The sequence below is a fragment of the Abrus precatorius genome, unplaced genomic scaffold, assembly GCF_003935025.1.
Source record: "Abrus precatorius isolate BTA unplaced genomic scaffold, Abrus_2018 Scaffold2, whole genome shotgun sequence".
NCBI classification, from domain to species: Eukaryota; Viridiplantae; Streptophyta; class Magnoliopsida; order Fabales; family Fabaceae; genus Abrus; species Abrus precatorius.
Genome location: NW_020874362.1, coordinates 26,667,451 through 26,794,390, shown reverse-complemented (window position 1 = coordinate 26,794,390; position 126,940 = coordinate 26,667,451). Strand labels below are relative to the sequence as shown.

Here is a 126,940-nt window from a genome sequence, read left to right as displayed (position 1 = left end):
TAAATTTATGATATATAATTATTTTTAATTAATGTTAATAAATTATATATTTTTTATATAAAAAATTGAAAGTAATAAATAAAATCTATATAATATTTATTAAAAAGTATACAAAATTTTAACATAAATCGGATCATTTATTCCTCGAACATGACAATCTCCCCTATAAAAACCTACTCTTTTATTCCGTTCTCAATGTTTTTTTTTTTTTAAATTTATGATAGTATTAACCTTTTACTAAAAATATTTAATCTATAATTAAAAACAATCCTAACAATGTCTAAATAAACTATGATTATTTTTTTTTTTCATCTCATTCCTCTAACTAACTCCAATTGCTCATTTTTCATCAATAATTAATCGAAAATTGAAGAGCACAAAACATCAAAGACGAAACATTTTTCAAACAATGAAACTGAAAATTCGAATTCGAAAATTCCAAAGCGAAACAAAACAATTCCCAGTTCTCACTTGGATACACTTCATTCCTCACTTCCCTACGCAGCGGTAAAGACTTCAAGTTCAGATGTATTTTCCTGATCAATGACGTCAAGAAAAACTGGATCAACGGTGACGCGGCTATCCACGTGGACCTTAAAATGGTGGTCCCACCACAGAACCTTGGCGGTGCCGGCAATATCAACGGCGGCGTCAAGCAGCATCTCGCGCTTCGCAACGTCGTGGACAAAGCGATTGGCGTGGTGAGCGAGTTCGAGCGCGTGGAGGCGAGCGGGGAGGCGAAGGAGCTGGCAAGAGCGGGGCGGCTGGGAGCCGGCTTGAACCTGAGCGGAGCCGAGGAGGGAACCTTGGTAGAAAATAGACATAGTGGTGGAGGAGTAGTGAATGGGTGCGATGTTAGGGTTGGTGACGTGGACGGTGAGAAGAAGCTCTGCGTCGAGGAGGGGAAGGTTGAGTTTGAGGGAAGTGAAATTGATTGATATGAGGTGGAACGTTGGGTCTTTGGGTTTTGCTGATAGAATCGTTGTTGCTGCTACTGCTGAAGCTGCTCCGATTAACGCTGAACTCCAACTCCATTTTACCTTCTTCCCCATCGTCGCTGCAATTTTTTATGCAGTTGGACAGTGAAGAAGAACGTGGGTGAGTGTGATTGCTGATTGGGGGAAGATGAGAGGAACACGTGATTTTACGGTAACGCCCTTCCCTTGTAAGAACAGTACGAGAGTTTGTAATCCGTTTTCGATCAAACTTGAAAAGTTACTTGACTTTCCTAGTCAATTAAAAATATAATAAAACACTTTGTTGATATATTTTTGTTTAAATATATTTTTATTTTTTATATTTTAGTGTATCTGAACAAGTTAACGCAATCTAATAAAAAAATTAAAATGTTACAGTATTTTACTCAATAGTGACAGAGACTTAAAATTGCAAAATTATATTTTTCCATTAAAGAGTGTTAAAAATATAATTTTAAACTAATTCTTAATTTTTAATGAAAAATTATTTAAATTTATAAAATATATGGATGTGACTTATTAAATTAAAAAATAATATTCACATAATTTTTAATAAATTTAAACTAATAAAAAAATATTACAAACATCTATTTTTACTTTATTAGGATGTGATCGTGTACGACCAAATATTGCTTGTGTGTCAGGGATAACTTATTTTTTATGCAGAGTTGAATTTCAAAATTGTATTTCTTTTTTTTTTTAGTTCAACTTACTCAATATTTGAACAGCTTTTTAAGCCAAACTGAAATGCATTTTAAATAAAGAGAGCTAGCAAGAAATGGAAGGGAAAAGAGGAGAACGAAAAATATAGCATTTTTTACGACCAAAAGGGAAAAACCATGGCATTTTTAGTTTTTTTAACATCTTAGTTAAATTAATGAAATCTTATTTATAAAAAATTAGGACAGTGTTTTAATTTATTATTCCAATTATGTCAGGATAATTTACTTCACGAAATAATTAAGATGAATTTCATAAATCATGTAGTATACTTACATAAAAGTTGGATAAAATATGATCGAGACACACCAATTATGTGGGAGTTATACACATTGCGGGACAATTTTAGAAGAAGGAAGAAAAATTTTATTATGTGAAACAGAGTTTCACAACACACACAGGCCTTCTACTTATATATATAGGAAAACTATGGTAGCAATAGAAAGAAACAAAAGAAGGTAATGATAAAAGTAAACGTAGTTTAATGTGCCATTGCTTTTCCCATGGTGTTTATTTTTGTTCTTATGATGATTCGAGTCTTCAGCACCACCAACTGGGTGTGGCAAATTGCCATGCTCACCATTGCCCCCGCCATGCATTCCCGTGATGCTTGCATGACCACCACCACCACCACCACGCCTATTTACTCCAATTACTGAACTTTTTATAACCATTGCCCTAGCCATATCTGCAAAATAATATTTGAATTTAATTTCAATTTATTATTTAATATAATCCTCATACATTTCATATACTAATATATTAACATGTTATTAATATTACATGAATAAATTGACGTTACATGTGATTATATCCTAATCAAAATCCTTGCACGGTAGAATTTCTCTACAGTAAAATGAAAAAAATGGTTGCTTTGTTTTGAGGTTAAGCATATAATATTAACATATGTCATCCACCCAACTGAAAAATGTTAGGAATATATGTTGCTTGCACAGAAAAAGGGAATTTATGTCTGCTTTACATTATCAGGATATATATCGCAGTGATATGCAGAAGAACGCTTCATCATACACAAGATCACATAACTTCAAAATTGATGAATATTTTTTAAGGCTTTGTTAGTTTTTCAGCTTAGACTCTATTTCTTTTAGTGGAAAAACTTCGTAAAGTAAATATATATTGTAGTGAATATGTTGTTTTACTCAACGTATAGAACTAAATTTTTCTTTTATCTTGTAGTTTATACCAGTACAATTTTCGACTATTATGCACATAATCATCTGGAGTTTGGTAAATTATCAATTACGTGCTATATAGCGAATAAAATAAGCAGTACTATAGTTTAGAAAATCAGAATTATATGAATAAAATAAAGCTACGAGCTGTAGTACCTGTATGCGAGGGGTTTCTTTGGTGTTCTGAATTGACCGGAAGAAGAAGATGATGAAACAGCAGCACAAAGTAGAACAACGCAACATGCTTCCGGATTTGTTCCATTTAAGGGTGCCCTTTCAAGGGGTTTTGGTATCAAATCTACACTCACTAGCATCTATTTATATACTTCATGTCGAATCCTTTTCTTTTAACTAGAGCAACTTAAGTTTTACACTTTAAAAAAAGAAAAAACACTCTAGTTCTTCATTTTTCCTGAATTATCTTTCCAAAATATAAATATACGAATATACATTTTTTTCACGAGAAAGAAAAATGCACTTCATGTCAATAGCGGTTAAATTAGTATGAAAAGTTTTTTTTAATAATACTATTTGAGATTAGATTGAATGAAATAGAATAAAATAAAAATAAATTGTATTTATTCACTATAAGAAATCTGTTTTTATAAGTTGTCACAATAATTTTATTAATTATTATCAAAATATGCGTGTCAAATAATTTATCACTTTTATAAAATATCGTTAACAAATTTTTATTTTTCATTGCATCATCGGTACTAATGTTTTAAAATTTAACAAATATAGAATGATGCTATGGAACTGGTATCAACACTGTCACGTCATTGATTCAAGTAATATAAATTTAATAGAGTATTATGTTATATAGACTATCTAACCAATTCTTACCTTTTATTCTATTAATTTATTATATTTTACTTTAATGGTTTAAATTTTTATTTTTAAAAAGTGGTAAGTTAAAAGTCATCAAAATAAGATATATTTTTTTTACTATTTATTCATGTATATCTTTTTAATATATGATAAAAAATTATTTTAAAAATATCATTTTAATATTTTTATAAAAAACATTATATAAACATTATTTTAATAAACAATATTTTTCAAGATATAAAATATCTTTTAAAAAATATATTACTCATTTTATAAAATATAAATGATCTAATTTATAATTTTAATACACATTATCATATTTTATTTATGATCACCAAACAAATCCTAACAGTAATAAAAAATTAGATTATAAGTATTAATTTTTTTTTGAAATTATTAAACATTAGTTATTTTAATCTTACTTAAAAATAGTTATTTCAGTACCTAAATACAAAAATAAAAACCAAATAAAGTTGATACTTGGTAAATTTATAAATTAATACAATACTATATTTGATTCTATATATAAAACCTCTTTAATCACTTTATAAATATTAAAAAATAGTTAATTGTATTAAATTTGTAAATAATTTATTTAAAATTATTTTTAATTTCTTTTAACCTAATTGGTTAATCTCCATCCTCTATTCTCATGAAAGAGAGAGAGATTTAAAAATTAATTTATCATATTTAATTAATTTTTTTAATAAAAAGCTAATGTAATGGACAATTTTTGTTTATAAGAAGACCAAAGTAAACTTTGTTAAAAAATCTTATTAAGAAGACCAAAAGTAATATTTTTATATTTGATTGATTAAACTTATTGATAATCATGAATTGAAAACTTATATAAGTACCTCTATAATCTTATCATTTCATGGTGAAATGGGCAACATAGAAAAGGACTAATGTGAAACTTTTTTTTTACTGATAATGGATGCTGCCAGTTTGTCACAATCGTCGTTTTCCCAAATGAGCTAACATTTAATGCCCAGCTGATCTGATGTTTGCAAAGATCATTCTTCTTATCTTTTCGACTAGCATGCAAAATTTTGAACAAAGAACGTTGAAAACAGAGCAGAATATGCTGCTAACAAATATACTGTGGTGCAATCACCTTAAGTTTTGTGGGTTCTTTTTGTCTTGCTAATTAATGTTTTAAGAATATTGCTAAAAAATAAATATGGTAAAAATATGTTAAAAATTATGAAGGATGTGCATTAGTAATAATTTTTAATATTTTCATATTTCTTAACTAGTGATTTAAAGACACTAGCTAGTTAATATTTATAATGATTTTAACGAAGATTGAAACAAATACAATTTTTTTAAAAAATAATTACAGTATATAGACATTATTAGTTCTTCATACACTATCAATTGAATATCTCTAACTCATTTATTATTTAAATTAGTTTCATTAATTACTATGTTAAAATAGTGTAAATTATTTTCCCACTTGTAAAATTCCTTTCTCACCTTCGACATGAGATCCCGGATAACGGCCTTGATAATGTAGTCAAAAGTACATGTCAAAACAAAAATTAAACTGTAAAACAATCCTCAGTTTTATTTCAAGTTTTATTAAATAGTATAATTTAGCTTTAGTGTGAACCAAAAATATTTTTCTAGATGATAAAACTAATTTTTGTAAGAAAAAATAGTAAAAGAATCTTTAATCGTAAAACATAACTAAGTGAAAAAATGAGAGTATATAACTGATGTCTCTTAATTTCTTTATGTGTGTGTGTGGTATTCAAGTTTATAACTTCTTCTTCATGGTTGATTAAAGTGAAAGATTATCAAATTGAAAGTACACAAAGGGCAATAAATTTTATTAAAATATCAAAGTTTCATAATTTAATAATATTATATGTTTTTTATGATATTCATTATTATATTTTCTCAGACACATGTTTTAAAAAATCTTTAAATTAAAGGCATGTATATATATACTACATACTCGTCAAGGTATGGGTAGGACCCAATCAAACCTAGCTGAATTTGGTTCAACTTGAAAATAATTAAAGTTGATGCATATTAAGTATGCGAGAATTGATAGGTTGATATCAAGTTGCAACCAAATCTTCACTAGTATATTGACAATAAATTACAAGACTTTTTAACTTAAATTTATATTCTGTGCATAACAAAAAATATATTTTTCATCTGTTAACACAAAAGTAAAACATTCCCATAAGCCGTGCTTAGATGAGGATCAACTCTAAAAATGAACCTAATCAAATACAGGACAAGGAAGGTTCCTTCAAAGTCGCATTTTTGACATTCTTATTGGTGTCTTCTACGTGCTAAACAAAACACTAACAGCTGCAAACTACAACCAATGTTACTTTGTAATCTCCACTTGTGGGCATCGCCCCAATGTCATGCATATACATACAAACTCCCACTTTCCCTTCTCAAAATTCCCAACCCCTATATATATCGACACAAATCAAACCTTAAATTTCAAGCACATATTTCTTCCATTAATAATCATTGCCTTTATTAATATTAATTTCAATAAACCATGTCTAATACCTCTACCTTGAAAATTTTCTCATTGATCATATCAACATTTGCAATTGTGCAGATAACAATGGGTGGTGACCCAGACATACTCACGGACTTCATAGGCCCATCAAATGGTAACCCAGATGGGAACTTCTTCACATTCACTGGGTTTCGTGTCTTTGTGGGACAAAACACACCACCCCCAACATTTAAGGTAACGAAGGCAAGCATGGCTGAGTTCCCTGCCCTTATGGGACAAAGTGTGTCTTATGCTGTCCTTCAATACCCAAATGGGAGCATTAACCCACCACACACTCACCCTCGTTCAGCTGAACTTCTCTTTGTTGTTGAGGGTGCTCTTCAAGTTGGGTTTGTGGACACAACCAATAAGCTTTACACTCAAAGCCTTCAAACTGGGGACATGTTCGTGTTCCCTAAGGGTCTTGTCCACTTCCAACACAATGCTGATGAGAAAAATCCTGCTGTGGCTATATCAGCCTTTGGAAGTGCCAATGCTGGCACAATTTCACTACCCAATACACTGTTCAATACCTCCATTGATGACACTGTCTTGGCTTTGGCCTTCAAGACAGATGTTGCCACAATTCAGAATTTGAAGAAAAGATTTGCTTCCTAGGCTTGATGATGGTAGAACTTAGGCTCAATGTTTGTGCTTATGCTTGCTCTGTTTCGGTTCCCTTTTTTTTGTTGTCTTTTCTTCTTGTTTTAAGGTTCAATAAGTTCTTGCTTGCAATTGTTTGATCTATCTATTGTTGTACTAATAATGATCCGAAATAAAAAATCATCAAGAACTTTGGTGTTTTTGCCCTTCTTGCTTTTGTTTGTCGATGTCGATGGCTTCAATCTTATTCAAATTGCATTTAATAAGCTACTCTTTGAGTGTGTAATTTGTGTTTTTTTGGTTACATATAATGTGTGCATCATGTCACTATTATTATTATTTTTTGTTAAAGAGAAAGACATGCCAAAAAAAAAATCAGTGATACTTTAGATGAATCATATAATAAAAAAAGAAAAATGAGATAATATATTGTAGGTAAAATCAAATAAAGACCGCAATTAAGGGTTTCTTCAAGAAATAGATCTCAACCTTTCAAGAAAGAAGGTCGGCACTGTTAGGGCTCTCGCCCTAGCATTTAGAGCACATATGAGCCCACTATTGTCAAGGAAACTAACAGCGATCATCCCAGGGTCTCTACAAGTTGATTCTAGGCTCTCGTCCCAACAAGGTTAAAGAGATGGAACAAAATGATGGGGAGAAAAGATCTAAGGAAGAGCTGGATCTGAAAGACTGAAGCACAAAGAAGGTGAAGCTTGATTCAAAGGCTTTGTCGAGGCTAGAAATGGAAGGAAGGCAAGAAGATTGTCGTCTTGCAGACCATGTGTCGACCAAGGTGCTATCTAACCCTGAATCCCTTGATTTTTGTTCTTATAAAGTTTAATATTTCTGTCTAGAACTTTTTAATATATCCTTTTTTGCTTGTCTTGTTTGGTTTTGTTGTCTATAATTTGTGGACTAATAGAAATTATGCTATTTTGCAAAATTTGGCTTTATACATTGATGGTTTGCTAAACAAAATTTTATGAGTTTGATTATTTTTATTCTTGTAACAGGATAAGGTGTGTTCAGCCGTTACTAGATTGGAGCCCCTTGTTCTAATCAAATGGTATCCTCCTTTGGAGAATCAATTTAAGTTGAATACTGATGGTTCAGTCTAGTATGATATAAGGGTTGTAAGCTGTGGGGAACTCAAATTTAGGAGCTTTTATAGTTAGTTTTCACACCTCCATTCAGTTTTGCTCTCCTCTTGTTGCCAAGCTTTGGGTCATTGGTCGGGGCCTTAAACTAGTGATACAAAGACAAATTCATGTGATTTGGATTGAATCTAATTATAAAGATGCTATTTCTTTAGTTACTACTGTTCAAAATAGTAATCACCCTTTATTTTCTGTTATTCAGGAAATAAGGCTTCTCCTTAGAAATATCAAGTATGTTAGGTTCAGCCATATCCCTCAAAAAGTTAACCAATATGCAGATTGGATGACTAGATTAGGACATGAAGAAAGAATGAGTTGTTGCTAGCTAGATTTAGCTCTTTCTTCTTTGAAACCTCGGTTAAAATTGGACTCTCTTAACTTTGCTTAACCTAGAGTCTGTAGTTAATTTTTTGTTGTTGTTTGAGCTGTGTTAAGCCCTATTTATTAACAAAAAAAAATGAGATAGAAAGTAGTATAAAATACGCATAAAAAAATATTTTTTTAAATAAACTATTTACTTTATCTCTTCTAAAATGTCAAATTATTGAACAAAGAAATAAAAAAAATTGTAAGACATTTTTAGTTATTAATTAAGGTTTATTTTAAAATTATAAACGTTACATGGATTTTATTTTTAATTTAATTTTTTATATTTTAAATCAATTTTAACAATTATATAATTTATATTATAAAACATGCTAAATAATGCATTTGTAACCTTTCTTTTAAAAAAGTTACGCTTTTAAAGTGTTTGTCTTAAAAGAATTTTTTTAAAAGATTATTAAGTTGATGATCTCATTATATTATAAAATGAGGAAAAATAGAAGAATGTATACTTTTTTATTCAAGGGCTGGATAATGAGTAAATGGGTCTATCATAAATTTCTTTTGAGAGATAATAATGAATAAAATTCTCATGAGTTTTTGTTTGCTGGATCTATGTCCTAACACAATACAAGGGTACAATTTATGTAGTGTTTTGGGTTAGATTAAGAGAAAATAATATTATCTATTTTATACTTGAGTTGTCACTATAATTAAACTTTGTACTAATTTCTATGGTTAAAGTTAAAGGTGACTAATTAGTTTGGAGATAAGAGATAAATTTAACTATTTTTGTGAAACTAAAATAGTATCAAAATTCTCTAAAAAAGAAAATTTTATAATTTTGTTGATGAAAGAATAAAGAGTTTTGTTAACCTCAATTTTAAAGGTTAAGTTTAAGTAATTATAAATAAAACAATTTTATAAAAAAGATATACAATTATTATATTGAAGTTATAAAAATATAATAAATATTTTTTTTAATAAAATTTTATTATTATTAATTACTTATCCTCAGTAAAAGTTAGCAAAACTTAATAATAAAAGTGAAATAATTTTAAATATCAAATAATTCTAATCTTAACTTTTGACATAGATGTTATAAAATTTATTTTTCGTCTCATAAACTTAAATACGGAGCAATCTTCCTTGTCTGGTAAGGTTGAATACAATGATGTAATTAGGAGTCTTAGACAAAAAAAATCCTAAAAATCAAAATTAATTAATTTGAGATAGATATTGTTTAATAAACCGAAATTAAGCAAACTTGATGAAGAAGTTTGTCCTGTTTGAATTATAGAGTCAATAACTTAAATAATAATACTACATTATCCCCTTAAATTCAGAATAACAATTGGAGTATATTTATCAAAAAATAGTGTTTGAAATCCTTAAAAATATATATAATTTGATTAGAGTTGTTTTATTTTGAAAAATTATAAACTTGATAGTCAATCCAACAAAGGTTGAATTTAATCAACTCGAATTAATCTTGATTGTGTTAAAGAAAAGGAAACTGATTTAATTTAGTCTTACAAAATAAGTTCTAAACCTTTCGTCATCTTGTCAAAATTTAGTACACTTATTTATGTTTAAAATTTAAAATATTACTAAATACTCTGAACCATATAATCTAAATCACTAACATTATGTCTTGTAAATAAATTTTTAATAAGATTGGTACTGAAATTTCGTTTCTTACATTTACAGGGAAGATGAAAGGAAAATAAAAATAATAACCCTATGCTTTAGCTACATTTACAAACAGCCAAATCTATTGTCTACTTTATTTTAATCATGTTATTGACCAATTTATTTGTACTAAAACAATAGTCAAAGTAACCGTCAACTTCAGTTACTAATTATTTTTTAATTGAAAGGAAATAAAAAGCCTAATTACTCTGTTCCTCGGTCACGGCCTCACTAGTCGGTTATAACCTCTCTCTCACTCTGTTTCTCTAAAATCAACAAAACTCCGAACCCAACCCCAATGGATTTATTCGACCCGAACCGCTTCTCAAACCGCAAATCCACACCCTCTGGACGTTTCCTCCGCGTGCCATCACAGGCGCCGCCACTCCTTCAAAACCCCAACGACGAGCTCCACGAGGACGACGTCGTTTTCTTCGCTGACAACTACAACGCCGAACCAAACCACCAGAATACCTCCACCTCTTCCCCTTCCACTCCCAACCACCACCATTCCTTCGGCATCCTCGCCGCACTCCCCGAAAATGAAACCTCTCCTAACCGCCGAAATGTTTCGCCGCTCTTCCACAAGGCCTCAGGTTCCTCCTCGCGCTTGATTCCGTCCATTCCTAGGCCTCCGGCGCTGTCTTCGTCCGTCAGGTTCCACCAGTCGGCGCCACTGAACGTTCCGATCCTTTCGGAGGCAATGACAAATGCACGGAGGAAGCGCCGCGAGTTGGACGCCGACGACGGCGGCGGCGGCGGCGAAGAGGAGGAAGAGGAGGAGGAGATGGTGCCTCCACACGAAATCACGGCGAGGAACTCAGCGCAATCGCAGATGCTGGCGTGCTCTGTTCTGGAAGGTGTTGGAAGGACTCTGAAAGGAAGGGACTTACGGCAGGTTCGGAATGCCGTTTGGCGCCAAACAGGTTTTCTTGGTTAATTCATTTTCATTCTCTTTCAATTGCTAACATTAGGGCTTCATTTAAATCATTTTCCATTGTTGATTTAATGGTTTCAGTTTATATCTCTCATCAACTCGTGGATTTTTCTCAGTGCTCTTTTCACTTCGAGCTTAATTCCTAGACTGACTGCATTTTTTGTTCTTTCTTTTCCTCAGAAAACATGAAATAATTAATAATGTGCTTTTGCATAAAGAAATAGTAATTAACAGTGGAAATTTTTCGATTTTCTAATTGGTTTTTAAGACTGGTGTTAACGACATCGTTTAATTATTATTATTATTGGAAGAAGAATGGAGAGAAAGATGGAATGTTTATTATAAAGCTCAACTTGCATCAAGCATGAAGTAACTATCTCAATTAAGTGAATGGTTTATATTGGCATGAATATTCTGGAATGGGTTGTAGAGTTTGTTTAAATGAACTTTGTGATTAGTGACTGTGAATTCAAGGATGCACTTTGTTGGGGTTGAGGGTGGGTTATTTATCTGCATAGTGCTCAAATTAAATTCTAACTGGATCCTATGGATGTTGGTAGGTTTTAAGTCATTTTTGTTGTGCTGGGTTGTGGTCTAGTTAACTACTCTTTTCTGGGTAATGATAAAAGAATAATTAATCCTTGAAGCATTAGTGTCATTTTCCATATTTGGTCATAAACAGATTGGTCAGAGCCTTGTTTACCTGCTTTGTTTTGCTCCACAACGGACATTCAAGGTATCTATCTAGTTAATTATTTGGGATTTGGTTATTCTGTTTGCCTCAAATTAATCCATTGGTATCCGAATTTTTAGGGAATTTATTAAAAATATTAATTAGTTTTCTCTTTTAAGTTTCGTTTAATGTAGGAATTAATATAACAAATTTTAAGTAGTTTAAGAATTAGGTCACTGGTTTAATTATTTACCAAGTATTTAATTTTTTAATAAAGTATATACACTTAAAAAAACTTTAACAATATATTATCATCAGTTTGATTATAAATGATTTGAAAATTCAGAAACTAACAGTTTAATTGTGAAGTTTAGGAACTAGCAACAAAACTTGTGTTTTGGAATGATGAAGGGTGAAATAGGAATAAGGATGACAGATTGATCTATATTTAATGGGTATTCATAAAAACTATTTACAATTGGTAAGATTTTTAACAATCAAATGAGTTCGAATATATGTAATCGCTCATACAATTTTGCAAGAATAGATGTGGTGGATATAGATACTATAATATTCGATTTTACTCATGCTTACTATATATTTATTTTATCACTAAAATTTGAAATTTTTTTGAATAGTTTTTTAACCAAGTTAAAAAATTTATTTGTAATGTTTTATGTTTAAGAATTGTTTTTTTTTTTTATTTTGAATACTTGTTTCAATGAAGTTATATACGATACTTTTACTTAATGCTGCTTGTATTAATACTTATGATTAATGTTAATAATAAAATAAAATTCAAGAGTATTAGTTTGTCAAACAAATATATTATGAAAGATCACATTTAAAATAACTAAAATATAAATTATGAGTTTGAATCCAAATATACAAATATTTAGTGAACGAGTAAAAATAAGCAGTGGTCTAGGCATACTCATGTCTTATCCATTGCTTGGACGGCCTTTATCAAACCCATTGTCGTGTATTGACATGTGTTATTAAACATATTTTAATATAAATTTTATATAGAATATTTCTTGTACTTTATTTTAATAAATTTCTTTTGCTGATAAAAAGAAAAAGTAAAAAAGAACGGCCTGGAGTAAGTCTTGTTTTCTCTGGCTTCTCTACGAAGTTGTATGAAGGATAATCTTGGATGCATTTCATTTTTATGTCAGCATTCATATGCTTCTCTTTTCTCTGAAGGCTTTTGAGTGAGTTATAGTACTGATAGATGATCCATGGTCAGATCTCTGTAATCTTGTAATTTTTTTCTTTTAACAATTCTCCTTCCAATCTACATACATAGTGTGTGGATAATTTGAAAAAAAAAAAAAAGAGAAATAAGTTTTTCTAAGCACGTGATGGAACTCTTATATATAAAATTAGTTTATTTATTTTATTATTTTAATACGAATAAGAGAAAGATGACAAATAAGATTAATAAGTGTCAATAAAATATATATTAAAACCAAAATTTGGGTCATCTTTAAGTATTTTGCGATTGGAATATGCATTTGATATACTCTCTCTTGGTTGGAGTTTTTTTAGGTTGTTATTATTGATCAAGCTGACTCTACATAGAAACAATGGTTGTTGAACATGTCACACAATTTCTTCTTTTGAACTATGACATCTTCGTTCATCAAAATTATTCATCACTGCAGATTAGCTTGAATTTGAGAATTCTTTTAGTAAAATTTAGGAATTAATTTCTCTTTAGTAGAGAGTGCACTTTAAAATATTAAGTATAATAATGAATTATGATAAAAATATAAATTATGAATTAAATGTACTCCTTAATGTAAAAAGGGAAATTTCTAATAAGAATTCGACGAAATTAATAGCCATGCTGTATAGGGGTATAGTCTTCCCCTCTTCCCCCCAACCTAAAAACAAGGGCATTCACAAACGGCTTTAATATCATTTGGCTAAGAGCTGACATCAACTTTTTTAGTCCGAAGAAAAATTCTTATTATTTCATGGACAAGGCGAAACATTCCATCCATCGAATATTTTCAGCGAAATTAAGAATCCTCTGCCATTAGATACATCTGGAGGATTTGAATCCAAACAGGGTTTTCTAGAGCAAAACCATTTCAACTAAACAAGCTAGCTCATGAAAGAGCTTGCATCAAGTGAACGCACCAAAATCTAACCTCTAAATTGTTGGAAAAAACCAAATACAAGAACACAATTATCTAAAGTGAGCAGCGGAAACAATTTTCCAAACTTGCAAGAACCTGTGAGGAGCAACAACAATAACAAATGGCAGCAACAAACACAAGGACACAGAGAATTATTTATGTGGGAAAACCCTCTCAATGTGAGAAGTAAAAACCCACGGGCTCAAGCCAGTCAATCAAGCTCCACTATAATCAAATGAGGTTACAAGAGAGTCTCAAAATACTGCACAAATTCGTGCAAACAACCAGCTAATACAACCAAGCAATAAAGAGAACGGTCAGAACAAAGAGAACCGTGTTATGAATCTGCTGTAAAATTTTCAGCCCAATCCAACGGTGAACTAATTGGATATCAGAGAAATGGAGTAGCTGGTCTGGAGCTTCTTTTCTTCCCTCACTTCCCTTCTCTCTTTTTGATGCCTCTAACCGAAAATACTCACACTAGACTGCGAAAATGGACTTCCCTCACCCACTCCACTGACTTCTCACTCCCCTCAATTAAGTGTAGAAAATGAGCTTGAAAATTTGGACTTTTGGACACATAGTTGGGAGTCCAACCCAACAATTCTCCCCCCTCACAACTATGTGGAGGTGACCGTCAATCCGACGATCTCACAACAGTACTCAAACTTCCCTCTTGGTAGTGCCTTAGTCATCATATCAGCACCATTATCATCAGTATGAACTTTAGCTAACTCCAACAGCTTAGCATCCAAAACATCACATATTCAATGATACCTTACATCAATATGTTTGGATCTAGAATGGAAAGTTGGATTCTTACCAAGATGGATAGCACTTTGATTGTCACAGAGCAACAAGTATTTGTCCTGCACAAAACCAAGCTCTTGTAAGAATTTCTTCGCCCATAGCAACTCCTTGCACGCTTCAGTAAGTGCAATGAACTCTGCCTCTATGGTAGACAACGCTACACACTTTTGCAGCCTTGACTGCCAAGCTATAGCTCCCCCTGCAAATTTAATAATATAGCCTGAAGTAGACCTCCTGGAATCAATGTCTCCAGCCATATCTGAGTCTGAGTAACCTACCAAAGTAGGTTTATCACCTCCAAAACAAAGCCTCAAACTACTAGTACCACGAAGATACCTCAAAATCCATTTCACAACATTCCAATGCTCTCTACCTGGATTTGACAGAAATCTACTGACTGTACCAACAACATGTGCAATATCTGGTCTTGTACATACCATTGCATACATCAGACTACCCACTGCAGATGCATAAGGAACTCTGCTCATGTCTGTCTTCTCAGCTTCATTTGAAGGACTTTGTTTAACACTCAGCTTAAAATGAGCCGCAAGAGGAGTGCTCACAGCTTTAGCATTTTTCATTTGGAATCTTTGTAACACCTTCTCAATGTAGTGCTCCTGTGATAGCCAAAGTTTCTTCTCTTTCCTATCACGAGTGATTCTTATACCAAGAATCTTTTTAGCAGCTCCCATGTCTTTCATGGCAAATGACTCGCCTAGTTGCTTCTTTAACCTGTCAATCCTGAAAACATTTTTCCCAATAATAAGCATGTCATCAACATACAATAACAGGATAATGAAGTCATCATCAGGAAACTTCTGAACAAAGACACAATGGTCAGAAGTAGTCTTCTTGTAGCCTTGATCAAGCATAAAGGACTCAAACCTTTTATACCATTGTCTTGGAGCCTGCTTTAAACCATATAAACTCTTTCTCAATCTGCACACATAGTCTTCCTTGCCTTTAACAAGAAAACTATCAGGTTGCTTCATATAGATCTCTTTCTCCAAATTACCATGAAGGAAAGTTGTCTTCACATCCATTTGTTCAACCTCCAAATCAAAAGTAGCAGCTAAACTTAGCACTGTTCTGATGGATGACATCTTCACCACAGGTGAGAAAATCTCATTAAAATCAACACCTTTTCTCTGTCTGAAACCTTTCACTATTAATCTGGCTTTGTATCTTGGAGATGTAGAATTACTATCTTATTTCACCTTGAAAATCCACTTGTTCTCTAAGGCCCTCTTGCCCTTAGGCAACTTCATCAGGTCATAAGTGTGATTATCATGCAAGGATTTCATCTCATCCTGCATTGCATCCAGCCACTTTTTCTTTTCTTCACTCTCAATAGCCTCTTCAAAACACTCAGGTTCTCCATCATCAGTCAACAACACATAATCTTTAAGATCATACCTTTTAGATGGTTGTTTCGGCCTGTTAGACCTTCTAGGTGGAACTAGTGGTTGTTCTGGTGCATCATCAAGATCATCATCATGTTCCCCTTGATCACCATCAATCGGAACCTCTAATCCATCTCCAACCTGCTAGTCATCAACATCACCATGTTGCTCTTCATTCTGAGAATTAGTCTCAGCATGATCTAGATTGTGAACAGGCAACTATATTGGATTACCATCAGTCAGATTACTATTTTTCTTGAGTGTAGTCTTTTCCACTTTGTCAATATCTTCAATAGTTTGATCTTCCATGAACTGCACATCACGGCTTCTAACAATCTTCTTTTCAATAGGATCATATAACTTGTAGCCAAATTCATCATGACCATAACCAATGAAGATACATTGCCTTGTCTTCGCATCCAACTTGGATCTTTCATCCTTTGGAACATGAACATAGGCCTTGCAACCAAAGACACGCAAATGATCATAGCTCACATTCTTGCCAAACCAAATTTTGTCTGGCACCTCAGTCTTCAAAGCAACTGCAGGACTAAGATTAATAACATGCACTGCCGTAAGCAAAGCCTCTCCCCAAAAATGATTAGGCAATTTTGCTTCAGAAAGCATACACCTAACTCTTTCAACCAAAGTCTTGTTCATCCTCTCAGCTAGACCATTCAGCTGAGGAGTTTTAGGATGAATCTTTTCATGTCTAATACCCTGCTGCCTGCAATAAAAATCAAAGGGTCCACAGTACTCACCACCATTGTCAGTACGAATGCATTTCAGCTTCTTGCCTGACTGCCTCTCAACCAAAGCATGAAATTCTTTGAATTTTTCAAGCACTTGGTCTTTTCTCTGCAATACATAGACCCATAGCTTCCTGGAACAATCATCAATAAAAGTAACAAAGTAAAGTGCACCACTAAATGACTTTACCTTTAATGGGCCACAAACATCAGAATGTACCAATTCAAGTAACTCTGACTTCCTGGAGGGAGGATGCTTCTTGAAGGATACTCTAGTTTGTTTACCAGCCATGCAATGAGAACATTTCTCCAACTCTGCATTCTTTAATCCCGAAAGAGCATCCCTTTTAGCTAAGCAATTAAGCTCCTTTTCACTGATATGACCAAGCCTTCGGTGCCACAAAGATGACTCCATGTACATAGCATTCACACTCTCTTTAGCAAGCAAAGCTTTAGTCCAATACAGTTTAGAATGTTTCTCCCCTCTGGCCACAACCAAGTTACCTTTGGTGAGTTTCCACTTTCCAGAACCAAAGTGACTGTCATAACCACAATCATCAAGCAAAGGCACAGATATCAGATTAAAGCGAACATCAGGAGCATGTTTGACTCCTCTAAGTAATAATTGCACTCCCATGTTGGTTTGCAAGCAAACATCACCAACACCAATCACCTTAGACACACCATCATTACCCATCTTTAACACTCCAAAATCACCAGAAGTGTAAGATGTGAAGAACTTCTTCCTTGGTGTAACATGCAGTGTAGCACCACTATCAACTATCCACATGCTCTCATCAGATACAAGATTAACAGACTCATAGTCACGAAGAAGAACAAGATCATCACCTCTAGTAGTAGTGACACGATCATCATCATCATGATCCTTCTCTTTCTGCTTGCCCTTCTTGCCTTTGTTCTCCTTTTTCCAAAGAAAACAGTTCTTTTGGATGTGCCCTGTTTTGTGACAGTAATAGCACTCCACATTCTTATATCTTGACTTGGACTTACTCCTGCTCTTTTCTCTACCACCCTTCGGTTCCTTTTTCTTACTTCTCCCCCTATTTTCTGTGAAAAATACCTCGGACTGAGATGAAGAACCATGTGCCTTCCTTCTCATCTCTTCATTAAGAGCACCACTCTTTGCCATTTGCAAAGAAACAACACCATTAGGAGCTGAGTTTGTAATTGAAACCCGAAATGTCTCCCAAGACTCAGGTAGAGTATTCAATAGCCATAGTCCCAAAACCTCATCATCAAAGTTGATACCCATTCCTGACAGTTGATCTAGGAGCCCTTGAAATTCATTCAAGTAATCTGAAATAGAAGAACTCTCCCTGTACCTCAAATTCATCAGACAATTCAACAAATACAATTTATGGTTCCCTGACTTAGAAGCATACAAGGACTCAATCTTCTCCCACAAAGTTCTAGCATGTGTCTCATTAGCAATGTGATTATATACATTGTCTTCTACAAATTGCCTAATAAAACCACATACCTGCTGATGCTCAAAAGTCCATTCTTCATCAGACATATTTTCCGGCTTCTGAGTAGTAAAGACTGGAAGATGCAATTTCTTCACAAACAACAAGTCTTTCATCTTGCCCTTCCACAAATGATAATTAGTACCATTCAAAGCTACCATTTTTGTATTTGCCTCCATCATTCAAGCAAGTCAAATAATCTCAAAACCAGAGCCCAAAGAGCTCTGATACCACTCTGTTGGGAAAAACCAAACACAAGAACACAATTATCTAAAGTGAGCAGCGGAAACAATTCTCCAAACTTGCAAGAACCTGTGAGGAGCAACAACAATAACAAATAGCAGCAACAAACACAAGAACACAGAGAATTATTTACGTGGGAAAACCCTCTCAATGTGAGAAGTAAAAACCCACGGGCTCAAGCCAGTCAATCAAGCTCCACTATAATCAAATGAGGTTACAAGAGAGTCTCAAAATACTGCACAAATTCGTGCAAACAACCAGCTAATACAACCAAGCAATAAAGCCTAACCAAAGAGAGAAAATCTCACAAAACAGAGCTGCTGTTCATACACGATTTCTCTCAGCCAAAACCTTCGATCGACGATCCCAGCGGTCAGAATGAATAAATATACGTCTGGGAACTACTGTCAAAGTTTCAGCTCAGTCCAACGGTTAACTAAGGAGAAATAACAATTTCTCAGCAGCTGGTCTGTGCAGAGTCACCAAAAATAGGGCTTCTGTGCGAAGACAATATCTCCAACTTCAGACCTCCAATCGACCATCCGAACGGTCAGAACAAAGAGAACCGTGTTATGAATCTGCTGTAAAATTTTCAGCCCGATCCAACGGTGAACTAATCGGATATCAGAGAAATAGAGTAGCTGGTCTGGAGCTTCTTTTCTTCCCTCTCTTCCCTTCTCTCTTTTTGATGCCTCTAACCGAAAATACTCACACTAGGCTGCGAAAATGGACTTCCCTCACCCACTCCACTGACTTCTCACTCCCCTCAATTAAGTGTAAAAAATGAGCTTGAAAATTTAGACTTTTGGACACATAGCTGGGAGTCCAACCCAACATAAATCTCGTGGCAATAATACCTGCACCAAATGGATAAAATTCGTCTAAATATTATAGACCATTCGCAATAGATGATGATGCAATTAATAGAACTTCCAATTTGCTCAAATCCAAGCATGTGCTACTAATGCTTCCTTTTTCGTATAAAATTTCAAACTGCTCTATTATTTAAATGACTAAAATTAATATCATATTTAATACTATATATAATTACATTTATCTTAAAAAAAATTTAAAATCTTTTTTACACACGCTCCTGTCCTTGAGCTTGGACACTTATGGTTGTACCCTTTAGAGGCCTAATTAACACCGTCACAACTTTTGCCACATAATCCTCACATGTAACACTATTTGAAGAAACATTCCATTTTTTAGCAAGTATAGCCATCGACCAATATATATGGTCCCTCTTCGGTTTTGTTAAGGATTCATTTGAAAGATCATTCGGCTACAACAAGAAACAAATGTCTTCCTTTATTGCATCCCGTATCATTTAATACTGTTGCGATGGAGTGGCTAACTAATCAACATCATAGTAGTTGAGTATGCTGTAGATATTTTGTGACAAGTGTTAATCATTGTTCTTGAGGAGGTTAAGAAATCAAAAATAAAATTAAAAAATATATTATTATTATATTTTTTCTGTTTTTCAATGCATTCAACATAATTTTTATTATTTTTATTTTCAATTTTTGACCAGTATCTTTAAAATATTAGTCAACAAGATTCATATTTTATTTTGTTGCATGTGGAAGTTTCTCTTTCTTAGAATGAAAGTCATTAGCTGGATAAAGTGTCAATAAGTCTTTCGAACAAGCTTGCATGGGGACCGAAAGTGGGTCATTGTTATTTCTGTATTGAGAATGATCAATTGATCATATATCCAGAAACCTGTGGTATCCATTAATTTCCAAGAAAATTTTGTTTAAGAGCAAAAAAATCGATTGCCTGAAACCCAAGGCAATTCAAGGTCGCGTGATTTTCATGTTGAAACTTGAAAGTATATATGCATTTCTGGATTGCATTATCTTTATCTTTTCAGGATGAGTGTGCAGTTTCCTTTTTCTTAAAACATCAGCATTCTTTTTTATATTCTTTTGCACTTAACCAGTAAAAAGGAGCAAAAAGAGTAAAGAGGACTGAAATAATTATATCATGAACGCATATTTATTAAGCATAATAAAAAATAATAAAAATAAAAATGAGTGCATAGTTATGCTATTTTTAAGCGTCTAAAAAGTAATTTTTAATTTGTTAATAAAAATGTTAAGTTTATTTTTTAATTCTGACTTTAAGTTATTAACAACAGTATTATAATGTTAGAAAAATATATTTATTATTCTTTTGTATCTTTAATGTAATAAATATTTTTTAAAATAAAAAATTACTATTTTTAAATGTTTAAACTCACTTCTTAGACTCAATATAAGTAAAAAATGGCTAGTTTAAGTTCACTTTTTAAAAGATTGATGGCAATAACATTAAAATAACATGAAACAGTCTTCGTAAAGTTTTTTTTAGGTATAAATCTGTAAACGTTTTGTTTTGTCTTTTTGTGATTATTATCATAATAACTTGCTTTTTGATTAATTGTGTCCATTAAATACCGAACTCATCTTAACATTGATCAAAAGATCCATATCCAAAAGTATAAAGAAATGGGAGATATTTCTTCTGAAGCCATAAATGTGAAATATTTAATAAAAATATAAATATTTGGAGCAATAAATCAAATGGGCAACAGCATGGAAGATGACACGTCATTGACAGCATGTTCAACAAAATTCTCCAATGTCTATGATCTTCGCATGCATTCACTGCGTTTTCAGTGAGTCGACGATTGAAGCAAATCCAGAGATGTAAAATCGCATTAAAGTCAATTGAATGATATGTCAGAAGTAGGAGTAAAACTCAGCACCGATAAGAAGTATGGTCTGTAGTTGGATCTTAAATTTCATCCACCACGCTTGTAGGAATTAGATATGCCTGTTATTTTAATTAATTAATAAAAACTTATCTTGAAATTATATTAAAAAATTATAGTAATAAATTTAACTAATGTTTTTAGGACTAATTGACACGTTTTATTAGAAAATATTTATCGTTCTTTAAAAAAATAATGTAGTTATTTTTTCTTGCCTGTATGGCAAAGACAAACGTTTATATTTTATGGGGAAAAAAAATAATTAAGGACCAGTTTTAAGCGTTTCAATATAATAAGAGTATGTTGAAAAAATTATATTTTTTAATATGATAAACATTTTTTTAACAAAATTATTATTTTTAAACATTTAAAATTAATTCTAAGAGATAGTATTAGCCAAACTAATGTTTTATTTAGAAGGATACAAACAACTCTTTAAAAGAGACACGATAAGTTTTTTAATGAAAAATTGTAATCAATATACCCTATTTTAATATTGGTCAATATTATAATTTAATTTAAAAATATTATTTCATTTTTTATTTTTGATAAAATATATATTTCCTTTGTAATTAAATCTTATTAGTTTTAGATATTTAATATTTAGAAAATAGTAGGATTACACTGTAATTTTTATTAAAAATATTTAATTTATTAATTTTGAATCAATGTACTTAAATTTTAGACACTTCTTGAGGGATCAATTGATTTTTTGTAAAAGTATGGCATAGATAATTTGAACAATCTTTGTCATTAGTTGGGTGGGTCTACTTGGCATATATGGAAGAGGGGGTGTCATGACCTACCACTTACGGTTCTTTAATATTCGTATCTAATTGCTGTCAGCTATTGTCGAAGATCACACCAAAAATTTCAAACGTTTCTGACTTGAATGTTGAAATTATTTGCGACTTGTTCTTATGAATTTCTTCCACTATACGAATGCTTTCTTAAGAAAAGAAATTATTATTTTCCTACTTATAATAAATGAACTTTAATAAAAGGGCAAGAATCTGTCTATTACGTACATCACTTTTTTTATTTTTCCTTTTCTGTCGTGACCCCCCTAATGTTACAGTTGACAAAAATTATGTCGTCACTCCCCTTAATTTTCTCAAGATGGTGTATGAAATTTTCAACTTTAACTATTAATTAGCTAAGTGAATTGCTTGGTTAGACCTAATAAAATAGATTATTCACTTCATTTGAGTCAGACTCTTTGTAGGTTTAGTAAGTCAAATAAAAAAATATATAATAAAATTATTTTTTTTACAAGCTTTTTTAAAATTTAAAATATTATATTTTATTAAATAAATTTAGACTCGCTCGGTTAAATAAATTATTTTACCAAAAATGATCTTACGATGAGACAGTAATTTCCAACGCAGAGTTATATCTATTTTTATCTTCACTATGATTAACACGCCTTAACTACTTGAAGAGTTGAAGTTTTAATGTATGATTGGAAACTTAATAAAATCACTTTAAACAACATTTTAATATGAAAGTTATAAATACTACGACAGATCAACATTTGAGTAGGTTTAATAAATAACCAAACACATTATTAATTGAGGGATTTTGTTAATTTCAGTGCAAGATAAGCAGTTAATAATAGTAAAATTTTATTAAAAAAATATTTATTATATTTTTATAATTTTAATATAATAATTATGTATTTTTTTATAAAAAAAATTTATTTATAGATGCTTAAACTCAATCCTAAGAGTTGAGATTAACAAAATCCTTAATTGAGTAATTTTCCAAAAATAAATAATTAAGAGAAAGTGAATTTGTCCATACAGAGAATTGAACAAGTAATAATTAAAGATATATTTACTAGTAAATTAAGAATGCGGATGGGCTTGGATCAATTGTCCATACAAATCTCTGCTTTTATATTTAAAGATAAGTTCATTGTCTATTATATTTAAATTATATTTAAAAGAGCTTATAAATAATTCATAAAAAAAGTTATGACTTTTATAAATTATTTTCAACTTATTTTAATAAGTTTTTTTTAACATAACTTATCAAAATAAGTTATTTTTAGTTTATTTCAATAAATTTTATTATTAAATTTATAATATAAGTCATCATTATAAAAATAATTTATTAAATAAGTGTTTAAATAAACCATTATCAGAACACACTCATAAACTAATTTGATATTAGATACACTTCTGTTTGATTACTTTAGATGTAATCAGCATAATGTGGTTTTTTCAACTGGTGTATTCTAAATTTCCACCAGAAAGACTGTTTCAATTTTCAAAACATGTCAACTACAATAAACAGTATTGGACAGTATCAACATGATATATTTGTGTATTCCGGACTATACCCATACTTGTCGTCCTATGTTCATTAAGCTCTATAGAAGATATATTAACTGCAATCTGGAGACACCAACAACTAATAGCAGCCCTAGGGCCCCTTCATTTAATATGCTCAGTTTATTGCTTCCTTTATTTATAAGCTGCAAACTTACCACCACCTCTTCAACTTTTCTCTACCTTTCATGTTTGCCATCTTTTTCTTGCTTCCATAGCTAATGGCATATGTTCAGGTTATCACAACTCTTCTTTTTGCATTAGCTCTTGCAAGAATTGACCCCTCAACATGCCAAATGCTATACGGTCAAGTCTCCTGCGTTGACTGCACTCACAACTACGATTTATCTGGTTTGTTCCAACTCTCATGCATGCATCTACTGCCTTTGATTCAAAAAAAAATTTTATGTTGTTCCTAATCATTACTCTTTACAGAATTAAAATGTAAAAAGTTTTTATTCAAAAAAATATTTTTGAAATGCATTAAAAATCATATATTGATATATTTTTAATGATTTCTTGCTTTTGATTTGTTAACTATAATCTTAAGCACACAAGTTAATATTTGTCTTAATTTTAAATAGCTCTGTTAACTTCAACCTCGTGATTGATTTTAATTAGTTAACAATATTTTTTATTAAAAAGTGAAAGGTTTATTATAATTTTTTATCCTCAATATAATAAATATTTTTTAATAGAAGTTAACAGAATTAAAGTTTAAATAAAAGTTGATTTTATCAATTACTGTGTACATACACATATTCTAGGCATCGTAAAGGCATTTTGATTCTATAATATTCTTGCATGGTTGCAGATATTAAGGTTGCAGTGAAGTGTGAAGCTGTGGAAAAACTGGGTGTGGCAACTACGGAAGATAATGGCTCCTTCAAGGTTGATCTTCCTTCAGGCCACATAAAACCTTCTTCTGTGAACTGCCTAGCAAAACTTCTTGGTGGGCCAGTTCAGCTTTATGTCTCAAGGAAAAATCAGGTCTCACAAATTGTGAAGGACAAAGAGCAAAACAGCTACACCATCACTCCTCTTAGTTTCATGACATCATGCCCACAAAACACAAATTGTAAGGCTGCTAAACAAGCGGGTTCATCCAAAACCGTTGATCTTCCTTTGCCTCCAGAATGGGGCTTGGCACCAAGTAGCTATTATGTACCGTTCTTTCCCATCATTGGAATACCTTGATCATGTGTTCAGGTGATTTATAATCACTTGAGTAATAATATGTGTAGGGAGCAATAGATCACTTTATATGGTCTTGTTTGTTACATATAGTTAATTATAGATGATGTGTCATGTGTAGTGTGAAAGAATGCCACATATGGTTGTAGTATATAGTTTATGATAGGTTGTGAAGGAAGTTAATTTCCTTGCTTGAAAGCAGATAAACACTGTGCTGGTTTGTCAACTTATGTTGCATTGTTATATATAATATTTTGCTAATCATAGAACTGCACTCTTACACTAATGCAAACTGCGTATACATGTAATGTATAATTGTATAGTTCTCCCTTGTTTGAAATATGTTATTATGGTTTGTTTAAAAAGATCCTTATCCCAGTACCAATAGCAACTAGAGAATAATAAAATAAAATAAAATAAATGTACACAATGAATGAGTCACACGTGATCATTGATTACATATGTAAGAGCCCAGCACCTAAGCAATAACTATGGGCAATGGATGGTCAACACATACGTACTTACCTCTCTCTCTCTCAAATTATGATTTCAGCCCTTCTTAAAGTTATATTCTGATTTATATCCATTTTTTTAAAAATGAATTGGATTCATGTTGTTATCATAATTCTATTGATCCTGATGATATGTTCCATGGATTTTTAATTTACTAAGTGATATGTAATATTTAACTAATTTATGATAATGAAATGAACCAGCGTGATCATTTTTAAAAATTATTAAAAACGAATCTAACATATATTTTGATAATATAATCGAATTTATATTTTTTTATAAGAATAAAAAACATTTAAGTTATTTTTCTACAGGAACAAAAAATTAAAGAGAGAAATACGGTCCCAATAATAAAGTCCAATGTCTGCCCTGGTTTCTGACAGAGCCAGCAAATCCAGACTACAACTCTAAAATAACTACGAAAGTCCAAATGTAAATGAAAGTATATGATGTGAAAATGGGGGTACAGCAAGGCCTAGTATTGGATTCTTTGAACAATTTTGATTTATATTAAGTCTATAATATAAATATGAATAATTATTTGTCATAAAATTTCTACCCATTACCAAATTAAATTGAAATTGTAATTGTTGATTCAATAACTACGACAAAAATTAAGGAGTAATTGGCAAAATTTTAAATAGATAAACAGTGAAACATTTTGTAAATAAATTAGTCTACTCTATACTAATTGTACTTCAGCCACTACAAAGTAAAATAACTCAGAAAAACGTACAATAACCCAAACTGGAGATGGTAAAATCAAATTTGTGTTGGCGAAAATTTAGTTGATAAATCCATTTTTCAAATTCAACACACCAGCATCACGACCACCCAACATGTTCTGATTATTCCTCTTTGTGATCTGTACAGTGAATATGATTTCGGTAAGACATGTGAGGTAATATAAAAACAGATGAAGTAAATCCAAGCATTAGGGCATATTTCCCTAAGTTGTACAATTTTGACCACACTAGTTCCCCTTTGGTTAACATAAATATGTCAAAGTGAGTAGTCCTATAAGAATAGTTTGAACGAAATGTTTTGCCATTATAAGGAAAATCAACAAAATACCTTACCACCATCAACAACTTGTCACTAGGGCATGCAACAAGATACTTGATGCTGAAATTAATTGCAGGTATGGAAGGCTCAAACGGAGGAGGCTAATTCACTGTACTCACTCCTCCTTGAGGTAAAGGTTTTGTTGTGCATATCAAATTCATAAAGCTCATTTATCCAATTTAATGCGTATATCTTCCTTTTAGAATCACACAGTTCTCTCTTTTGTTGGAACATCTGTCCAATTGTTTCACCAATTAGAATCATAACTTTTAGTTTAAAAAAAGTATATAATATCCTCTCAAACTTATTAATATTTTGTCAAATAGAGCGTATAAAACTATTACAGATTATAACACTGCCATCATGTGAGGAATATACAGTGATCTTGTGAATATATTTTGTGTGCTTGACATTTCGATCCACATTATAAGTCATTGAGGTCTTCGGAAGCTGCAAATTCCATGAATTACAAACACAACGAGGTTGAGAGTAATCATCAGAAGAATAAATGAACTCGGGAATGTGATAATATCGTTCTTATGCAAAGTGAGACTCAATGAAAATTACAGATAGCTGGAATTCAACCACATTTTGAAATATTTGTTATACTTTTTTTATTTTTTTTAGTTTTCTAAATCACGTATTTAAATATGTTAAGTTAGTTTATATTAGAGTTTTTTGTATACGCAAAAATTTTAATACAAAATTTTACTTAAGTGATATTGAGCCTCTTGCTCTTCAGAATAACTGTGTTGATAAATTTGCAGATAAATTTATGTTATGTAACATCTAAAACCCATGTGTAAATATACGTTAATTTTCATGAATGAAATTAAGCCTTGTTGGCATTAGATAGCTATGAAAATAAAATAAAGATGAGATAGGAACATGTCCAACGTTGTGACAAACCATAATTCAGGAGAACTTAATTAGTCACGACATTGACGCTGCTGTGAGTTCTTATTTTTTGACGCATTTCCTATTTGAAATTTGAATCATCCTCTCCCTCTTAAATTAAATCCACAAAAATAGGAAAATATGTGTGGAACAGAAACAGAATTTAAGTAACAAAATCCAGATAAAAAGTAGTTAATATATATTTTTATTTTCTTTATTTAACATATCTGATAAACCTTTCATAACTTAGTAAAATCTGTTGTATTTTTTAATATAAAAATTATTATAAAAGTATTTTTTAATTAATTTAACCATTCAATTATAATCATACACTAGAACACCTAATTTAAATTTTTCAAAATTAAATAATAATAAAAATAGAATTAAAGGTCCTTATTTTTATTAAAATATATATTATAACAAAACTATATAATAAAAAATTATTAAATAGTGTAAAAATAAGTGTTATCGATATAATTTAATTTTTCTTCCTTTTAAATGCTGATATAGTGTTTTTAAAGTAATTTGTAGTATTTTTTTACTAGAACAAAATTTAAGGTAAATAAAAAATTAGTATTGTAATTTAATTAATAGCATAAAAATACTATTATTTAATTATAGATGTCATAATAGTAAAAATTATTAACTTTTTAAGAATTATATTTATGATCTATTTTGATTATTTAATAGTATTGTAACTTTGTCATACCAATAATACATCAAAATTAAACTCTTAATATTCTTATAGTGTAAAAGTAAAATAAAAAATAAAAATATGGATTCAAAATATAATCTTTTTAATAATATGAACATAAAATGTTTGTAAATTTTTATATTTATAATAATTAAAAAAATCAAAGTAATATAAAATTATTTTAAATTAAATTGCAAACTATCTCTTTGACTTCCAGCAGGATTCCATAATGTTATACGAAGTAGTCTCCCCCTAAACCTAAGCTAAAGAAATCGTAAAGTAAACTCACTGACTTATATATATATATATATATATATGATATTAAATAATTATAAAAAATTAATGTGTTTTAATGTCTGAGATTCTGATCAAGATCATGGAGAATAATGGCAAGACTTGTACACTTTGAAAAATTAATATGTAAATCAACTATATATGAAATTGATTTCTTTGGATCGTTAAGGAAATATCAGAAAAGAGATGTAAAAGGGTCAATATGTATATGATTTTCAAAGGTAACATTATTACCAAGTCATAGAAACATGATCACTCAATTTATCCAGCAAAGGGAGGGACCCAAAGCGCCTGCTTCAACGCGGAAAGAAACAGAACGAGGAGATGATGAGTCACTTACATCAACCCAAAGTCGGTGTGTGTGTGGAGGTTTCGTTTTGATTATTTCGTTGAAATCAAAACACCATAACATTTGCTTATGCATCACAGAGAGAAAAAACAGTACCCTTTCAAATATTTCACTGTTACGAAGATTGGGTCTTCCATGACGTTTACAAAACCCTACAGGCTCGCTGCTGGCATCTGCTCTTACGTAAACATCCCTTTTTTATATATATTTTACTGAATTTTGTTATCTTAATAGTTTTTAAATCTTTTTTAGTTTTGATCTTTATATTTTTATAAATTCTTGTTTTTAGTTTATTTCACTGATGTATGGACTGTGTTAGTCATACAGATTAAAAATAAAAATTTATACAAAATTTATTTGAAGAAATTTTTAAAATACTAAAATATAAGAATAAAAAAATATACTTCATTATTTTTAGTTCAACCTTAAAGTTTGGTCAAAAGTCCCAAAATAATAATAACAACAAATTATGAATTCCTCGTAAGGGTGGCCAATAACGGACCTACATCGTCTACTAACAGTTTAACATTAAATTAACCATTATTAGTATAACTCTTAAAACAAAATTTAAATGTTAGAGACATTATAAGTTTATAATAATAATAATATAATTTAATTATTATACTAAAAAATAATTTTTCAGTAAAACTATTAATATATACTAATACATTAAATGTTAGTAGTATAATTTTTTTAATTTTATATTAATAATTTTTGTTAGACAAATATTATATTAATGAAGATTATTCTAATAACTTGGTTACACAGAGACAGGAGTCATGTTTTCACATGAGATTCGTTACAAGCGGATAAAAATCTCAAAGTTGCCCAAAAATTGCTAACCAATTTCGAAAACAAAAGTCAAAGCACTCGTGGTTGAACACTCCTCTGTCAATTAAGCATTCAACGGTTGATCTACGTTTATTTTGAAAAATAAAATGTGTTTTTATTCCTTTTTATATTATAAAAATGCTGTATTATATTTTTTTGTATATATTATTTTTAATAGTTACATAGAATTGGAATTAAAAATAATGTGATCTTGTTGTAATTAAATATTATCTTAAAAAAAAACATTTTCTCAAATTGGCTACCTCTTGACTCCTATAGTTACTTTAGAGATAAAAGTGATATGCTTGTGAGAATAAATGCCTTGATCTTGCGTTTTGGTGTACAAATTATAAAGATCGTTAAAGTCATTTTTTTTCTTGTAATAATTTTTTTGATACACATAACTAAGAATTTAGTGTTATAAGTTATATAAAAAAAATTATAATATAAGTTAAAATATATACAAAAACTATAAGATATTTTTGTAAACTCTTTCAAATACACATCTTATCATAATAAAGCATGTCACATGTTAACATGTTAACATTGAAAACATTTTTTTTCCATATAAACATCTTAGTTGTACACTTTTTAAACATTTTTAATAACTTTTTTATATATATTTCAGTGAATAATTTCTGTCTCACCAAAATAAGCTATGAATTCATACCATTTAACAGCCTACATTTGAAAATTTTTATTTTAGAAAATTTTATAGTTTTGAAAATTAATAGAGCAGTATTTCAATGATAATTTGTAATTATCCAGTTATTTTTGTTGATTCACGAAATGAGTATTGACTAAAAATTTTAAGAAATTGAAAATTCTTTCTTGATTAAATAAATAATTAAAAGAATAAATATTATATAGTATATTTAACTAAATAATTCAATTAAATAATTATATAATATATTCTTATTACATGAAATTTATTAAAAAAAATTACAATAAACATGTTACAAAACGAGACAGACATGTGATATATAAGAGGAATAGTGCACATAAACTTGATCTCATTTTTAAGAATGGAGAGTAAACTATATTTTATATCAGCAAATATTTTATGATCACACAAATATTTAAGAATTCACATGAAATGGAAAATATTGATTTAAAAATATTAAATAAAATAATATTTTAATGGAAGTAAAAAATATTTAAAAATAACGAGTGTTTGAAACTTTAGTTGTGAAAAAAAAATTAAAAATAGTTTGATTTATAGAACATTGTTACAATTATGATTTACACATATCTCGTCATATTTAATGTTGATTGAAAAATTATTGTATTAATTAATATAATTAAAAAGTTATATTTTATGGTACCTTTAAAAAAATTTAGGATACTGTATAGAAAAAATTTTAACCAATAATGTTTAAATATGTATTTAAATAATATATTTATTTAATAATAGATTATTATATTTTTATTTTATTTTATTTATTACTCAGTCTCTCAAGTTTAAATATATGATGTTGGATTAGATGCTACAATTAGTTACTTATCACAAGGTATTAATTATTTTTCAACTTCGTCCATATCTTTCAATATCTATATGTGTGTGAATTAAGAAAGCATGAGTACAATGAGCAAATATTATAATCAGATAAATTTGTATTTTTAAAAGTAGAATATTGATGACTTTCACAATTATTATGTGGCAATTATTTTGAAATATAGGAAGATAAAGAGTGTTTTAATACTCAAAGACACACATATATACTAATGTATTTTACGGGTATATTAATTTTTTTTTGGTGATTATACTAAATTTAGAAAAAAGATAAAATTAAATAATATTAAACTATATAAAATTATAACATGTATTTTCATAATTAAATTAAATTAAACTAAAAATATAATAAATGTAAAAATGTAAAAATATAAATAATTGGAAATAAGTTAATTTTTTTTAATATAACGAGGTAAGAATGACTTTAAGAGATAAAAACCAAAAAAATAGTCAATTTTAAAATGAAATACTTAAATTTAATCTTTAAAAGTAAACAAATCTTAATATTTAGTGAATAAAAAAATAAATTTAAGTGTATGAAATAATTAAGAGTAATAACTAGAATGCCAACGATTAAGCTGGAAAAGAAAAATAAAAATTCAATGTAAAAGAAATAAATAAAAGTAATTGTTTCAAGATTATAGATTATTTCAAATTTTGAAAAAATTAAAACTTTAGAGAACTTTTACAATTGCAAGAGAAACTGAATAAGAGTAAATTTTAAAAATTATGAAATTTTTAGTCTACTGTATAAAATTAAATTAAGAATCTTGCTAATTAATATTATTAATTAATAAATTAAAATAATTATTTGTTTAATATTAAATTAAAATCGTAATGTAATAACATTTTTAATTAATATTTTGGCTTTAATTTTTTTAATACATTAAGAATGGGGTCACATTTATCTTGGATGAATCTATAAATTTTTTGGAAAAAAATGTGTAATTTTATATTTATTTAGTTTAACCAGTTTTTGATATAATCAACTTTTAAACCTATATTTTTTTGGCGGGGTGACACATATGCGACTTGTTCAACTTGCGAGATTCTTCGTATCTGTGGCTTATTAGATCAGCGAAAGAGAGATCACAGGAAAATTAGGCTTAAGAGAAGTGATTAGGTTTGGTTACACAAAAACCATACAAAATGATTACATAATTTTCCCTTATCTTGGGTGTGTCAGAGAGAGGATGACCTATTCAAAATGGTATTTTATTGGATGGTATTGCCATCATAAGGTTCCCAATATGGATTGCATAGACGTTTTCTTGCTTCCATAACCGCGTGGAAGTTTCCACCCTCGTTCCCAACTTGACAAAATTTCTAACTTTACACGGTTAATATCTCTGTCCCACCTACACTTCACTTTTTGGACTCTACTGCATCCATCTTTATATATTTAATTCACCTCATTCGAATTTTGCAAGCGGTAAAGTAAAATCTCTACACAACAATCAATGGAAGATCATCCACCTGGGTTTCGTTTCTTCCCAACGGAAGAAGAGCTAGTTGGCTTCTACCTACACAACAAACTAGAAGGCAAAAGAAACTCCATAGACAGAGTTATCCCAGTTATTGACATCAATGGCGTAGAACCGTGGAACCTTCCAAGTACATCTTCGTTTTCAGCTATTCAGCGTTTTATCATGATTCATTAATTAATGGTTCAATGGGTATTTCTTTTTTTAATTTATCTTGCAATGTGTTTGTTGTTGTTGTATGCAGCACTTGCAGGGGAGCTTTGTCGTGGGGACACGGAGCAGTGGTTTTTCTTTACACCTGGTCAAGAGAGAGAAGCCAGAGGAGGTAGACCCAGCAGAACCACGTCTTGTGGGTATTGGAAAGCCACTGGTTCTCCTGGCTATGTTTATTCTTCTGATAACAAAGTCATTGGAATGAAAAAATCCATGGTATTCTACAAAGGAAAAGCTCCTACTGGTAGGAAAACCAAATGGAAGATGAATGAATATAGAGCCATCCAAGTCCCCGACAAATCCATCACTTCCATCCCTCAGGTATATATTATATGAAAAATGTTTCTTTTGTCCCATTAATTCCATGCATGAAAAGTGAAATAAAAGAGGTAAAGTATTGTAAATAATTTTATTATTCTACTTCAATAACCTGCTTTTAACATTGTACTTGGATTTCATTTGGTGATTAGTTGAGAAGGGAATTCAGCCTGTGCCGGGTTTATGTCATATCGGGAAGCTTTCGATCATTTGATCGACGTCCATCAGAGAATGGAAGAGTGGAGAACAGGTTTTCTGCGGCACATGCTAAACACGCTGCGAGAATCGATGGTTCAAGTTCTTCTCATACTACTTCTCACTTAGAGGGGGTTCATACCGCTACACTGACAGAGCCTGGAGAATCATGTAGCACAAATTGGAATGTGAATTATAATGAGGTCAAACTCCAAGAACCGTTGTGGGAGTTCGAATGGGAACAATTCAATTGGGTCTAACTCTAACCCAAACTGAGACCTCAAGAAAGACCCATTAGAAGAATACGAGAAGATCATATGTAACATGATCAATATTTGTTTTTTCAGATTAGGATTCATTAAGTATAGAAGATTATAAGCAGGATTTTTGTTACTTACCCCCAATTCAGTCTCCAGATAGCTAGTGCTTTATTCAATTTGAATATCTAGTCCATTTCTTAACAACACCCGCACAAGCCTTTGTAAATTATGCCAAATAAAACTGACAATGAATCAAAATGTTAACTCTTCTATCAATTTAATCTTCTGACATTTCCTTTAATATGTATACACACTAATTTAACATTTTTATACTTCTAATGACAAGTTTTTGCATTCAGACGAGCCTTCTCGTGAGATTTTTAATTTTTAAAATTTCTTCACCAAAAACAAATTAACATTTTTTTACTAATTGTGCCCAAGCAGCCGAATTCCCAACAAGGGAAGGAAAATTTACTAATTATTATTAGATATGATTTACAGAAGATTTAGATGATGATAAAATACATTTAGTATATTATAAAAAATGTTTAAAAAAATTAGGTAAAACTAATTCATCAGAGAATTGAGGAAGATATTTATAATTTATAGTAAAAATATTTATTCTTATCTTATCCTCTGAGAAACAGAAAATGATAGAACGACCAACCAGCTAATAGCACGTGCGTTGGACTTGGGGTGCCCTGCCCTCGGTGTTACTCTATTATTTCCCGCACAACAAATCACGATGGACTTCCCGGTACGTGCGAAACGTGGCCCACTGATGGAACTGAAAACTACCATATTCAATTCAAAATTTAAGAAATCAAAATAATAGTAATTAAATTAAATTAAATAATATGTAAAATTTGAAGTTCTAAACGTTTTGTTTTGATAACAACAATCTCGTTCTGGTTTTCAATGGGAACTAGAAGATCTAGCTAGAAAGGGAATAAATAGTAGAAGAGAACGTTCTCCGTGATCTTCTAGAAAGTTCTTCGCCGATGGCGATCCTCTACGCTTTGGTGGCCAGAGGTACGGTGGTGCTGGCGGAGTTCAGCGCCGTCACCGGCAACACAGGCGCCGTCGCCCGCCGTATCCTCGAGAAGCTTCCGGCAGAGTCTGATTCTAGGCTTTGCTTCTCTCAGGATCGCTACATCTTTCACATTCTCCGATCCGATGGCATCACCTACCTCTGTATGGCCAACGACACCTTTGGAAGTGAGTTCTTCTCGCAATTCGTGCTTCTGTTTTTCCTTCTTCTCAATCGTAATCTTAATCCACTCGTTATACTATCCGATTCGCTTTCATTAGAAACAAACATAGGATCTACTACAGAGTCATGTGTTAGATGCTAGCTTGAAGTCCCTGTGAGATGCGTAGCGTTGCTGGGACGAAATCTTCTTCATAACCTCTTATTTTCGTTTCAAGAAATAAAAAATCACAATTGATGATCGTGTATTCAATAAATTCGAAAGAGACGGGAAAAATTTAGGGTTTGACCGGAAAAAAGGAAATAGGTATCAAGGCCAGCCGGCCTTGATATCTTCAATTACAGATAAATGTTCTATAGAACGAGGAATCTATTGTTTGATTACTTTCCAGTGTATGAAAGGGTTGTGAGAAAAAAAAAAACTTTCAGTATTGATCTGCTAAATTGAACAAAGCTGAGATTGAAGTCTGCTAGCTTGTCTCTGTATCAGTTCTTCATAGACTTGGAAATTCAACTGTTGTGCAGAGTGATGTTCTTGAGAGTCGTTTGCAGCTTCTACTGAATGTTGGGACTGGCAACCTCTTAGTAAGAGCTCCCCGATTGTTTGAGATTTCCTGCTCTTGACAGGGCAGTGGCATGATGGAGTAGATGACTTTCATAGTTAATGCCTCTGAAAGAGGCTTTTCCTAGATTATCCCTACTTGGGGTAAATGTTATGAGAGAAATGCTAGCAAGCAGCAACACTCTCTCAAATACACCCTTTTTAATACACTCTTAGTTATTCGCTAAAGTTTATTAAAAACTACAAAAATCATGTGGGCTCCACTCTTTTTCAATTCTAATTTAATGATCATCCCATACTTTTGTAATTTTCAATAAATGTTAACCAATAATTAAGAGTGTATGAAATAGAGTGTGTATATGTTCCTAGTACTCCTCACGTTATGATACACAATATCCTGTCACCTAAACTTGATCTAAACTTTGTTTTTTGGCTAAACAACTGATGAAGAAGATTGTCCAATAATTGTTTGACTGAACCCCATTGCTCTTTAATGTGTACTTGTGTACAACTTTAGCTTCTTAAATTAGAGGAAATGTTGTTGCTGGATACCCATACACACAAATAATGAACTCCAATAAGGCTTCCAGATTTAGCCAGTGATCAAATGCCATCTCCCTGATACAAGTATTTTACTGCACCAAATGAGGTTTTTGAAACACTTAGGGAACTCTGTGTTAAGTTTAACAATTTGCATTTTTTATAGCTTCCTCCTGATTGAAGTTTCCTAATTAGTTGTATTTAGAAAATGCAGACCTAGATCACCTTAAGAAAAATAGATTTTCATTATTGTGTTTCTTTGTAATCCTGGTAGGGTCTATTCTTCTAGTGCCAATAATAGGATATTGTCCTGCAAAGTTGATTTATAGTTTAGATGACAGTTGAAACTAACCATTAGTGCTTTCTGCATGAATGTCCTTCCTGCTGATGCATAACAGATACAGAGATAATTTTATCTCAAAGAGGAAAAGGGGAGAGGGTAGAGCTAAACTAGGCCCCTTACAACTACATAAGATTTGATATAACATTGTTCTATAGTCCTTTATTCACTCTTTAACTATAAGGATCTTTTCAGCTATTCTCCTCAGTCCTCACTCCTCACTATCAATTAGGTCAGATTTCTTCCAGCCTAGGAATCGGTTGATGACTCCTAACTCTATCAGCAAGTAGTAATCACATGCTTATAATTGATAAAAAGACGTGTATAACCTGACGCTTATAAACCTGTAAAGCCCACAAGTTCACCCCTGATAAATCTATACGTTTATGCAAGGCTCCAACTGTCTTGAAACTTCTGTCAGGGAAGTTTGTTAGCTTTTCAATATTCATTACTGAAGTAGTTCCCCAATTTAATCTTTACTGGTACAAGCTGTTGCATATTTTTTTCTTGTGAAAAACAATTAACTGAAAGCTGATTTAGAGGATTAGTACATATATCTCTTCATTAACAATAACTAGCAAGCTCAAAAATGTTATCCAAGCTATTACTATGCAGTTTTAATCTTCATGCTGTTTTTTTATGTGCTAACATGTCCTATCTTTGGTTTATTCAGGGAGAATCCCTTTTTCATACTTGGAAGATGTCCAAATGAGATTTATGAAGAACTATGGTAGAGTTGTCAATTATGCACCAGCTTATGCAATGAATGATGAGTTTTCAAGGGTTTTGCATCAGCAAATGGAATTTTTTTCTAGTAATCCTAGTGTCGATACCCTCAATCGTGTCAGGGGTGAAGTTGGTGAGGCAAGTGCATTTCAACGAAAACTCTGTACCTCCTTATATTTTGTCTCTCTCATTTATCCCCACCATTTTATTTATCTAGCACAAAGTGAGGAGTGAGAAATCAAGTTTCAAAATATGATAGGTGAAATTGAGCTTTGGTTTATTCAATATGCAACCCTATTTTTTGTTGATAAATTTCCCTTCTTTCAGGATATGAACTGAAACTGACTGATAATTTTGCTTAACATATTATCTGCTTAATGTAATAACACCAACCAATCTTGTTTACGGGACCAAAGAAAAACACAAATGTGACATGTATATATTTGTTCTTGCCCCAGTTTTTACGTTCAACAAAAGATGAATGCCATGATAATGAGTTATTATATATAGGATTTATCTTAATAGAAAGCTGGTAAGCCTAGCAGAGGTGGTATACCTTTGACCTGAAATGTTCTGGTGCCTTTGCAAGTTCATGGCTCATCCCAGGGTGTGATAGCCAAGAATGTTGGAAAAGTTATCCACTTTCTTCGTGAAAATCATTGTAAATTGATTGCTTTGCAAACATGTTTATGAAGAGCATTCTATTGGATTTCAAGTTGTATAGATGCTGTAGTGTTATTTACTCTATTGATGTTTCACATGATGAATCTTTGTCTATTTCAGTCCCCTCACTTAATTTTTGCAAAGTCAGTGACATTAAAACCTTCAATCTATCATACAGATACGTACAATCATGGTGGACAATATCGAGAAAATATTGGAGAGAGGTGACCGGATTGAACTTCTTGTTGACAAGACAGCAACAATGCAAGACAGTGCATTTCACTTTAGGAAACAGTCAAAGCGCCTTCGAAGAGCTCTTTGGATGAAAAATTTCAAACTCTTGTGAGTAAAATTTCTATCATATGCTTAATATAAAGAAAGTGCATTTTTGAAGTTAGACATTTTAGATCTGGGATACCGAAAATAGTTTGGATTTAAAGGTCAGATGACTTAGCTTTTTGCCCTTTTCTTCTATCCGTGTCTTCACTGAATGTTTTTTTGGTCTTTGACAGGGCCTTATTGACATGCTTGATTGTAATCGTTCTTTATTTGATAATTGCTGCTTGTTGTGGAGGCATCACTCTACCATCCTGCAGGTCCTAATTGCAACTCCTGCTGGTTTATGTATTTTCTGAGCTCTGCAATTTCGGATTCAAACTTATGAGCCGAAAGGGTCCAGAAACTGTTAAATGTATTTTCTTGTTTATGTCGTTTTTAGTTCTGTATTATAGAAGTACATGCTGCAGCATGATAAGGTACTATCTGTGATTATGGGCCATCCTTCTGTAAATGTGGATTTTTACTATCTTACTATCTTTCATAATCTATGTTTAAATTATTTGTTTAGAAAAAAATTGAAATTATAGTTAAGAATGATCGTCTCCCTGTCTCCCTGTTCCCTTTAGTCGTGGACGGTTCTATATTTTCATTGCAACACTGATTTTATATGATAAATTGATCCTGCATTGCCTAGATGACTGATATAATATAAAATGGCTTATTGGACACCAATGATGATGGAAGAAGCTTAAGTTACTGAAAAGTAGAAAATGAATATAATTGGAAGAAGCAGCCTTCGAGTTTCAAAATAAGGTTAAAACACAAAGGCATGTGGTATGACAATTGTTTGGTAAGTTACTGTGATTTATTTGGCCGGATTAATAAGAGAGTAGCTCTCAAATTTTGATAAGCCTCCTAGGAGGAAGAAACTGAAACAGAAATGGTTGATGGTGTGGCAAATTTAGATTTAAAAAAGGCAAAGGTGTGGCAGATAGAGTATCCTGTGTTTGAATCTTCAATTCGGTGCGATGATTGGAATGAGTATTTTACTACTCATCTAGTAGCTGAAAAAACATGGCTGTGTGAGGTTGATCACGATATATATTGGCTAAAGTAGATGATCAGCCTTTTGATTTGGATAAGATGGTATTCATGGATTAAAGGCGATCCCATCTGGGAAATAAACCCTACTTGCATAAATTATCTTAAAAAAGTTTTCTTGGCCGTCCACATTTATCATAACTGGGGGTAAATGGAAAGAAGGATGATTTGAAACCTTAATAACTGCTTAAATTCTTCTCTTCAAGTTTTACTTCAAAGGACCTTGCTTGATTATGCATTTCACTCTTTGGACAGCCACGAATCTTTCCAGGTTTGATATTGTCAATATCTTACAAAGTATAGTGTAACATTAGTTTGAATGATGAATATTTTTCTCCAGATGGGAGGATGTGATTTGTGAAATACATCTCCTACATTTTTTTAACTGCTGAACTTGCTTGATTACTAGGATTAATTTGTCATCAGTAATACTTCTAAATTGTTTTAGTTGAATGTGAATTGACATCCAATCCTAATACAAATAATATATTTGTTAAGATCTCTCGTATTGGTTAAAAATAGAGTCAGAATACTTTTTATAAAGGTTAGGACAGTCCTTCTCTCATGAGCTAGCTTTTAGAAGTGAGTTAGGCTTAAGTTTCTTAACAATATTTTGATTCTATGTGTTACCTCTTTAGCTATAGATCTATGTTTTACATTACGACTTGAAGTTTTTCATTTCATAATAGTAGTCTTTTTAGTTTAAATTTGTCTTTTTACTTGCATCAGGAATAATCTAATTTAAATATGCCCATGTACCGGTGATGGAGCACAATGTGGGCATCCACCTTTTCTTACAAAAAAATATATTCTCTCATGTTACACCCTTGCCATGTACTCTGCTATATCATAAATCTTAATACTGCTGTATATCTGTTTTTACCATATACATTTTTTTAACCTTGAAAGTAGTATTTCTTCGACAAACATGGAACGTCAGATAGCCGTAGATGAAGAGAAATGTTACAACATAAAAAATCAAGCATATCATGTGGTGCAAATGTCAACCCAAACACCGTTTCTGCAGATGCAATGAGAACAAAGTATTCATAATTATTATTTCCAGATATTGGAGACGGGCCTAATGGAGTTCCCTGGAGACGACCAAGATATTGTATAGAACAACTCTAAGGGTGGTTTTGTCACTTCCGTGGGCGGAAGCTGTATAAATTCAATAGGTGGAGTGAATTCTACATATTATGCAAGAGTTTTTTGAATTGATGGAGTCGATAAATGAGAGGCTTTGAGAATAGTTATGCCGCTGAAATTGGAAGGAGAAGAATTGATTGGTGTTGAGTAAATTTATTTTGTCCGCAAACTAGAAGGAGGAATTGTAACTCAGTAGAGATGCAGAAGGTGAAGGTAGGTTTCATAGATGGGTAGTGAAAATGTCGAGGATATTCATGCTTTGGTGGTAGCGTATAAGCTGGTCGGGTTGGTTAAAGATGAGGTACTGTCGGAGTGGCCTTATGCAGTGGCGGATTCTGGTGAGTGACTCGCGCAGCTGGTGCTGATGTGTCCTTCGAAGTTCCAAGCACTGGTGGTGAAGCTGAAGAACGTGCTTCTGGTGGTTGTGGCTTGGAGTGCGAGAAGGACGAGGACGCTGACCCACCATGGCAGGGAGGAGCCTGTGGCGGCTAATATAATCTTGGAGCTGATCAATGTGGCGGAAGAGTCGGTCCACGTGGTAGCGGCTCTGCGGATGTGGGTGGTAGCGATGGAGCTGGGTGAGCCAGGTAGACTGGCGAAGATGGCGGAGCACCACCGTAATGCGGCGGAGTGGAAAAAACGGCGGGCACCCTGACGCCATAGCCATGGGGGAAATGGTAGTATTATATATAAATGAGAAGCTAGGGGAGTATTCAAATTGGGCATGAAGTAGTGTATAAATGCAGAAAAAGTAGGAAGAATAGAATTTGCATGGTATGGGAGAGATGTGATGTCAGCTTAAGCTGTGGCTAGGTGGGTGGAATTGATATCTGTCTTCACCGTCTTGCACTTCATTTATGGATAATACTACTTTGGTGGCGGATTCATGCATGGGTGGTAAGAGCATGCGTCAAAAATATGTTTGTCATGTGGATTTTCCTAGCGGGTCTCTCATAAGCTTGTTGCTTTACACACGTGTCACTCCCATTCTTCACGAGACACTAAACATCCATTTTGCCTGTGGAAACTGTTGGCATGCATCACAGGATCTATTGATCATGCCTCTGTCACATGCTGTATGTGGCAAGATTCTTGGACGTTAATGGAATAGTAGATTTTTCTTGCATTGTGTTATCCAATTTGTACAGCATCAATTATAGCAATATTTGAATTTTGAAAAGTGCAATTCAGGAGGGGGGGGGGGGGGGGGAGAGAGAGAGAGACTCGACCAAAATAATACACATTTAATGACTCGTTGGTATTATTCAAAATCATTTCCAAATCCCAGCAAACAAAATTTTTACATAATAAGGTCGTCAATAAATTTTGTGTGCATCTCTTTCTTAAATCATGATTTAAGAGCTTCACTTTTCTTTTCGGTCATATTTCATTAGTTTCATAAGGTTTGAAAAATAAAATCAATGATAGATATTAAATAATTTTTATCTGGTTAATACTTGACAAAAGAAATATAAGAGTTAAACATGACATATAGGTACAAGAAGATGGCTAGTACTTATTTTTGGTTTCAAGCCTTGAACTTCATTTTTGTTTATTTTTAACTCAAAATTTTCCATTAATAGTTAAATCAATTTATAAGTACCTGCACTTTTATAAAAAAAATAATTTAAATAAGTCTCTTTACCTTAGTAGTTCTAGATCCAGGTGATGATGCTTATGTGTCATTATATGAGGAGTGTTATAAAATACGATAGAGAATCATTAAACTAAAAACAAGAATAAGTAAATTATGGTTGAGATTCACATAAATTTTTTATTTTTAATAAATTTTCACTAATAATTAAAAATGAGAAGATCTAACTAATTTGTGATTATGCTAGTTTCCAGCTTTGGTAATTATGTATATGATGTCAACAAGTAAGAGATTATCTACCATTAATTTAAATTAAAATATTACTTAATGAATGTAAATAATTTAAAATTAATGAAGATAAACATTCATTTTTTACATTTTCTTACTTCAGATAAGTTAAATATTGCTTTTACTTTTAGAAATACTACAGAACCGTGATTCATTCGATTAAAAATTTTATCAGTGATTTGAAAATATATCATGCTTCTTAATATTGATTGAGGGTTTTTGAACGTTATTTTAAGAAATTAAGAAATGTACCTTTTTTTTATTAAATAACTTATGACCAAGTGTATTGTTGCTGCATGCCACCCGAGGCTATTCTTTTTGTCAACTCCCAAGGCTCTAAATGATCATCACGTTATGGTAAAGGGCACTTTGTTAAGCCCAACAAGCCGATACGTGGTTTCTTACCAGGCTTAGCTTTAGGGTAGTTTAGGCTGGCGGTCACCCGAGGCCAAGTCTGAAAGGAAGCTAAAGTAAAAACTGTTAATTATAGTTTACAGTTTGAAAAAAAAAAAAAAATTCAATTTTTTGCATTTCGCTTGCCATAAATAATGTTAACTCTTTAACTTTTCTAGACTCAAAATTTCTTTTAATTTCTAAATTTTACTCTTTTTAGCATTAAAGTTTACAAAAACTTTTAATTTTCTCCAAAAAATTAAACAATTTTTAGCATTAAACCTTTTCTATTTTTCCATAACCATAGCAATGACAAATATTTTTTAGCATTAAAGCTTATAGAAACTTTTTGTTTTCTCCAAAAAAATAAAACAATACATACCATTAAATCTTCTCTATTTTTTCATAACCGTGGCAACAAAAAATATTTTTTACAAGTTAAAAAGAACCAAATTTAATTTGAGTAATGCATCACTTATCAGTTATAAACTTCAATCAATTGAAGTTATCAATTTTATTTATACCTAAGAGTCAAAAGATTGAGAGTTTAAAATTCAAAAAATAAATTTTTTGAGGAATCTCGACGACAATTTTGGCACTATAGTTCTCTCTCTGACCGTCCTATATGGTTGTCAAGCTGGGTCGAAGTGTTAAAGAATCAACGTTGCACCTGCTAGCTGCTGGTCACCATAGTTGATATTTAATAGTTCCATATACAATTTTACATTTTGCCAGAATCCAAAACCACCATTGTTGCAAGTCATTTTTTTCCTCCTCACTTTTATTTCTTGTAAGCTTTTAATCTTAATTTAACAGTAAACCCTCATTTTAGTTCCTTATATTGTTAGTGTTTGATATTTTAGTATCTGAAATATTTAAAATATCACGTTAATCTCTGACTTTCATCTCTATTGGGCATTATAGTCCATAAACTCACACCGTTAACAAACACTAATAAAACGCCTATATGTCACATTAAATGTCATGTTAAGAGCTCAATTGATAGAAATGACATTATTTTGAATGACTGGAGAAGATAATGTGACCAAATAGTTGACAGAAATAGCATTGTACTAAAAAATTAAAAATTGCCCTAATTGTCCAAACATATCAGTATATTTTCCATTTTTATTTTGAGAATAACTCTAATATTTTTCTCAAATTCTCTCCCAAATTAAAAATTGTAGTTATGTTTGATATTAAAAAAGTTAAAATTAAAGTTTATTATACTCGTAAGAAGAAGAATCACATAAAAAATTTGATAACTTTTTTTTTTTAATTCATTACATGTACTTATAAACTTAGTTATCACTCTGACGCATATGTTGATACTATGCTTATAAATGCCTATTCTGTTGGTGTAAAGGTTGATGCTGCACATCGAGTGTTCGATGGCATTTATTGTAAGGACATGGTATCTCTCATTGGAATGGTGGCTTGCTATGTTGAGAATTCTTGCCATGAGAATGCATTGATACTTTTCTACCATATGAGAATTATGAAGTATACACCAAACAATTTTACCATTTTTGCTGCTCTTAAGTCCTATCTTAGTCTGAAAGCATTTGAGCTTGGGAAAGTTGTTCATAGATGTGCTTTGAAAGCTTGTTATGATAGGAATCTTTATCTTGGCATTGCACTGCTTGAATTGTACTATAAATCTGTAGAGATTATTGATGTGCAACAGTTCTCTTTTTAAGAAATGTCAACTAAATTTCTAACATGGTACTTAACGTAACACATGTATTTTAAATAATTCAAAAACTTAAATGTTAGATACTAACAATTTAAGAAAAATGAAAATTTAGTCTTTAATTTAATATATGACATGTATTTATAGATTTTAATTAAAATAGCTTTATATAAGTTGTTTTTCATTCTCTAATTTTTTTTAATAAATTATAGTATATAGAAAAAATTGTATTCACTTAAAAAAATATATTATTTTAATAAAATTATTAACATATATCTTTATTTTATTCTATTACATTCTATAATTTTTTTTTTAAAAGGAGACTAAATTTACTGTCTTGTTTGGGGCCAAAAAGGCTAAGAACGAGCATAATAATTACCTTAAAAGTAATAGCTAAATTCACTATTAGAGCTTTGCAGCAAACCACGTGATTTACCATGAATTTGTCCACATCAAGAAGCTACAGCCATTTTTCATTTTAATAGAAGGTTTTAAATAACAATTCATTCAAGATCCTGCAAAATCACGATATATATATATATATATATATATATATATATGGAAAAAAAGTTACTACAAAACGACATGTCGTCTCTGAATCTTAAGAAATTTACAAGGCTTTGGACCATAACAAGAGTGGGCTTTAAGTCCATGGGCCATGATTCAGTTTTTTTTTCATTGGGAATCTGTTTTTATATGCAAAGCACACTTGGACACAAAGTTGCCAGTTACGACCCAGCCACCGTGACCCTTCAGGAATAAAAAATTTTCTCTCGTTTTCCCGAGAAAACTCATGCTCGATATTCTTGAACTGAAACCGGTTTGCGTATTCTGTCTTAAGCGTTCGAAATCGAATCGATGAGGCCAATTCAACTTCCTGAGCCGCCGAGCCCTACCGCACGGAGAGGAACTCCTGATATCTTCGAATCTGGACTTCACACCTTCGTTCGACGCGCCGTCGTCATCGGCAACGGTTTCCCCGCATCGGAGAATCAGAGCATCGGATTGGTTCGCGCCCTTGGCCTCTCAGATAAGCACATCTTATATGTAAGAATATTACTTTTATGTTTTTCTGCAACTAATTTTTCACACACAAAGTTTCAACATAGCTATTGAGTAAAACTACTAGTTTCGTTTTGAACTGGAATTTATCTCGAGTGAGAAATGGCGCATTTGTGGTTATTTGCTGAAAATATATAGCAGTAGTCATAGTGATCGCTCTGAGACGAAAATTCCGGTATTTGTCCCGGGATATCCATTGTGTGGATTAAATTAATCCCTTAGTTTAGGTGTTAGGAAATTTTAGAAATTAATTTGATGAGTGAATAAATTGAAGGCTTTCTATTCTGAAAAGTGAAAACTAATACTGTAAGGTTGTCAGTAGATAAACCGGAATGTAAAAATCGTAAGCGGGGAAATTGGACATGCAAATCAGAAGATCAGTTGAGAAATAATTTTGTCCAATGTAGAAAATATAAAATTTGCATTTGAAAGAGAAAATAAAAATTGAAGGGAAACTGCATCCATCTCTGGATCAATCATGGAAGATTTATCAAAGTAATATTGGGCAGTAGGCGTTATTTATAAACGCAATTCTGACAAGGAAGGGGTTTTTTCTTTTTTGTTTCTGATTATGCCAGTTCCTGCCTTATGAAGATTTCCTGGGGAAAGAAACAGTGAGATTTACTTCAGTTTTCTTATTTTAGATTGTCTAGTTACATACCTTTATTGGTACAGCATCTTGTTCATGTTGTATCCTCACTTGCCTTGTTCATGATATTATCTGCTACCAAAATGTGTTATGCGTTTATTGCTATGGCCACCTTTTCGTAATTTTCAACAACCGAATTTTCCTTTTTTAGAAAGCATTATTTTTCATCATGTTGAAAATGAAAGGACCTCTTAACAGCTGAATGAGTTACTTATCATTTTATGATTGACTTATTGCAGCGGGTTACCAGGCCAAAGGGGGGAGTTAATGAGTGGCTTCAATGGCTTCCAGTCACTGTCCATAAAAAAATATATTATATAGTAAGAATGATTCGCGGTTATTCTCAGCTTCTGTTGAAATCTCAAGAAAAGAAGCATGTTCCTTTACCTTCAGAAAATGGTCTCAGTGCAGGCTTGTTGGCTGTCTTAGAAGCTGATGTAAAGAAGATAGTAAATTTTGCTCGTGAAACTTACGAAAAGTACATTCTATTCCTTTTCACATTCTGTTCCTTTTCTTTGTAAAACTGGATCATACTGTAAATTGTTATGTGTATAGCTTGGGTCAGTTACTGTTTTTGTTGATTTCTTAGTGAAGACAGATTCAGATCGCTAACTACTCTGAAAAATAGCATTATACCTAATTACCTATATTTCAACTTGTTCTATTCAATATGTTAAGGTAGCATATAATGCGAATTGTGTTACTTGACAGTTTGTTCTTGCAATAATTATTTTGTACAGCTAAGACAGCTAGTAAAATTTGTACCAGATTTCCAATGCATTCATGTTAGACACCTTGTGTCTGTTGTGATTCTCTGGACAAAAATTTAACTTTTTGGCTGTCTAATATTTTTCCTACAAAAATCCTATCCATATTATGATTCTCATATCAAAGTAATATTAGTCCTGATTCATGTTCTTGAACTTTCTTCCTGTATTCTGTCGTCTATTTCTTAGATCTGCTTCATCTGATTCTTTGGCCACTTATAAAGAATGATATGATTGATATTTTATCTAGGGAGGGCCCTTTGTTGGTGGTAGCATGTGGAAGGGATACCATTTCTACTGCAAGTTCCATAAAACGTTTAGCATCTGAGAATGTTTTTGTTGTTCAGGTCGGTAGACTTCATGCATATACTCTTTACCCAACTTTTCTATGATATCTTGTAAATTATGAATTTTTTAGTGTGTACATAAATGTTTGGGATAATGGTCTGCTATTACTAATGTATTATTTTTCGTTTCAATCATTTATGATGCTAATCAATATTATTGCAATTCCTATAATGCAATATGAATAAATCCCTGTGCTTGTGTGTATAAAAGGCATGATTGCTATAATTTAGTTAGTTTTTCTTTTAACGAAGACTGAAAGGTAAAATAAAAAAATAGGCTGAATGACTTCTAATAACTTGAGCTAGTGATTGACAAAAGTGGGAGCAGTGACTGCTTTCCAAAACTCTAGGAGTAACAAACTACTTTGAGTTGGAAATATTTTTGTCTACTTTCGATCGTTAAAGCAGTCATGTTGTGCAATTCTTTGGCATGATCTTGCTAGGAAATAAAAAAACAAACTATTTGCTACTCCTATGCTTTCTTTCCCCTATGAACTACTGTCTTTTACTGTACTTCCTTTTAATTCTCTTATTTATCACATTAAGGGCTTTAAATTACAGTTGTGGTCATATTCTGTTGTTGTGGGCTGCTACAGTGACAAATTTGGAGCAATTATTGCAACCATATTACATGATGCAGTCTACCGTTTATTCTTTTAAAACCTTGTTTGAAAGCCTTTAGATTGCAGATATGTTAAGTTCAGGAATGCTTTTCCGAGTAAGCAATACTTAATTTAGTCATGACCAAATCAGTACTAAATGATACATAAGTTGTCTATAATCCCCAAAGAAGAAATGTATGTGCTCATTTATATCAAGTGTTAGAGTATGAGTATCTATGGTCTGATCTAAACTTCATTGGTAAATGGTGATGTGTTATTGGATTTGTATTTTGCTCTGATGTTCATTATTACACAAACATCAGCCCTGATTTCTGATTTTGATCTCTTTGTCTCACGACCAGATACAACATCCAAGATTTCATTTGAATAGGTTTGACATGGTGATTACCCCTAAGCATGATTATTATCCATTGACTCCAGAAGGACAGAAACAGGTTCCCCGGTTTCTTCAAAGTTGGATAACTCCTCGTGATCCTCCAGAAAGTCATGTGGTATGTATAATGTGCTTATGGTATGGATGTAAATAGCTTTTGCTTTGCTGGAAAACTGTTATTTTACCTTGTTGTTGGATACTGTCAATTTCTGAGGCTATTATGTGGTAATGTACATTCAGGTGCTCACAACGGGGGCACTACATCAAGTAGATTTCACTTCATTACGCAGTGCTGCTGTTACTTGGCATGATGAGTTTGCACATGTTCCCAGACCCTTGCTCGTTGTCAACATTGGAGGACCAACAAGTAATTCCTATTGTAAATTTAATCATTTGAAGTGTTCCTAAAACTTTAAAAACAAAATTAAGTTTTATAGTTTCAATTGCCAAAAAATTGGCAATTTGACTAATTTCCATAATTGAATTAGGCAACTGCCGATATGGTGTAGACCTTGCCAAGCAGTTAGCAGCCTCTTTGCTAAGCGTTCTTGTTAGTTGTGGGAGTGTTAGAATATCCTTTTCAGAGAGAACTCCACCAAAGGTATAGTCATTCTGAAGTTTCTCAATGTAATATCACTGAGCAACTCGTCCATCCATTTCTGACACTTTTTCTTCCCTCTATTTGGTCTTTTAAACAGGTGTCCAATGTTATAGTGAAAGAACTTGGGAATAATCCAAAAGTTTATATTTGGGACGGGCAAGGTAAAATTTTATTCCAGTTTTGATTCGGACATTTAAAATTTGTTTTAACAGAGAAACCTGACAGAAACACAACTTTCAGGACCTAACCTGCACATGGGCCATCTAGCTTGGGCTGATGCATTTGTTGTCACTGCTGATTCAGTCAGCATGATAAGTGAAGCTTGCACCACTGGGTATGCCTCTACAGAAGTATTTCTATGATCAGAATAATTAGATTTACTTTCTCTTGATACTATCATTTTATATTATTATTAAATGATTTTGTTCTACCCACAGGAAGCCTGTTTATGTTGCGGGAGCCGAGCGGTGCAGATGGAAGTTCACCGAATTCCACAAATCTTTGAGAGAGCTGGGGGTTGTTCGGCCTTTTACAGGTTCTGAGGATGTAAGTTAAAACGCGCAATGATTTTTAATCAAATACAAGAATTGAGGATTATTGTTGAAGGATTTTTGTTGCGGAATTACATATATTGGCCTAGTTTGGATACAAACTTTTCAGTAAATATTTATAGGAAAAGAAATGGAGAGATAAAATGGACAAAATTTCTCCTGAAAGTTAAATCAAATTAGCCACTTCACTTTTTGGAGAAGTTAAATATGAAAGATCTTTTGTGAGAAATTTGATTCATTCTACTACTTTATTTTCTTCTCCTACAAGTTCACATGGAAAAGTTTATCCTGAATCACTGTCAAGTTTGTATATTTTGTAATTGGTTTATGTTTTTCTCTAATTTTCAGATATCAGAAAGTTGGAGTTATCCACCCCTTACAGGTACTGCGGATGCTGCCAAACGGGTTCATGAAGCGCTTGCTGCCCGAGGGTGGAAACTGAAGATATAGAATGCAATTTGAAGTTGACATTATACGTTTCCCGGTTTTGTTTATTTGTCTAAAGGGGTAACCGTTTGTCGTTTTGACACGTAATTTTCTTCCATACCATGAATAGGAACAAATGGTATGCATGTAATCATTTTCACCATAGCAATTTTTGAATGTGAATGTAAAGTGTATGTTTTTGGCATTTTAAAGAATGCGGTGAACAATCATTGAGAAAAAAGAATGAGGTGAATAAAAAAGATTGTATTGAAAATTTTCCTTGTATTCGTTTTGTGCATTTTTATATGATATTTTCTTTGGCAATTAAATCCCACGAATACGCAATTTACTGTTTCAACGGAAGATAATCCGAAGCTTGGTTTGCCCTTGAGTGGTAAAAAAACATAATTATATAATGTTACTAAATTAACATTAAAACACCCAAGCTGCTGGCTGAAATTAATGTAATCAATTTGTGCTAAATTGCCAGTAGACAGTAGTTTGGGTTTACCTGAAATATGTGAATGGCTAAACCTTTTTGTTATTGCATATACAAAAGTATTAAAATTATGGTAATTTTGAGGTATGATATAGCCTAGTGTTGGTATATATATACAAAAAAATTTTATATTAGTGTAAGTTTAAAAACTTCACTTAATTTGAGTCTTTCATTTAACTTACATTTAATGAGTTATAATTTATTACTTTATTGGCCGTTAGATTTAAGTTAAATAAAAAATTCAAATTGAGTGTAAGAGTTTTTAGTCTTATATGAGTGTAAGAAAATTCTACTTTATAGTCTCAAAAATTTATATCTGATAGTAATGTGATATTATTTGACAATAATATGGATAAACTTTTACAAGATTTAGACATTAATATACATGTAATTAAATAATAATTATAATTGATGTATAATTTAAAATATATCATGTTAAAATAAAGTAAAATAATGAAATATTGATTAGTTTTTAATTATACAATTTTATTAATTTGGTAATTTTTTAAAAAACTTTTAATTTCATTGATTTAATTGATAAAATTTATTTTTGATAAAAATATATTAAATGTATTATTTTCTAAATTTAGCACTTAAGAATCGCTTGATATTTACTTTGTGTATTTCTATTTGGGCAAAAATAATACTTTAATTTATTAATTTTGTTTTTTATTTTAATTTTGTGTTCTAATTTTTAATTTATTTGTGTCCTTAATTTTGTATTTAACTTTAACTTTATCTTATTTATCAATTGTGGCAAATTCTTACCGCTAATAATTGTGATTTTAATTGTAGCACTGTTATTATCATAATAAATAAAAATGACTAAATTAAAACTAAATAAAGAGATAAAACATCAAAATAAAAATAAATAACTAGAAAAGTAATTATTTTGTGGCTCAAATTCATTATATTTATTTTCATATAAAAATGACTTTCTCATTAAATACATTTTTATGTATATTTTAATTATGTAAATATAATTTTTATATCATTTTACATTTATAAAAATTTTAATATCACAAAATAGTTTAATAACTTTCAAGTTATAATTATTTTTTCTACTTTCAATTGTCTATTTAAATTTCAACTAATTTATCAACTATTTTTGTCAAAATTAACCTCAGTCTCTAAAATTCAATCACTAATACTCGTGAAATATTACAAACAAAACATGCATGTACAAAATCAATGATAAAGAAAAGCAAAAAATTGGGCACTTCTTAACCCTTAAGAAATTATTTATACTTTTTTTTTATCAAGTCAATTTTTTTGTTGAACTTTCAAATTGATGACCGAACCTACAACCTGATTATGACAGACTCGATTCCTACATTAGTTCTCGATCATTTTAAAATCAATATCATATTACAAGTTTGAAGTTTACTTCCGTCGTTTTCATTTTTTAATTCTTAACTCTTTCCTTTGTTTTTATTAAGAGTAAGGCATCCTATCTATCTTTTCCATTCATTCAATTTTATTAAACAATTACAAGTTTTCCATTTTAGTAATTCAAGTATTTTAAGTCGACATCATTTTAAAATAAATTTTTGTAAAATTATGTTGTCATTTTTAAGGCTAAAAATGAAAAACGCTAAAAAAATCTTAATGTCGTTGGTTTGGGAGTTTAATGCGTAACAGGTAGACTGAAATGGTGATGGGATTCTTTGGTAACATAGGCACAGCAACTAGCTTACGAGGTTGCAATTGGCATGAAAATAATAACAATAATAATCAAATTATACGTGTTTTTTAATTTTTAATAAATTTAAATTAATAATTGAGAATTAGATAAAAACATATATGTTATTAACCTTTCATAATTATGTTTAGTGAGATATAAAATATCGGAAGAAAAGGAAATATACAAAATGAAAAAAAGGACAAATCTTTATCCTCATTTTTGTGTTACAAATTTATAAGAAACAGAAAATGAATGGTTATTTAAAATAAAAATGATTTGTAAGGATATAAATTTATTATCATACTCTTCTTTTTAAACAATGAATCCAAGTTTAAAATAAATAAATAACTTTTACTTTTTTCTGTTCCAAATTAAGAGAAATGACAAAAGCATGAAAGGAAAAATAGTAGAGGTATCAAAATTTTCCATTTTCCTCCCTTCTTTTAATTTTTTTTTTCAAATAACAGAAGTTATCTGTCTTCCTTCTTTCAGTTATTTCCTAAGCATTTCTTCAGGTGATATTAACTACCACTTAAGAATAATAATTAATGAATTAATAATTGTAAAAAAAATATTAAACATTATATTTTAAAGAATTGTTTATAATTCCTGAAGTAATACTGTATTCGTATTTTTTATAATAATAAAAAAAAGAGAATGAGAAATAGATCTTGGTAGCATATGATAATAATGATAAGATATATGAGTGTGAGATGGCACGTGCGATGAAGTGGCCAGGTGTAAGGTGGTGAAGGAGGGGCCGTTGGTGTTGAAACTCAACGTCACGTGGCCGTGGCCTTCCCCTTCTTCGCTCACCGTTAAAACGCGACCCTTCCCTTCTTCACTTTTCTCGTTTAGCTGTTCTCCCTTTTCAAAACCCTAATTCCTCTCTCTCTCTCTCTCTCTCTATATATATATATATATATATATATCTCTCTCTCTCTCACACACACACACAGAGGTTAGGTCACTCACTCCACCACTTCACCGTCTTATTCCTTTTCATTCTATAATTCGTAATTGTAATTCCTTTATTTTCATCGATCCATAGCCGAAGAAATATTGATATTGGTTTTGAATGAGTGCAGGTTGGGGTCGCCAAGGATTTTACTGATTCTTTTGCGGCGTTGGAAAATATTGGTAAAATTCGTGTACTTAAACAAAAAATAAAGAAAGGTTTTGTTCTTTAAAGTTGGAGGGTTGGGTCTGATGAGAATTGTTAGGGGAATGCAGAGATCGTTTTGCGAGGAGTTCTACGACAACTCTTTCACCCAAGGGATTGGAATCACTGCGCCAAAGGCAAGAACACGTGACAAACCCTTCATTTCCACGCTTTGAAATTCAAATTCAAACGAACTCTGTTCCGATTATTTTGGAGTTACGATGACGAGGGTATTGGTTCAGAGGGGCTCTTCTGGCGGTTCTTCGTCGAACGCGAGCCGGAGTTCTGCGGCGTCCTCGTCGTCTTCTTCTGCGCGGGTTGAGGTGCAGAGTGGGGAAGAGGTTGTCGGGGATGAGGTTTTGGAGAGTGGTGATAAGGGAAAGTGTGAGGATGTTTTTGAGCAGAGTGATGATGAAATGGCTGCTGTTGTTGAGAATGATGTTAGGGAGGAGATTGTGAGAGGGTTGAGTGGAATTAGAGCTTCTTCAGAAATTGAGGGTTCCAGTGTGGATCCTTCTTTAGTTCCAGCTAGTGGTGGTTCTTGCCCCCCACCGCCCCCTGTTCCGCCCCCTAAGCCTGCTGGAGCTAACTTGAATTCAAGGAGGAGTGTGTCGGGGAGTTCAAATTTTAATTCCGGTTCTGTAGGATCTTCGAGGAGAGGATCTGCGTGGCCTGTTGTCTCGGCTAGGACTTCGCCGGCTGGGTCGCGGCCATCTTCTCCCAGGTCTCTTAATGAAAGTGAGGGGTACAATAGTGCTGATGAACAGAAGCCCTGCTTTGTTTCATCTTATGATGATTTTGTAAGTTGATGATTGCACGTGGATTTCAATGTTGCTACTAGTCTTTGTTTATGATTCTTTTAGGCTGTAATGTGTGAGTTGGTTGATCCTAACTTCTAAGAAGAAACTAGCTAGGAATGTGTTAGATAATTTGGCCAATTCAAAAATGTTATGTATGTTAATTGAGCAACTATTTTTTTACTAGGTTTTTTTTTTCTTTTTAGAAAATAAACACATTATAATAATGTAATTAGTTTATTAAGTTACGCAGGGATTCAGGGAAAGTGTCTAGTTTGTATAAAACATTTGTCGTTATTGCCCATTCATACTTTACTTTTCTTAGTTGGAAACCCTATCTTGGATTGTATCTTTACACTTACTTAGGGATTTTATAATGTATTCTTTTACTGAGATCTTAATCTTGTCTCATCGTATATATTAAAAAATTGAACTGATAGTGACATCTATCTCAGGAAAGAGAGCGGCAGTTTGAAATTGATATCAGAAGGGCAAAAGGTTATGAAGTAAAAAAAATGACAGAAGATGGAAATTGTCTTTTCCGAGCTGTTGCAGATCAGGTGTATGGAGACTCTGACGCGTATGATGTGGTCAGACAGATGTGCATAGATTATATGGTATGATAATGATGTATTAATTTTGGCAAATATCCATAATGTATCTGCTTCAGTTTACACTGAAAGTATATTTTTAATTATCTTTTCTGATTATTCATTTTATCAGAAGCTATTTGTTTTCTGAAAGGAACTATTTAGTTCTCTTCATCGTTTGTATCATATTCACATTTTGCATATTTAGTTAAGCTCCAACCATTTATTTTGAAGGCTTTCAAAGTCTTAAAATATTGGACTTCAGGTTACTTGTTTTAGGACATAGAATTGTTGGTGGGTTATAGAAGGGTTTAAAGGTGCATGGAATTTAGTATGTGCCTTCTGGAATCTCTAAGGCAGTGAGAAATGATAAATTTAGGTTTTTCTAAGTCAATTAATGAAGAACTGCCGTATAGCTGTGTAAAAGTAACCTAGGCAATGGTAACATGAGTACTAGGGGAGAATATGTGATGAGGAAAGGCTAGACCCACAATTTTATGGAATATTCTAACGTAGTAAAAGCATCTGAATCTTGATCCAGTGAATGGATTCAAGAAACCTGTTATTTTCTTTTCCTTAATTTTTTTTTTTTGCCCATAGCTAACACATGTATATTTCCACACAGAACTTCCTTATATTATTGTTCCATGTCCTGTTTTCTTACTATCAGTTTGGTTGGACATTTTTATCTTGATATGCTTTAATAAAGTACGTTCATTCTCTCTAATTCAATTGAAAAATTGTGTCAATTTAAATTAACTCCTTAATATGGTATGACATTTGTTTTTTGTAAATATTTTGGTGGTTCATCAGTATTTTGTGAATTGTTTTAAGTTTCTACTTTTAGCTGCATGAAGGCACTGCCTAGATGTTTCTCATGCACATCCATTGGTCCTTTTTTGTTGAGTTTCAGAGGATTAAATATTTCTCATTTTATATCTTCAGGAGCGGGAGAGAGATCATTTTTCTCAGTTTATAACGGAAGGTTTCATGTCATACTGTAAGAGAAAAAGAAGAGATAAGGTATGTCAGTAAAGTGGCAGCTGTTGTTTCTTGGTTTGTGGAAAAACCAATAGTTGTTTGGCTTTTAGGTTTTTGTGCTTGGATATGATTGCTTTTTCTCTCCCTTTTTTATTTTCTATTCTTTGTGTGGACCTTGGCTTAGGATTAGGAACTGATCATTTTTTATTGTTTATACATTTTCAGCAAATTACTCCTATAACAGTTTAGATTGTTATATTATAAAAGCTGTATGTGAGTTGTGTGACTAATGTAATGTGTGGTAAAAAATGCTTGTATGCTTTAGTATTCCTATTAATCCATATGCCAGTTTTTCAATTGTCTCAACCCTTATACTCTTCTGTACCACATTGGTGTGAAGAGCCATCTATATTCTTTATCGTTAAATGGTTTTCTTTCTTCATTTTTCTCATCTAGTATCTACAATAAATATCTTTATTTAATTTTAATAGACTTAACCCCCTATATTAACCAATCATTGATTAGTTGCTAACTGTTAAGAGTTAACCACATTGGGTGGCTTGCAATACCAGTGGTAGAGTACCATTAGAGGAAATCTTTGTGATATTGCTATAAAATAATTTCCTCTGCCTCCCTTGACATAAATATGTCTGCAAGGTCTCTCAGTTGTGGTATGTCTCTCAAATAAATGTTTCACTGTTAAGAGTCATTTTTGAAGTTTGAACAAGCAAGTTATGCTGTAAGCAATCGAATCTAGTACTTAATACTTAGTGTGTTGAGACATCATCTCTATCTTTTAAATTGTGTCCAAAATTTTATTGCTTTATTTCGTAGATGTTTTTGCAAACCCTAATATAACTTTAGGCTTTCTAATTTTTTCTGCAATGTCAATAATGTGGGTGTGGTTGTGTCTTTTAAAGGAATTGGACATTAAAATTTACATCTGGACCTTCCCAGGTAATATTCTCCTTACTAAAGAATTTTTTTGAAGCCTCACTGACAAAAAAAAAAAAATGTCAATTGAATTACTGGGTTCTATCCATGGTGTTAAAATATGCTTAGCAGCTTGTAATTTTCTGGACTTATTCCTAGCTAGTATGTTTGTTCCTTGTAGAAATATTTTGTATATGAATGTACTTTGAAAAAGATTGAGCCCATTAATAGTTTGGTTGTTGTCTTTATTAGTATTTTCATTTGAAATAGTTCTTTTGACAATTCCCTTTGGTCTCTGTGCAATGTAATTGTATACTTTTTTTTGCCAAGAAATAATAGCTCTAAATAAATTTGTACACTTGTTGATTAAGAATAAAGCATAATATTACTCTCTCATACGAGTAAACTTTATGATGTTGACAATCATATTGCAATATTTGATTGATTTTTTGTTAGATATGGATGGATATATTAAAGGATGCATGGAAATAGTCTTTGTCATGCTTGGCACCTGAAATCTATATGACTACTACCTAAATCTTACACCACCCTAACCACCTGAGTGAAAGTGGTTTAAACATGGGTTGAGTGATAATGCTGCTGCCAGCACATTTATAAGATTTTTGTAAATTGAAATATGGGAAGATGAAATTGCAGTTATTGTTTATCCTCTGCATATAAAGCCCTCTCCCTGCTGATCTCAGATGTAAAGTCCATTCACCTCCACCATATTTCCTTTATATTCATTTTTAACATTTTTGTAAAAATGTTGTTTTAGTTGGTCAGAACGAGTTTATAGCTATTTTAACTGTTCAATTTAGGTGAAATATGTGTTCATTCTCCTTGGCAGGTCTATGGGAACAATGTTGAGATCCAAGCCATTTGTGAAATGTACAATCGTCCAATTCATATATACTCCTACAGTACAGGTGTAACTTCTGTCTGATATTTTGATGGCTGTGATTGTTAATGGGTTCAATAACATTAATTATTTATACAGAACCTATTAATAGCTTCCATGGAAGCTATACCACTGACACACCACCTATTCGACTGAGTTATCATCATGGGAATCATTACAACTCCCTTGTTGACCCACGACGCTTGACAATTGGTGCAGGACTTGGGTTCAGCTGTCTTCGTGGAGTGAGTACTGTGTCTATTATTGTTTAAGTTGCTGTTACTCTCTTGCTTTGCTATGTTTTTTATGTTCTATACCCTTATGAAAAATATCAACAATCTATTATGGAATAAATATTTATACAAAACCTCATAATGATTTGAGGAGACTCAAAGAAGTATGGGAGTTGTTTCGTTAATAAGTTGATTTGCTATTGCTAATGGTTGATGGTCCATTTGTGATTTATGATGCAGACTAATGTTGACACAGATCAAGTCAAGGCTGCTATTAAAGCTCAACAAGACCAACAGATCAATAATGCAAGTATTTTAAATTGTAATATAATAGCTAGAACAAGTTTATTTAACTTGATAATGATGACAAATTTTTTATCTTGCTTTCAACAGGCACTTTTAGCTGAGGGTCGGTTTTACTCTGATCTTGAGCTCACAGAGAAGGAAATTGAACGCATGGTGATGGAAGTTTCTCGAGCTGAGTATCTTGCAGATGGTGATAGTGCATTTAAGCAACAGCTTGGTGACAGGGAGTCCTCTACCTCAAATGCTGAACCATCATCTTCTGGTGCACGTGAGTATCTCACTCCCATACAAGTTGGTCTATTTTCTTATAAAATAGTTTATTACATCTCAAGGTTTAAGGAGTCTTAAACCTGAAGATGTGAAATTGAATAAAGCCTTATCATTTTGAGTTTTTCCTTCCTTCTAACCTTCTATGTTCACCCTTTTAATTTAGAACAAATGCGTAGCTGCTTACTTTCATAATTTGAAATATATTGCTAAAACTATTGATGAGAACAGCAGGATCATCCGGCACTGATGGCAATATGGAACATGGAAAAGAGCACGGTGCTGATCTCAGTAGCGGTATGCGGATGCTACTATCAATGGGATTTAGTTACATCCAAGCTGTTGAGGCTTACAGCATATTTGGGGATGATGTTGATTCTATGGTTTGTTACCTGTTAGATAGTGGCAGTAGCAGCAGACTTAAAGGCAAGGCCACTGAATGATAGGCTATCGACTTAAATAAATACCTTAGAGCTTTAGTTTTCAAATTGCAATCAAATCAGTTAAATAAATACCTTGTATCAAGCTATTACTCTCTAGTTTAATTTGGAATCTGGCATATTAATGACGGCCATTGGTAGAAAAAACTGAGCAACAATTTTATCTGTCTAATGATAGCAGGACCTAGAGCCGGGCCCCTTTTTTTCCAACAATTTTTTTTTTTTATAATTTGTGACTTGCTAGAGCTTAGGAGATTCATAATGCCTATTTTATCTTATTTTGAAGAGATTTTTTTTTTAATTTTAGCTATTTTTTAAAAATAATCACTTGTTGAACATGCGCATGACGGGGAGTTGATTCTCACAATTTCTACTAATTTTAATTTAACTTTTAGCGGAGAATTATTAAGAGCGTGTTTGATTCACATTTTATTATGATTAATTTGAAAATTTGGGACTAGGTCTAGTGTTTGAAAATTATACTTAGTACTGAGTTTAGAAGAATTGGTTTTATTTGAATGACCAAGTAGAGTTTTAAGGTGTAAATATAAATGTTGCAATTTCACATTTAGAATCAATTTACAATAATAAAAAATTGCCAAATATACTTTATCACAGGAATAGATTTTCACCGTCACTGTAATATTAAAATAATCTATGAAAATGCTTGCATTCACACCTGTTGCAAATTAAACATCATTCCCTTGAAAAAATGAATTTTCATCTCATCACGACTTAAGTTAGGCTATGCTTGCCAAAATTAACTCGTAATTTTAGTCTCAAAATACACTTTTCCTTAGGCTATGCTTGCCAAAATTAACTCATAATTTTAGTCTCAAAATACACTTTTCCTATTCATAGTCTACCGCAACTTTCTCTCTATGCATGGTTACTAATCAATAACAATAGTAATAGCGAGTACTAACACCTGCATTTTGTTTAATAATAGCATAGATAAATAGGTTTAAATATGGTCGATTTCATTTTCAAAACAACTTCCTTTTTTCGGCACTTAATTAAATTTCACTTTTAATAGTTACCTTAGTCATCGCGGCACAAGCTGAGTCCGCAGGATCCGAGCAAAATAATTTATTTAAATAGGCATTGACATAATTAAGCAGCAAAATTATATTCTATTAACCAAATCGGTCCTTTATTGAGCAAAAACCAAGTAACAAGTGATAAGCCGTGTGTTCACAGCGCATGCATAGTAACATCATTCTTTCCTCTACAAAAGCGTGCCAAATTAGACGGGCAAAGATATATCAAAATTTTGGCATCATTAATTTAGCACAGCCAAAATAAAACATCGTGCTGTTTTTAACCACTAAAGCAACCAACTTAACAAATGACCAATGAAATCCGCTAGAGCTTTTCATTAGAAACTTCCATCCTAAGATACTATTTGATTTTAATAAAACTTCAGAACTAACTAGGCAAAATCTCATACCAAAATTCTGCCAGCCACTATGCAGTTTTCACTTTTCGAGAGGGAGGCCGTCGAAATAGGCTGATTAGATCATCAAGACCCTGTCAAACAGCGGTAACTAAGATTGAGTGCACAAGCAGGATATCTAAAGTTTTGCAAATGACGTTTTAGATAATAAATAGATACCTTTGTTGTGATGACCAAGAAACTGAAGAGCACAATCAAATACGATCCCACTACTAGAAGCAGCAGCAAATCAAATGTGACACTGGCAACCTGTAAAACCATAAAACAATTACTTTCGAGGCAAATAGATGGACTACATTAAATTAGGAAGCCAAAAATAAAAATACTGAAGCATGTTCGGATTAACTTATTTTGGGGCCTTAAAAAGCTATTTTGTACAGCTCCCAAGAAAAGATACTGACTTTGTTTGAAACAAACTTGCATTTATTTGAAAATCAATACAGACTCTGTTTTTTGTGAAAATTCCCTCTTTCTTAATCAGGAAAAGATGCCCTTTGAAAAAATACAACGGAAAACCGGTCACGTCAGTCAAATAACTAGAAAATTGTTTTATCCAAAAGAAATTGAAAAATACTAAATTACAAAAACAGTCTGGATTGAAGACCGTCAAAGCAATCAAAGATCCATTAAGTTGACTCAGCCACTCAAAATTACTAAACTTTGCTTACATAACAAGATGCAAAGAAAATAACTCCAAATACCTGATATATATTCAGGTTTGCCCTAGTTGAATCATAGAAAGTGAACATCCCATCCAGCACTTCTCGTTGCAGATTTACCTCATCAGTATGATCCTCTAATTCCTGCATGCATGTAGAATACTTGAGTAAGTACACGAGAGTGAAACTCCAGGTATCATGAGAATTGAGGAGTGAGCACCCTCAAGTCCTCAACCATGACAAAAGGAACATTACACACAATATTGGCACGTAGAACATAACCCAGAGCACATATAATCCCTTATGAAGCAATAAAACCAAACTGTAGTCATTCTAATATTGCTTCAAACATTCCCTCGGCTGATCCACCACCATAACAATCCTATTGGGGGTAATCCTTTAACTTCAAAAAAAAAAAAAAAAACTATGATAAAATCTAAACATTACAATGATCCAGCATACAGTAATACCTTTTTCAGTGCCATGACAAAAGGATCATCTTTTGAGAAAAATGGAGCTACACGAGGTGTTTGGGACAAAACATCTAACCATGATCGAATATAAGAAGGATTTACAGCCAAGTTACTGTTGTCCGCAAAGATCTGGATGTTCTTTCCTTGATGTCCATAAATATGCCTCTGCAGAAAGTAAATCAGAAGTGTTTAAAGTAAGTTGGTTTTGCACAAAAAGTATATAAAGTCAATGCTACATGTCACATCAAAAGACACTGGACATTCAATATTATCTCTAAAATAATTTTACTTTCTCAGCAATTATTTGAAAACAAGTACATAACAGTTCATGGACATCTATTCAACCATCTTACTAATGCCTCACCAATTAAGCCAATTTCCAATAATCAACAAGAAATAGGATCGCATAAAATCAAGGATTATCTCCATTGATGCATACCCCAAAATGTCAATGACAAGGACACTTCAAATTAGAAGTCTTTTTGTGATATTAAACACCATTAACCATACCGACAACTATGCCATTGTTGCAATTCCCATAATTAAGTCAAGTCAGATACCAATATTAAAAAGGTAAATTCTACAGTACCCTGGGTAAGTAAGAGGGTTTGATACCTTATCTTACATGTGGAACAATCCTAACCGTTAATTTTATATGGATAGATAATGGAGTTAGCAGTTTAGTTTAAAAAGACGTTAATACCCTCTCATCTTTAAAATATTAAAGGAATTACAATCGTTAATTTAAAGAAGGTATAAAATACCCTCTCATCTTTAAAATATTAAAGGAATTACAATCGTTAATTTAAAGAGAGTATAAAATACTCTCTCATCTTTAAAATATTAAAGGAATTACAACCGTTAATTTAAAGAGAGTATAAAATACTCTCTCAAGTTTATGAGTACCACAACAAGCACCTATTAAAATTGTGAACACCAAGCTATTACTTAAAAAGATGGATAGTGGAAGACAAGGTGGAACACATGAATCCAATATGTAAGGAGAAAGGAAGTAAAATCCATGCCATGAATTTGTGTAAGTTTGAAAGAATCAGAATACAGAGTGGAAACTTTGCAAATTCAAGTTGTCATTTCACTGAAATCTCATCAACAACCTTTACTGCATAATAAACAGCAACATTATGATTCAGTATTATCCATAAGAGATGCTATACAAGCATTAACAATTAACTAAAATTTAGCTTGATTCAAGGGTGTTTGTTGGATAAGACAGCACAGATACATCCAAGAGATAAACAAGCCAACTCATTCTGGCTACCATTTGGTCAAAAACAAATTCTGGCTTAACAACATTTTCTCAATCATAATGGAGCAAACTAATGCCACCATTTCTGCAGTTAAAAGTCCATATTAGAAAGAAACATCAGAAAAGCTCATACCTCGTAGTTCATATATCAAAAAGTATCTACCAAACAATCTCAGATTAAATATGATACACAAAAAGATTAGTTTTGTCAGTACTAGAGAAATGTAAATGAGACACCCAGTTTTACCCGTTTTATTTTAATTATTTATTTGAATTAAGACTTTATGTTATTTTCAATAACACTTCCAAATAAATAATCATAATCACAATAATGATAAAATCTAGAAGTCACATTTTATAACAAGCTAATACCACTTATTCACATTATATCCTACCCCATTTCTGTGTTTGTTGATTTGTGTCATACAAAATATTATGGGGAACCCAACAATGGCCCTGAGGAACCCAATAAGCACTGCACTACTTTTGAAAAGGGGATTGGACTTATAGTCATGACAACAAAATGATCTATTTTCAAGGTTTACCTCTTATCGCATGACTAACTAACAGCTTCTGTATAATTTGCTTATACAGTATGCAGGGTTTTTCATTATGAAGATATCCTTCCCACCGAACATAGCACTCGGCTACATCAGCAGAGTGTAAAAATTGTAGCTTGCTTAATTATTAGTAGTTCGTTAGCAAAAACATTAGTTTGTACTATAAATAAGATTATGTGTGTGAAATCCTACCAACTATTTTATATAAATTTTGTAAACTCTAGATGTATAAACTAACAAATGAGATAATGTGAATAAGCAGTACTTGTTTTAAAATGTGACATCTAGTTCTAATCATCACTGTGATTAATTTTACGTGGAAATCTTATTGAAAATAACACAGTCCTAACTTAAATAAATAATTAAAATAAAATAGTAAGGTAAAACTAGGCGTCTCATTTAAGTAATCTTATTTGTAGTGTTAATTTCTACTTTTTGAGGTAAAATTAGTCTTACCGCAAGACTCTCAGCAATTAATTTCACACTTCTGACAATGGCAGCTTCATTGACAAATTGCCTGCAGAATGAAGCTCTCAGCAAAAAGGTACAGAAATAGTAAAATTTAAGCATTTAGGTCCAAAGATGAACCTGCTGTCAACCAAACCACCAGTTCGTTCTAATAATTCAGGTGCCATAGAAAGTTCAGATAGAGTGGCAGCAGTAACTCTCAGCCTTGAAAATTGTTCATGCTCCCAAGCTACCTACATCAGATGACTATCTTTAATAACTATTAGAAGTAGCATTTAGACAAAATTCAGTGAGTGAATGTTTGGTATTAGGAAATATTTCAATAACATATGAAGCACAAGCTTATATGACTAGACGCAAGAAGTGGAAATCAATAGGCAGCTGTATATTTAAGTCATTAAAATATGTCTTTCAAGAACTAAGTCTGAAGGATCTTATGAATGAAGAAACAAAGAGAAGAAATAAAAGCGGATGATTTAGGCATCAGATTAAAATGAAAAATTAGAACAGATACATCAAAGTTATCAAACATTTTTCTCATAAAGATGTACACTGTCCGTTCATGTAATAAAATAATGGGAAAAGGGTGTCAATTGTCTAAAAATACAACCATGTTGACATTGAGCAAAAGCTAAGTATAAACTGCTAAAGAGCTATGCAAGCAAAACAGAACAGTGAGAATTTATCACTTACTCGAGGATTTGAAATGTTTATTTTCTTATGCTTCAGATTCACTGTAAAGCCTAATTCTTCTGCAACACTTGAAAAATCCTACACCAATATTCGTTGTTAAAAGTGATGAAGATAAAACTGCAAGTCCGCCCATTTTAGTAAAGAGACAATTCACTTACATCCAGAATTTTCTTAATATAGGCATTTTCTGGAGGCTTAGACACATGAATCCACAATTCATTTTCCCAGGAACCAATACTATCTAAGCAAATAGCATAGTCAATGCTCTCACGCAGACGTTGGTCAAAGCTCCAAAGCCACTGGAAAATGCAGAATTAAATGTAACAAGCCATAACAAATAGGGAGGGCCAATTATGTGTTACAGATCCATCTGCAAATAAATGAACTTCCATGCAGGATATATCACCTTACGGGTTCCATTGTAGTTGTAAGGCCCACCAGAAGTGAGCCCAAACAGCAGATTGTATTGTCCTCTCGTCTTTGGATTAGAATATAATAGAGAAAATAACCTAGCTACTTCAAGAAGAGCCACAATGCCACTTCCATTGCTATCGCTTCCTGCTGATAATGCCTGCAATTACAGATGTTTTAACATAACCATACATTTCACAAAGTTTGGTTTTATAGGAGGAATTTATAAGTAACATACAGGAGCAGCCCCAAAAGTGTCATATGATGCCACTATCACAATTGTGGGTAATTGATGAGCATCATCATCTGTCTTCAGTCCTGCCAACCATCCCTGCAGCCATATAAAAGATACATCCAATGTCCACACAAGGTCTATTCAAAGCCCATCAATTTTAAAGACTTGTGAGATTGAAGCTAGATTGTAAATATTTTGTGTAATATGCATATGAAGGAGTGAAATCATGTGTGCATTGATAACCATGATGTGTGCAGAACATATCTTCAACTGTTTTATTTCATCAAGCTGCATTTTTCCACACCTAAAATCTCAGCAACTTACACAAACTTTAGAAGATGATGACAAGAAAGAAAACAGGCATTTAAGCAACTAAAAAAAAAAACGTAGGACTAAAATGAAGAAAGTAAGTGCACTAGGAACAAAGAAAAGATCAAGAGGATAAAACATTAAAAATGGAAAAATAGAGCAATGCAAGGGAAATTAATATGTAGGTAAGGAACTGAGGACTTCATAATCATATAGTTGATCATCAAACATGTTACTGTGCAGATAAATGCTATTTTGAATTTTTATAAACAGAATAAATAATTTATAATATATACATATAAATGCTCAAAAATTAAAAAAGAATAAAAAAAAATAATCAAAATTCATGACATTCATAATTAATAGTAAAATGACATAGGTCTTAAGCAAAATATACAAGTAAATAACCACAAAAGTTAAGGAAAAAAGCAAAATTCAAAAGACATTCATATTTCAAATGCAAGACATCTTAAGCATTCATTAAAAAGTGAGGGTTGGGAGTCGCACAAAGAAAAGAATAGAGGTTGAGGGTTCAAGGTTCAAAATACAGGTGATTCAGAGTTCAAAATGGAGAAAAGAATGGAGGGTGAGTGTCGCAGAAATACTGCAACAGATGGGTGGGTGTTGGTAGCACCAAATAGAGAGAAGGGTGAGGGGGTGTTAGTTAAAAAATGGAGTTGCACAATAGATAGAAACGTGGGAAACTACATCCAATTAGGGATTTCATTCTGAAAAGGGGGAAGAAAAAGTCAACTTTGCCCTAAAAACAACAGCCTGAAATGATGCTATTTTGAGGGAGTGTGGTTTCCTTTCTAAACCGTCATTGTAGCACTGCTACAGCTGCTATTTTAGCTGTCATTGTGGCCACTATTCAAAAGCACTCTGCAATTAAAATTTTGTAGCGGACCATGCCTGCTTTGCACTGCTATTCTGCAATACCGCACTATTGATAACTATGCCAAAACATTATAAATGATACCTTATAAAAACAACCAGAGGGAGCCAAACTGTGGTATTTCATAAGTAAGTCTTACATTACATTAGTATTTGTAGAATTTAAACACAAAAACACAACAGAAAAAGAGAAAAAGAAACAAATTTATGGCATATATTCATACAACAATATAAGCTTTATTTAGCAATTAAACTACGTTGTATTTCTATAAAACGAAGGCTTAACAAACACCTGAATATTTGTAATGGGTGGAGATACAAGTTTCTTGGGTTCAGGAGCTGAAACAACAAATTTGTATCTGCAACATCACAGAAAAAGAGAAAAAAAAATTGTTTAGAATCTCATTTCCAAAAGAAAAATACACTTGGAAATACAATAGCACAACATACATGCAAATTAATTTACTACAGAAAGAAAATCCAAGAAAGAAGATATAAAAGATAAGATAAGAAAAATAACAACTGTGAAATCAGTAGATAATTGAAACATTACCCAAACAAATACATTAAAAGGTATTTGATAACACATGATCTAATACCCAGAAGTTGGAAATATACAGGGCAATTCAGTGTGTAAGTTCTAAAGAATCAAAACCATAACATCACTCATTTTGAGCATCTAGAGAAATTGCAAAATTTAGTTAAAGCAAAGAAATCCTTATTCACAGAACTGAACTCACCCGCCAGTTGTAGCAGTAGCAGGTTGACCAGTGGCATCATTCTTTTTTATGTCAGTTAACACAGCATCAATGTTGTCGTCCTCAAAAGCAAAATAAACAGGATACTGCAACAAGATGCAGCACTATAAACATTACACTTCAATCTAAACAATAAAATTATAATGATAGGGACTTATTCACATTAGATGGAAAAAGATGTCATGTCATGCATTCGAGAGCAAAAAGTATCTTTTTCTTTTTTTCATTGACAAATTTGAAAAACATTAATTTATGGAAGAGTATTGAAAATCATAGGAGTGCCTTTTATTTCTCTCACACACATGAAAGAAAGAGAGAGAACAGCATACTGATATAGGAATTCTAGATATTTGAGAAACCAATTCAATAGTTTATTACTGATAACTGCTTCAGCTATGAGACATAGAGTGACTAATAGTCCATGCCATAAACTAGAGAAACTGTACTAGAGTACAAAACCTTGGATGGAAAATAGAAATTAAGGAAAAGTTTCCAATTTCGAACATAGCTCGCACTAACCAATCAGTCAAGGACCAAATATGCATGCAAACTGCAAACGCACAATACCAATGGGAGAAGCATAGCCATAGTGAAAGATATCAAAAGCAGGTTTATAAATCATCTAGCACAACTTATATGATAAGTAAATAAATAAATGCTGAAAGTGACTGTGCAAGGTCTGTGGACCACCACTGCATGCACACAATGACATTTGTAAGTCAAACAAGTTACACATGCACATGAAGAGGCTGTCCAAGTCTTCAGTCATCACCAGATTGTTAGGGCACTAACGGCCAATTTTCCTTCATAAGAAAAACACTGAACGATAGAAAGCAATATGTTTGTTTATAAAATCACTCGGGTGTTTGGAGACTACAGCTTAGTTGATCAACACAATACAATGCATAAACTACTTCAAAGATTACTTAAGAATGTAATATTGAAAATAATAATAATAATAATAACCACAATAATAATATAAAGGAATTCATAATTCATGAACAAATAAATCAACTATTGCTTCTGATGGCAAGCGTTTTATTTAATATGAAATTCCAAAAGAAAAAATTAGAAACAATCAGGATATAGAAGTTGTTTGAAATTTACTCACAGGTAAGTTGGTATGTATAAGTACTTGTTCAAGTTCAGCCAATGTATCCTTCAGCAGTTCTTTACTCCCATCTTCAAGATTACTTCCCATACCACCTTTGTTTTCAAAACTGAACATCCGTGGCAGCAAAAATATTAAACCCCCAAGAGGTTTGCTTTCAGCAATATATTCTGCCATATCGCAGTCACACAATTTTTCCTTGTTACATTCGTAAGTGTGAGACAAAATGACATCTTCAAACAATGATCAATATAAATGACAGGGACAAAAAATGTCAAGCATTCAATAAGTATAGTAAACAGTACAATCCATAAATAACCTTTAAAGCTTTGACTAAAATGGATAATATTTGGTTGGTCAGTTGGTGCAATAAAATTGTCAATTTTATAAACGCACCAGTATATAATATTACCCGCTTGCCTAGTCAACAAGACCCTCTTCAAACCTGATGCCTACAACATATATGTTCTAATTTGGTTTTAGTTCTTACAGGTATGCATATGAATTACTTCAAGTCACACTATAGTAGGTTAGTCATCTTAATATTTCTGACTCTCACTCTCACTAGCACTTTTCTCATCACAAGTAACATTCCTCCTTTGTATGCATCTCAGACAAGAGTATAACTATATATAGATTCTGTTAAATATTAAATGATGAATTGGACTAAGAATTACGCAAATCCATCTTTTTCATACGCACATGGAAAAAGTTAAAAATCAAAATTAACAACTACGAAAAAGAAAAATAGTATTGAAGCAAAGAAATCGACACGGATAATCTGCAGTAAAACTCCAGCCGTTTCGAAAACATCATTCGTAACTAGCGTAATCTCGACCTACGTTACAAACTCACACATCAACATCACGAGCACAACTAGCTCTCACTCAGCACAATCAACCAAAAACATAAAACTAAAAACCTAAAATTAAAATAACAAAAAAAAAATGGAGAAGAACCTTTGACAAAGGACAAGTTAAGTTCGCGAAGAGGTATGAGGAGGACGGTGCGAGAGAGATCGGCGTGAGGCGAGAAGTGAAGAGAAGCGGCGTGGTGGTTGAGACTAGCTAGTCGAGATCCGAAGGGAACGCCGGACATGTCGTACTGGATGAGGCGGTAGACGTCGACGACGGTGGCGCCGTCGCAGAGGTCGACGCAAGCGACGAGGATGAAGACGAGAGCGATGACGGAGTCGAATAGCATTTCACGGTCGCGAGGTTTCCTTGGCGCCATAACAACGGAGGTGAGATCAGGTCTGCTAGGGTTTCCGAATTTGCGATTGACAAGTGGATAGAACACGACGATGCCGATTTACTCTTAAATATGTCTCTGTCTATCAATATAATATTTAATTGTTCAATTTTGATTTAGCTGAACTTAGGTGCAAAAGTTTCAAGAGAGAGTGACGCTGAGAATGCAAAAGGGAGAAACCAGAATCAGTACACTAGCAAATATCGATCATCATACACTACAGTCATACACTATACTGAGTAGCAGTGGATTTTCTTTTTCTTCTTTTTTGTTATTTTAAGATTTTCTTTTTTAAAAAAAAATATTTTTCTATTTTCCTTCTGTTGAGTCTCCTGGAAACTTGGGGAAAAAAACTTACAACCACAAAAACATTTTTCAAATGCTCATATCTTTGGGATAGACAATCTCGGACGTTCAAATTAAATTTCATTTAAGTTGTATATTTTGTGAAAATTGTGATTAAGTTGTGTTGGAGTACTATTTTGAGTTATACATATGATTAGAGTGCATGTAAAAAAATCAAAATAATAGTTTCTTTTTTAATTAGAGGTATCGTTCACTTTCCAAAATTCAAATTTAAAATTAATAGTTAAGTTAAAACAACTTTTGATTCACACATTTCATAATAATTTACACGTTATAAATGTAAATTAATGTTCCACTGCAAATGTACTGCTGAAAGGGAGCGGTAAACATATTAGACCAATCTGTTAAAAATTTTATTTATAATTTTCTGATTTGTGGAACCAAAAAATATTTATAATTTTAAAAAATGGGATTATGTGATTTTATGATTATTAATTAAATAATTTTAATAGAACAAAAAATTTAAATATTATTCTCTAAGTATATAAATTAGATTAAAAGAAAACTCCTACACAACTTTTTGCAATAATGAGGACTAAATTAACTTCGAAAATCATCTCACGTGTATGGGCCACACACAACTTAAAAGAGAAAACTCCATTCAGCTTAATCATTTATCTACTGCTTTATTTCAAACTTGCAATCCTAAATTGACATCATCGACATTGTTTGCAAAAGACTTGGTGATTAAGTGTGCACAGATTAGAAGGAAAAAAATTATAGCATGAGTGTCTATTTCCCCAAATATGACACTCCCTTTATGTTATGTGCCTGGGTTGATTAATCAAATGTCGCTATTTGCATGTGTATACTCATTGATTTGTATTATAAAGAGAAATAGTAAACCTTCGATTTTGACGATGAAAAAGGAAAGAGTGAGGGAAGAGAAAGGACTAGTGTTGACTGAGGAGAGATGAAACCTGAGGGAAATATAGGGATTAACTAATAAGTACCATTTTCATAATTAATTAACCTGATTGCTAGCTAACATCTCCATGGTTCGGCCATGTCATCAATGTCCTCGACCCATTTTCATGTGATAGCCATTGGCCTATTGCCACGATTAAACAAAATATTTTGCAATGACCAATATATATATATATATATATATATATAGTACTAGTATAAAAATTTCGGCCCACTTCATTGAATGAGTTATCATTATTATCGAACTAACAATAAGTGGCCTTAAATGTATATAACAAAACGCAAGCAAAACAACTAGATATCAATGTACCTACATCTCAGTACAACATTATAGTAGACGCATATAGGAAGAAACGTTAACAATGACTTTTTATCATTTCAATTTATATTGTCTTCTTTTAACACCTTTGTCATTGTTTAAGGTACAAAGACAGTAGGTGAAGTGGAGGTTGTACATTCATTTATGTCACATTTTGAATTCAGAGAAATGCTAACAACAAACTTTCTAACATATAATTTTTACCAAATGCTTTAAAAAATATGTTACTAGCATTCTTCCATAACTGAAATGACAATAAATGTAGTGCTTTGCAGGGAGGAGTGTACTCTGCTGAGCACAGCAAAATAAAAATTTCAGTCACTTGAACCATCTTCCTTTTCAGGAAACACAAGCTGTAAATCTTCATTGTCTCTATAAACTTGCACTAGAACAGCAGCCTTGTACACAAACATCCCAAACATAGCTGGCACAATCTAGGGTGAATAAGAGACAATAATATAAATGATCAATGTGTTTGAAGAGAATTGAATAGTAAGGCTTTGTGGCCAAGAGAACCTTTTATTGATATGCGTGCTTTCAAGGTTTACCTGAAAATCAAAGAAGTCATTGGCAAAATATTGATGAGATAAAACCCAAAGCCCGAAAATTGATGCTGGAATCACAAGCCTTGGAGATGAAAGTGATATACTGATACCCTTGATTGACCTCTCCAATAAATCTTCAAGGTCCTCACTTCTTATACCAATTCTGGTTAAAAAATATTGTTTCATCAAGACAAGAGATAAGAGAATGTCAACAGCAGAGAATGCTGTCTAGTATGATTAGATCAAATTCAAAGCAGAAGTTTTCATTTTACTTCTTTGACTTCTTTTTCATGAATATTTGAGGAACCGTTTCACTGGATAAGTTGTCTGCATGTTTATATAAGAGCTGGAGGTACAAGCAACTGCATTGAAAATGATATATCAGTTAAGTACCATGTTTTATTCTTTCTTTCAACCCATGAGGAGCAACAGATTGAACCATATATCAACTAGAAGTAGAAGACTCCAATCTGGTGAAGCATTTACAGTGTCACACATGGCCCTTAATCTCGTTAACAAATAACTAAATAAGACAGTATCCACGTAATAAAAAGCAACAAACCTGAAAAGGACTCCAATCGCATAACTTATAGCAGCCTGCACATATAAGATATAGGCACACATATCAGTTAACACACACACTCTCAGTTTTCTTTTTTTTTTTTTGATAGCATCAGAAAACAGCATGATCTTGTAACCACCCCCCAATAAATAAACAAAATAAATTAAGAAAACAACATGCTGCAAACTGTTGATGAAGTAAGTATATTGAAACTTACACCATGGTAGTTTTGAGGTTAAATCATTATCGTAAGACATTGCATCCATCTAAAGTTAGTCTTCTCATGAAAGAAGAGAACGTAATATAGTGGAAAGAAGCAGTAATAACAAGTTGATGAGACATTTGTCTTCTTGAAACAGAGCATGCAAACGTAAAGTTTACCTGTAACGACAAAGTTATCAAGCAATATCCACTGCAAGCCAATCCAACACCCAGAGATAGAAGCAGTATTTCCCTCTTGAGCTACAATTCAAAATAGGAATGATAGAATTAGCAGCTTACTCGGCATCTGAACAATTATAATTGATCAAATTTCAAGCCTTAAGGTAAGAAAACACGAATGTCACTGACATGAGCTAACAAAGACCAATACTGAGGTGAAGAGAGGTATCATACAGATTCATAATTGAGCATGTTCAGTTTCTTGCGTCTTGCACTGAGGTCTTGCAACACCTGTTGATATATGAAGTGAAGCACCAAAGCCATTGGACGATTTGACTTATTATTTATTTACCACAGAAAGAAAGTGAATTTGAAAAACATTTGACAAAACAAAATATGCATTCAAACATATCAGCGTCTGTTTGTATATACCGAAGACTCAAATCTATCCAAAGCAAAAAATAATTGCCATCATTCAACATGCATTGGATTCTGCAATTACAATATCATGATCCTCTATTTTAAATTAAAAATTGATTACATGGATGCTACGTAAAACCAAACAAGCCCTCAATTTCATATCCATTCCCCACTTTCTGTCAAGGGATAATGATATAAATGAAACTGAATGTTGGGATCTGAAATGGCAAAAACTCTAAAGCATACCTTAGCACTCGCCTTCTTGTTTATTGGTGCAGAATTGTCACCTAATATCCACTCTTGGGTTCTTGAAAGTTTCAAAAAACCATCATCACTGTCAATCTCAATGATCTACAAATATTAGAAGAATCACATGAAATTGAAATGCATGATCAATGAAACCATACAAAAAATGTTCAATGGATCAGTGCAAGGCAAAGAATTTCCAAAACGCTTGATAGAATATATAAAACTGGATCAAAATGGTTTGAAATCAGATACAATGAATATGCTGCACCTGCTCTGTTTGTTGAGAGGTGTTGTTGTTGAGCTTGCTAGCATCATAATCACCAGAACTTCTGAAATTCCTTTGCCATAATAAATCAGAAGCTCTGGATATAAAATCCCCATTTAATTCTCTCTCCTTAAAAAATATTTGCAAGACTTCCTCATCTGCATCACTCACTAAAAATTAAGAGTTCAACCAGTTAGCTCTCTGCACAAATAAGGACAATAAGTGACAAGAAAAAGAAAATACTGGGTAACTATTACAAATGGTTTTTTATATCTAATAGTATATCGATGAAAAATTGAAACTCTGTTGCTAAATCTACAAACTAACAAAAACATATTTTAACAGAATCATAGTCGGCATAACAAATAAAAGAGAACTAAAATGAATAACAATAAGAAAGATAAGAAAGGAGGCCAATAAATTTGCTGACAAATCACAGAAAATTGTTTTCATGCACCCTCAAATTTATTTATTTTTACTTTTGAATCAGATATATACTCAAATTGAAATTGAATATATCAACAAACTACACATCCCAGAAAACTAACACTTCAAATTGCTATTCTTTCTAACCAATTCTCTTGCTATCCAAACTCTATAAAAGACACATACTCCGAAGAGATAATGATTTTAGTCAACCTTATACCTAGTTATCAAAATATCATGCAACGAAAATTTCGGATTTCTTTATAAATAATCTAAGTGCGACATTGTTTTTTCAAAGTATTTCCAAACAAAGTATTCGGTTGAAAACCACTGAGGAGCTAGCCACCATGGATTGGTTTAAAAAAAACCAAAATTTCCAATTTTGCGTGTGTGTGTGTATACATATTAGAACTTACAATACAACCATCGAATCATGGCTGTGCATAATTTCCATTCTGGGCTTGATACAGCATCTTCAATTGTCTACTACCCATTTCCCCAAACCCCTTCCCCACTCAAAAAAATGCCAACTTTTTCAGTAAAGGGATCTGAAAAGTAATGAAACGAGTCCAATTGCAATCAAAGAAACAGAGGGGCTAACCTGAAGGAGGACCAGCTCTTGGTACTGAAACCAGGGTAGTGTTTGGGTAAAAAGCACTTGGGAAACGAGATAATGCAGAAATCTTTGGGAACTGAAGGCTGTAACAAGTGGGGAGGAATCTAATCCTTGAAAGGGTATCCATGGCATAGATGGAATGCAACACTCACATACAAGCTACCTTACCCGCACCTCCTCCTTTGGAACAAAATAGTTTATAGTCAAAATGTACCAAAATTAAATCATTATTATGATTTTGGGTTACAAATTTTATGTATATTTACCGATTTGGTCCTTATTTTTAGTCTTTTAATCGTAGCAATCAAGGATTAAATATAATCACTAGTTTAAACTGAGTGACAGATTTAAGTGATATATACGAGGTAAAATCTGATAATTTCTATTATGACACTTAGTTTGGTAATTTATACTATTACATTTGTTTCTTTAAATTTTATGTAATGTGTTATCATAAGAGTACGCTTTATTTTAAAATGTTATTCTTTTTCACATGTTGAATCGTAATAGTTCACTTATTTAAATAATTAGCTTACAATTAATACTCTAAATTTTATGTCTTTAACTAAAATATAATTTCAATGCATTAATTGACATGTCTTGTATGCTTAATCTAACTTATTTTAGAGTAATGAATTTTTTTAAAAATAGAAACTTTTAAAAAATTCATTTCTTAATTGAAAGTTCTTCCCAAACATGTGTTTTGTTAGTATTTTTTTATTTTATAAATTTATTTTTTCTTTGATTTTTAAAGTGTGCTTTGATTTTTTTTTAAATTATAAAATTTATATTTTTATTATAAATTTTTATAAATCAAGTTAAATTTTTTTAAAATACTTTATATTATCATTAAACACGTGAATCAATTATGAAGAATTATTGTAATTTAATATGTGTTTTCAAATTTTAAATTTCAATTATACAACTTTGTCTTGAAAAAATATATTTTTTTACTAATAAAATTGACCAATTAAAACATTAAATTTTACTTAAAAGATCTCATTAATTTTTTTCAAACTAAAAACTCACATCCTGCTAAATTCTTTAATTTTGAACAAAATTACACTAAAATTCTAATTTTTAAACTTTTGAATTTACTTTGTATTTTAAATTCATCATAACCCCTCCCCTCCTCACACACAAATATTTGGATAAAAATAACAGTAATTTAAAAAAATTCAGGTAAAATTACATAATGAAACTAAAATTTCTTAATTTTAAAAAATTAATTAGTTTTAAAAAATTAGAGAACTAAATTGTACACCATTCAAGTTAAAAATAAATAAAATGAAAGTCTATTTTGAAACTAACAAAGTCTATTTTAAAATAAGGCAAAATTAAATTTAAAATCAAACGTGAGTATATCTTCTATTTGTTTAGAGCCTAATTGCTTATTAATGGAAATGTCCTTTCAATTAAAGCATAAGAAAAACATATTTTACGAAGTGTCCTTTAAAATGTGATTATTTAATGTTAATTTATAACAATTAAATACTTAACAGTTAATTGAGCAAAAAAAAAAAAAATCAATGGTAGACATCTCTGTTACCTTAAATGACGGATCATCACCATCGCTGCCGCTAATAATAAAAAAAATAAGAAGAAGAAATTATATAAACAGATATTAAGCATGTTTGTACGGGAGGAAAGATTGAGAAAAGAGAAGGAAATGAGAAGTTGTTTCAGTAATAATTGTTGAACTGCTTATGACAATTATATTTAAAATATTTTTTATTAGTATTATTTAAGATCATTGTATCAAAATTACTTCTTAAAGGTAGATAATTTCACTAACATTTAAATAAAATAATCTAAAACCTACATTTACAGACTCTAACCTAAGTGTTTAATCGACTGATCCTTTTCTTCACGAATATGATGCTACGATGGTGATGGACATACAGCTTATATGCTTCACGAAACGAGCGTCTCGTGGTATTGTCCAAACTTGAATTTTAATTCATTGGATACTGTTTTTCATTTTGCTTCAAATGTTTTCATTAAATTTCACAGCAGCAGTGTTACCCGTGTGATTGTGGGTTTTTGTAAAATATTCTTTAAAAAATATATTGTTTTTGTTTGAAGTGCAATTTCTCTTTCAAGTTTTAACCGATTATTTTTAAAAAAATATATAATAAATGAGCAATCCAAGTTAGAATTGATGTTAGTTTTGTAGAAAATCCAGCTTCAGTTCTGCTTGCAGTATTTCTCATTACCACGTGCAGGAAATAGTGGGTGAAAATCACTTTACAATTTGTGTACCAATTTTGCTTTTACTGATACTGATACTGATTGTGGTCAATACCTAATTCTTTTGAGATGGATCTGGAAGAAAATGATAACCAAGAAAGGAGAATGATCAAAACAAATTAAGGTTAATTTCTTGAGTTGTGTGTGAAAATGGAGGAGCAAGATCCTCCTGTGACGGCTTGTTCTGGTTTTCTTTCGTTGACTGACTTGGCACTGTCACGCAAAACCACACAACTGTGTATTTTATAGACTTCTAAGTGAAGATACGTTAAAGGATAATAATTGCCACACAAACAATTATACTATAGTCGTTGAAAACTGCAATAGCTCTCTTGGATGATTCTTCGTTTCTGTGCAAGTCATTTTGAGGCATTAGATTAGCGTGATTTATTTGCAAGACCCGTGCAAAGTTAGTTGATAAGTAAATTTGTTTAGAACTATATTTTCAACAATAATCATTGGTACAATCTAACCACAGTAATGACTGAAAATGGCATATACTGGTAAGCTTGAGCATTAGCAACATGGGGATAAGCCAACAAAAACTGAAATAATGCACTTCCTTAAGTATGTTATGGAGATCATGGGGTGATTTGGAAGAATTTATGGGAAGCTTGTAAAAATAAATTATAAACTTCATAAACTCTTTTCAGCTTATGCTAGTAAGTCTTATGCTATAAGAATTTATTGAATAAGTTGTTAATTAAGCTGTCATCTGAATACACCCAATTACAAAATGACATGAATTTGCATTGTAACATTTTAAACTAGTTTCGAGAGTTGCCAAAACACACCCTCCTACAAAAGCCGACCATCCAAAACACATAATACCAGATCAAACGATTGGAAGCATCGACAATAAATTCGCGATTCAATACCATCCACAGTGAGAATAATTTGTGAAATTCAAATCTTAATTAGAAAATATTTTGAAAAACGCTTCAGTATTTTACACCGGCTTTGTTTTGTTTGACAAAACAAGCGTAATGTTGTTTTATTTATTTATTTTAAAAAACAATTAAGTTATTAATTTCTCTTTATATATGTTTTTAAAATGAAATATTTTAAATTATGTTTTTAATATAAAATTTATTTAAATAAAAAAGATAAAAGAGTATATAAAAAATGAAAAAAAAACTGCTATAAAGGTGAACAACAGTTAAATTAACGTATATACTATGATTTTAATTGTGTGAGTAATAAGTTATTTTTTAAAAGAAAAAATGTAAAAAATAATAATATTAATAAATATTTTTTGAAAGCTAGGTACTTTTTTAGATAGATTTTTTTTCAAAAGTAGTAAGTATTTTTCATTTTTTATTTATCAAATAATTCTACAAATTTATTATCAAATTAATAAGTTATAAATATCTAATTAATTACAATTTATCTTTATCAAACATAGTGAATGTATCAAAATCATAAAACACAACGTGTCTTTTAAATAATATTTTATATTATATATTATTTATTAAATTTGTGGAAATAAATTTTGGGTTTTTAAAATTTTGATAATTATTATATTTTAAAATATATTTTATTATTCACTTTGTCTGATCAAAACTTATACTATTTAGTTCTATTTTCACTTTCTTTACTTTTTAAAAAATTATTAAAAATTCTTTCATTTAATAATACTTGTACAAGTACTGTTGTTTAAGATTTTTTAAAATATTGTTCAAAATTTATATATAGAAGTTAATTAAACAAAATTAATTAACAAATATTTAATTGAACAAACTTTAGATTCAATACTGAGTCTGATTCTAGCATTTAATTAAAAATGGAATTTCAATTGGAAAATTAACATGATAAAAAACTAATATTAAGAATTAGAAATTAAACTTTAATTCTAATTATAAACTGAAAAAAAATGCTTGAGATGTGATAACTGACTTCCTGTTTAACTGAAAAAAATACCATCCAAGTGTGTGGATGCCCCGTATATGGTGAAACAGTATATTCACTTGAATAGCGACTGCTCCCAAAGCAAATTAATTAAATAAAATTAGAGGTAGTTACCCCCCCAAACAACCTTCTGCATGCAATGAATGTGAATTAATGAAAGTATGGTTCACGTGCTATTCAATTATTGGCCGTCCTTATAGAACGTAGCCCTGTCCTCTGCCAGCGTGGACCCCACGAATGAGACGTGTCTGAAGATTCTAAACTCAAATCTCGGGATTATTTTAATTCTTCACATTTTCTTGTATATTTTTTAGAAAAAATATGCATCATCGCTCATTATTAATAAAAATATTATAATACATTTTGCTACCAAAATTATTATAATATTAGTTAATACTTATGAGCATTTGTTTCAACAAGTGTATTATTGTCATTGATTAGAGATTTAAAAAAATATATTAAATGAAAAAAGTTAAGATGTTTAAATCTTAAAAAATAAAAAAACTACGCTTAGTATTATTATTGTTATTAACGCGGTGTGATAATTTGTTTTATTGATTATAAAAAGGTGTGACTTAAAAAAACTATAAATAAGTTTTTTTTTTTTAATATTTTAAATTCAACTTTTGGGCATAAATTTTTTAAATCACATATTCTTAAAACAAAACAAAAAATAAACGATCAAACTTTTAATATTAATATTACATTGAGGTGGGGAATGGATCAACTCAGCCTACAGGCATGACCTACTTTTTGTTGATAAAAAGTGGCTACATAAGGTTAACATGCATGTTGTTATTGTTTTTTTATTTTTTTTTCCTAATACTATTTTTAGAGCATAGTTATCTTTTATTAGAATGAATATTATTTAAGTCAACTAGGATTATAAGTTATTTAAATTATTGACTTACTGAAACTAGTTGAGTTTATACTTTTATTATTATTAAGACAGTCACCTAGAGAAAATATATTATCTAAAAAATATATAAATATTTTTAAATAACTTGTAGATTAAATCATGACTTATTTAACACGCACATCATTAAGTATATATTTAAAAACAATTATTTAAATTTTTTAAAAAATTAATTTTATTTTTTTGTAGTTTATTTTAATAAAAAATGTGAAATTACTTTAAAATATATAATATTTAGTTTATTTAAACGAATATTATACTCAAACTCACGGGTAGATGATTTATTTGTCATGCTTTCAATCAAATATTTCTAAAACTTAAATGTTATTTTGGTGAATATTAGAGGATAAAAAATAATAAAACAGGAGAGTTAAATAAAGATAAGACACAATAAGATAATAATAAATTCTTATTCTATCATATGCTTGTAATCTTATTTAACAATTGAGTCAGACAAAAAAATAATAGAATACTATATAAATTATATTTTTAAACAATTGTGTTTTGAAAATTATTAAGAAGATATATAAATAGAAGAAAATAATAGAAAAATTTATTTTTTTCATGTATTTCTTAGCTCTTCACCTCGTTTAAAATAAAAAGTTGAACTGTCAGAATAGGATATAAGTTAATAAGATAGATTATCATATATTATTATTTAACAAATATAAATATACAATATGATAAAGTACTCTATCTTGGTCGCCTATGGATTTCTTTAAGTTTTTTTTTAATTATTTTAAAACATATAAAAAGCGATCTATGTTTAGAAATTGTGTAAATTATATATTGTTTGCTTATAATTATAAAAAATATTTTAAATATTTTAACTTTTTAAAAATAATTAGATTTTGTCATATTCTAATATTAAATAAGTTCATTAAAAGTGATTTTAAAAAAAAAGCTAAAACAAACGGACTCTAAGTAAAGCCTCACGTAATTTAACTATGTAAATTTAAAATATTTAATTAAACAAGATTTAATTTCCGATTCATATTTTGTGGTTCGATTTAAATATAAGTTGAAATAAGTTATTATGTATTGTTTTAACATATTATTTGGTGAGTTAACATGGTATGATAGAATTTATTCTATTTGTTTAGTCTACATGTATGCTAGTTCAAAATTGTATGTGAGAAAAAAGAGTAGTTGGGTTAAAAACCAATAAGTTATTATAGATTTTTTCTTCATCTTCATCTCATATTACTAAACGTTGTTGTTAATTTATTATTATTATTATCACATTTATAATAATAACAATATATATTTATTATGATCACTGATATCGTGTTTTCTTTTTATAGTTTGATTTTCTTTAAAATCATATTTTAATCACCAAACTAGGTTGGTGTGAAAAGGGGGGATTTGTAAAATGTTTGTGGCAAATTATGACTTGAAAAGTATTACTCGCAAAGCGCGACCCACTATTCCACTAACCCTGCTCTCTACACTGAAAATCAGTGTTTAGTCTAAACCCCAGTCTAAATGATGCCATTAATTTTCCAGTGAAAAGGTAGGACTTTTGTTTTAACTTTCGTTATCATTTCCACTGGCAAATTCCAAGGACCAGTTAATGCGTTTTATTATAAGTATCTATTACATACCTATAATATTTATATTAATTAATTAATTATTTTTGTTAAACAAAATCATATTAATAGAAGTAATTTGATTTGTGTAAGAAATGACATTTTTCCGATGATTAAATCTAGTTGAATTTTATAAAATTATGGGTACTTTTTAAGTCTACGAAACATAATAAATAGAGAAGGTCCTTGTTGATCACTTGGAAGCTGTAATGGAACCTGGCAATTAAATTAGTAAATCTACTAAACCAACGAGATTAACTATTATTTTTATTTCCAGCCCCACCCGGCTTTTTCTACGTCCTTTCCAAAACGACTCTATATTTAGTAATTCTTCGTGACATTTGATGTTGACTCATAACAAAGTTAAATATATTTTTTATTAACTTTTTCTAACAGACCCGTACAAAAAAACACGGGTAATTGAACTAATAATAAATAATAATAATAATAACGTAGCAGCTTGTTGACTTAAAATAATTTGCTCCTTATTCACACACGTTTCCATCTTTGTTCTATTGCAAACATGGTGATAAAGATGAAATTTTAATATCTCTCGACCGGTAGAGTTTTTTTTAACATGTGATTTTAAGTTTAAATTTGAGTTGTATTAAATATTTAAATTTTTTTAATTATTTATAATAATTTTGCTTGGCTTAAATAAAATTATTTATAACAAATAGATATATATATATATACGTGATTTTTATTAAAAAAAAGTTGAAAATTTAATGTGGAACATCTTAGAGATAGCGAGTGGCGGAACCCATGTCCCATCGATGTCTAAGCATTCTGCTTAAGTCAATTAAGAGAAAAAAAAACATACATATGCCTACTTGCGGCAGCCCCCGGATTCACATGTTATATTTCGTTTTATTTTTTAAGTTTATATTATTGTTTTTCAATGAATGTTCACATGCAGATTTGGGCAGTAGAATTTCTTCTAGTAGCTTCAATTTTGGCGACGTAGTTCGTAACTTCTAATCATTTTTAAGATTTTTTTTAGTTTTAATTTTGTTGTGTTAGGTGCTTTGAGTTTTTATTTTTATTTTTATTTTCACCAAAAATTAAGTTTGTTAATTTTTATCTATATTTGAGTATGTTTATTTTTTTTCTATTTATCTGTTGTATATTATTGTAACATTCTTGTGATTTTTTTAATAAATAGTCCTTCAGAAATAAATGTTCACAACTTCGTATATATAAACTTGAATTTATTTCTTATTTTTGAGGAAAAACATAAGATTTGTTAAATCGATGAACTTGATCGATTTGGGTTAAGAGACACATGAAACAATATCAACGACCACAATACGCGGTTAAGTATTTGAATTTATGTCTTATTGTAATATTCTTGTGATTTTTATATTTTATTAACTTTTAAAAATACTTAAAATATATTTTAAATAATAAACTGTGTATAATAAACATGAATTGGAAGATTCATATACCTAACAGATACGTAGATGAAGAACATAATTATTACAATTTTTTAGAATACAAACATGAAAACGAGGTAATACAGTATCTTGTTTAAACTCTACTTGTTATCATTCATAAGTTAAAAGAAAATTTAAAAATAGTTAAAAACTAGATAGAATTAATAATTTTATAACTTAAAATGCTTATTTACATTTTTGAATAACACTAATTATTAATTTTTTAATTGAGGATAATAAAATTTTATTTTTATTTTAAAATATATTTCATATTAGAAAAACCAAAATCTAATTATAGTATTATTATTATGTAAAATAGAAAATTGTTTAAAGTGTACGTTTTAACATGCTTCTATTATTTATTTAGTTTTAAAATTCATATCATCTATTAATTTTTTAATTTACCGTTATACTTTCACATTTCTTTAGGGAAGTATTCTGTGTAACATTTAATATATCTTAAATATTCTCAAAAACGTTATGTAATATTTTTTGAAAATATTTTAATATCTTATTTTGTTTAAATATTATTTCTTAAAAACATTGATGTTTACTTTAAAATTATTTGATTTTCAAATATTTCTTTTGTATAATAATTGATAAAGTTTATTATATCATATCAATTAAATTTATGTTTCTTTTAAAATTTAAATTAAATTTTAAATTAAAAAATAACATATAACATGTAATATATAAAGTGTGTACATGTGTGTATTTTAAACCCTGACACACACGTTTGTATGTATTATACATAACATTGTCATTCAACTTGATTAATATGAACAGGGATATATACAAAATTTTAATATAAATAACTTCAAATAATCTTTAATTATAATAATAAATTAATAACATATGCTTTTAATAGAGTATAGATTTGAGAACATTTAAGAATATAATTATATATTTATATTATAAAAAAATCATTTCATGGGAATGTTATTTTTCCATCCCTTTTATGATAATTTAACAAAAAAAATTAATTTTTTTAAAAAAATGTTAGTCTTTTTTAGAGTATTTTAAAAAAAAAATTATAATGAATATGGTGTTTTAACGTTCCTAACTTAAAATTATTGAGAAAACTTGGGAAAATTCCTTGTATCAAACACCTCCAAAGCTCTCTCACTGAAGAATGTTTAAAAATCAATAAACAAAAAAGTATATTAAAAATACCTTAAAAGAATATTAAAAATGATTATAATTTTTTCGGAGGTAAACGAAAGGAACACCACATGAGGCTTTTCGGCTAAAACAGTTGATTTAGTACACTTTTTTTGAAAACAACTCAACCTAGCTGGGTATGAAGTATAAACTGTTTTTAGACGTGTTGACTATGATCCTATAGTTGACCAGTTAACAAGGAGAAATCGAAAATATATGCAAAGTGTTGTTTAGAGTAATTTTGTGATCTTCATTTAAAAATATCAATTACTATAAAATGTCGCCTATTGCATTTCATCATAGTATTCTATAATATGGAATATATAAATAATTCCATACAATAGGATGCTCATGATCGATAAGAACAACTGATAGGGTCATGAGTAAGGCTTGTTTTTCTTTTCAAATTTTAACTTATAACTTTATACAAATTTGCCACTAGTTCACTTCTGGTACATAAGGGGCTTGTCATTTTATTAATCTATTATTATGATTATTATTCTTTTGGTTATGCTCCATTTACATTAGTTTATTACAACCATGACATACCGTGAATCAGTTAGTGCTCGTTCAAATTAGTTTTTTCTTTTTTAAATGAGGATAAAAATATGCGTATTTTTATCAAAATAATTTTAAAATTTCTTCATCCAGATTTTAGGTGATAATATAAAGTAATTCTACATAAAATTATAATTTACAGGCAGCGTGGAAAATTTTACAATAGAACAGAATAGTATGATGTCTGCGTGCATGCTTCAAACCATTAAGAGTATATTCTTTATTAAAAAAATATTTTGATGAGAAATAAAACTATTTCACATCGATTAAGAATATTATTTCATCCAAATTGAATACTTTTACATCTTTATGCATAGAAATAAAAATAGGTTAAGCCGTTCGAGATAAATTTACAACTTAATCTTTTTAAAGTCTAATTCGATCTGATTTATTTAATTAATATGTTTAATATAAACTTTTTAAAATATTTAATTAATTAAATAAGTGAAGTTTAAGCTTAAGAAAAAATCTATTAAACTTATTATAATGGCTTATTTAAAATTTATAATGATGTATTAAATTAATTAAATTTTAAAATAATAAAATCTTAAATTAAAAATTTTAATCTTTTTGTTAGAGTTAAAAAAAAGTCTTTACTATATATTTTTTAATAGTTTATTTAAATTTAAACTTTATAAATTTAAAAAAATATATTTAGTCTATTTACAAGAAAGATTAATGACCATTGAATGCATCAATACGAAGTAGATTATTAAATAAGTTAATAAGCTAAATTAGCTTTTAAAAATGTCAGACTAAACTTAATAAAAAACTTATACAAATAATAAGTTAAGTTCAGACTTTAAAATTATTAAACAGACCAATTCTATTTATATAAAATTTAGCTTATTTCTATCTTTTTTTACGAACATTGAAGAAAGTATACTGTATTCTAACTAGTCTATGTAAAATCCAATATTTTTGACTCAATATTATAACTATAGTTTACAAATTTAACACGTGACTAATCAAGATACAATTAAAATACGTGTTAACCCTAAATGCAAAATCAAGTAATCTTATCTTATCTTAATTTGAAGCTTTAATTCTTAGTTTCTGGTTCAATATTGTAACTTGCAGGCTGCGGCTGAGGCTGAGGGCTTGCCGAAGCAACGCTATGCAATTTGCAATTCTGATAACTATGACCGTTTTCTTTTACTACCATTACTACGTTAAATAATAATAATAATAATAATAATAATAATAATAATGCATTGATACTATCATCCAATTAACTAATTAAAAAGTACTTTAAGTTTTTGTTTTCTTACGTTTTCAACATGATTATTTTTAAAATTGTGTTTTTACATACATTTTGTATCTACCACCAAATCTTAGTAGTGTCCTAGATTATTTCATTTTAATTTATTTTATATACTAAATTAGAGCACTACTCTTTTAAGAATAATTAAATTAAACATTTTAGATTAATTATATGTGTATAAGTTATACCCAATCTCACATAATTTAATAATATTTTATTAAATAATTTTTTATAAAATTAAATGTTATATTAAAATTTTTAATAATAAAAATCATATTTACATATTTTGAGTTTGATTTAAATTTTTTTAATACATTATTCATATACATTTAAATTAACGTAATACATCAATATAAAAAATAAAACTAACGTAATATATACTTGAAGTGTGTAAAAATAGACTGTCTGAAAAAAAATCAAATTATATTATTATAGTTTACACTCAGTCTTATATCATCAATAATTTAATATAAAAATAAATTTTATAAATCAAACTATTAAATTATAATTATATATTACTTAAATTATTTATATTAAATTTAAACAATATTAAAAGTCCAATTAAATTATCTTTATTTTTATATATTTTAAAAAATTATATCACATTAATTTTGAGGTATAAAGTTAAAGTATTAAATAAATTTATATTCATCTTAAATTTGACAAACAAAATTTATGTTATTTCAACTCTTAATTTGATAGTTAAATTTTGAATTATATATATATATATATATATATATATATATATGTCATTATTTACTTTATAATTAATTTAACACTTCTCATTTATTTTACCCGTCTAACTATTATGACCACTAATTGTCTTTCCTTCAAAAATTTTTACACTAAACATAATTATAGTTAACGTATGAGAAATAAATTAAATAAAAAATTCCAATTCATAAAACTATTAATTACTTCTCTTAACTTATATTTTTTCTTATTATAGAGAAAGTGCTAAATTATATCCTTTTCCTTCTATAGTAAATTTTATATTATAATTTTCACAATATTTATTTAAAATACTTTAATAATATTATTGTTTTAATCGCATCAATAATTTTATCTTATATTTTCTTTTGTTATAAAATGTAATAGAAAAAACCTCAATCACTCGTTTGAGAATGAAAAAACTAAAAAAAAAAAAGGATGAAATCTCTAAGATGTTTCCCAAAGAAAACGATCAAATCTGAATCCGAAATGAAACATTGTTTGAATCTTACGCAGGCAGAATTGACAACAAGGGTTGACTTGACTCGAACACATTCTTCTTCTACTTACTTTAGTTTTGGCCCCTTATAAATACACCCCTTAAGATCAATCCTTTACTATACATTGATACAACCACCACTCTCCTATTAACAACATTTTCCAATCCAACAGTCATGGCTGCTACTTCAAATTCAGAACCACCGCATCCAACTTCAACCACCACCATAACCACCCTACATTCCGATATCATCCACACGCACATCCTCACACGCCTCGACGGTGCCACGCTGGCATCAGCTGCATCCGTATCAACTCTAATGAACCGCCTCTGCACCGAAAATTCTCTCTGGCGTAACATTTGCACATCCACATGGCCTTCCCTCGTCGACCCCACCGCAACACACGTAATCTCCACCTTCCCCGGCGCGTACCGTTCCATTTTCTCGGACGCGTTCCCTTCCCTCCACTACTTCTCTCCCCGTCCTCACCGCCCGTCTCCTCCGCCGTCGGAGCTCATATCCGCCATTGACATATACTACAAGGGAAAGCCGGTGTTCTCGAGAGTGAGATGCACCGAAACGCAGAAGAACTGGTTCCTCTTGTCGCCGCTGTGGGTTGACGCGCTCGAGCCGGAGGAGGTGGTTCCGACGCCGGTGAAGTTCACGAGAAAGGACGAGGAGTTGTTGAAGCAATTGGAGGATAATTTAAGCCTGAGCTGGATCGTGATGGATCCGAGAGAGAAGCGCGCGGTGAATGTATCGAGCCGGAGAGCGGTGTCGGTGCAGCGGCACTGGCTGACGAGGGAGGTGGAGGTGGTGTACGCCGCGGTGATGGCGGGGGAGAGGGAGCGTGCGACGGAGATGGTGCAGTGCGTGGTGAAGGTCACGTGCTGCGGAAAGGTGGGGGGTGAGTTGCACGTGAAAGAGGTGAATTTGATGATGGAAGACACGGAGGGGAGGCACGTGAGTGGGAAAGAGGCATTGGGGATTCTTCAAAGTGCGATGGAGTTTGGAGAGAGAAAGAGTTTTGATGGAGTTGAAGCGAAGGAGAGGTACGAGAAGTTCTCGTGCATGATGAAGGAAAGAAGAGTTATTAAGCACAGGAGACAGAAGGCACGTGACCTTCTTGCTATGCTCCTTGCCTTCATTGCTTTCCTCTTGTTTTGCTTCCTTGCTGGACTCTGAACTTTCATAACATTGAACACACTTACATTAACATATACATTTATTCATCAAAACTTTTGTTCTTTCATTCGTTTATTTCCCTTTAAGTGGGAATGTGTTCACATGTATTTTATTATTTAACTCCATTAATCATAATTGTAATCAAAATTCTCCAGGTATCCTTTTTAACTCTGATGAGTATCATTATTGATTTTAACTTGCTATATATTCTGATATAATAACCTAGTATAACTGAATTATTTTTATCAAATATTTTTTACTTGTTACCCCGACGGAACAGAACATGATTTCGGACATGCTTTGAATGGTAAATCTGAACATATATAAAAAGATGGTGAACTCATGGTCTGAAATAATAACTATATTTTAATCACATTATATGTAACGTTTTCTGTTTCTATTTCTTTTTTATACATACCCACTTCACACTTATAACTCGTTTGTATCAATTTTTTTTTTTAAAAAAGCATACTTTATGATGTAGCTTTTATTACAGTTGAAAAGTTTGCACTTTCTCTAAAACGGGATCAACTTAATTTCTCAAAAAGGATCTTATTTGTTGAATGTGAAAATCTAATAACTTTGATGAAAAGGGAAAATCGACAGTAATTTAAAATTTTGACGCATTTGGATGGTAGGATTCAAGTTTTAAATATTTATAATTTATCCCTTTCTTTATATATGCAGGCTGTATATAAATTGTGTGAAGAACGATATCGGCATGGAGTGGAGAAGAATGCTTTTCACATTTAGCATTACGCCTGAAAAAAGAAAACCTACCAGACAACCAGAATCAATAATAATAATAATAAGAAAAGTATTTGCACCTAATATTTCGGTGTTAAGTGGGTCGTCAGAAAGAGAAATGAAAAAATGAAGAGAAAATAAAAAAATATAAATAAAGTTGATAAAATAAACATATTTAATCGCGTTAGCTTAAACTTGTATGATAAAATGTAAAATTTTAAATTTATATTTATATTAAATTTGACTTTTTAAGCTTTATGTGATTAAGTTTGGTGTGGATCAAATTTGCAAAAAACTTACAAAAAGTTTGAAAAAAAATTAGACTTTACCTAACTTAAGTATATTTTGTCAGTATTATAGAATATAGACGTTTGTTGTTTGATGTATTAAAATCTATCACCTACTAACATAAAAGAGTACCTGAGCAGTTCCTTGTGTCCTGGTACGATGAATAACGTGATAAAAGAAAAACGTGTGATGAGTTACAATAATAATAGCATTGTGATTACGACACCACCAACCACTGTCCCAAACTCAAGCTCCAATCTCATATCTTTCTCCACCCCATCAATTTCCCGATTAGACTCTCCATCCTTATTCAGTCTCCGCATAGATAATTGATATAGAAATTTTTGTAGAAAGATGTTTAATTTTAACTAATTAATAATAGTAATATTGTATTAAAAATATATTTATTATACTTCTTATATTTTTTATGTAATACATGTTTTTAATAAGAAATATTATCCTTTTATGTTTAAGCTTCGACAAAATCATATTTTATTGAGTTGACATGCTAACATAAAAAGAAAAACATCATTTAAACTTTACTCTTTACAATATGCTAGCAAGATTCACCATCTCCTTCATTTACGTCACATGTTGCATTTGGAAAAGAGTAATTATATTCTCACCCTTTTTGCGAAGTTTGAATGTATCAAATAGATATATAAAAACAAAGGACAAAAAAAGTAGAAATAAAATAAGAAAAAAAGATATTTGTATTATATAAAAAATAATATGTGCAACAATATTATTTTTTAAGAAAAACACATTTTTTCACCTGTCTTCTCGCAAGTACTGGGTGAATGAAACTTTTTACCCCCACAATACACAACACATTAGATGGAGATATTCTCACCCCCGAAATACATGTTTTTCGCGAGACAAACATATATGAAGATTTTTGGGCTTAATTTAAGTTGTGTTCATCAACTTTTTGTTTTTGGTCAAGAGTTGTGTTCATCTTTATGCCCAGCCATCTCAAGGCTTGGCCCTGTGCTTCTTTCTCATCTTATTGGATTTTATACCGAGAGAGAACACCAATTTGTTGGGTAGGGAAAGTTTTTTTTAAGTAGAATAATGACTAAGACATCTCAATGTAACTCTAAAATTTTAAGACAATAGGTGAATGTGTTCATCTCTTTATAAACTCTTAACTTATCCATATTTCATTTCATGTGAAACTAATGCACACTTGACTCCAACATTTTTCTCAAGTGTAAACCTATTTATTTTATATCGGCTCCTTCTGCAGTGAAATTTTTCTTTCATCTACGAATATCTATAGTCTATACTATAACAACTCATATCGACTCCTTCTGCAGCAGAATTTTTCTTTCTATCTACAAATATCTATAGTCTACACTACAATAACTCTTGCTTTTTTCACGTAAGCTGTTGTCCACTCAACAATACTTTTTAGACTGCACACACTCCACACGTGGGTGCCACTAGCTTTCTACTAAGGCTTATCTAATGTTATTATTTCCTCTATGATGCACTTTTACACTCATCATAAATGTCAACCATAAGCTTTCTTGATACTACTATTAAGTAGAGGGAGTTTTTTTAAGTAGAGAGCTTCAACAATGAGTAAGATATTAAAATGTAACTCCAAAATCTTAAGATAATAAGTGAATGAGTCTGTCTCCTTATAAACTCTAAACTTGTCAATATCTCATTTTATGTGGGTCTAATTCACACTTTACTTTAAGATAATTATGATGCAATCTTTTTCCTTTCTTCAACTTACTCTCATACGTTCATTAAAAAATCAAACACAAAATACAATATACACGAGACATTGTATTAGTTCTCAAAATATATTAGATAAATTATATTTTTATTAATAAATTGCGAATAAGAAGTACCGTACACAAATCTAGATATCTAGTAAATATGGAAATGAGAATTAAAGTTATTATTCAATAAATATAGATAATTTTTCAAACACAAATATAAAAGTAAATATTATAATATTCTACTCAGTGCAATCTACATTTCTAATCAATAAAATAAAAATTATTAATAGAAAATAAAATTTATTTCACTTTACATATATACAAGTGTTATTTTACTTAATTTTACAAGACGTCGCATGATATATATATATATATATATATATATATATAAAACTATTAATTGATTATTTTTTTTATAAATTCCGTAAAAAGTAGCTAAATTTATTCAAATGTATTATAATCATATCACATGCTATTCTAATTTTTTAATTATACCTAATCTAAAAAAAATAATTAAAAACATATTAACAGTATAAAATAATTTGTATATTATTTTTGAATCACGAATTAACACATCATTACTGATCATTAACTTTATCAATACTTATTTTTAAAAATATATTTATGTTAATTTTTATTTGATTGATAATATTAATATTTTTATATTAAATTATAGTTAGTTTTTTAAAATATACTCATTCAAAAAATTAAAATAAATTTTAAAACTTATTTAAATAATAATTAACTTAAAAATAAATTATTGAAAAATACATAATTAAACAATCACCGTCTAATTAAAATATGAGGTTAAAGATGAAAAAATCCTACTGGAGAGGGTCATGTCCATGAGATGACCAAAGGATTTATAGACCCCACTTTATCTTAAAGGCTCCAACGTGGCACATCGTTATTGAGTATCGCACGCATCCACGCAAACGCAATCCAAACCCAATCTAATTCGGGGGATTCCATTTGGTAGAAAATAACAATAATAATAATAATAATATCAATAATAGGAACCGAGAAACAACCATCACCACTAACAACTTCTGACTCAGAAACAGTGGGAATTCAGCATTCTCAACCCCGAATCCTAAGAGCAGAGCGAAAATGGCAACCACCTTTGCGACCGTCGTAGGATTGGGTGGCGCATCACTGTTGTCCACCTCATCTCGTCTTACATCGGGTATGACATGCACATGTCTGGTAGGATCACGATGAAGATCATATGTAACATGTTTTTTTAATTTGCTTGCAGGGTTTGTGAGACCCCAAGCGAGAGCGGGGAATCCTCTGAGGCAAGGTGTGGCAATGGCAAATGGTGGGAGGGCAACGTGGTAATTTTAGTAGGAGGTTAATTTGTCTGATTTTGATATTAAAAAGAAACAAAAATTGAATAAATGAAATGGTGACACATTTGTGAATTGTGTGATGGGGTTGAGAAGCTTTGAGAGGAATTGGCTGCGGACGGATTACAGTGTGATCGGGTTTGGGTTGATCGGATGGATTGCACCGTCTAGCATACCGGCTATCGACGGTAAAAGTCTCACTGGCCTCTTCTTTGAGAGCATTGGAACTGAGCTTGCTCACTTCCCCACAGGACCTCCTCTTACTTCACCGTTTTGGTTAGTCACTTCACTCCTTTTTTCTCCCTTTTTCTTCAATTGCTTCTTTACTTTACATAGTAACCTTAGAATCCATAAAATTTAGCCAATATTCTTTAAACGTTTTCTTCATTCAAGTTTTATTTTAATAATATGTGATAATATAAAATATAAATATTTTTTAATTTTAATAATAAACAATATTAACCAACAATGTTTAAAGATTTGCACGTAAATTGAGAATGCCCTTGGTACTTCTCGCTGCTCTAGAAAAGAAAGGCAATAGGTGAAATGCAAAGTTAGGAGTCTCTGCTGAGGTTGACTTTATGTTAGATTTACTTATATATATATATATATATATATATATATATATATATATTGTGTTAATACATTCTTTTTCTCAGAATAATCTTTTTATTGATGACAATGATTGACAGTTAAATTCTTAAAGTATAATATTTGGGCTTAAAAGCGGAAATGTAAGTAAAATGGACTTCGGCCCAGAGTTTAATTGTCCAATTTCGTTTAGTGGGCCAAAGTTTTAGTTATCCATAATTTTGAGTTTGTCTCTGCTCCTTGTTTTTCTTCTTTCTTTTACAACCTCAATTTGTGAAAATAAAATACAAAAATAAAGGTCCCACCGAGATTTGAACTCGGGTTACTGGATTCAGAGTCCAATGTCCTGACCACTAGACCATGGGACCATGCTTGAGAGAGAATGGAAATTTATTATATAACTTTAATAATCACAACTGTTGACATAATATGAGACAACCATCGTGAGCAGGTTATGGATGATTACGTGGCACATTGGGTTGTTCCTCTGCCTCACTTTTGGGCAAATTGGTTTCAAGGGAAGGACTGAGGACTACTTTTGAATTCCTGACTTATGGTCTGTTTTTCCTTTGCTTTATTTTTTCTGCCTTGCAATCTATGATGTATAACTCTTTGCTACCTTTTCCTCCTTACTAGGAAAAATCTGTGTAATATCACCTTCATAATGTTGTATATTATTATTGTTGTACTTGTTCTCTCATCAATGCCCCCAACTTTTAGTCCTGCAAATTTTCCAAAGGCTAGCTTGTAGCTTCAGCAAGCTGTCATTACCATATTTACTGATCAAGAGAAAGAAAACATATTTATTCATCCAATTTTTTTTTTTATCATCAACTAGTAATTATTAAATTAATGTATATACATAAATCAAATATGATGCGTAATATTTAAAACAAAAATTTATTAGCCTTTAATAAGAAAACTTAAAGGATTATTTTAAAAATTTTCAAATAATTTTCTAAGACTTTTTAAGTAACCATATATTTTGATAGAATGAATAATACACCTAACGAGTACACTAAATTTGCAACTGAAATAATGCCCTCAAATTAAAGAAAATGCTTTTGAAGTAGCCGTCAGGAGTTAGGACCAAATGATCGTTTTTGTTATAGGTTGAATAAATTTATTTGTGAACTCAAAACGTGGTTTGAGCAAGTGTAAAAATTTGGTTCTGAAAACACGTACATCGAAATTCATTTTTTCTCTATTAGGGGGTGACATTTGTCTTGTACGAACAGACGCTAAGAAAGAGTTCATTAATTTTGCAATTGATCTTAGCAGTTGGGACCAACATTTTCATCAATCGTTTCATGCATTTTGCTTGCCTTGTCGGCAATGTTCAAATCAAGGAGGTTTCTCTGCAAAACTCTATGCCCCCGTTATCTTCTCATTCAATTTGAATATTTTTCTGTTTTTACCTTAGTTTCTTATCTTACCAAAGCAACCAATAATCCCTCCACCAATGTCAACGCACTTACCGCTCCAATAATTTAAATTGGCCTTGAAAACTTTGATAGATTTTGCTCCTTGAACTAAGAAAACTATAAAGTGAAGAAGTGATTATCTATTTGATGTTAATTTAAATTGTATTATATTTATAACCCTTTTATTTCAAAATAAAGGTGAATAAATCTTGTAAAAAAAAGTTGATCAAGTTGCTAAGAATCGAAGAGTTTATATTTCTATAAAATTGTGCAATCAAATCCCATGATCAATGTGAGAATCTCTTTGTAAGTAATATTTGTAAGCGCTAATTGAATCTTAGTCATGCTCTAATTTTTTTTAGTGGAGTCTGGAAGACCCAACATAAACTTTTGGTGAGAAAATAAAAAAGAATGAAACTTAACTTTTTGAACGTGCAAATCTTGTGGATTTAGAGGGGTGAATGGAATTGGGATATGCCGAATTTGCTTCACATAGAAAAAGCTTTCAGTTATGTCCTTGTGGGCGTATCTGAGCAGATAGATATTTGATACTATGGATCTTAGACAATGCAGTAAAGTAAGTGATAAAAGGTGGTGGTTCCATGGAGGAAGATTAACTTGGTATAAATGCTTGTGCCGTGCATTTTCCCACATACTTCCAGACATAACGGCCAAATGTCCAAACGAAACCACACTATATGTTCCCTTCCAAAAGAAAGAATCATAATAATAAGGCAATGTAACCTTGGTGGGGGCCTCATACAACAATTTCTGTGTGTTTCCTTTACGACCATTAGATTTCCTAAAAGCCTCGTTGAACCGTTTGTTGGGCCCCACCTCGTGACCCATGAATGTGTGAAGGAAGAAGCCCAAACCCAATAACTTGTTGATATGATTGATTCAGAGTTTTAAAGATGTTGTAGCAGCACACACTAAGTAGATTAGACATCCACCTCAATTATTCTTCCGTACGTTTATTTATTTTTATTGCCTTAACTTTACAAGTGCAACCTATTTTTCTCTTCCTCTCTTTGTTTTAATTTGGTTGTAATATTGGGGTTATCTCCATATCATGGTTTTGCTATCCGTCAAAGTATGAAAACAATATACTAATCGTATGACCGCTAATGATTTGGCATTCAATGCATGAATATACTACTCTCTTTCACATGGTGAGACGTGACAATAATTAAACTTTATCTTACTATTAAATATTAATCATCTTTCAATCATATCAAGAAAATTATTGGGATTGGTCCAATTAGAATATAAGTTTATGACTTCAAGGACTAGTGGCAAAATGAAAAAAATGGTGTACAATGACGCGAGAAGTGTGCTATGGACAGATTTGAGGAACATTCCAGGTGAGATCAAGGTTAAGGTGCAAAGTGCACAGTATATTATAGAATAAACAAATGCAATACAAAGAATCAAGTCAATAAATCAAAACAATAAATAATCAATATCAATATCAATCAACACTAATATTGAATATATTACACACTCTTTTAGTAGCATGGACGTTTCTTAGAACCTTGAAGTTTTAACACAACACATGCACGTCCCTGATTGAATGCACATGCCCCTCACGTGTCTGCCACGTTGTCTCTTCCCTTCTTTTTAAGGGGTTTTTCCAACGAATCAAATGGCCAATAGAAGTGCACCCTTCCCTCTCATTTCTCTCTCACAAACACACGCTTTTTCTTTCCCTCTCACAAGACCAACACAACCCAACCCAACTTAAAGCTTCCGTTTATTTCCATCTCAAACGTATCTTTCCATTTTTTGACATGTTCCCACTTTCTCTGGTCCTCAAACTCCTTTAGACCTTCAAATAATAAGCCACAAAGAGAGAGAAAAAAAAGGTAACAATAGTAGCAGTAGAAGAAGAAGAAGAAGAAAGAAAGAAAGAAAGAAGATTTTCATGACCCACTTTGCTAAATTCAAGGCTAAATAGTTGCATGTCAAAACATTGAAAAAAGAAGAAGATGATGATGCTGACTACAACTGGCACCTTGCTCTTAGGAACTTTGTGCACATAGCACGGCCCTTATTCCGTGTCCTCATTTCATCACACAATTTTCACCACCATGCCCTCGTGTCATCATACCAACAACAACAACAACCTCAACGAAGGTCTCAAACAGAACCACAACAAGACCAGGAAACGAGGTTCTTCTTCTTCTTCTTCATCCTCTTTGGTCAGAAGATACCGTTTCAAGAGAGCTATTTTGGTAGGGAAGAAAGGAGGGTCAAGCACCCCAGTACCCATGTGGAAGACTAGGGCAACAACTTCACCTTCTATGGCTACTCAACATGCCAAACCTTTGCATTCTTCTGCTTCTGTGTTACCCTCCAAAGACAAGGAACTTTCTGTGTCAGCCAGAAAACTAGCAGCTACACTGTGGGAAATCAATGATTTGCCTCCTTTCAAGAAGGACTTTGAGGTTGACCAAATGAGAAGCTTGAAGGAAAAGATCAGAAGCAAAGAGAAAGGTGCGAGCCTGTCCAGATCGGGCTTGTTGCGGCCACAGATGTCAGATCCATCGCATAGTCCTATCTCAGAGGTGAATTCAAGTCAAAGTTGTGTTCTTTCCTTTTATTGGTTCACTGGGTCTGGCTTAAAGCTCTGTGATTTTTGCTTTGGCTTTATTTTTTTGTATAGAGAATGAAAGGGTTTGAAGGTGATAGCTGCAAAAGAAGGGCGTCAGGGTTTTCTCATCAACTTCACTCGGGTGATTACTATTTGGAGGCTCTGGATGCCCATAGCAGTGCCAATTTAATTGAGGTAGAGTGTATGTAGTAAATTTATCAGACCTATTAGAAATGTGGTAAGGATAATGGTCATCATTTTCATAATCGTCATCCAGTTATTTCACTTTTGTTATTTAGTTTTATATGGGGGTTTTATTAGTGGACGAAGAGGAAGATGGATTACAAATAAATGGCACTTCACACATGTTGTGCTTATGAGATGTTTTAAATTGTTTACTAGTACAGGGTCTTAAAAACATCGACATTGGTTTGAACTTTGAAGTAAATACACTGACCTTATAGCTCATTAATTAGAAATCGCTAATTTAAAGATTAAACTGAACGGATAGATGTGTCGTTGACATGGTTTCCTGTGTCTAGATTAGGGATTTGCATTTCAATTGAAAAGGTAAAAGCAGGAAAAATATATGTAGACCTGATTTGTTAAATTATTTATAATTTTGCTTCACATAATGATGATATTTTGTTCTTTTTCTTTACCTGTTTGTTGGGATGGATGAAAATGAACTATGTTGAAATCTTGAAATGTAGGAAGTAGAAAATCAGCTAAGAAATGAGAAGAACCGTGGCAAATGCGCGGTTGGTGTTAAGAACCGTCTGAAGGAAGCTAGAAGTGGCCTTTCTACATCAAAGAAGCTTCTAAAGGTGTTAAATCAAATGTGCCTTAGAGAGCAGCAGTCATCAAGCATGCCTCTTGTCTTGGCTCTAGGTAGTGAGCTTGATCGAGTCTGCCATCAAATTGATCAACTGATTCACGAACAGCGTTCGAACCAGAACGATATAGAGTATGTGATGAAGCGTTTTGCAGAAGAAAAAGCTGTTTGGAAAAGAAGAGAAAGAGAAAAGATTCATGATGCCATAAAACATGTGGCAGAAGAGCTTGAGGTGGAGAAGAAATTAAGAAGGCAAACGGAACGGCTGAATAAGAAGATTGCCAAAGAAATGGCTAGTATAAAAGCTTCCCATTTGAAAGCATCCAAGGAGCTTGAAAGGGAGAAACGTGCAAAAGAGATTTTGGAGCAAATTTGTGATGAACTAGCCAGAGGCATTGGTGAAGACAGAGCACAGGTGGAGGAACTGAAAAGGGAATCAGCTAAAGTCCGCGAGGAGGTGGAAAAGGAAAGGGAAATGCTTCAGTTAGCCGATGTTTTGCGCGAGGAGAGAGTTCAGATGAAGCTTTCAGAGGCTAAATATCAATTTGAGGAGAAAAATGCTTTCCTTGAAAAGTTGAGAAATGAGCTTGAGGACTTTATGAGAACTAGAGATGAACAAAAGGAAGATGTATCACCAGAATGTAAAAAAATCAAGGATCTTGAGTCTTATTTCAACAATGTCTGCAGGGGATTCCAAATTGAAGAGAAAGAGGATGATTTGGATGTTGGAGATGATGTAGCGCATGAAGGAGATGACTCAGATGACAGTGATCTTCATTCCATTGAATTAAACATGGATAGTGAAAGTAAAGGGTACAAGTGGAGTTATGCTTGTGAAAATGTTGCTCAAGAAGAGTTAAAGAAATTTTCAATTGACAAAGAAAGTATAGGGAGGAAATCTTTCTCAGAGAAAATTCAGTGGGGAAGTATTTGCTTCAACAAGGGAACTTCCAGTGGTAGGAAAAGGGATTTTACTATAAATATTCAGCAAGTTTCTGATCATTTTGATCCTAACATGTCAATTGAATTTCTCTCACGAGCTCACGTACAAGATGATAAGGATGAAACTCAGAGCAATAGGTCCAGTACTGATCTACAAGACTCTATGTCATGTGCGACTTCTGCTCAGAGAAATGGTCTCCTATTAACTTTGCAGTGTGCAAGTGGAGAAGCTGGGGAAATTGCTCTTGCCTTGGAGGGTGACAATTTGAAGCAAGAGGTTGCAGCAAGAAAATCTGGATGTTAAAAGCAGAGTTTTTTTTTTGACAGTTGTAGTTAGTAACTCATGATCTTAGATAGCTTCTACTATTTATGTTCTTAAGTGTAAATGCATGCTGTCTTTGATGAATTGAATATGGTCAAGGCTTATCATTGCTCTGTGTGGTAACTGTTAAAGCTATAGAAAGAAACATGTATATATTGAATAGATTCTCATACTACAGTTTTGTGTTAGCTACTTCTGGCTTTATTGATATTTGATGCTCGAGTAGAGAACTGTTTGATTCCAGAAAATATTGTCTATTTTTACTTTTAATTATATAATTGTCACTTTATTTTTGTTTTGTTTCTTGTTTTCAAATACTTGAGCAGAAAACACTCAAAAGTAAAAACGCAGAAAGGTTGTTTTAAGCGGTTCCTATATATCTTTAATATTAGAATAAAACCAATATAATTTTGTAATTAAAAGTGAATATAAAATAAAAATGTAACATTTTCTAAAGCCAATCAGCTCCTAAGCCAAAATATTGATGAGAAAAACAAGGTTAACAATGTCATTGCCACACATGGAATTTCTTTACTGTTCTCAAAGAAAATAATGGTGCCTTTTTGGTTTAACAAAACAAAGGAGATAAGAACAAAGACAACTATATATTTTAGATGCATAGTTGTGATTTAAATGAAACAGCTCTGGCCGTGACAGCGTGAGGAATAACATTATCATTGGATACTTCCAACTCCAACAATTCAAATATTTGAATTGTGCACTGTATGTTACCTCCGTTTGGAACTTTGGATCAACCATCGTGTAGTGGGCCATATTTGAGATTATTTGACAGCAACAGCTTTAAATTTTTGTACAACAAATATATCCAAATATAACGTTGGATCTGTACCTAGCACCTTTTACTGTTCATACTAATTTCTTGTAAGTATACATGTTGAATTCTTCTTCACATGGTGAAATTTAAAGATCAAAGGTACTCAAAGGAATATGTTCAGTAACCTGCTTGTATTCTAGCACCATTATTGATTACTGAATGTTCACAAGAATTTGCGTTTGAAAACTCAATGAAATCATATAAAGTCACGTTTTAATGTGAAAGTTATCATCTGTAGCATTAAAATGAATTCACCGTTCGAGTAGATTTGATGGTAATTCTAACACAAATGTTACTCATGCAAAAAAATTTAACAAATCTTACACTTTTTTTTTCTCTCTATCTCCCTTCATCGTTAGCCTGATTGGATAGTTTTTATAACCGATTCCTCCAGAAGTGAAATATTATTGCTACTGTTTAACAAGTTTTAATTTATGTGCAATTAAGTCATAACCATTCATTGTTTATAACAAAATCGATCCTAGCTTTCCAACATCATATCATTGTGAAAATTTATTATTAAAATTGTTATATGAATAACAATACTAAAAAATTTAGAGAACAAACCCATTTCAAAACAATCGGAAATACCAAGACTATAAACTAGTTAATGGTTAACAACGGCAAACATTGTTTCATGAACAGTAACATTATTAGGTCCTTGAAACTGATAAGAAGAATGACAAACTAACAAAAAGTAATTAAAAGAACTATCACTTGAATTGCTTAAGCTTTCGTGCAAGCTTAGTTTCATAACCTTAATTTTTAGCTTCTGAAATTAAGCGAAAAATAGCAAATACGAATCCCAATGCCATTTTAATAAGTTTATCTAAAAAAAAGTAAAAAAAAACTAAAATAAAAATGAAACCGCATATTGTACAAGGTAAGCCCGATAAGCTTTCATAAATGGACGTAAGATATAATTGTTAACATAAAAAGAGGTCAAATAAGGCTAAAGTGGTGGACAGGTCCAGAACTGGAGGTTCAAAAGTTGTTGACCATGAAGGAAGAAACTACTACTTGGTCTTATCTTCAACTTTTGTAGATGTTGATGTAAAAGTAACTGGGTTTGTTGGATGGTCCTTGACAATCAAGCTGAGCACTTCAGGCCTTGAATAGTGTCCAACCACATCAAAATCAAACTTAGCTCTCGCTATTTCTCCAAGATCTGCACCAAAATTTTCAAGAATCAGAGTGTAACATTCAACTCAGAGAGGCAAATCTTCTGATAACAGAAGACAAAGAAGTAACCCATCAATGAAGATCTTCTTGACACCCCAACAGACATATTATTAGTCCTAGGGTAACGTGTCAATAGTGCAGTTTGGTTTCCTCAAAAGTATAAACACATATGAAGCACGTTTCATAAATTTTGAGTCAAACAAAAGCAACCTCAACGAGTATCGTTAGTTAGCTAAACATTTCCATTCATCACATTAGGTTTTTTTATACAATATAAGATCCACACCAGTTTCCAAGTATCATTTGGTTTGGTTTAAGAAGAATTTTCTTCAAATATAGTGTTTAACCAAACTGGACTTTAAAGCACTAAAAAAGAGAATGGACACCACAGCTTATAAAGTCACCAACCTAACAAAATTGCTAACATACTTAAAATCCCATATTCTAATACTCTAACAATAACCCTGCTAAAGGCAAGGCTACTAGGCTCTTAGCACTTTTCCACAGCCTGGCATGGGTACCAGAAATGTACTGAATAATGAACTGCAGCTTGAGAGCCACATCCAAATCATCAAAGAAAGTAATGCTCCTTGAAACACAGTTCAATCAGTCATCAAACAAGCATGACATACCTAGGTCTGCTGAGATGAGTGCCTCCCCATCATAATTTGGTCCAGCCAGAATAGCCCCTGATGGTGATATAATGACACTACCCCCGGCACATACAACAGATTCCGGATTCAGGTCCTCTTCTGTGCCAGCAAAAACATACTCTGGAGGAGGTGGGTAATCCTTCCTTCTACAGAACTGGTTTGCTGACAAAACAAAACATCCACCTTCAAGAGCAATATGGGTCATTGATGCTTGCCACACATCCCTGGCATCTGCTGTAGGAGCACAATATATCTCCACACCTATTAAACAAAGCTCCATAGATTTATAATAAGAACACACTACACTGGTTTAAACCATCTGCCTCAGTACAAACAAAAGCACTCTTAATGGTCTTACGTAACGTTGCTTATATAACACAGTATGTTAAAAATCTAATAAAAAAGATTCTAACCTTTAGCATACATTGCTGTTCTTAATAGTGGCATTCTGTTCTCCCAACAAATGGCAGCACCTATTTTTCCAATGGGAGTTTCAAACACTGGAATGGTTGATCCATCCCCAAATCCCCATATAACCCGCTCCAATGCTGTTGGCATGATTTTCCTGTGCTTTCCAAGGTAACGACCTTGAGAATCAAAGAAGAGAACTGTACAATAAAGTGTGTAGCCATCCCTCTCTATCACACCCATCACTAAATGTACTTTATACTTCCCAGCCATTGCTGCCAATCTATCCACTTCAGGGCCTACAACCATAAAAGTTTTGTTAAAGGAATGTGTGTGCCCGCAGTAAATTGGATCTGTTAGATAGAATCAATGAGCGATAATTTTAGGATGAAACTTCTGCATGAAAAAAACTCATCTCCAGATTTTTAACTTCGACTTTTAATGTAACACCCCATTGATTCTCATGGTCAGTTAGGTATAAGATAAAAATGAAGGTACAAAATTAATAAAACATATGATCCAAATTAGACTAAGAAAATAAACGTAAACAATGATAGGTGGTCAAACTTGTCGATCTTACCAAAAATCCAACAAGGGAATTCGACATATTAATCTTTTAAGTTACCTTTAATATAAAATAAAATTACAATAAAATTGAACATATACATGGGAAAATAACAAAAATAGATATTTTTCTTTGAAAACAACTAACAAGTAAATAGATTCTATTTCAATTATTTCTTATTATACTTACAATTTTTTTAACTTGTATAATATTTTTCATAATGAAAAATTAATAAATAATAAGTTTTATTGAAAATTATAACATTTAATAATATCAATATATTAAATTATAATAAATTTTGTAATTTTTTATAACAATTTAATATATATAAGTTCTTATTACGTGCAATGTTACAAGGGTTACAAAAATTATTTTATTTGTTATGTTTATACATAGTAATTCATTTGGGCTAATGTTTGTGGCGGAATTCCTGTCATCTCTCCCATCCTATATCCCATGCCGACATGCGCACACCACCAAAGCAAGAGACCAATGGCATCGAAATTCACAGCAGAAACAACAAGGCCTGAATTTCACCGTGTGACAGCAACCCAGTGTTAGTTAATCAGTTATAGACACTGCATTATCAAACTCTTTATACAATCTAATAATTGAACTTTGTCATCATCAACAGCAAATCTCAGACTCTTAATACAATACAGATTATTTCACTTTTATATAAACTTTTTGATTTCTAAAAATTGCCATATTCGTACCCATATTTGTACTAGATACAGACATCGTACTGTAATCATGCAACATAGACATGCAGTGTAAGTGTTTGATCTTAGCCTTTTAGCTCTTACCAGGCACATCAATAGCGGCAGAATGATACCTGCGGAACTCCTCTCTACCCTTGGCCGTGCGATTTCCAATGGAAACACCGAAAACTGAACCACGCGGGTACCCACCAACAAACGCTTCTGGAAACACCACAAGCTGGGATCCATAACTAGCAGCTTCAGCCAACAACCTCTCAGCCTTATCTGCACATAAAATCATCAGCAACCAATTCAGAACCAAGAATTCAATTTTCCCATTTCATTTCACCTCAGAAACAATAAAGGGTACTCAACAAAATCAGCTCTCAACCCGAAAGATCATCCTTTGACCAATTTGAAGCACCCCAGATGGCGCTTTCAACACGAAAAGACTAAAAGACATGAAATTTAACCCCCCTAAAAAAAAGGTTGATATTTTTTTGAGGGACAAATAACAATTATTACATGAAAAAAATGGAAAACAGAGTGAAAGACAAAAAGAGCAAGTAAAAGCTTGATTGGAGTGGCAAAAAGAGGTTACCTAAGGTGGCAGGAGTGTCGTAGAAGATGGTGGAGGCTTGGACAACGGTGGCTCGAATAGTGGGGGCGTTGAAATCGGAACTCATGTCTACCTCGGCGAACAGAGGACCCTCGTTGATGGTTGGGTTCGTCGTTACAAGTGCCATCTCTTTCACAACTCCACTCTCTTCTTCGCTGTTGCTGTTTCAGACATCACAGTGATCCTTCCATATTTAAGTATTTATTTATGTTAAAAAGATAAAAAAAAATTCTAGGCTCACACTTCACGTAACAAAGGAGAGAATGACGCTAGGATTCTTCTAAACAAAACTAGATAAGTTTAGTTTAGTCGAATAAATTTTTAAATTTTTTAAATATAGAAAAATATTTTTTATATCCTTTTATTGTATCAATTATTTTATTTTATATATTTTATATCACTTCTATATAACCATTAGAATTTTCAAAATAAAGCAATAATGCCAGAGAAAGTGAAAAACACATGAAAGAGTAGAGAAGAAATTTGCTTGTTGGACTCACACAGCAGACCAACCCAACTGTGATGGCCCAGACATAGACACGTCAGGTTGCAAAACAGGCAACTCTTTTAGTCTTAAGCCCACAGGGTTTCAGACCCAAAAATAAATTTCGCCTACAATATAACCATCTTCTGTGCACCCAATTTTTCGAAAAACGTGTAGATATATGAGAGGAGAAGAAAAGAAAAAGGAAAAAAAAGATAATAAGTAAATTAATGTGATAAGAAATTATTAAAAATATTTGGAGTAATTGTGAATATATTGATTTCAGTCATGTAATCGGGTCTATGCTTAATTTTTTTTTATAATTTATAAATTAAATAATTATTAAAATAATTTACTAATATTTATATAAAAATATTAATTTATGTTTAAATAATAAATTATTTATAAAAAATATATTTAAAAAAGCAAATCTATATATTAAAATATAAATTATAAAATATTTATTTTTTTATGTGTAATTGTGTTAGGTGGAATTGATTGAGTTATAAATGGTAAGATTTGTATTTTTAAGACCTAAACGTTAATAAGTTGAGTTGGTCAAGTTTATTTGACTTATTAACGTTTTTAGTAGTTAAAATTAAATATTTATATTATTTAATAATTTTTTATAAAATATAAGATTAATAAGTTTTAATAATTAAATAATTTTATATTATTTGTATAGTTATATATGTTAAATTTAAAATAATTTATAATTTTTTTATGTTATTTAACATTTTATTTTTTATATTTTAAAGATATATTATTTATTAAAATAAAATAATGTAATCAAGTAATTGTTAATTTTATTTTTATATAAAATAATGTAAAATTGAACTACTTAATAATAATTTTTAAATTAATAATTAAATTAATTAATCCCATAATCTATAAAAATTATTAAATATATAATTATCTAAGTTTTACAGGTATTTATTAACATATTCTCATCCTTTTTAAGAGAAATAAAAGTGTTGATATACATATAATATGCGTATTATATGCTGTATTTATTTTAGTGATTTAAATAAAATAATATATAAATATTAATTTATGAGTATATAAACATAATTGGTGTAACATATAAAAAATAATAATAACGCAACTTTCATTACACTTTTTTAAAAAATCGAAACTAACTATATCTTAAATGTGTGAATAATTTAATAAATATAAAAAATATATTAAAATAATAGTGAAAAATAATTGAATAATTTTTTATTAAATAATAATTAAAATATAAAATATTTTCGTAAGACTTTTTGCTACTATAATAATAATATTATAGAGCATAGAAAATTATATATAAAATTTCTAATGTTTAAATTTCAAATTATATTTATAAAATTTTCTTTCAAATTTTTTGAAGTAATAAAACAATTAAAGAATGTTTTTGTTTTTTTTTCTTGTTTTTGTTTTTTCAAATAAATGAGCTTTACATGTATATAAGTAGCAATGTCTTCTTTCTACCCCAAAACACTCCCACTTTTACAAGCACATAAATAGAAAAAGTGTTCTCCGACAAAATAAAGAAAGCCAAGCCATTTGCTCAGAGTGAATACTCCTTTACTCGGCAATCTGAAAACTCTGCCATGGCAGGTGTCTCCCTGGTCTCAGCAGCCGCAAGAAGGTAAGGAAAATTGCAACTTAATTAAACTCTTTTTAATTTCCATATATATATTCTTTTAGAACTATGAGCTAGCTAAGACAATATGCAATATTCTTAATGAGCTTCAAGGCTTGAAGGAAAGGTAGCCCTCATCACTGGTGGTGCTAGCGGCATAGGTGAAGCCACTGCAAAAATCTTCTCCAAGCACGGAGCACAGGTAGTGATAGCTGATATCCAAGACGATTTGGGTTACTCAGTTTCGAAAAACTTGGATTCATCATCCCCCAGTTCCTATGTTCATTGCGACGTGACAAATGAAAAGGACGTTGAAAATGCTGTGAACGCAGCGGTTTCCAAATATGGGAAACTAGATATCATGTTTAATAACGCTGGTATAACTGGGGTTAACAAAACCAACATACTTGACAATTTGAAGTCGGAATTTGAAGAAGTGATAAATGTTAACTTACTTGGTGTGTTTTTGGGAACAAAGCATGCTGCAAGGGTGATGATTCCTTCTAGAAGGGGTAGCATAATTAACACTGCTAGTATTTGTGGTAGCATAGGTGGAGTGACTTCGCACGCATACACAAGTTCCAAGCATGGAGTGGTGGGGCTTACGAGAAACAGTGCGGTGGAGCTTGGAGCATTTGGTATTCGGGTGAATTGCGTGTCACCCTATATAGTTGCCACGCCATTGGCTAAGAAACTTTTAAAGCTTGATGAAGAGGGATTTCAGGCGCTTTATTCTAACCTCAAAGGTTCTCATCTCGGACCAAATGACGTGGGCGAAGCTGTTCTTTACTTGGGAAGTGATGAGTCTAAGTATGTCAGTGGTCATGATCTTGTCATAGATGGAGGCTTCACTGTTGTAAATAATGGATTTTGTGTGTTTGGGAAAAGTGTCTAAAAATTTGTATGCATGTCTTTGAATATTTACTATTTCTTTTTTATATATCACTGAATAATTACATTGTAGCTGATCGATGTTTTCATTGTCCCTATCATGAAAAAATGTTGGTTTTTTCTTTATTTAATTGGTATATTTTTCAAAATTATTTCTTTTATTAGTATATATATAAAACTATTATTCTATTTTTACACACGCATGAGTGTATTGCCCTTTTACAAGTCATATTAATTTTTTTATTTTTTAAATCAGTTAGTATTGCATATTTGAGATTAATACTTGTTTTGACACATCATATATACAAAGCGAATATTTTTACTTTTTTTGGGCTTGTTTTTACTTTTTTCCATATCAAGGGCGAGATTAATTTTTACTTGCTCTGTGCATGACAGGGGCATTGTGAAAATAAATATTGATCTAAAATATGTTATGCTGATTTAAAAATTAATTAAAAAAACAGTATTGCCCGTTACTGTGATACAATTAGTGATGATGTGATAAAAAAATTTAATATATATATATTAATAAATGAAATAGTTTTTAAAATTATATTAAGTAAATAAAAAAAAACTAAAAAAGTTGCATATTGAGTAACAGCTGGTCTCAACCAGTAAGAAAGTGACGCGAATGGGCAGCACGGCGTGGTTCTGAGCCACTACTAATTCCTCGTGAATCATGTTTTAATAATTTTTTAAAACATTCTTTTCAACTGATATAATAATTTTTTTAGTGTAATAATGTTAAATTTAAATTTGTTAAATTTAATTTTAAACAAATAATATAATAATTTATCATTTTATAGCAAATCTGAAACAATTTCTCAATTTAGAGTTTTGTTTGTTACGTGGATCTATTTTTTGCCATAACGGCTGGCGAAAGTACGGATCCGGATCTTCTACAGTGTTGGCGGGAACTGCAGGAAGCGCAGTGCATTTTCGCTTAAGCGACAAAATTCGCTTAAGCTAATTTGAATCAATTTCGCTTAAGCTTGGAAGAAGGCTTAAGCGAATAGAGAAAGGGCTTGACAGCGCGCCCAACCGAGTCACAAGAAAGCAAAATCATGTCTCGCTTAAGCCCCTACTTTCGCTTAAGCAATTTTAATTTAGCTTAAGCCCTTCCAAGCAAAAACAATTAAACTTGAGCGAAAATGGACCAGAGAGGCATGTAGTTCAAGATGTAGTTCAAGCACTCTTTTCGCTTAAGCGGAACCTAAATCGCTTAAGTGATTATAAATTAGCTTAAGCCCTGACAAGCGATTTTAATTAATATTAAGCGAATTTCAGGCAGAGAGTAATGATTCAAACATAGAAAATAGCTTAAGCGAATTTAAATTGACTTAAGCGAATACTTGCAGGGCTTGAGCCCAGATTTGAATTTTTCAGCGAATATATCATAAGTTGAAAAAAGTATGCAGACATAGACAGCATGTAACAAAATGGCTTAAGCGAATGGTGGCAAGACTTGAGCCAAAAATTTAATTTCCCAGCGTATCTAGATTCGCTTAAGCGATTTCATGGGCTTAAGCGAATAAATAAGAAAATGCAAACATTTTGCAGTAACAGACAGCATGCAAGGGGGCTAAATACACTGGATTACATCTGTTCTTCAACATACATCTTCCACCAAAAATATTTTATAATGACTTTGGCACGATTGTGAATAAATATTAAAATTCATCAATGAAAAAGTATAGAATTCAACATTGGGAAAGTAAAGAGAAAATGTATTACATAACAGAAAATGTTTATTCATTGATATCCATTACAATAAAATCATAATTCTAATCATGGGTCTCCTATATTGTCCTCTTCTTGCATTGGTTGTGGCCCATCTCTCTCATCATGTCTCCCTTCTTCCTCTAAGTTTTGATGTTGTTGTACATCTCCCTCTTGATGATCGTCAATGTCCTCATTGGCTCCTTCATCTGGATGTGATACATGATCTTCTGGAGTTTCTTCTTGAGCTAGGAAGATAGGGTTGTCTCCAGGCCACAATACAGTCGCTGCAAAAAGCTCTGGTGTTGGCCATGGAAAAGTAGATGGTTCACCATGATGTTGATGTAGAGTGAACCTGTGGAAAGAGAAAATCAGGCATGGTTGCATAATTGATTAGATATATTAAAATATTAAATGAGAAAATGGCTAACTTGTAGAATGACTCATTCAACTGAGTGTAAGCGCGATTGGTTGCTGCCAATTGTTGCTCTATGTGGGTTAGATGACATAAGACACTTGAATCCGTTTGTGGCATGTCAGGCATGAATGGTTGTGTTGGCTGTGATGTAAGTGGTACAGATGAGGAGGGTTGAGAGGAAGGTCCTGCAGGCTGTTCCAATTGATTGGTGTAATAATTTCTGATGAACTGGGAATTGATTGGTTTCTTCAAACTGATAGTTTGAGCGGCGCTCTCTGGAATGATAACGCTTTGGGAAGCACATAAAGTAGTGATGAGTGCTGAAAATCCCAAAGGTTTTGTTGCTGATGCAGTAGAGGAGGTGTTGGAAATAACAAATTGGTGCAGCTCATCTGAAATGATTGCTGCAATGTCAACGGATATCCCTTGCATGATACTGTATATGAGATATGCTCGAGGCATCCGAAGATCTGAGGTGTGTGTGGTTGGGGCAATGTTAGCAAAGAGAAATGATGTCCAGATTTGGGCCAAAGTATTCAGAGATTGTCTTTTGAACCTCATTGGCTTCCCAGCAGCATTTGTTTCATATGATTTTCTAGGGATGCATAAGGTCTCAGCTACCCTATGATCCAAAAAACCTGAGAATTGCTTTCGGCGTTGCTGGTATTGGCATAGCTCCCCTTCTTCTAAGGTCAAAGGGTTGCCTAACAAGGCTGAAATTGCATCTCTATCATAAGCAACTGGGTGCCTTCGAACCCAAGATCTCCTTTCTGACCTTTCTGGTATCAATGGCCAAGCATTTGCATAAAACTCTTTGACGATTACGTCATTAATTTGGTTAGGGAGATTTGCCAAGAATTCCCATTTTCTTCTCCTAACCTCTTGCATAAATTCTTCATACTCTCCTTCTTGTAAAGCTACCTTTCTCTCAGGTAGCAATTCTCTAGCCTGTAAGTCAATAAATCTCTGAGCCTTGGCCCTGGTTTTGAACCTATATCTATCCCATGATATGAATTCTGTTTGTGTTTGTGTTTGAGTTTGAGGTGGTGAATGTTCATGTTGATCAATAGGTTCATCACGCTATTGTGAAGTTTGGCCAACTTCTGGTCTCTGCCTCTTTCTTTGAGGAATGGATTTTTTTGGTGCCATCCTACAATCGAAACCAGAACAGAAATTTCAGTTAAAATCGCTTAAGCCTAATGTGTCGCTTAAGCGAAATTATGTCACCCAAGACCCCTTTCTCATTCGCATTTATTCGCTTAAGCGAAAAATACAGACAGACATCAAGGTAAGCTCAAAGTGACATTTTATCCAGCAAAAATATTTTCAATCAGCCCAACATCAAAATAAAAGTTAAAAAATGCATCTCTTATAATATAAATGAAACAGGGGTTATATACCCATACAAAAGTTCACAAATAACACGAAGGGGAAGACCCCATAATGCAATGGAAGAAATGTAAATGAAACAGAGTAATAGGAGAGATACAATGGTTTAGGGTTTAGGTTTTGTACCTAAGGAAACAATTTTCTGGACGGTTTGAAGCTGTGGACTACAGGACAGAGGCTTGCTCAGCTTAAGCGAGTAGCAGAGAGTTAAAATGCAGAAATGAAAGGAAAGGAAAGGAGGAGATTCAATCTTATGTAAAACCAACAGTCGCATAAATCACTTAAGCGGATATTTCGCTTAAGTGATAATTCACTTAAGCGATAACTATCGCTTAAGCGAATTACCTAGTGACGTCTCGCTTAAGCGAATATGGAGGCTTAAGCGAGTTTTGCAGAAGAATTGGCGCCAAATATAATGTATAGGCGTATTTCTTAAGAAAGAGGCTTTTCCCAATGTTAAAAATGATGAAACACTGAGTAGTGATGTTCTTAGAAGCTTTGATAAAGGAAGTTCCCTGGTTAGGGGGTATTTTGACAAGTTCATATCATTTGCTCGCCTTTTTGGGAAACTTTTTGACAAATATCATTTTCAAAGAGATAAGGCATAAATAAGGTACACCTTTACTCCATAATATTTTTAATGCATATGATTACAAAAATGAATATAGCTCATCTTTATTATTATGTTATTGGAGTATAGAGATAGTCACAAAGATGGATGTCCCAACGAAACCAAGTGTTGGATTAGAGTTTGAGAGTCTTGAACAAGCATGGCAATTTTGGTGTGAATATGGAAGGCTAACAGGATTTGGAGTAAGGAAATAATACTTTAATAAGCGAAAGAGAGATGGTGTCATTACGGGTTACAGATATGTTTGTTGCAAAGAGGGACATCGAAAAGAAGATAAAAGGGATCCACAAGTGACAAAGTATCGACAAGAAACTAGAACTGAATGTCTTTCCAGAATAGCATTGTCTTTGGCAAACAATAATAAATATGTCATTCATCAATTTGTTGAGGAGCATAATCACCCGTTACAATTGCCAGAAACAACACACATGATTGCTTCTCATCGTAATATAACTGACGTCCAAGCTCATGAAATTGATTTGGCTGAGGCATTCGGATTGCGACAGAAGGCGTCATTTCAACTAATGAGCACACTTGCCGGACACCAAGCTAATGTTGGGTACACTCGCCTAGATGCAAAAAATTACTCGAAGGCAAAGAGACAAAGGGGAATGGTATACGGAGAAGTCGGTTGTTTAATGCAATATTTTCAGCGACAATTACTAGACAACCCATCTTTTTTTCATGCGTACCAAATGGATGCAGAGGAGCAAATCACAAATATTTTTTGGGCGAATGTAAAGATGGTAATTGATTATGGGTTTTTTGGTGAAGTTGTATCACTAGACACTACATATTGCACCAATCGAGCTAATAGACCTCTAGCATTATTTTTCGGTTTTAACCATTATAGAGGCATTGTTATCTTTGGAGAAACTTTTTTGTATGATGAAACAGTTGAATCATTTCAATGGTTGTTCGAGACATTCTTGGAAGCACACAACAACAAAAAACCTCAAACTCTTTTTATAGACCAAGACCAAGCAATGGAAAGACACTTGTCCAAGTAATGCCTGAGACATGTCATGCTTTATGCACGTGGCACTTAATGCAAAATGGAATCAAACATTTGGAGAATTTGATGAAAGGAGGGAGTCATTTCTTAAGAGATTTGAAAATGATGCATATATGACTTTGATACTGCAATTGACTTTGAGGAGGCTTGGATAAGGTTGATTATAGAATACAGTGTTCAAGAACATACTTGGATTACTTCACTGTATGCTATAAAGGAAAAATGGGCATCATGTTATCTCAAGGATTATTTAACCCATGGAATGCGTAGCACTCAGTTAAGTGAAAGTTTAAATTCTGACTTCAAGGCATGTATGAGACCTGCTGTTGACATCAAGCAACTCTTTGAACACTTTGAACGGGTGGTTGAAGACAAACGTTACAACGAGCTCAAGTGTGAGTATAACTCTCGTCACAAACTAGCCATGTTGCGATATGAGGTATCACCAATACTAATACAAATGGCTAAGGTTTACACACATGTAGTGTATAATTTATTTCAACAAGAGTTTGCTCAATTCTTAGCTTGTTGCATATCGCAAAGGATTGAAACTCCTCCTTTGATTGAATATGTAATTACTAAAGTCAATCAACAAAGATCATGAACAGTTACATTTGATCGTTCCTCAACTACTATCAGTTGCTCTTGTAAAAAGTTTGAAACATTTGGTTTACTTTGTTGTCATGCTTTGAAAGTGTTTGAAGCCAATGATGTAAAGGTTGTTCCTGACAAGTACATATTAAAGAGATGGACAACACAAGGACGCCGTGGTATTATTCACAATGTAAAAGGAATATCAGTGGAAGGAAATCCTACATTGAGTACTACACGCAGATACCGACACCTAGCATGCAAAATGATTAGGTTGGCCTCTGAAGTTTCTAGTTCACAAGAATATTATCAATTAGTGGATGATAGTATTAATACTTTAATTAGTCAAATCACAAAGCTTCGCTTACAACCACAAGATAATGACAACAATAACAATGATGGTGTTGATAAGGTCAATATTCATGGTATACAACCTAAGGGATTCAAGCATAGACCTACTACTAAGAGGAAAGGGTGTAAAAGATTCAAAAGTTGGGTTGAGCTATAAGCAAAAAAGAAAAATAACAAAAGTCTAACTTTAGGTCAATCAGCATCTTAGGTACTTTGTTATAATGACTTTTATTGTCCATTAATGCATTTATTTTAACTTCTTTGTTGTAACCATATCATAAATTTCACTGTCCTTAAATGTTTAGGAATATCAACCAATGCTCTGTGATGAATTTCAAGTACATTGTTCAGCACCTCCATATTATGATCCCCCTCAAACATTAGTCAATCAATTAAGTTTCACAGATTTGTTGAAGGTAGGGATATTCAACTTTCATCCATTCTTGTTTTCTTTCATCCATTCTTGTTAATTATGTGTCTTCTTATATCTCTTTTAATTTTGTAGGAACAACTTGATGATACCAATACTTCAATCCTTGATCAAATTTGATGATGCAATTGGCAAAAGTTCTTTTGTTTCTAAGCTAAATTTGTATGTATAAATTATTTTTGGTGAAAGATGTATGTTGAAGAACAGATGTAATCCAGTGTGATTAGCCCCCTTGCATGTTGTCTGTTACTGCAAAATGTTTGCATGTTCTTATTTATTCGCTTAAGCCCATGAAATCGCTTAAGCGAACCTAGATACGCTGGGAAATTAAATTTTTGGCTCAAGCCTTGCCACCATTCGCTTAAGCCATTTTGTTACATGCTGTCTATGTCTACATACTTTTTTCAACTTCTGATAAGCTCACATATTCGCTGAAAAATTTAAATCTGGGCTCAAGCCCTGCAAGTATTAGCTTAAGCCAATTTAAATTCGCTTAAGCTATTTTCTATGTTTGAATCATTGCTCTCTGCCTGAAATTCACTTAATATTAATTAAAATAGCTTGTCAGGGCTTAAGCTAATTTATAATCGCTTAAGCGAAAAGAGTGCTTGAACTACATGCCTCTCTGGTCCATTTTCGCTTAGGTTTAATTGTTTTTGCTTGGAAGGGCTTAAGCTAAATTAAAATCGCTTAAGCAAAAGTAAGGGCTTAAGCGAGACATGATTTTGCTTTCTTGTGACTCGGTTGGGCGCGCTGTCAAGCCCTTTCTCTATTCGCTTAAGCCTTCTTCCAAGCTTAAGCGAAATTGATTCAAATTCGCTTAAGCGAATTTTGTCGCTTAAGCGAAAATGCACTGCGCTCCTTGCAGTTCCCACCAACACTGCAGAGGATCCAGATCCGCAAAAGTACATATTAGTTTCGCAACTTGATTGGCGAAATAATTACCAAGTTTTGCCACAGCTAAAGCATAATTAATTGGATGTTGACACGCAGCTCCAACGACCATTGTTTCACCATTTGAATAGCGAAAGTAAATAAAATTAAAAATAATTAATAAAAATGAATTCAAAATGGACGGCCGGGGAGATTTTAATACACGTGACAATATCTCAGATGATTCGTGCTGTTACTGGCGAAAATTTATTTCTCCCTACTATTAGCGAAACCATTCAAACATTGACACGTGGCCAATTTTTCAGTAACCTTTCCTTCCTCGTCCTCCGTCCTCCTCCTTCGTTTCCATTTTTCTCTTCTCCATCTCCGCTCCTCCATCGTCATGGAGGCAGAAATTTCAAAATTTGTTTTGATTTGCATTGTGAAGGATCAAATACTGTTACAAATTTAAGAGGTATGGAGCTATAATATGCATTTATATATTATTTTTAATTTGATTTTGTTGATTGGAAAATCTGATAATAATATTGTAATTTTTTAAAACTGTATATAGGTGATTTAGTGATTAAATGGGGTGAGTGAAGATTTTGCTGAAGGTTTATTAAGGGTTAGTAAAAAAGAATTTAAAATTTAAATAGTTTTTTATTTATTTGTATATAGATTAATATGTTTTTAGAAAAAATGAAATGTGATATAGTTGATTAAAATGTAAAATTATAATTAATTGTTAAGGAGATAGGAGGTTGCCACCCAACGTGTGGATTTGACACATAGCATTGTCTACGTATATCTACGTATAACTCAATAATATTTCTATTAGATTATTGTTAAAATGCATTTATCATACAATCAATATCTTCATCATCACATATATCCAAAGCTGTATACTGTATAATATTTTCATCAATAAAAAAAATGAGAAATTAATCTAGAAATCACTTGATTATGGTTAAGATTAAGTTTCACATGAATTTTTCTTTTCAATGTTTCATAACTTATTCCTCGTTTTATCTGAATTACTTTTTTACTTTTTTTAAAATTTACTCTTTCATTTCCTTCATAGATTCTACCATTCCAATATATAACAATAACAATCACACTCATCCTACATTTTGTACAAATAAACTTTATTTAATATTTAAACTTTACATTAATTAACATAAATAAAATAAATAGTACTTATTAATTAATTTAAAAATCTATTTAATTAAATATAACTAAATTCATACATTAAAAATTAAATAATAAAATTATTTAATTAGACATACCTAATTTTCTTCTAATATATCTTTCTGCGGTGAAAATAAAAGGAGGGTTGAGATATATATAGTGTTCTAACGTGTCAAATGCTTATAAATTTACAATTCAATTGGTGAAATTCAATTAATAATATTATAATTAAAAATTATAATCCCAAGACAATTTGACAAAACTTGTGGACACGTAACCTAAGAGTGGAAAATTATTTCAAATTTGCTATAAAGTGATAATTTATTTTTTAATTACAATATTTAAATAAATTTCCCAAAGTTTATGTAGGGTACAATAAACAATAAACTCTCATTTTGAATTTTGAGCCGAAAACACGGTTCTCTTCTTCGCATAACACTTGTTTATTTGATATTATTTATTTTTTATTAATTGTTATATTATATCAGTCGGGTGTCTATTTTTTCTGTTTGTATCTCTCTTTAGGTGTTTATTATTATTAACAAAAAATGTGAGAAAGAGAGAAGTAAAAATAAAAAAATGGAAACGATATAAGTAATGTGTTAAACAAAAATAGAAATTGAATATAAAATCAGTGTAAGAAAAATGAGTTTAAGTACCAATCGTTCCACAACACTTGTCACTGCATGCCTCGTTATCCTTGAAATCAAGATGGGCTTTTCAGATAAGAAAAATGTGAGAGAAAAAGATGGGCATCCAATAAAAAGTTGGTTGACAGATTTTCTCACTCCTGCCATAACACGTTTTTTTCATCAACAAAGAATTTTTTTCGTCTCAGATTTTTTATTTTTAATTATAAAATGTCATTTAAGCTTATTTTATTTTTTATTTTTAAAGATTTATAAAATAACTTATAAAATTAAACATAGAAATAAAAAATAAACAATTTAAGTAATAAGTAGTTTAATATCGTTTAAATAAAATATTAAATTTAAATTTTTATATATAATTTTTTTTAATAATAAACTCAATTATTATATTTAAATATAATGAACACTATATCATTACTGTGAATCCGAATTATTGATGATGGAACCCCCACGCTGGCAGCCTGCTATAAAATTCATGTGAATTTTGATCTATTAAAGTAGCAGACTTTCAATATCATTACACTTCATTTAAAAAGAAAAACGTTTAATTTCACGCATGTTAGTCAACATTATAAACTTTAAGGATATGTTTGTTTTTTATTTTTTTATTTTTAAAAAGAAAAAACTCTTTTAAAAATAAGAAACAAACATGCTCTAAATCTTTTTTAGTTAACAACTCAAAAGTTGTAATTGCATTGATTGGGCACATGTAAGAGACGTATCAAAACTAAACAAGTAGTTTTACAATTTTAAATACGAATTTTTAAAAAACAAAAAAATGACTTGCACAAATCATTGTTTTCTATAAAAATGTTTTTAAAATAAAAAATACTTTTATAATTAAACTAAAAATATTTAAAAGTAAACAAGTCATAGCTCTCTCCCACGAAAAGTGAGACTATGATTGTCTATTTAACTGCCAAGTATCCCTTAAATAATATAAATTCTCCATGTCATGAAATTTATGTATATATTTAGTCTATATAATTACACATATTTATAAATTAATTTTTGTATTTAAAAAATATATTTTAGTCTTAATATAAATATTTTATTATATTTTAGTATATGTCATTATAATAACATTAATGATATAATTATTTTTGTATAAACTAGAATATTAGTTTTTAAAATATAAATTTTAACTAATTATAATTTTAAAGAAGCTGTATAATTTAAATTTAAATATTTTAATTAAATATTTATGTAATTTTTGAAAAGACTAAATACTTAATTAAATATATATTTTTTATATATTATATATCAATTTTTATAATATTTTTGAAAAATATTTTTTTATATATAAAAAATAAAATATTTATTATATTTGAAATATAAAATTACAATATTAATCAAAATTTTAGAAGATCAATTTTATTATATGAATGAATGAATGAATTTTTTTATCATGATATAAATAAATAATCTTTATTATATCACTCAAAATTTTACTAGGAAATCTTTTTCCTACTTTATCTATCAATTAAATAAAAAATTATTTAAGTATATTTAGTTCTTTTTTGTCTTTTTATATCGATTTAAAAAGACTCGACGTGCTTAGATATTTTCTTAATTATAATAAAATGTTTTTATTATATGTAAATTTTTTTAGTATTTTATTAATTATAATAATTATTTTTTTGATTGATTTATATTTTTTAAATCAATAAATTTTATTAATAAATATAGATAATTTTGAATTATAAATGATATTGAATATATACATTTTTAGTATTTTTAAAATTTATAATTTTTTTATTTGGTGGCTCATTGTTTATTTTTTTTAGATAAATTCATTAAAAATCTCAAAACTTGTAAGTCAATAATTAAATTAAAAAATTCAATAAAATTAATTATTAGATCAATTTATAAGTGTAAAATGCCACAAAAATGTGTCTAACTGTTTTGTTTTAACTTGAAATTTACTATATATATATATTTTATTTTTTTATAAAAAAATTAGGATGATTTGTTTTGAAATTTTATCTTTAAATATATTTATTAAATAACATGAGATATTACAAAATATTTATATTATAATTTTGATGATTTTATAGAAATTAAAAAAAAACATGTGATCGAATATGTGTTTAAAGATTTGTAAAATTACAAAAGATAAACAGTTATAATAGAATAAAGAGGATAAAAATAGAAGACGAAATAAGTAAAAACTTATAAGCTTAAACGTTAAACGAAATAGCAGTTGAAAAAAAATGTTGCATGTTATTAAAATAATATTCTCTTTTACCAAATAAATGTAATTTGATCAAATAAGTCTAGAAACTAGTCATGTAATTTTACCAAAGAAAAATAAGGTAACTTATTTAAATTTTCAGACATGCTTCCACAAAATAGGAATAAACCAATCGATTGAGAATTCGTAAATGTGGCTAGCATGTCAGCTACCAAAATGATTATTTGATACCTATTACATTAATATAGATAAAATAGAGATAGGAAAAAGGGTAAAAAAAATGAGATGTGATATACTACATAACAGAAATTGAAGGAAAAAAGAAAAGAAAAGAAATGAATATGGGAGAAGGGTAGATGTGAAAACATAATCGTTGTATTAATCTTTCTTGACGTCTGTTGCAAGGAAAGTCACTCTTATAGACCGAAGCAAATTTCATATGTAGTCTTCATATACATCTTTCCTCGGCTATTCCGAAACGAGAAAAGCTCAACCATGGCATGTGTGATCTCAGCTGCGGCAAAAAGGTAAAGAAGTTTCAACTTCACCTCATTTTACACATTTATAATCTTAGAAAAACGTTAGCATCATCACTATATTTAGCACAATTTTCCTTAAACAGGCACTCGATTTCTTGAAAATGATTAAAATTCTGAGTGACTTATTAAACTAGGAATAAGGCTCATTTAATTTTATGTTCTAGCATTTTTCATTATCTTATAGAAGTTTAAACAATCCAGTTATGTAACATGCCCTGCTCAAATGATTTACTAGACTTGAGGGGAAGGTGGCCCTTATCACTGGTGGTGCAAGTGGCATAGGTGAAGCCACTGCGAGACTCTTCTCCAAGCATGGGGCACGGGTAGTGATAGCTGATATTCAAGACGATTTGGGTCACTCGATTTGCAAAAACTTGAATTCATCATCCTCTGCTTCCTATGTTCATTGTGACGTGACAAATGAAAAGCACATTGAAAATGCCGTGAACACAGCGGTTTCCAAGTATGGAAAACTAGATATCATGTTTAATAACGCTGGCACAAGTGATGAGATCAAAACAAGCATACTTGACAACAACAAATCTGATTTTGAGAGAGTGATAAGTGTTAACTTGGTTGGTGCATTTCTTGGAACAAAGCATGCTGCAAGGGTCATGATTCCAGAAGGGGTACCATAATTACCACAGCTAGTGTAGCTGGGTGCATTGGAGGGGCTACTCATGCTTACACAAGTTCAAAGCATGCCATTGTGGGATTGGTGAGAAATGCGGCGGGGGAGCTTGGACAATTTGGAATTCGTGTGAATTGCGTGTCCCCTTATTTCATTGCCACACCACTTGTTAAGAACATTTTAAAGCTTGATGAAGAAGGAGTTCGTAAACTTTATTCCAATCTAAAAGGGGTTCATCTTGTGCCTAATGATGTGGCTGAAGCTGCTCTTTATTTGGGTGGTGATGAATCCAAGTATGTTTGTGGTCACAACCTTGTGATAGATGGAGGGTACACTGCTGTGAACAGTGGGTTATCTACGTTTGGGCAATCTGAGTAAAAAAATTGTATAAGTCAATTGTTCGTTTAATTTTGAATTATATCTGAGTAAAAAAAATTTATATGCAAAATTGTTAAAGTATTTAAACAAAAGTAATTGCATATAGGGATGACAATGGGTAAAGTATCCGATGAGCACCCGCAAAATTTACCTACAATGGATAGAGTATTTACCCGCTATACGGGTACGGGTATGGGTATGGGTAAAAATCCGCAAATTTTAATGGGGATGGGTGCGAGTATGGGTATCTAAGTACCCACCCCGCTCCATACCCGCATATATATATATATATATATATATATATGCTTAAACTTTATTCTATAATTATACATTGAATTTTTCTATTATTATATTACTTATGTGAAGTTATATAAGATTAATATAAAAATATATTTAATAATAAAGTAAACAAAAAAATTTATTTTAGTTTATATTTTTAATAGAAAAATTTATTTACTATTTTATATCATTTAATTAGACTAACACAATTTAATTATTACATAGTTAATATGAGATTGACTTTTTTTAAAATATTATTTATATATGACACACATAAAATATTTTTTACACAAATATTTTTGTTAATAAAATCATATTGATGTTTAAATCATAAAGTGAATGATAAATAATAAATATATTATAAATATTTTATAAATTTTACAATCACCTACAATTAACGTAAACTTATTATTTATTAATAATATTTAAATTTTATTTTTTATATTTTAATTGAAAATAATATTTTTCTATGCAACATATGTATTACAAGCACAACTATTATCTATTGAATATAAATAATATTATTCTTACTATTTATTCATATTCAAAGAAGTTTTTGAAAAGATATAAATATAAAAAATTATTGTTAATTTTTATTTGTTAATTTTTTCAGATAAAAAAGTATAATTTTTTAATATACACGTATATTTCTTTATTATAAAATTTTATTGTAACTATTTATCTTTTATTCAAATTCTTTCTTTAAAAATTTATATACATTATAAATATTTAATTCACTAAAATAATTTTTCAAAAATTTATATTTTTGATAAAATACTTTCGTATAGTATATGAGTTAAAAAAATACTAGTATTAATATATATATATATTAATTATATTATATTATTTTAATTAAATCTATTATTTTTCTTACAATTTCAAATTCAAAAGTTAAAAAAAAAAATTTTATATATCTACTTTCTGTTGTTAGTATTGAACTTCTCTACTCTAACTCTATTCTCATTCTCAATGTCTGTCTCACTAAAACTTAATAATTATGAAACGTTATTCATTAGAATTAGTTGTCAATGTCGTCACAAGAAGTTACTAAGTGATACCACACGAAGGGACAACCATTATACAGATCTATTTTGTTGTCGCTCTGACATTACCAATCAATCAAATCTCACACAAGATAGGATTATCACTGACAAATAACTTGTGTGTTTAGTTTTGCTTATTGTTTTTAAGAATTTTAGTTTAAAAAATTATTATATTAAGATATATTTAACGTTTATGATCTTTGAATATTTGTTTGTTATCTATGTTTGTACCTTGTTCGGCAACTACATATTGAATTTTTGTATTATTATACTACTTATGTGAAGTTATATAAACATATTTTTCTTTATAAATATTTTTTCTCAAACAAGCGCGAGTAATGGATACAAGACGGGTATGCGGATACCCAGAGGGTACGGGTACGAGGATTAATGTTCATACCCACGCGGATATGGAGCCAGGTACGAGTATTTTTTTAAAACGCGGATATGGGGATGGGTACTGTAGTACCATACCCATACCCTACCTATTGCCATCCCTATGTATGATAAGTTTCTATGTTGAAATAGTATTTGAAGTGATTTTGAAATCTTTCTCAAGTTGATAATAGAGTGGGCATAGTCCCGCTTTTATTTTCTCTCCTTGCCTTCTCAAGATTTCCTATATCTATTCCAACCAAACTCGGATATAATTTAGGGGTGAATACACTTGACATCTAAGAATGAATCAAGAAATTCAAAAGCAAAAAAGAAAATGGACAGAGGTCACAATTATGAGAGTTTGGATAAATAAAAATAAATTTAACCTTTATTTAATATCAACCGATACACTAATTATATCAACAAATTTTGGGCTACACCACAAGGTTGGTTTGGATCAACAATAAACTTGCGAAGTTATGAATTCTCTATTTCATATCTCTTATTCTTATGACTTAGTAGTAAAAGTAAACAACATAAATATTATGATCACGTTCAAATTGAGTGTGAAAATTTTCCACTTTTCCCTTTTCCAATTTCCAATTTTTAATTCCCCTCCCCCAGTTAATGACAAAAAATAGGCTTCATGTCTGTTATCTTGGCTTTAGTCTTAAATAGGGTTTTTCTTTTTTTAATTTCTCTAATAAAATAATGATAGAATAACTAAAATAAAAGACATTATACATGTCATATTCTAATGTGTTACGCATACGGCAAAGACATAATACATAAAAAAGATGACATGTGGTAACATCGCATTTCATATATAGCACCCTTTATCTTTTTCTTTTTTTATTAATATATCAACGTTATATGATGTATATATTATTTTTTAATGTATAACAATATCTGTTATAACTTAAGTGAAATATATTATTTTGTTGTTAGAGTGATTGTTTACCCCAACAAAATTTAGATACATTATAAAATTAAAATTAAAATAACTAAACTACTAATTTTACTTAATTTAAAAATAACTATAACAATTTAAAAAGGCATTAAAATGCGTTATATGTAAGAGAAATTGTTAACAATTAAAATAAATTATTTAATTAAAATATAATTGCTATTACAAATATAAATACTTAAGAAATAATTTTTCTATTAAAAACTAATACACTAAAAAAAATTTAGCTTTATTAATAGTTAATTATATACTTAAAAAACCATAAAAAAAAACTCGTTAGAATGTTTTTTTAAAACAAACTTTATACGACAAGTTAAAATATGAACTATTTCAACATTAAATTTTATATTCTATAACTTCATCTATTTATTGAGTTTGGAAGAGGTCTTTTTCTTAATAATTAAACAAACAACTTTAATTCAAATTTATCTTCTTTTAAGATAATAAGACTTTAACTTTAATTTATCTTTTTTTTGATAATAGTGTAGTTAATAATGAGTTAGCTTTTTATAGACTTTATTATCTTGTAATAAATTTAATTTCTAACATAAATATACTGAATATAATGCTTTATGTTTTATTTTTTTTTATATTATTGTTAAAACTACTTACTTCAGTATTTTTTATTATAAAATTATCTATTTTTAATTATACTCTTTGTCTCTTGTGAACAAACCAATGGTATATGTTTTTTTTTGTCGACCATAATTCAAAAGGCAATACAGCAGTGACCAATTGAAGCTAAACTAGGCCCTTGCCAAACAATCTGAATAAAAAAATCTGTATACGTCAATTCTCATAATCTTGTTGACAAAAAGAAACTCATAATCTTATATGTTAACTTGCCATACCAGACCCTCATCAACTTCAATTTATTGTAGTTTTTTTCGTCTTATCAATGCTATTCAATATTCATCATGGAAACGCAGTCCACAAATACATTACGTGACAATTATAATCATGGATCTCTCATTTGTCTTCTTGCATTTGCCAAACAGGTGAAAATCCAATTATTAGCGCACACACTGGCCGAATATATGTTAATCATCGTACAAAAGCATATATATTTAAAGAACAAAAATATATTAAACTTTTAAAAAAATAAAAGATGTCAAGACGTCTGTGAGAACAAAAAGTTTAAAAGACATTGATTTGACATAATGAATATGAAAAGAAGCAAATTGCATACATATTAATTGAGACTAGTACACTTTTTAAAAATAAAAAAATAATCTCAATTCTAAGAGTTAAGGTTAAGCAATTAAAAATGATAAGTTTTTACTAAAAATATTTATAAATTTAAAAATATAACAAATATTATACTTTTTAATAAAAAGTTTATTATATATAAATCCTTAAATTTAACGTTAAGTGTTGAAGTTCATAAAATAACAATGGGGTAAATCACAAGAAAAAGTAGCGACAAAATTTGCTTGTCCCCAGACCAACCCTATCATGATGACCCAGCCAAAGACGCGTCAGGTTGCAAACAAGCTACTAAAAGAATAACTGCTGACCAAGAACAGGGAAGCCTCCCTGATAATAATCATCCTCTGTACACTCAATTTTTTTTGGGAGATTGAAAAGAGGGAAAGAAAAGAAAAAAAACAAGTATATTGATGTGATCAAAAAATATTTTTTAAGCATCTAAAGGTGAATATTTTAAAGTTTTTTTTTTCATGTTTTATAGTATATTTTTAAACTATGTATATAAAAAAATAAAAATATATAAAAAGTAAGTAAACGAAAAAAAAATATTATATGTAGTATGAACTCTTAGAGATTTAAATAATAGAATTAAAAAAAATTAATCCACTATTTATATGAGAAGCAACAAGGCAAAAGCCAGTTGCTCTTTTGGTCTAGAGGGGTTGAAAGGGAATATCGCATGCTCCTTTGCTCGCTTATCCCAAAACTCTGTCATGGCAGGTGTCTCCCTGGTCTCAGTAGCCGCAAGAAGGTACAGAAAATTACGACTCTTTCTGATTTTCATATATATACTCTTACAGAACTACAAGCAATATCACATAAAATGCAATGCTTAATTGATCTTGAAGGCTTGAGGGAAAAGTAGCCCATATCACTGGTGGTGCTAGCGGCATAGGTGAAGCCACTGCAAGACTCTTCTCCAAGCATGGAGCACATGTGGTGATAGCTGATATCCAAGACGATTTGGGTCACTCGGTTTGCAATGACTTGGATTCATCATCCTCAGCTTCCTATGTTCATTGTGACGTGACGGATGAAAAGCACATTGAAGATGCGGTGAACACAGCGGTTTCCAAGTATGGGAAACTAGATATCATGATGAATAACGCTGGCATATCTGAAGAGATCAAAACAAGCATACTTGACAACCAAAAATGTGATTTTGAGAGAGTCATTAGTGTTAATTTGGTTGGTGCTTTTCTTGGAACAAAGCATGCTGCAAGGTTCATGATTCCTGCTAGAAGGGGTAGCATAATTAACACGACTAGTGTTTGTGGAAGAATAGGTGGGGTGGCTCCACATGGGTACACAAGTTCCAAACACGCCCTTGTGGGACTGATGAGAAACACTGCGGTGGAGCTTGGGCAATTTGGTATTCGAGTAAATTGCTTGTCCCCTTATGTGGTTGCTACCCGGTTGACTTTGAAGCATATGAATGTTGATGAAGAAAATGTCGGTGAGATTTATTCCAACCTAAAAGGTGCTCATCTTGTGCCTAACGATGTGGCCCAAGCTGCACTCTTTTTGGGTGGCGACGAGTCCAAGTATGTTAGTGGTCATGATCTTGTCATAGATGGAGGCTTCACTGTTGTAAATAATGGGTTTTGTATGTTTGGCAAATCTGAGTAATAATTTGGATGCGAGTCTTTAAACATTTATAGTTGGTGTTTGTATTTGGCTAGAATCTAGGGGTCAAGCTTCTTCAATCTGTTCTTGGAAGGCTGCCAGCATATGCCAGAAAGAAGGCAATTCAACACTCTTATTTCTCTACTCACTTTTTCTCGTGTTCATTCTTCATTTCTCTCTCTCTCTATTTTTCCATCCGTTTAACACTTAAATTTAAGTTTCAACCAATCCTTTTCCCATCATATAGGGTATATCTATGCCTCAGTTAGCTAGCAGATTTAGCCCTTGTTTTTCAAAATAAAGCTTTACTCGTCAAATAGATGCTTTGAATATTATTATTCTCACTCATTTTTTTATAACATTTTTTACAATTAACTTTTTTATTTTTGTCTATCACATTATTTTTATCATGTAACATTTTTCTTTTAGATATTTGACTCTTTAAAAGGTCGAGATTCGTAAATCAATAAAACGAGGCTTGACTTTCTACATGGGCGGCTACAATATGCATTAAAATAAAATAAAAAACGAGGCTAAATCCTTTTCTTGTCTCTCTGCTTATGGTAGAATCGTTTTAGGTTTTTTTTTTTTTTTAAATAAAAGTAAGATTACTCATATTCTTATCCACTCGTGAGTTTTGTGGCCAAGATGTCCCCTGCTGTTGATCTTGACTTTCTAGAGCGAACTAAAAATTAAAACTAGATGAACTCCGTTTGAAGCATAATAATCAATAATTGTCAAACCTCTTGAACCTTTGTTTCACAAACTGCTTTACCACTAGAGTCATGACAAGTGTTTCAAACCCAAAATTTGGATACTAGTTTAATTTAATTATTTGTCATAAACTTAGATATTTAGAAATTGAAACATAGGCTAGAAGGGAAGGTAGCGTTGATCACCGGCGGGGCAAGCGGGATCGGCGAGTGCACTGCACGAATCTTCTCTCGGCATGGAGCTAAGGTAGTGATCGCTGATATCCAAGACGAATTGGGCCACTCTGTTTGCAAAGATTTGGATTCATCCACATCCCCTGTTTCTTATGTTCATTGCGACGTGACAAAGGAAGAACAAATTGCACGCGCGGTGGACACGACAATTTCCAAGTACGGTAAGCTAGACATCATGTACAACAACGCAGGAATAAATAACCCGTTGAAACCCAGCATAGTAGACAACGAAAAATCTGACTTTGAGGAAGTGATCAACGTAAACTTGGTTGGTGTTCCTGGGAACGAAGCACGCGGCGAGGGTGATGATCCCTGCTCGACGTGGCAGCATAATTGCAACGGCAAGCGTGTGTGGACGCTTAGGTGGTGCCAGTTCACACGCTTACACGTGTTCCAAACATGGTGTGGTGGGTCTGGTGAGAAGCTCTGCTGTGGAACTTGGAGAATTCGGAATTCGCGTAAATTGTGTTTCTCCTTACGTGGTTCCTACTGCGATGAGTAGAAGACAGCTTCGCAGTGATGATGAGGGAATTGGTGCTCTTTATTCCAATCTCAAAGGTACTGTTCTTAAGGCTCAAGATGTTGCTGAAGCTGTGCTTTACTTGGGCAGTGATGAATCTATGTATGTTAGTGGTCATGATATTTTAGTTGATGGGGGCTTCACTGTTGTTAATTCTGGTTTTTCTGTGTTTGGACAATCTCTCTAGTGTCAGAGAAATGTTAGGTTCACGTGTAAATATTAATATTAGAAAAATATTATTAAAATCAATATCTATTATGTTTTTAATATAATAAAAAGTGTGTTTCGTTTATAAAAATTTATTCTTTTTCAGTGTTTAACTAACATGATTAAAAAACAATAATTAAGCCTAAATTAATCAAGCTAACATTTACTTTATTATATCTTATATGTTATTCCATAAGTTTAACGAAAATTAATTGGATAGATTAAGATTTTTTATATGATTAATTTTAAGAATTAAATTGATAAATATATTACAATTAAAAAATTTATTTTATAATTTAAAAAATAATTTTAAAAATGTTTACAATTTTAGAAATTAACTTAAATAATGCTTATAATTTTAAAAGCTAAAAATTCTGACTAAGCATAGACAAGTCATGGCCTCTCAATTTACCATTTTCAATGTTATTCCTTCCTTTGCTTCATTTTTTGTTTGTTGCACTGTTGTTCTGTCGTTGTTGAGATAAGTTGTGTTAGATAGTTTAGTCTCTCCTTCCGTTCATAAAAAAACAAAATTCTCTTTGTATTTTTAAAAATTAAATTAATGAATATTTATGATTACAAGAATAAAAATAAATAATTTTATAAACAAATAAATTAATTTTTTTATATATAATTTTAAGTTTTAACATCTAAATTCACGATTGGCTATAATTTATAAAGTGCTTCACAGGGTAAGCCATTGTGTTTCTAACCGCAGACAATCAAATCACATCCTTTCGTCTTCAATGT

At 31.2% G+C, this 126,940-nt stretch overlaps 16 protein-coding genes, 1 long non-coding RNA gene, 1 other non-coding gene and 2 pseudogenes across 32 annotated transcripts in view; 14 read left to right on the top strand and 6 right to left on the bottom strand.

Annotated features, from left to right (window-relative positions):
- Window positions 1-337: 337 nt before the first annotated feature.
- Window positions 338-1,103, bottom strand: LOC113859028. Its single transcript, XM_027491844.1, has one exon. The coding sequence runs from the start codon at window positions 1,050-1,052 to the stop codon at window positions 498-500; it is 555 nt and encodes a 184-aa protein (XP_027347645.1). The 5' UTR covers window positions 1,053-1,103; the 3' UTR covers window positions 338-497.
- A 5,151-nt stretch (window positions 1,104-6,254) lies between these two features.
- Window positions 6,255-6,875, top strand: LOC113860097 (putative germin-like protein 9-2). The gene has a single exon (XM_027492739.1). The coding sequence runs from the start codon at window positions 6,255-6,257 to the stop codon at window positions 6,873-6,875; it is 621 nt and encodes a 206-aa protein (XP_027348540.1).
- A 3,380-nt stretch (window positions 6,876-10,255) lies between these two features.
- LOC113859150 lies at window positions 10,256-11,210 on the top strand. The gene is made up of 2 exons (XM_027491966.1): window positions 10,256-10,959; window positions 11,151-11,210. Exons 1-2 carry the CDS (start codon window positions 10,332-10,334, stop codon window positions 11,162-11,164), a joined length of 642 nt encoding a protein of 213 aa, XP_027347767.1. The 5' UTR covers window positions 10,256-10,331; the 3' UTR covers window positions 11,165-11,210.
- Window positions 11,211-23,771: 12,561 nt separating this feature from the next.
- LOC113859018 lies at window positions 23,772-24,948 on the top strand. Its single transcript, XM_027491835.1, has 2 exons — window positions 23,772-23,927; window positions 24,391-24,948. Exons 1-2 carry the CDS (start codon window positions 23,798-23,800, stop codon window positions 24,771-24,773), a joined length of 513 nt encoding a protein of 170 aa, XP_027347636.1. The 5' UTR covers window positions 23,772-23,797; the 3' UTR covers window positions 24,774-24,948.
- A 7,405-nt stretch (window positions 24,949-32,353) lies between these two features.
- Window positions 32,354-33,595, top strand: LOC113859320 (NAC domain-containing protein 90-like). Its single transcript, XM_027492131.1, has 3 exons — window positions 32,354-32,540; window positions 32,655-32,944; window positions 33,094-33,595. The coding sequence occupies exons 1-3, from the start codon at window positions 32,387-32,389 to the stop codon at window positions 33,394-33,396; spliced, it is 747 nt and encodes a 248-aa protein (XP_027347932.1). The 5' UTR covers window positions 32,354-32,386; the 3' UTR covers window positions 33,397-33,595.
- Window positions 33,596-34,244: 649 nt separating this feature from the next.
- LOC113858592 (vesicle-associated membrane protein 714) lies at window positions 34,245-38,439 on the top strand. 2 transcript variants are annotated; one of them, XM_027491295.1, is made up of 4 exons: window positions 34,245-34,614; window positions 36,722-36,912; window positions 37,616-37,779; window positions 38,012-38,439. In XM_027491295.1, the coding sequence occupies exons 1-4, from the start codon at window positions 34,398-34,400 to the stop codon at window positions 38,070-38,072; spliced, it is 633 nt and encodes a 210-aa protein (XP_027347096.1). In that variant the 5' UTR covers window positions 34,245-34,397; the 3' UTR covers window positions 38,073-38,439. The 2 variants fall into 2 exon arrangements, with proteins under 2 accessions (XP_027347096.1, XP_027347095.1); XM_027491294.1 differs by having other exon boundaries at window positions 37,950-38,439.
- A 6,215-nt stretch (window positions 38,440-44,654) lies between these two features.
- Window positions 44,655-49,614, top strand: LOC113858343 (mitochondrial fission protein ELM1). The gene is made up of 10 exons (XM_027490944.1): window positions 44,655-44,981; window positions 45,885-46,123; window positions 46,663-46,759; window positions 47,724-47,873; window positions 47,996-48,122; window positions 48,244-48,356; window positions 48,454-48,517; window positions 48,597-48,690; window positions 48,794-48,902; window positions 49,256-49,614. Exons 1-10 carry the CDS (start codon window positions 44,793-44,795, stop codon window positions 49,355-49,357), a joined length of 1,284 nt encoding a protein of 427 aa, XP_027346745.1. The 5' UTR covers window positions 44,655-44,792; the 3' UTR covers window positions 49,358-49,614.
- Window positions 49,615-52,299: 2,685 nt separating this feature from the next.
- LOC113857359 (OTU domain-containing protein 5) lies at window positions 52,300-58,331 on the top strand. 3 transcript variants are annotated; one of them, XM_027489138.1, is made up of 9 exons: window positions 52,300-52,477; window positions 52,605-53,478; window positions 53,931-54,092; window positions 55,011-55,088; window positions 56,830-56,908; window positions 56,980-57,125; window positions 57,354-57,419; window positions 57,507-57,687; window positions 57,918-58,331. In XM_027489138.1, the coding sequence occupies exons 2-9, from the start codon at window positions 52,900-52,902 to the stop codon at window positions 58,127-58,129; spliced, it is 1,503 nt and encodes a 500-aa protein (XP_027344939.1). In that variant the 5' UTR covers window positions 52,300-52,477; window positions 52,605-52,899; the 3' UTR covers window positions 58,130-58,331. The 3 variants fall into 3 exon arrangements, with proteins under 3 accessions (XP_027344939.1, XP_027344941.1, XP_027344940.1); XM_027489140.1 differs by having other exon boundaries at window positions 52,446-52,477; window positions 57,921-58,331; XM_027489139.1 differs by lacking the exon at window positions 52,300-52,477 and having other exon boundaries at window positions 52,605-52,656; window positions 52,750-53,478.
- Window positions 58,332-59,265: 934 nt separating this feature from the next.
- On the bottom strand, window positions 59,266-68,918 carry LOC113857358 (nicalin-1). Of its 3 annotated transcripts, none has more exons than XM_027489136.1 (14): window positions 68,380-68,918; window positions 67,421-67,590; window positions 66,292-66,395; window positions 65,844-65,910; window positions 64,352-64,444; window positions 64,109-64,273; window positions 63,861-64,001; window positions 63,703-63,780; window positions 63,130-63,242; window positions 62,998-63,058; window positions 60,712-60,879; window positions 60,284-60,385; window positions 59,742-59,831; window positions 59,266-59,656 (listed from the first exon to the last, which is right to left on the bottom strand). In XM_027489136.1, the coding sequence occupies exons 1-14, from the start codon at window positions 68,651-68,653 to the stop codon at window positions 59,594-59,596; spliced, it is 1,689 nt and encodes a 562-aa protein (XP_027344937.1). In that variant the 5' UTR covers window positions 68,654-68,918; the 3' UTR covers window positions 59,266-59,593. The 3 variants fall into 3 exon arrangements, 2 of the variants coding, with proteins under 2 accessions (XP_027344937.1, XP_027344938.1); XR_003503236.1 differs by having other exon boundaries at window positions 59,274-59,656; window positions 60,284-60,665; window positions 68,380-68,897; XM_027489137.1 differs by lacking the exons at window positions 63,703-63,780; window positions 63,861-64,001 and having other exon boundaries at window positions 59,274-59,656; window positions 68,380-68,896.
- Window positions 68,919-70,312: 1,394 nt separating this feature from the next.
- Window positions 70,313-73,948, bottom strand: LOC113858685. 5 transcript variants are annotated; one of them, XM_027491414.1, is made up of 10 exons: window positions 73,733-73,906; window positions 72,709-72,875; window positions 72,438-72,542; window positions 72,006-72,062; window positions 71,772-71,852; window positions 71,391-71,425; window positions 71,101-71,190; window positions 70,933-70,991; window positions 70,800-70,831; window positions 70,659-70,717 (listed from the first exon to the last, which is right to left on the bottom strand). In XM_027491414.1, the coding sequence occupies exons 1-9, from the start codon at window positions 73,872-73,874 to the stop codon at window positions 70,821-70,823; spliced, it is 747 nt and encodes a 248-aa protein (XP_027347215.1). In that variant the 5' UTR covers window positions 73,875-73,906; the 3' UTR covers window positions 70,659-70,717; window positions 70,800-70,820. The 5 variants fall into 5 exon arrangements, with proteins under 5 accessions (XP_027347212.1, XP_027347216.1, XP_027347214.1 ...); XM_027491411.1 differs by lacking the exon at window positions 70,800-70,831 and having other exon boundaries at window positions 70,313-70,717; window positions 70,832-70,991; window positions 73,733-73,948; XM_027491415.1 differs by having other exon boundaries at window positions 70,313-70,831; window positions 70,939-70,991; window positions 73,733-73,919.
- Window positions 73,949-86,162: 12,214 nt separating this feature from the next.
- Window positions 86,163-87,370, top strand: LOC113860221 (F-box protein At2g27310-like). The gene has a single exon (XM_027492916.1). The coding sequence runs from the start codon at window positions 86,215-86,217 to the stop codon at window positions 87,223-87,225; it is 1,011 nt and encodes a 336-aa protein (XP_027348717.1). The 5' UTR covers window positions 86,163-86,214; the 3' UTR covers window positions 87,226-87,370.
- A 2,521-nt stretch (window positions 87,371-89,891) lies between these two features.
- LOC113858889 lies at window positions 89,892-92,485 on the bottom strand. The gene is made up of 3 exons (XR_003503466.1): window positions 92,351-92,485; window positions 89,959-89,962; window positions 89,892-89,902 (listed from the first exon to the last, which is right to left on the bottom strand). It is a non-coding gene; the product is annotated as an uncharacterized LOC113858889 (long non-coding RNA).
- On the top strand, window positions 90,994-92,636 carry LOC113858887 (photosystem I subunit O). The gene is made up of 4 exons (XM_027491680.1): window positions 90,994-91,182; window positions 91,255-91,333; window positions 91,442-91,621; window positions 92,388-92,636. Exons 1-4 carry the CDS (start codon window positions 91,107-91,109, stop codon window positions 92,476-92,478), a joined length of 426 nt encoding a protein of 141 aa, XP_027347481.1. The 5' UTR covers window positions 90,994-91,106; the 3' UTR covers window positions 92,479-92,636.
- TRNAQ-CUG lies at window positions 92,233-92,304 on the bottom strand. Its single transcript has one exon. It is a non-coding gene; the product is annotated as a tRNA-Gln (tRNA).
- A 2,371-nt stretch (window positions 92,637-95,007) lies between the features above and the next one.
- Window positions 95,008-98,293, top strand: LOC113858882 (uncharacterized protein At5g41620). Of its 2 annotated transcripts, XM_027491673.1 has the most exons (3): window positions 95,008-95,927; window positions 96,026-96,148; window positions 96,667-98,293. In XM_027491673.1, exons 1-3 carry the CDS (start codon window positions 95,451-95,453, stop codon window positions 98,032-98,034), a joined length of 1,968 nt encoding a protein of 655 aa, XP_027347474.1. In that variant the 5' UTR covers window positions 95,008-95,450; the 3' UTR covers window positions 98,035-98,293. The 2 variants fall into 2 exon arrangements, with proteins under 2 accessions (XP_027347474.1, XP_027347475.1); XM_027491674.1 differs by lacking the exon at window positions 96,026-96,148 and having other exon boundaries at window positions 95,141-95,927; window positions 96,667-98,146.
- A 1,384-nt stretch (window positions 98,294-99,677) lies between these two features.
- On the bottom strand, window positions 99,678-103,295 carry LOC113858884 (bifunctional nitrilase/nitrile hydratase NIT4A). 3 transcript variants are annotated; one of them, XM_027491675.1, is made up of 5 exons: window positions 102,998-103,295; window positions 102,502-102,681; window positions 101,136-101,429; window positions 100,702-100,983; window positions 99,678-100,055 (listed from the first exon to the last, which is right to left on the bottom strand). In XM_027491675.1, the coding sequence occupies exons 1-5, from the start codon at window positions 103,140-103,142 to the stop codon at window positions 99,904-99,906; spliced, it is 1,053 nt and encodes a 350-aa protein (XP_027347476.1). In that variant the 5' UTR covers window positions 103,143-103,295; the 3' UTR covers window positions 99,678-99,903. The 3 variants fall into 3 exon arrangements, with proteins under 3 accessions (XP_027347476.1, XP_027347477.1, XP_027347478.1); XM_027491676.1 differs by having other exon boundaries at window positions 102,550-102,681; window positions 102,998-103,264; XM_027491677.1 differs by having other exon boundaries at window positions 102,531-102,681; window positions 102,998-103,182.
- A 1,754-nt stretch (window positions 103,296-105,049) lies between these two features.
- LOC113858885 (secoisolariciresinol dehydrogenase-like) lies at window positions 105,050-124,596 on the top strand. Of its 2 annotated transcripts, none has more exons than XM_027491679.1 (2): window positions 105,050-105,129; window positions 105,238-106,018. In XM_027491679.1, exons 1-2 carry the CDS (start codon window positions 105,092-105,094, stop codon window positions 106,016-106,018), a joined length of 819 nt encoding a protein of 272 aa, XP_027347480.1. In that variant the 5' UTR covers window positions 105,050-105,091. The 2 variants fall into 2 exon arrangements, with proteins under 2 accessions (XP_027347480.1, XP_027347479.1); XM_027491678.1 differs by lacking the exon at window positions 105,238-106,018 and adding an exon at window positions 123,739-124,596 and having other exon boundaries at window positions 105,091-105,129.
- Window positions 117,962-119,014, top strand: LOC113858886 (annotated as a pseudogene).
- A 568-nt stretch (window positions 124,597-125,164) lies between the features above and the next one.
- Window positions 125,165-126,170, top strand: LOC113859733 (annotated as a pseudogene).
- A 730-nt stretch (window positions 126,171-126,900) lies between these two features.
- Window positions 126,901-126,940, top strand: part of LOC113857698 — a 2,265-nt gene continuing 2,225 nt past the window's right edge. Inside the window, exon 1 of one of the 2 annotated variants that reach the window (XM_027489834.1) lies at window positions 126,901-126,940. This exon is cut by the window's right edge and continues 32 nt beyond it. The gene's annotated coding sequence lies outside the window, so the exon portion shown is untranslated. The other variant, XM_027489833.1, reaches the window with a different exon arrangement.

Coding starts and splice junctions, on each gene's coding strand:
- LOC113858885 (XM_027491678.1), top strand. CDS start 105,092: ATGGCAGGTGTCTCCCTGGTCTCAGCAGCCGCAAGAAG. Junction 105,130..123,738: donor GTCTCAGCAGCCGCAAGAAG/GTAAGGAAAATT, acceptor TTGATCTTGAAG/GCTTGAGGGAAAAGTAGCCC.
- LOC113857359 (XM_027489138.1), top strand. CDS start 52,900: ATGACGAGGGTATTGGTTCAGAGGGGCTCTTCTGGCGGTTCTTCGTCG. Junction 53,479..53,930: donor TTTCATCTTATGATGATTTT/GTAAGTTGATGA, acceptor CATCTATCTCAG/GAAAGAGAGCGGCAGTTTGA. Junction 54,093..55,010: donor AGATGTGCATAGATTATATG/GTATGATAATGA, acceptor TTATATCTTCAG/GAGCGGGAGAGAGATCATTT.
- LOC113860221 (XM_027492916.1), top strand. CDS start 86,215: ATGGCTGCTACTTCAAATTCAGAACCACCGCATCCAACTTCAACCACC.
- LOC113858685 (XM_027491411.1), bottom strand. CDS start 73,874: ATGGATACCCTTTCAAGGATTAGATTCCTCCCCACTTGTTACAGCCTT. Junction 72,543..72,708: donor CCTCTCAACAAACAGAGCAG/GTGCAGCATATT, acceptor TAATATTTGTAG/ATCATTGAGATTGACAGTGA. Junction 70,992..71,100: donor ATGAAAAAGAAGTCAAAGAA/GTAAAATGAAAA, acceptor TTTTTTAACCAG/AATTGGTATAAGAAGTGAGG.
- LOC113858887 (XM_027491680.1), top strand. CDS start 91,107: ATGGCAACCACCTTTGCGACCGTCGTAGGATTGGGTGGCGCATCACTG. Junction 91,183..91,254: donor CTCATCTCGTCTTACATCGG/GTATGACATGCA, acceptor ATTTGCTTGCAG/GGTTTGTGAGACCCCAAGCG. Junction 91,622..92,387: donor CCTCTTACTTCACCGTTTTG/GTTAGTCACTTC, acceptor CATCGTGAGCAG/GTTATGGATGATTACGTGGC.
- LOC113858884 (XM_027491675.1), bottom strand. CDS start 103,142: ATGGCACTTGTAACGACGAACCCAACCATCAACGAGGGTCCTCTGTTC. Junction 101,430..102,501: donor TGCCGCTATTGATGTGCCTG/GTAAGAGCTAAA, acceptor TTATGGTTGTAG/GCCCTGAAGTGGATAGATTG. Junction 100,056..100,701: donor ACTCATCTCAGCAGACCTAG/GTATGTCATGCT, acceptor ATTTTGGTGCAG/ATCTTGGAGAAATAGCGAGA.
- LOC113860097 (XM_027492739.1), top strand. CDS start 6,255: ATGTCTAATACCTCTACCTTGAAAATTTTCTCATTGATCATATCAACA.
- LOC113859150 (XM_027491966.1), top strand. CDS start 10,332: ATGGATTTATTCGACCCGAACCGCTTCTCAAACCGCAAATCCACACCC.
- LOC113858592 (XM_027491294.1), top strand. CDS start 34,398: ATGGCGATCCTCTACGCTTTGGTGGCCAGAGGTACGGTGGTGCTGGCG. Junction 34,615..36,721: donor GGCCAACGACACCTTTGGAA/GTGAGTTCTTCT, acceptor TGGTTTATTCAG/GGAGAATCCCTTTTTCATAC. Junction 37,780..37,949: donor ATGAAAAATTTCAAACTCTT/GTGAGTAAAATT, acceptor GGTCTTTGACAG/GGCCTTATTGACATGCTTGA.
- LOC113859018 (XM_027491835.1), top strand. CDS start 23,798: ATGGCATATGTTCAGGTTATCACAACTCTTCTTTTTGCATTAGCTCTT. Junction 23,928..24,390: donor TCACAACTACGATTTATCTG/GTTTGTTCCAAC, acceptor GCATGGTTGCAG/ATATTAAGGTTGCAGTGAAG.
- LOC113858882 (XM_027491673.1), top strand. CDS start 95,451: ATGCCCTCGTGTCATCATACCAACAACAACAACAACCTCAACGAAGGT. Junction 95,928..96,025: donor CGCATAGTCCTATCTCAGAG/GTGAATTCAAGT, acceptor TTTTTTGTATAG/AGAATGAAAGGGTTTGAAGG. Junction 96,149..96,666: donor GCAGTGCCAATTTAATTGAG/GTAGAGTGTATG, acceptor CTTGAAATGTAG/GAAGTAGAAAATCAGCTAAG.
- LOC113859028 (XM_027491844.1), bottom strand. CDS start 1,052: ATGGGGAAGAAGGTAAAATGGAGTTGGAGTTCAGCGTTAATCGGAGCA.
- LOC113857358 (XM_027489136.1), bottom strand. CDS start 68,653: ATGGCGCCAAGGAAACCTCGCGACCGTGAAATGCTATTCGACTCCGTC. Junction 63,781..63,860: donor ATATTAAGAAAATTCTGGAT/GTAAGTGAATTG, acceptor ATATTGGTGTAG/GATTTTTCAAGTGTTGCAGA. Junction 63,059..63,129: donor GGTGGTTTGGTTGACAGCAG/GTTCATCTTTGG, acceptor TTCATTCTGCAG/GCAATTTGTCAATGAAGCTG.
- LOC113858343 (XM_027490944.1), top strand. CDS start 44,793: ATGAGGCCAATTCAACTTCCTGAGCCGCCGAGCCCTACCGCACGGAGA. Junction 46,124..46,662: donor GCTCGTGAAACTTACGAAAA/GTACATTCTATT, acceptor TATTTTATCTAG/GGAGGGCCCTTTGTTGGTGG. Junction 48,903..49,255: donor CTTTTACAGGTTCTGAGGAT/GTAAGTTAAAAC, acceptor TCTAATTTTCAG/ATATCAGAAAGTTGGAGTTA.
- LOC113859320 (XM_027492131.1), top strand. CDS start 32,387: ATGGAAGATCATCCACCTGGGTTTCGTTTCTTCCCAACGGAAGAAGAG. Junction 32,541..32,654: donor AGAACCGTGGAACCTTCCAA/GTACATCTTCGT, acceptor TGTTGTATGCAG/CACTTGCAGGGGAGCTTTGT. Junction 32,945..33,093: donor CCATCACTTCCATCCCTCAG/GTATATATTATA, acceptor TTTGGTGATTAG/TTGAGAAGGGAATTCAGCCT.